The 144,179-nt window shown below is 41.7% G+C and overlaps 1 protein-coding gene across 2 annotated transcripts; it reads left to right on the forward strand.

The window, feature by feature from the left end:
• The first annotated feature begins 9,552 nt into the window (after positions 1-9,552).
• On the forward strand, positions 9,553-98,952 carry SH3TC1 (SH3 domain and tetratricopeptide repeats 1). 2 transcript variants are annotated; one of them, XM_082269142.1, is made up of 18 exons: positions 9,553-9,668; positions 29,886-30,174; positions 37,276-37,368; positions 45,936-46,057; positions 53,918-54,023; positions 55,927-56,070; positions 57,769-57,952; positions 58,305-58,375; positions 64,998-65,193; positions 69,090-69,223; positions 71,885-71,920; positions 76,636-78,306; positions 86,364-86,544; positions 90,282-90,432; positions 91,561-91,683; positions 93,994-94,144; positions 96,645-96,841; positions 98,688-98,952. In XM_082269142.1, exons 2-18 carry the CDS (start codon positions 29,937-29,939, stop codon positions 98,919-98,921), a joined length of 4,032 nt encoding a protein of 1,343 aa, XP_082125268.1. In that variant the 5' UTR covers positions 9,553-9,668; positions 29,886-29,936; the 3' UTR covers positions 98,922-98,952. The 2 variants fall into 2 exon arrangements, with proteins under 2 accessions (XP_082125268.1, XP_082125269.1); XM_082269143.1 differs by lacking the exon at positions 71,885-71,920.
• Positions 98,953-144,179: the final 45,227 nt, after the last annotated feature.

Genomic DNA, 144,179 nt, shown 5'->3' on the forward strand with positions numbered 1-144,179 from the left:
ATTGACTGAGAGGGTGAAGTTCTGCTTTAAGTACTTTAATTTTTTCCCATTTATTATCACAATAAACAGATTACTACTGTAAATGGATATATATTGATGATATCACTGCTGATATACTGTAGTATTCACATGAATTGAATATGAGAATCAATGTATCAGCAGAATAATGTGACAGAAACAAATCAGTTTCCTGTTTATGAAAGAAAAAAAAAAACATTTCCAGGACTGGGCAGTCAGGATCAGGACTGGTTATTTGCTGAGCTCAGAACTTTGAGAACAATGGATGATCAGGTTGTGTACAGTTCTGATGACTGATAGGAACTTTTGACCATGCAACTTTTCCTGTGTGCAAATCAGCTTTATTTTATTTTACAATAATAATAATAATACGTATGCACAGTATTTCATTGTGTATTATGTTAGGAGAATTGTAAATGTTTTTTGTTGGTGTGCTAATTTTGTAAAAAATAACAGACAAATTACTAAAAAAAACTGAACATTAATTGTAAAATGTTGTTTATTATACGGACAATTAATAAAGATAATAAAAATGATATGGGATATTGGTTATACAAATACTACAACAGGTTTCTATAGACATGAGAGTATGTTTCAATAAATAAAGTTTTTAGTGCGAAGCACCAGTTCCCTCAGAGTGGTGTAGTCTCTAGTCCACCTTATTAGTGTCTTTCCACTATTTCTGGAGCTGTGGACACGACAACCCAGGAGGAATGCTACGGCCTTGCTGCCCCTTACACGACCAGGGAAGTCTGGATACACTGTAAACAACAAACAAACAGAGGGGCGCACAGGCCTAGTGCATTATCCTTTGGATGGTTTATTTAACCACTTGCCTACAGTGCACTTTCACCCCCTTCCTGCCCAGACTGATTTTCAGCTTTCAGCGCTCTCACAATTTGAATGACAATTACTCAGTCATGCAACACTGTACCCATAAAAAAATTGTGTCCTTTTTTTCACACAAATAGAGCTTTCTTTTGATGGTATTTAATCACTACTGGGTTTTTTATTTTTTGTGCTATAAATAAAAAAAGACGGAAAATATTGTGAAAAAACGCATTTTTCTTTGTTTCTGTCATAAAATTTAGCAAATGAGTCATTTTTCTTCACAAATTTTGGCCAAAATTTATACTGCTACTTATCTTTGGTAAAAATAACCCATATAAGTGTATATTATTTGGTCTTTGTGAAAGTTATAGAGTCCACAAGTTATGGTGCTAATCATGGAAAATGTATCACACTTGATCACACCTGATGTACTGAAGGCCTATCTCATTTCTTGAGACACTAAAAAGTCAGGAAAGTACAAATACCCCCCAAATGACCCCTTTTTGGAAAGTAGACATTCCAAGGTATTTAATAAGGGACATGGTGAGTTTTTTGATGTTGTAATTTTTTCCCACAACTCTTTGCAAAATGAAGATTTTTTTTTTTTTTTTTTTACAAATTGACGTATTAACAGGTTATTTCTCTGACACAGCATATGTATACTTGCAACTACACCCCAAAACACATTCTACTACTCCTCCTGAGTATGGCGATACCACATGCGTGAGACTTTTTCACAGCCTGGCCACATACAGAGGCCTAACATCCAAGTAGCACCGTCCGGCATTCTAGGAGCACAAATTACACATATAATTTCCTGACAACCTATCGCACTTTTGAAGGCCCTGGAGCACCAGGACAATGGAAACCCCCATAAAATGACCCCATTTTGGAAAGCAAACAGCCCAACGTATAATTTTTGAGGCATAATGAGTCTTTTGAATATGTCATTTTTTTCCACAAGTTTTTGGAAAATGTGGAAAGAAAATTAAAACACATTTTTTTTACACAAAGCTTTCAATTTATGCAATATTTCTAACACATAGCATGTACATAGCAAAAATTGCACCCCAAAATACATTTTGCTATTCCTCCTGAGTATGGCGATACCACATGTGTGAGACTTTTACACAGCCTAGCCACATACAGAGGCCTAACATCCAAGTAGCACTTTACACAAAGTTGTCCATTTATCCACTTTAAGACTGGGCCTATTTTTGACACTCGGTGTTTACAAGCTAAAATCATTTTTTTTTGCTAGAAAACTACTTAGAACCCCCAAACATTATATATTTTTTTTTAGCAGAGACCCTAGAGAATAAAATGGAGATCGTTGCAATATTTTTTATCACACCATATTTGCGCAGCAGTCTTCCAAATGCAATTTTTTTGAAAAAAATTCACTTTTTTGAACTAAAAAATAAGAAAACAGTAAATTTAGCCCAATTTTTTTCCATAATGTGAAAGATAATGTTACGCCGAGTAATTAGATACCCAACATGTCATGCTTCAAAATTGCGCATGCTCACAGAATGGCGCCAAACATTGGTACTTAAAAATCCCCATAGGCAACATTTTAAAAATTTCTGCAGGTTACCAGCTTAGAGTTACAGAGGAGGTCTAGGTCTTAAATTATTGCTCTCGCTCTAACGATCGTGGAGATACCTCACATGTATGGCTTGAACACCATTTACATATGTGGGCGTATGCATTTGCTTCTGCGCGCAAACTAACGGGGACAGGGCGCTTTAATTTTTTTTTTTTTTACTATTTATTTTATTTATTATTTTTTTATTTTTACACAGTTTAAAAAAAAAAAAAGTTTTGATCATTTTTTTTCCTATTACAAGGAATGTAAACATCCCTTGTAATAGAAATAGGCATGACAGGTCCTCTTTATTGTGAGATCTGGGGTCAAAAAGACCTCACACCTCACAACTACACTAAAAAAGAAGGCAACGACTTTTGACGTAGCTCCGGTCCTCCAAGACCATAGAGTTGAGTGAGGGCCATCTTGCCCTCACTCGACTTCCTGTCTCTGAGGATCCAGGACCGGATAGTTTTCCCCGCTGCCGGCGGGTCCGGTAAGCTGGGAAAACGTCTGGGACGCGGCGGGAGGGGGGGGCACCTCTTCCCCTGCACCATAAGGGTAATTTCGCGGCGAATCCGCCACTGGGACCACCCTTATCTGAAAGCCGACTGCCCGCCGTTTAAAAAAATACCGGGGTTATGGCAGCTATCTGCTGCCATAACCCCAGTATTTAGCTTTTAATGGCCGACGTATATAGTCGTTAGGCGGTCGGTAAGTGGTTGCATGTATATAGCAAACAGGTGACGATGACTGATGGGGTGACAGGTGACGATGACTGATGGGGTGACAGGTGACGATGACTGATGGGGTGACAGGTGACGATGACTGATGGGGTGACAGATGACGATGATTGATGAGGTGACAAGTGACGATGATTGATGGGGTGACAGATGACAATCATTGACGGGGTGACAAGTGACGATGATTGATGGGGTGACAAGTGACGATCACTGATGGGGTGACAAGTGACGATGATTGATAGGGTGACAGATGACGATGACTGATGGGGTGACAGGTGACGGTGATTGATGGGGTGACAGGTGACGATGACTGATGGGGTGACAAGTGACAATCACTGATGGGGTGACAAGTGACGATGATTGATAGGGTGACAGATGACGATGACTGATGGGTTGACAGGTGACGGTGATTGATGGGGTGACAGGTGACGGGCGATGGTCACCGATGGGTGACAGGTGACAGGCGATGGTGCACGGTGGTACTGATGGCAGTCTCTGGTGACAGGTGCACTTTAGGCTATGTTCACATGTGAGCGTAGCGATCACGGGCAGAATCACAGCGATTCTGCCCGCGATCTGGAAATCATTGCAAATCGCGGGACGCCTGTGCGTTGCCTGTGATTTGCAATAGCACCCCAAACGTGCGATTTTGCAGCGATTTCCGCCTGCCGAATCGCGGTAACATCGCGCAAAAAACGCATGACGCCCCAAAGAAACTCTTGTACCTTTTTTGGGCGTCATGCGTTGTTTGCGCGATGTTACCGCGATTCGGCAGGTGGAAATCGCGGCAACATCGCACAGCGTTTGGGGTGCTATTGCAAATCACGGGCAACGCACAGGCGGTGATTCTGCCCTCGATCGATACGCTCACATGTGAACATAGCCTTATGGGTGTCAATTTCTGGGCACTGATGAGGTGACTGTTGGGTGACAGGTGCAATTGGGGGGGGGGGGGGTGAGGACTGTGTGGGGACAAGTTTATTTGTGTGATTTTACATTGTGACAGGTGTACAGAGCAGTAACTCACTGTTTCTGGCTCTGCTCTCCTCACACTGGAAACTGTATGAGGGGAGAAGAGCTAGTAACAGTCAGTTACTGCTCTGTGTTTACATTTTGTGATCGGCTGTGAATGGATTCACAGCCGATCACATAGTAAACAGTCACTGTCAGTGACTGTTTACTACCACCGGTGACTGGCTGTGTTCCTAGGGAACACAGAGCCACCGACAAGACCACGCTGCGTGCTCCCGATCGCGCATGCGCGGTCTGATTCCGGGCTTTGCTATTGTGATCGGCTGTGTCATTGGAACACAGCCGATCACGTGGGAAACAGCCATGCCCATTGGCTGTTTCCCCCCTGCCGGTGACGGGCTGTGTCCCGGGGACAGGCCGACACCGGCAGTGCAGAGCGGCGCGCACACGATCGCGCGCCTGCCCTGCTTGAATGGGATCACGTCATATGACGTCCGCCCAGAACAATGGCCGCACCGTCCCACCGTAATTTGACGGCGGGCGGGCGGCAAGTGGTTAAAAATAGAAAGATTGCGGGGAGGGCTCGTGGGCGAGCAACATAGTACTACGTTGCTTTGCCCAGGAGGGGCTGACTGCCGCAGTAAATAGTCGTGCGGCGGTCGGCAAGTGGTTAAAAGTTAAAGCATTAGGACTCAATCAGTCCAAAAACGACCTAAAATATGTCGCACACAGATTGAAAGATCTTTTACCTGTGCATGTTTAATTACAATACATTTTGCTAAATAAAACAGGATTAACTGGCATTGACATGTTCCTATAGAGAAAAACCTAAGACAAATCAGCAGGTTGCAAGAACTATGAGAAAAAAAATATATGTTCCAGCTTTACTTCTCATCCAGAAGACTACAGAAGCCTGGTATGCCGCAGAGGAGGGTAGGTGGAGCATTTGGCTGTAAGACCTGCTGCCCGTGCCACACTTACTAGTATTGGCGACCGCTAGTTGTATTAAGTGCGGCTGCTGGTCTGTCCAAACATCAGGCCAATCATCAGCCGCCGGCTGGTATTATCATACTGGCAGCAGTGCGGCCGCTTCATGGGGGCGCCAGACTGATTTGCCTCCTAGGCCCTGCCACCTTGCCCAGTCCAGGCCATAAGACTGGCGCTACACTAAATGTGTAGCGCAAGCGGTGGGGACTCTTTTCGTGCAGGAGTCGGGAGGAGGCTGTATTTTTCATACGGGGTTGGCTTTTTTGTCGCCCCCCTGCAAAATGCCCCCCTAGGCCTGGGCCTTGTTGGCCTAGGCCAAGATACAGCGTTGCCCCAGATGCCTGCATGTTTAGATGTGCCTGTTTTATTCATCAACCATGTGAGCTGCCAAATGTTGTACCTTCATTAAATATAACCATATTGCTACACTTAGAAACACCTTTCTTCTCTTTTATACTCAGTTGTGATGTGACGCTACTTGTATATCAAGACGTCGCTTGTATATCAAGTCAAAATTTATTTAAAAAATGTTGCTTGTCTTGCAAAGTGCTCTCAAACCAAGTTACTCTTAATCCAAGGTTTTACTGTACTATGTACCTAGTAAAAGTGTTACATTTTATAAAATAAACCTAAGGGTAGAATCAAAAATGACATACATGAACAGTCTTTATTTTATTGTTTTTGTGATCTGGCCAGTAAATCTGTTTTTTTGCAACTTCCTTTAACAAACCAAGCTGTCCAGCAAAAGTAGCTGTTAGACGGTTGAGACACACCATTTACCACTGACATGGGTGCTTACAATGATCAGCTTTTAATTATTTATGTAAAACCTTTATCCAAAAAAAGTGCGAATAATCTTGATGTAATGTTTTATAAAGTGTTAGCTGGAGTTTAATCCCCTGGTTTTTAATTGTTTTTTAATAAGTGGAAAGCACGATGAAAGTCTTATTTCATTGAGCCACATGCTGGAAAGTTGTCCATCTGGGGGAGGTAAAATACTCTGGCTGAACTGAGAAATCTTATAAGATCAAGGTGCAGTGACAAGCCTGGAGGCCCAGGAGGTGATTAGCCCCTTAAAGGGGAAGTCACAGAGGGACCTATTTTTTCCTTATGGGTCAATATCTCCAGGTGAGAGAATATAGTGAGAAGTGGTGGAGCACGTGGGATTCCTCGCACTGGATGTTTATTCATAGACACATCTTTTATGTATTTTTAGTTTTTGGTTAAGCACATGGTTTATATTTCAGAAATAGGTTTAGGGGGTTGAATATTACGCTGGTAATTGCTATTGGTATATATGGTAAGTGCTATTATATATTATTTCCAGCATGGAAGTTGTTTTTTTAAAAGATATTTCTCTGATGCACAATTAATGTATGTGGTTGAACAGCACAATCTGAGTAGTAATTTCCCATGTCAAAATGTTAGAAGGTATTAAAGTCTATCTCCGGGGAACACAAAAATCCTCCCTTGGGGCACTGCAAGGGTTAAATGCGTGTTTATGTCTAGGGGACCAGAAAAAGCAGTTTTCCTTACCCTGGTGCTTGGTGCTCTCTTTCCTCCCCAATGTTTCAGCAGTGGACTGTTCTTTTGGCATCTTCAAGTCCAATTCAGGGCTATGGGCCATGAATTGGACCTGATATATTTGGAGGACCTATGATCGCTGAAGCATGGGGGAAGATGCTGTGAGCGCTGGAGGGGGAGAGCCTGTTGTAATGTAGTGTCAGGTAAGAAAATCAGCTTTTTCTGGTGCTCTAGACCTAAATGAGCATTTACCTTTGCAGTGCAGGGGCAGCTTCATTGAAAAGAAGGATTTTTGCTTTCCTCGGAGTTCAGCTTTAAAGGGTAAGCAGTGCCCAGCAAAATATGCACTGATTCTATTCATTTAAATCAAGGAAAGGCTACCTGATCTAAAGAATAGGATACCCCAACATTTTATATTCTTGATATGTGTCTGTTGTAGACTGTACTTGTGTTAAAGTAGTTGTAAAGCCTAAACATTTTTTACCTTAAAGCATTTTACCTTAAACCATTGTCAGCATCCCCCCTCACCCCCCCCCCCTTTTTACTTACCTGAGCCCTCATTTGATCCAGCGCCGTGCACGTCTGCAGCTCTTCTCTCCCCTCACGTCTGGGTTTTGCTGGCTTTGCTGGGGCACCGGGAGCCATTGGCTCCTAGTGCTGTCACTCAAAGCCAGTGATGAGGGAGCAGGGGACGGGGGCGAGTCCCGCTGTCTGTGCCAATGGACGCAGCAATGGGAAGCAGGTTCCCGTGGGGCATTGGACAAAGGGGAGGGGCCAGGAGCGCCAGCAGGGGGGGACACAAAAAGAGGAGGTTCACAGCCGCTCTGTGCAATTCCATTGCACAGAGCAGGTAAGTATAATGATGTGTTTTATTTATTTATTTTTTTAATTTACCTTTACAATCACTTTAAAAAGAATCCTGTTCTCTTTTTATTGCTTTCTTTGTGTGAAATACCTGGTGATTCTGCCAGTCCCTTTGCTTTCTAACCACTTGCCAACCACTCACATTGAACGTACTGCGGCAAAGTGGTTCGTTATCATCCAGCGACGTAGGTCTACGTCGCTGGACTCCTCCCATTGTGGGCGGCGCGCGTGCCGCTGGATGCTCGCTCTCGCTGTATTCAGTCACAGCGGGAGTCGGACCAGGGGAGGAGCGGCGGTGATCACCACTGCTCTTCCCCGATCGTCAAGGATCGATAGTGTGGAGATCCGCCCGCTTGTGTAAACAAATCAGGCGGATCTCCTAAGTGACAGGCAGGGTCAGATTGCAGGGTTCAGCATAGCTGAACCTGCGTTCTGTCCCTGTGTCACACAGTCCCCTCCCCCCATACACGTCAGTAAGCACCAGGCATACATTAACCCCTTGATCACCAATAAAAGTTAACCCCTTCCCTGTCAGTATATTTTTTACAGTAACAGTGCATATGTATAGCATTAATTACTGTAGTAATGTCACTGGTACCCCCAAAAGTGTCAAAAATGTCAGTTAAGGGTCCGATCTGTCCGCCGCAATGTCGCAGTCCCGCAAAACAAAAATCGCAGATCGCCGCCATTACTCGTTAAAAAAAAACAATAAAAATGACATAAATTTCCCGTAGTTAGTAGCTGCGATAACTTTTACGCAAACCAATCAAAATACGCTTATTGCGATTTTTTTTTACCAAAAATATGTAGCAGAAAACAAATTGGCCTAAAATTTTGAAAAATTTTGATTTTTACATTTTTTTGGGGGGAATTTCATATAAAAAATGTGAAAAATATTGTTATTTTTTCAAAATTGTCGCTCTTTTTTTGTTTTTAGCGCAAAAAGTAAAAATCGCACAGGTGATCAAATACCACCAAAAGAAAGCTCTATTTGTGGGGAAAAAAGGACATAAATTTAATTTGGGTACACGACCGCGCAATTGTCCGTTAAAGTAATGTAGTGCCGAATTGCAAAATATGGCCTGGTCAGGAATGGGGTAAAATCTTCCGGTCTTAAAGCGGTTACAAATACGCTCATTGAGAATTTTTTTGTCAAAGACATGTAGCTAAATACATTTTGGCCTAAATATATGACAAAATTGAATATATTGGATATTTTTTAACTGTCAAAGTAGAAAAATATTGTTATTTTTTCAAGATTGTCGCATTTTTTTATTAATATCGCAAAAAATTAAAAGCGCAGAGGTGATCAACTACCACCAAAATAAAGCTCTGTTTGTGGGAAAAAAAGGACGTAAATTTCGTTTGGGTACGGCGTTGCATGACCGCGCAATTGTCAGTTAAATTCGCACAGTGCCGAATCGCAAAAAGTGGCCCAGACATAAGACAGCAAAATCCTCCGGTGGTAAAGTGGTTAATTTCTAAGTGACCACACTAGTCATGAGAGCAAATCCATCCTAGCATGGTCAGTTTTCTGGCTGTGCTGGGAGAACAGCCTAACCCCCCCCCCCCCCCCCCCCCACCACCACAGTCCCTTACTGTAAAGATCAGTGTACTTCTTACTGTGATCACTTATAAAATAAGAAAAAAAAAAGATATAATATAGAACATGCAAACATTTTGCATTTCATTTCTATTTTAAACTGGATGCATTGTTTTACAAAGTAAGGGTTCACATATACTTTAATTGTTTCACATTTTCTAAATAGACAAATCAACCAAAAAACTTTACAGGAAGAGTACAATATGTGACGTAATGGGTTGTAACACAGACACTTTTAATCTCTGTCACAATGTTGTACAAATATATGCATTCCCTGGGCATACCTAAGCAAACATTCAGTAGCAGAAAGCCTCTGTGAAAGCCATGGTCAACCGGGCCATGGTGTTAATGGTCAACTCATTGTTAGTTCAGAGAGTCCGAGCAGAGCTCAGGGTAGTTCAGTCAACAGGAAAGGTAAAGAGGTCAGACAGGAAGGGATGTATCACAAGGCAGTTCCTACAGAGCTGTACAGAGAACACAGCCTATACTAGCCTAGTACTTGTCTGCCTGCCGGAGAGAGACTCTGCACAACTACAAGGTAAGAGATCTTCCCATCATTCTACCCAGAAGGAGCAGACTGGTGTCTTCTACCTTGGCTAAGTCCTTGTACTGTATGTTAGGCCTGCTACAGACTATAAACTGACATCATGTGCTGGGATTTGTAATTCCTCAGCCCATAGAGCACTATACTACACAACCAATGGTAAGATAGCATGCTACATCTCCAATATATAGAGCAATGTTATTGTGTAAGATAGCGTGTTATAGTTCCGAAATGTGGAGCAAGTCATAGTGTTAGATAGCATGTTACATTTCCGAAATGTGGAGCAAGTCATAGTGTTAGATAGCATGTTACATTTCCGAAATGTGGAGCAAGTCATAGTGTTAGATAGCATGTTACATCTCCAATGTGTTAAAAAAAATTATAGTGTAAGATAGCGTCTTGCATCTACATTATGTACTGCAATGTAACAGTAAAAGATAGTGTGTTACCTCTCCAATATGGAGAGCAATGTCATAGGGTGAGATAGGATGCTACATCACCAATATGTAGAGCAACATTACAGTTTAAGATAGTGTGTTATATCTCTGAAATGTAGAAAGACGTCATAAGGTAAGATAAGTGTGTTACATCTCCAATATGTGAAGCATTGTCATAGCGTAAGATAGCGCGTTACATCTCCAATATGTAGAGCATTGTCATAGCGTAAGATAGCGCGTTACATCTCCGATATGTAGAGCATTGTCATAGCGCAAGATAGCATGTTATATCTCTAATATGTAGAGTAACATCATAGCGTAAAATAGCATGTTACATGTCTAATATGTAGACCAGGGGTAGGCAACCTTTAAGGACGACATGGAGAAAGTCAACGATCACCTGGGGGGGGGGGGGGTTATGTGTCATTGTTGCCCTTTTAACAAAAAAACAAAGCCCCCAATTAAAACACATAGTGTGTTACAGTAGTGTCTACTGCACCACTTCAAATCCCTCCCTCCCACAGTGGTATCCTCGGCCCCCTTTTACATTATCCCCGCCCCAGTAATATACTATGCTGCCCCCCATTGTAGTGTTTTTCTACCCCTCTGCCTCCCCCACACAGTAGTGTCCTCTGGCCCCCCCCCCCCCCACACACACACACACAGTAGTGTCTACTGCCACCCCCCCAAGAGTAGTTTCCCCTGCACCTCCCCAACAGTAGTGTCCCATGCCCCCCCTGATTAGCATTGTTCTCTGCATCCCCCCCCCACACACATACAGTATTGTCCTCTGCATGCCCCCATACCAAAGTCCTCTGCACAACCAGTAGTGTTCTCTGCCACCCCGCACAGTAGTGACCACTGCCCCCCCGCACAGTACTGACCCCTGCCCCCCCCCCACAGTCAGTGCCATCTTAAAAACTTTAAAGGGACCCGGGCAATGCAGTGCACTGAGGCCCTGCCTACACAATCACCCACGAGAATAAAAATGCAAATTATCGATAAGGCGATATTTATTGGTACGCAGTGCCAGGCTAATGACAGCTGTTCGGCAGCTGGGTCAGGTGAACACACACATGAACGGGAGTCAGACTTGACTGTCCTGTGTGTGCCTGTTCCCAAGGAGGCGGGCAGGCATTCCAGCAGTTGTGGGCTCCCCCTCCACGGCCCAAGTGGCCTGACAGCAGCGCAGGGCCGACAGGCGCTTGCCATCTGCTAAGTTCGGCGGCGGGATGCACACTTGAATCGGGACTAATGCTTGGCTGGGGCTGGGCTGGGTCGCTGGGCAGGTGGGGCCCCCAAGCAACTACCCAGCATGCCCATTCGGTAAGATGGCCCTGCCCACAGTAGTGTCCTCTGCCCCCTCTCCATAGCAGTATCCTCTGCCCCTCTATAGCTGTTTCCTCTGTGTTCACAACACACAGCCATGTGTAGGTAGCTCACTCCTACCTTACCCCAGCGGGAGCAGGAGCTGCCAGAGTTAGCTTTTCATGTTAACAAGCAAGTGATTAATTGCTAGGACCGCCTAGCAACCAATAACCTGCTGGTTAACTTGCAAAGTTAATTAAAGCAGCTGCTGTGCGCCTGTCCTCCATACAGCACTGTTTTGCCCCTCACTTCGCTCTGCTAGTAAAATGAGAGTGGGGAAGGGTGGGGTAAGAGTTTGGCACAGCCCTGATCTTGATCTACCTGCTTGCTTCCCGTGATCGATGGGTTGCCGACCCCAAATGTAGAGCAATATAATAGCTCAAGATAGTGTGTTGCGTCTCCAAAATAAAGCATCGTCACAGTTCAAAATAGCGTGTTTATCACCAATAGAGTCACCAGTATCTCCAGTAGAAGAGTGCCATAAGAAAAAAGTACTGGACCAAGTTGTTTGGCATTATAGGAGTGATGTATTAAGAAGTGAACTAAAGACTTAAAATTTCTTGGCGCTCACACTTACCAGTCAATTTTCCAGATTTTATTTTCAACTGAACCATGAAATAACAGATGATTGGTGGCGATAAGTAACTGGAAATTTAACATTTAGCACACTTTTCCTCCATCAGGCCCTTCCATTTGGAGGAATTTATCATAACTGGAGCAGCTGTGCATGGCGACCAATCAGCTTCTATCTTCAGCTTGTACAGTAAGGCCCCTTTCACACAGGGAGTTCGTCAGGCGGACTCCATTTTTCTCAGCAGGGGATTGATCCGCCGATCCCCCGCTGAGCAGGCGGATGGCAGCTGTGTCTCCACACTGTGTGCAGAGACACAGCTGTCAGGTCCCGCTGTTCTCTATGGGGGAATCGGATGGGAACGGAGGGTCTGTCCGTTCTCATCCAATCCCATCCGATCCGCTAGACGGATGGAAAATAGGCTTTCCATCCGTCCAGATTTGACGGATAGGATCGGATGTCAGCGTGACATCCGATGCCCCATAGAGATGCATGGGGCATCCGTTCAGATCCGCCTGAAAAACGGACAGGCGGATCTGAACGGTCCGCCTGGGTAACTGGAAATGTAACAGTTAGCACACTTTTCCTCCATCAGGCCCTTCCATTTGGAGGAATTTATCCTTCAAATGGAAGGGCCTGATCTGAACGGTCCGCCTGTGTGAAAGGGGCCTTAGGCTTTAAATGCGAAAGAAGCTAATTGGATGCCATGAGCAGCTGTTCCAGTTTTAAAACATCCCCCCCCATTGTGTTTATTGTCCTTATACTTTCCAATTATAAGAACGTGAAGCTGTATTGTAGTGTTCTGGAACATTAGGAAACAATGCTCAAATCACTGTTATTTTTTATCAGTCACAGTGCCATGCTGAGCACAAGAACAGCGGCCGTTTTGATAGCTTCTATTTATAACAACAGAATTCTTAGACACTATAGGAAAAAGCTGCATCAAGTTAGAAATGTAGAATATCATTATCTGAAATGGTTTCAGCCCGCTTTAAAGGCTCATGCACACAGACATAAATACAAGGTCTTTATGATGTAGCTCTGTGTGCAATAAAAGCAATTTCAGTACAGGAGAGTCGCTTGTAAAACTGTACAAAACTGAAGGGAAGGTTTTAGAGCTGAATTCTAGGTATCAATATTTTTAGATAGTAGCATTGGTCCAGCTTGGCCTGGCCTGGCTTATTCCCCTGGTAGCTGGAAATCACTGTAGTAGACACTGCTATTACTGTGATCTCCTCTAGCTTCTGGGTCTCCTGCCAAGCGTCTGCCCTTCTGCTTAGTGAACACGGAAAGTGTACCACTTGGCATTGGGCCATTCAGAAATCGCTTTGCATTTTCTCAATGAATGCAAAACATTCTCTGATTGGAGGAGGTGAAGATTTTGGTGATACCGCCCCATCACTTCACCTTTTCTAATCAGAGAATGTTTTGCATTCACTGAGAAAATGCAATGTATTCTTCAAAATTTGAGCGGTCAACCTCATGTGTGCATGGAACTGCACCAGGGGTGAATAAATCACAAGAGTACTTTACTTGTTTTGCTACTTCATATCTGTTTCATTTGCTTGGTGGAGTTGTGGTTTGATCAGAACAATGAAGAACTCTGAAGTATGATGATACTTTACAGTGTATTTATGTGAGTTGTAACCCAAATAAGCTAATCATATTTAACTTTTTTGGTCATCTGATTACATTGACTTGATAGGTTTCCATCAGAGGCGTAACTAGAACCTTCAGGGCCCCGATGCAAGAAACCATGAAGGGCCCCCTTTGGACGTCTGGTTGGATCCCTTCCCTTCAAACCTGGGGCTCTTCCTACTGATCCTGGGGCCCTTACTCTCATTGTGGTGCCCTTTATTACGGTCCCGCAGCGGGACCCTTTCACAAGTTCTGCAGTGGGCCCCCTTCCTGCCGTCTTGGGGCCTCCCCACGGTGGTGAAATGCCAGTGCCTGGTTGCAAGTGTGACCTTCGCGATCCTGGAAGTTCACCCACTGGTGTCAGAAGTTTCTATTTTTTGTTATTTTAATTGTATTATTTTTTTATCATTTTAGTTTATTTTTTTACAGTGTCACTGCCTAAGGAAGGAGCTGGTAAATTACATATTTACGACCCCTTCCTGTTTCTCCATTGTGACACATCCCCTGCAGCAGCTGGCAGGAGAGGGGAGGGAGCACAGTGGGGGGAGGGGGACCAGGGGAGCACACAGGGGCCCAGAGACAGCAGAACACAAGTGAACTGGATAGGAGTGGCGGGGCAGCATAAAGAGGAACCAATCTCCTCCATTTTCCTCCTTCAGCTACAGGAGGAAAAATGAGGACAGTGATTTCTCTACATGCTGCCCCCGCCACCCCTCCTATCCAGGCGGACAGGGGAGCCGCACAGGCCCCCAGGGCATTGGGCCCGGATGCAATTGCAATCCCCGTAGTTTCGCCCCTGATTTCCATATTTTCTACAAAATCACTGAAATTTGAACTGACGTTTAATATAAACCAAATAGTATTTATTGGACATTATCTGCTCATGACTGCAGATCTGACATAACTTGACACTTGCACTGGAGAACAGCGAATTCAAACATTCCCAAGCAGGCAAATCAATAACTGGCTCAGGATTGTTATCACAGTGCATGTGAAATGTGGGATTACAGTCCCAGCAGAATTAGTTGCAAGTTCAGGGAACCTTCTTCTGTTACTTCACTGGGGTGGGGTGGGGTGAGGGGGGGGGGGTGTCTACTCTGGCCTGGAATTGTAAATGGCCACATAAGCCACAGACCGAAGCAGCCAAGTTTTAGGCCTTGCCTTGGTAACCCACCAGAGACCTCCAGAGACCTCCCAACTGATGCATTTCACCACTCAAGGCTGAGTCATAGAGTGGTGATACATGCCTGTGTGAGGACCAAGGAAAAAGCGATTGCTGGAATAGAGCCTTGATGTTGGATATTGGTGTGAGGCTGTCTCGTTATTTCTGCAACCCATTTCCAGGAGACAACTCTATTTTTGTTCCTAGTGAAAGAAGATATTTGCCTGTGACAGCCAGCAGACCAGCATTTTCTCATTTCTGAGCTCACTTAAAAAATACATTTTTCTTTGAGTATTATCTCTATGTCTTCTTTTATGCAAGATTTTTAGAGATGTTCACCTACGAAAAGCTAGGATCACTGAGAAGTCATAAGGGTGGCTTATTAGGATTAGGGATGATCGAACTTTTGAAAAGTTTGGTTCGACCAGAACACCTGAATTTCCCGAAAGTTCAGTTCGGATTCCAGAACCCCATTGAAATCAATGGGACCCGAACTTCATGAATCAAAAAACACAATTTTGAAGCCCTAAAACCCAATAAATGCCCCTAAAAATTGCCTAGGGTTCTGGGTCATGCCCCAGGGACTATGAATCAGGCAAAAAAAGTTCTTAAAAATTGTGGTTTTTGATAGAGAGCCAATTATTGAAAAACATATTGAAAAAAAAAAAAAAGATTTCTTTGGATTTAGTGTTTGGGGGGTCTAAAAAGTGTACCTGTGAAGTTTCAGCTCTGTAGTATGTCCAGAACCAGAAAAAAAACTGATTATTTTTCTTAGAATTTCAGTAACGCAGGGATGGTGTTACTCTCCTTTCACACCTGGGCGTTTTTGTTTCAGGCATTTTTCGCGTGTTTTTCAGGCGTTTTCTGGGCGTTTTTTGAAGGCGTTTGGAGGCAGGCATGACATCTGAACTTCTGTATAGGGGTATATATATATATATGTATATATATATATATATATATATATATATATATATATATATATATATATGTGTGTATGTGTATATATATATATATATATATATATATATATGTGTGTTATATATATATATATAAACCTCTAGCCCGGAATCTGCATAGTGTGGTCACCCTGACATGGCAGAGTGGGGTCACTCTGGCATGGCAGAGTCAGCTCACCCTAAACTACGGTCACCCTGACATGGCAGAGTCAGGTCACCCTAAACTACACTACAGTCACCCTGAAATGGCAGAATCAGGTCACCCTAAACTATACTACGATCACCCTGACACTTAAAAGTATTCCTACAAAAACTAGATTATTCAATCTAACTATAGTGGTATATAGTATCCTAACTACACTGCATATCCCTTTTCTCACACTAAAAGAACAACTCCATACAACAGAAGATAATTGCAAAATGACCCTGGAGCTTTACAAGCAGCAGGAGAAACACAAATGCTTCCACTCTCTTCCACAGCCTCTGTATTACAGTGCTAGAGGTTTGGCGGGGCTATGTTATATGCTGGGGGGGCGTATTCACTCCTGATTGGCCTCTGGACCCCGTAGTCACTCCAATCACATTCCTAGCAGACTCCTGCCCCCTCAATTGGCTTTTACTGACGTTTCTGGGCCAATCGTGGGCTTTTAAAGCCCAGTTCCTGTCCCATTGCATTTTGGGCAGTTCTGGTGACCGAATTTCAAACTTTTACCGCAAAAAGTTTGGAATTCGGCCGAATTTCGAACACTCAATGTTTCGGGTCGAACCGATGGTCGACCCGAACCGTTCGATCATCCCAAATTAGGATACAAAACCATGCCTAGCCTAATCATGGGTCAGTAGCAATCCACAACTTTACATTATTCTGCCTAATTGGCTATATGCTTACCCTTTCCACCCCTTCTTCCATCTATAGAAGCTATACTATAGCTTCCATAAATGAAAAATGCGCTGTGAATGGAGAAGGCGGACCTTTTATTCATCCATCAATCCTCCATTCATAGAGTGCTTTTCATTCATGATGAGTGCCTGTGACAGGTCCCTCCCATCATTAATAAGAAAATCGTTCACTTTTCAAACAATTTCTAACATGCCCGATCATTCAAATTTGATGGCCGCACGAAAATCGGCCATTATTGTGGCCCACTAATGATGCGAAATTGGAACAAAAAATTCTTAGATAAGATTTTTTAAATAAAATAATTTCGAAATTCAACCCATGTATGGCCGTCCTTAGTTCTTTCTGTGATACCATTGGGAAGATTTCTCCTCACTTCCTGCGTAGTCACCAGGACAGGAAGAAAGGGAAACCTCTCCAACAAAAATACAGTATACATAGCAGTTCTGTTTAACCACTTCTGGACCGGAAGATTTTCCCCCTTAATGACCAGGCCATATTTTGCGATTCGGCACTGCGTTATTTTAACCGACGATTGCGCTGTCGTGCGACTCTGTACCCAAATAAAATTGATGTCCTTTTTTTTCCCACAAATAGAGCTTTCTTTTGGTGGTATTTGATCACCTGTGCAATTTTTATTTTTTTAACTATAAACAAAAAAAGAGCGACAATTCTGAAAAACAAAAACAATATTTTTCACATTCTGCTATATAACATTCTCAAATAAAAAAAAATTAAAAATCAAAATTTTTTAACATTTTAGGTCAATTTGTTTTCTGCTACATATTTTTGGTAAAAAAAATCGCAATAAGCGCATTTTGATTGGTTTGCGCAAAAGTTGTTGCGTCTACTAACTACGGCAAACATTTATGTAATTTTTATTGTTTTGTTTTTTTTACTAGTAATGGCGGCGATCTGCGATTTTTAGCGGGACTGTGACATTGCGGCAGACAGATCGGACCCCTAACTGACATTTTTGACACTTTTGGGGGGACCAGTGACACTACTACAATAATCAGTGCTAAAAATATGCACTGTTACTGTAATAATGACACTGGCAGGAAAGGTGTCAACACTGTGGGTGATCAAGGGGTTAAATGTTTGCCTAGGGGAGTGATTCTAACTGTGGGGGGGGGGGGGGCGTACTTCCCCTGTGCTTGCAAGGTCTTTAAAGTGGGCAAAACACAAGGAAATATGTGCATATTGTACTGTAGGGGTACTGCCGATGTTTATTTATTTATTTATTTTTAACTTTGCTTTGATTAAATATCAGTTTTTTATTTGTGTGCCCTCATCAAAGTGTTTCTTTTCAGTTATTCACCTGGAAAATGTAAAATCTTTTTTTCGTTTTAATACCTACATGATTATCAGCTGTAACAAAACTACATAGAACAGGAGCCAGCAATGTAATAATCACATACACATAATCATTTTTAAAAAAATCTATTCATTCATTTGATACTCATCAGGAACATTTTGGTGTTTTTTTTTTGTGTTAAATGTTAGCCCCGGTTCACACTTGTGCGTGTGCGGGGTTCGCATGTAATGTCGGAGCGCACTGCTCCGACATTACATGCGATCAGCTGTGCGGTGCGAGTTTAGCCATACAAACTGTATGGCTAAATTCGCATCGCACCCGCAGCAAACACGCACAGGAGGCATTTTTGCAGCCGCATCAGGATCGGATCGCACAGCAGTTCACACTTGCGCGATCCGATCCTGTGCGAACTGCACGATCGCACTGCGATATGCGATCAAACTGGGGGTGTCGTTAAGATTACATTGACACCCCCAGCGGATCGCATATGGCAGTGTGAACTGCCGGGGGTGCGTGTGCGATGCGGGAACAGGCTGCGAATTCGCAGCCTTCCCGCATCACATATATGTGAACCGAGCCTTAGTCCTGAAAAGTGTTATTTTGTAGCAAATGGCAAGTTAAAGTGTAACTGCATGGAGAAAATATTAGCAGGGGCCGGGGTGAGAGATTACGTGTCTCCATTCCTTCTGTTTGTTTTACTTTGTACTGTGTGTCGGAATGTGCCGCGCAGAATAAACCATGTACACACTCCGGGAGGACCTGCTGAGTGGAGCGTGGTTCAATCATTCATTATTTGTTTTGGTCTAAAAGTCTAAAAGCTATTATTATTTTGTTTAAAGCGGTAGTAAACTCCGCTATTTGACTTTTACATACATGTAAGCCTATAATAAGGCCTATAATAAGGCTTACCTGTAGGTACAATTAATATCTACTAAACCTGCACGGTTTAGAAGATATTTAACCTGCATGCAGCCGCTGACGTCTGCGGTGCATGCGCTCTGAAGGTCCAGCGGACCTTCAAAGCTCCTTTCCGGCTCCTGCCGGAAAGTGAAACTCCCGCGTGCATGCACGGGAGTGACGTCATCGCGGCTCCGGACACTCACAGGAAGAGACGCCGAGGGAGCATGTCAGCTCCCTCAGCGTTGTCCAGACGACCGCGCTGGGGCTTCATTCTTAGGTAAGTATTTCTTTTTTTTTTTTTTTTACTAGTAAATGCTTTATTGACATAGCTCTGCATCCAACAGTAACATAGGGTGAGAGCAAGAGAAAGCATAATGAGCTAGTATGCGATGCATATTAGCTCATTATGCCTTTGTCCTGCAGGGTTTGTTTTTTTTGTTTTTTTTTTATGAGTATACAACCGCTTTAATGCAGACATCCATTAAGTGCCGGTTCACATATATGCAATGTGGGAATCCACTGCAGGTTCCCGCATCGCATTCAACTCTCAGGCAGTTCACACTGCCATATGCAAATCGCTGGGGGCGTCAATACAAAGTTACCGACACCCCCAAATCAGTTCTCATATCGCAGTGCGAACTGTCAGCTCGGACATGAATCAGATCGCATTGGTGTAAACCACCATGCGATCAGATTCTGCTGTGGACCCAAAAAAGGGTCCTGTGCGAGTTGTGTTCGAATCCGGTGCAAATTCAGCCATACAATCTATATGGCTGAATTTTCATCGCACAGACATTGCATGTGATTTTCAGAGCAGTGCGCTCCGAATCACATGCAATGTCTGTCATCGCTATAGTGGGAACCGGGACTAAGACTTCATGTACACTGGACATTGAAAACCTCTCCTGAACGCTGAAACTTGACAGCTAGTAACCGACGGTTAAAGCATTAGTTTTGCCGCGTTTACATGCCGCGTTTATGCGTAATTAGCAGCGTTTGCGCTTAGAAGCGTTTTTACATTGTAAAATGTTCAGAAATGTATCCACATTAAAAACACCTATAAATGAAACGCTTATTAACGTTATAAGTGTTACCGGGTTTAGATGCGTTTGCACGCAGTTACAAGCATTTGGCGTTTCAAATGCCAATAAACTTCCGTTTGAACGCATTTTTCTTTTGCTTTCAAAAAAATGCCACTAGACTCAACTGCCTCTAAGCGACTATAAATGTCTCAGTGTACATGGACAGATAAGATAACATAGAGGAGAGTTCAGGGACTTCTGAAAAAACACCCAACTTCTCCTAAACGTCCGTTTATCAGCAGCAGTGTACATGAGGCCTAAAAAGCATAAATGTTGGGAAGAGGAAAATAATACAAATTCTCATAGTGAGCAATTATAGGGAAAGAGCTCCAAAGACAAATGCTACCTCTACAGACCAACATATTTTCTCCAGAAAAAAATATGAAAATGCATACTAATTTCTACAGAATTGTATCCTGCAAAGTGTACAGTGAACTTTTACTGAGTCACAACATTATAAAGCAGTTCCTCGGTAACCCTCCCCTGGAAAAAAAAAAGAGAAACTGTTAAAAGTCAGCAGCTACAAACAAGGCTGCTGTTAGAAATCACGGGGCCCCGTACAGCCTATCTAGCAGGGCACCCCGAATATATAAATTCAATATGTTTACTAAAAATACACTAAAATCATAATTAGTGGATGCAAACCTAACAGAGAACCTGTGTGAATTAGCCCTCATGAATTGTTTTGTACATTTAACCACTTGCCGACTGCCTAACGCCGATCTACGTCGGCAGTCAGCCCCTCACAGGCAAAGTGACGTAGGGCTACGTCGCTAGCCTGTGAGGGTCTAGGGAGCGAGTGCGCGCCCCCGGAGGCGCGCTCCCGCTCCCGCGTGGTCACGGACCCCCCCGCGCGTGTGACCGGCGGACCCGATGTCCGCCGGTCACTCTGCGATCGGCGGGGGAGAGGGAGAAAGTCAGGCGGCTTGTGTAAACAAGCTGCCTGTCATTCTCCCCTGTGTATGAAGGATGATCATACGGTTCTACTATGTAGAACCGTTGATCACTCTTCATACATCTGAAGCCACAGCCAATCACAGTAGAAAGCACGCCCCTGGGGACACACATAGCCCCTCCCTTTCAAAAAAAGTTAACCCCTTCACTGCCAGTGTATTTTTACAGTAACAGTGCATATGTATAGCACTGATTACTGTAGAAATGTCACTGGTAAACCCAAAAGTGTCAAAAATGTCAGTCAAGGGTCCGATCTTTCCGCCGCAATGTCGCAGTACTGCAAAAAAAATCGCAGATCGCCGCCATTACGCGTTAAAAAAAAAAACAACAAAAATGACAAAAATCTTTCCCTTTGTTAGTAAACGCGATAACTTTTGCGCAAACCAATCAAAATACTCTTTTTGCGATTTTTTTTTACCAAACATAGGTAGCATAAAACAAATTGGCCGAAAATGTTAAAAAATTTAGATTTTTACATTTTTTTGGGGGGGAATTTCATATAAAAAAAATTTGAAAAATATTGCTATTTTTGCAAAATTTACGCTCTTTTTTTGTTTATAGCGTGTGATCAAAAAATCTCACAGGTGATCAAATACCACCAAAAGAAAGCTCTGTTTGTGGGAAAAAAAGGACGCCAAATTCGTTTAGATACAGCGTCGCACGACCGCGCAATTGTCCGTTAAATTCACGCAGTGCCGAATCGCAAAATACCCCCTGGTCAGGAAGGGGGTAAAATCTTCCGGGGCTTAAGTGGTTAAAAAAGAAAAATTATATATTTTTTAGAAATATTAAAAAAAAATTTAATTTATTTTGCAATTTTTTTAAATTATTTAATACAATGTTTAATTATTATTTTTCTTACGATCTGTAATTTTTACAGGACAGGGAAGCCTGCAATGCTGCAGGAATAGGGGAATGGGGGGGGGGGGTGGCACAGTGAAAGGGGGGCACAGGGGAGGGAGGGGGGAATCAGAAAAAAGGCAGAACAAGGAGGGGGAGATTCGTGTCGGAGAAGCAAATACAGGAACGATGCCCTGTGTCTGTGTCTCTCCCGTCAGCAACTGAAAGCTGGCAGGAGGGGGAGAAACTGGCTTTCAGCTGCTGCAGAGAGCCGCACAAGGCTTCCTTCTGTAATTGTCCCTCCACCCAATTGCACCGATTCCCTGTGCTGTTGGGTCCTCCCTGTGTGCCCAGGCCCCCTACAGGAGGACTGGTGGTCCCCCCCCCCCTCAGATTCCCTGGCTACAAATATTGTAGCTGCTGACTTTTAATATGAGGACACTTACCTGTCCAGGGATCCAGTGCTGTCCTCACCTGGGCTGGTTCTTCCTCAGTGCTGCCATGCTAACTATGGAAAGCCAGCTGTGACCCCTTACAGCTTCACAGCTTTCCACGGAGGGCCACACTGAGCTGTGTGAATGGTCCTGCACTTTCTAGGACCTGTGATGTGTCCCAACACTTCCACTAAGGTCACCTACATGTCAAAAAAAGGGAACCTGCTCCCTCCAAAAGTTGAAGAGTAGGGGAGGAAGCAGAAACGTGGAACTTCCCCTTTTGGGGGAAGATCAGCTTTAAATTCCCACTGAAGTAAATTCATACCCCAGTACAATTTTTTGTTTGAAAAAGTTTTATTTTAGAACATGCATTCAATTTTCTAATGGTTAGTGAGGTCAGATCGACAATTATTTTAACTATAGTGATGAGAAAATTCAAAGGCGCAAGATGGAAACTTTTTCACGTTTCTTCTCTGATTGAATAAAATTATAACTGTTACTGTGATTTACACTCAGGAAAAATCACACATATTTGTGCATGTTCTATGCATAAAAGAAACCTGTTTAATACATCTGAGATTACGTTCAATTAGCAGTTCTAGATGAAATATTAAAGTGATTGTAAAGTCTCTTTTTTTTCATGTTATACTTACCTCCTCAGTGGTTTTGCACAGAGCTCCTCTTACATAGTTACATAGTAGTTGAGGTTGAATAAAGACAATAGTCCATCTATTTCAACCTGTGTAGATGTGTGTGGACGTATTAATTTCCCATATCCCTGAATGTTTTGATCCTTGAGATGTACGTCCAAGAGTCTTTTAAAAGTAGCCATACTTCCCGCAGTTACTACCATTTGTGGCAGAGAATTCCAAAGTCTTGTAGCCCTAACAGTAAAGAACCCCTTGCGTAGCCTGAGGTTAATTCTCTTCTCCTCCAAACACATTGTATGGCCTCGTGTCCTCATGCATTCCTTGCGACTGAATCGTTTTTTTTCTTTGCTCAGATCACCGTTGCGGTATTTGTAAATCGCTATCATGTCCCTTCTCAGGCGTCTCTTCTCCAGAGAGAATAAATCTAGTGCTGCTAAACGGTCTTCATAATTAAGGTCCTCTAATCCCCTAATAAGTTGTGTTGTCCTTCTCTGTACTCTCTCAAGCTCCAATACATCCCTTCTGAGGACTGGCGACCAGAACAGGACAGAATACTCCAGATGTGGTCAGACCAGAGTTTTATAAAGTGGAAGGATTATAGTTTTATCTCTGGAATACATCCCCTTCCAATATTGTGCCGGCTTTGGCAGCTGCAGCTTGACATTGCATGCTATTGCCAAGTCTATCTTCCACTAAGACTCCCAGATCTTTCTCCATTTTTGATACCCCCAGAGGTTCCCCCCCCCTAGCGTGTATTTTGCTTTTATGTTATTGGTCCCTAAGTGCAATACCTTATACTTCTCCACATTAAACCTCATTTGCCATGTAGTTGCCCACTCCGTTATTTTGTTCAGGTCATTCTGTAAGATTTCTGCCTCACGATGTGAAGTTATTGCCTTTCTCAATTTTGTGTCATCTGCAAAAACTGAGATGGAGCTACTGACCCCGTCCTCAATGCTATTTATAAATAAATTGAACAAAATTGGTCCCAGAACTGAGCCTTGGGGGACCCCACTTACCACCCCAGAACAGTCCGAGTATACGTTGTTCATTACCACCCTTTGGACACACCCCTTTAACCAGTTCCGTATCCAAGAGCAAATCTTGTGGTCGATGCCTATGGACATTATTTTATAAATTAAGCGCTTGTGGGGAACTGTATCAAACGCCTTAGCAAAATCCAGGTACACCACATCCACAGGTCTCCCACTGTCTAGCTCACAGCTAACCTCCTCATAGAATGTTAACAGATTGGTTTGACACGAACACCCCTTTGTAAACCTGTGCTGATTACTGCTGATGATGTTGTTTTCTTTAGCAAACTCTTGGATATAGTCCCTTATCATCCCCTCCAGAACTTTACATACTATTGACGTCAGGCTGACCGGCCTATAATTTCCCGGGACATGCCTATGCCCTTTTTTGAATATCGGTAGCTTTTCTCCAGTCACCTGGTACATTTCCTGTCATAATACTGTCAGCAAAGATCAGGAACAGTGGTCTAGAAATAACCTTACTGAGTTCTTTAAGTACTCTCGGATGTACGCCATCCGGGCCCGGTTATTTACTTGTGTTAATTTTATCCAGCCTTTCCCTGATTTCACCCTCTGTTAGCCATAGCGGCAAGTCCTGTGTATTACTACTAACCATACAGTCATGGTCAGTGTACCCCATACAGTCATGGTCAGTGTACCCCTCCTTTTCCTGTGTAAAGACTGAGGAAAAAAAAGCATTAAGCACGGTTGCTTTTTCAGTGTCCTCTGTAACCATCCTCCCATCATCGTTAATTATGTGTGCAACATGTTCTGACCTTGTTTTTTTGCTGTTGATATATTTAAAGAATTTCTTAGGGTTATTTTTACTATCCTCTGCTATTTGTCTCTCTAAGTTGATTCTAGCCATTTTGATTTCATATTTACATTTCTTATTTAATTCCTTGTATAGCTGGAAAGCAGATAACGTCCCCTCCAATTTATATTTCTTGAAGGCCATTTTTTTCCCCCTAATAAGTTTATTTACATTACAGCTAAGCCAGCCAGGTTTGGCTTTGGCTCTTTTAAATTTATTTCCCATTGGAATGCACTGTGAGATGCATTTGTTTATTATGTTCCTAAAGCATTCCCATTTTTCCTCTGTGGTCAGTGTTCCTAGGGTTTGGTCCCAGTTTATTTCCTCTATCGTTGAGCACAATTTGGGAAAGTTTGCCCTTCTGAAGTTTAGGGTTCTTATGTTCCCCTCTTCTCGGGTCCCTGGCTGGGGCTCCTGGCCCCTCCCTCTTTGCCCCCCCTTGCCCCTCCCTCCTGTTGAGTGCCCCCACAGCAAGCAGCTTGCTATGGGGGCACCTGAGCCGAGCTGCAGCTTTGTGTATCCATTGAGACACAGAGCTGCAGTTCGACCCTGTACCCTCCTTCTCCTGATTGGCTAACTAAGTTTGCTTGACAGCAGCAGGAGCCAATGGCGCCGCTGCTGTGTCTCAGCCAATCAGGAGAAAGAGTCCCGGACAGCTGAATTACTTGTGCACATTGCTGGAATGCATTAAGATAAAATAAAACCTTCTGACTTTACCACTCCTTTAAGGTCTTTAGAGTAAATTAGCTGACTCAATAATTGCAAGATTGAATGCGCTGATGAACAGTTTTTTGAAAGTTTTTTGAATGAAAGTTCAAACAACATTCTACTGGTGTATGGCCAGCTTAAGATGGACCTAAACTCTCCTATCCTTTACAGCCAGGGAAGCTGCCATATTGGCCTCTGTTTGATTGTATTGCACATGTAATCAGCTATGACACCAGCCATTTGGTAAAGGTCCCTTTTAAACAATCGGACTGATTAAGTCTGCCTGTCCGTTTTTCAGGCGTACCTGATCGGGTCACCTATTCTCCTCTATGGGGAAGCGGATGTTAGTGGACATGTATCCGCTGACACCCGCCTGGCATCCCATCTGACAAGATCTGCTGATCCCGATCGGATGGGATGAAAACGGACAGGCTGTCTATTTTTAACAGATCTCCCCATTGAGGAGAGTGGGACTCTGACAGGTCCGTCTCTGCACAGTGAGCGGAGACGGAACTGTCATCCGCCTGTTCAGAACGGATCAACGGAGCGATCCCCGCTGAGCTAGCGGGGTCCCCTGAGCAGATCCGCCCTGTGAGAAAGGGGCCTTAAAGGTGACATAGACAAACTAGTTGCTGTAACCGTTATCCTTAGGCATTGTATGAATGTAATCAGTTAAGCCAATGGGTTTAGTTCTGCTTTAACCGCTTGCTGACCGCATCACTTACATATACAATGGCAATGCAGCTCTGCTGCACCAGATGATGTATCCAGAACTTCCGGGTAGGGAGCGCATGTGCACGTGTCGCTGGCAACTCGACTGTGTTGTCATTTTCATAACAGATGCCAATCAGCGGGTGCCAGCCAGTGGATGACCGCCGGCACCTGCCAATCTTTGGGAAGACACAACTATGTAGGCAGAGCTCTGTCCTGTCATTGGGGAAGTAATGGATTTTCTTTCCCCGCAAAGCAGGGAATAAGATCCACGACTTCCTTTAGTAAAAGCACCTCTCACAGTACACCAAAACACTGGTTAGGCAGAACATTTAACCCTTTGATTGCCCTAGATGTTTAACCTCTTTCCACTAGTACAGTGACAGTGCATATTTTTAGCACTGATCACTCTAATAGTGTCACTGGTTCCTAAAAAGTGTAAATTAGTGTCCGATTGGCTGCTGCAATATCGCAGTCCCACAATAAGACGCTGATCACCGCCATGACTAGTATAAAATACATAACTAAATAAAAATTCCAGTATATATCCAAAACATACGCTTATTTGGATTTTTTTTTACCAAAAATATGTAGCAGAATACATATTGGTCCAAAATTTATGAAATAATTAGATTTTTTAAATAGTTTTTATTGGATATGTTTAACCACTTGCCGTCTGCTCACTAGAGCTCTACTGCGGCAAAGTGGTTCGTTATCGTCTGGCGACGTAGACCTACGTCGCCAGACACTCCCCTTTCTTGGCGGTGCGCGTGCGCCGCCGGAGGCTCGCTCCCGCTGTATTCAGTCACAGCGGGAGTCGGGCCAGGGGAGGAGCAGTGGTGATCGCCGCTGCTCTTCCCCGATCATCGGGGATCTAGTGTGGAGATCCGCCTGCTTGTGTAAACACAAGCGGGCGGATCGCCTCAGTGACAAGAAGTGACAGATTGCAGTGTTCAGCATAGCTGAACCTGCGATCTGTCCCTGTGTCACTCAGTCACCTCCCCCCCCACACGTTAGTAAGTACCAGGCATACATTAACCCCTCCCTCTCCAATAAAATTAACCCCTTCCCTGCCAGTGTCATTTTTACAGTAACAGTGCATATATATAGCACTGATTACTGCAGTAATGTCACTGGTAACCCCAAATGTGTCAAAAATGTCAGTCAAGGGTCCGATCTGTCCGCCGCAATGTCGCAGTCCCGCAAAAAAAATCGTAGATCGCCGCCATTACTCGTTAAAAAAAACCACCAAAAATGACAGAAATCTTTCCCTTAGATAGTAAACGCAATAACTTTTGTGCAAACCAATCAAAATACGCTTATTGTGATTTTTTTTTTTACCAAACATAGGTAGCAGAAAACAAATTGGCCAAAAATTTAAAAACATTTTGATTTTTACATTTTTTGGGGGGGAATTTCATATAAAAAAATGTGAAAATATTGCTATTTTTTCAAAATTTACGCTATTTTTTTGTTTATAGCGCAAAAAGTAAAAATCGCACAGGTGATCAAATACCACCAAAAGAAAGCTCTGTTTGTGGGAAAAAAAGGACGTAAATTTTGTTTGGGTACGGCGTTGCACGACCGCGCAATTGTCAGTTAAATTCGCACAGTGCCTAATCGCAAAAAGTGGCCCAGACGTAAGACAGCAAAATCCTCCGGTGGTAAAGTGGTTAATGGTAGAAAGTAAAAAATATTGTTTTTTTGTTTTTTTTTTCAAAATGATCAGTCTTTTTTGTTTATAGCGTTAAAAATAAAAACCACAGAGGTGATCAAATACCACTAAAAGAAAGCTCTATTGGTTGGACAAGAAAAAAAAAGGACACATGTATTTATGTAAAGCATGTTGCATGACCGCGCAATTGTCAGTTAAAGTAACGCAGTGCTGCATCACAAAAATGGCCTGGTCATGAAGGGGGGTAAATCTTCTGGATGTCAAGTGGTTAAAGTGTTTGTTTCTTTTCTTCGTTTTGCTGCCTTTTATGATCACAAATGTATGTCACATCATTTTTTTTACAATAGATTGTTAAAAGGTTGTAAGACATAACATTTAACTTGCAAGCATATGAGCAGCACAGTAGCTTCCCTGATAGAGCACTAATCCTATCTGGCCCAGACAATCATAAATTCAAATATCATTAAACTAGAAACATAGTAATATAACAATTCAGGGGCCAGTGGTACAGGAAGGGGTGCAGCGGTCTTTAGGCTTTTCTCAACTGGTTTGCTTCATAAGGAGACCCCAGTGTGCTAGGGAGTGAACCAAAGATTAATGTATGTATTACAAACATGTACATAAACCAAGTAGCCCATCAAGTACAAAAACATTACATATTCACGTATGGAGATCCCAATATGCAATGTGTGGACAGCCCTGCAACCAATGGGATAAACCCAGACAAAGATGAAAAAAAGGGAAAAGAACTCTAAACTGGTTGTGAAGCTATGTAACCTCTCTCCGGATGGCCATTTTAGTCCTGATCAAAAAGATGTAAGCATTACAAAAAATATATTACTTAAAGCTCCAATCATGAAGAGGATATGTATGTGACCCGGGGAACATTACTGGGCCAGGCAAAGGGAATTCACAACTTACACGTGTTAAGTCCAAAAAAGATCCTGAAAGATTTAGATAGACAGCGCATAAAGGCCAGAAAACAGAGGCATCCTACTGGAAGAGATGCCAAAAGCTGGCCCAACTATAAGAAGACAGCAGACAATAACCAAATAGGGAAAAATATTTTTTCCCAAATGTTTTGTTTTAAGCCAAAGCATAAAGGCAAGGGGAAATATTTCAATCGGAGACACCTGTTCTAGTAAGAACTGTCTAAGAGGGGAATGCCCCTCACTTTGGGAGATTTCCTCTAGCTTCCTGTTACATCTCTTGAACAGAAAGTGAGCAACAATTTCCCCAAGGATACACACAGTATAAGTAAAAAAAACAAAACAAAAAAACACAGGCAGGGTTTTAAACCCTTCTTTACTCTACCTAAAATGAAAAAACAGTTTTGGCTATACATACACTTTAGAAGAGAAGTTTAGTGTTTTTTTTTAAGAATCATACATACCTAGGTGGATGCAGCACTGGTCCGATGCAGCATCTGTCCCCTGCCAGCTCTAAGACTGAGAACTGAGTGATCAAACACCGCTGATCGCTCAGTTCTCAGAGCTCTGTGAGCACAGAGCTGGTGACTGTCAGCTTCTGATTTCTAATATCTCTTGTGGACTTCAGCAGCTTTGCCAACTGTCATTGCCATTATGTTGGGTTTGGCATTACTGTACTGAGAACATGGTGGGATCACTGAGAGAAGCAGAGAATACGCATGGCAGTGAGAGCTTACTTCTGGAGCTTCTCAGAAATATGATAGGCTAGTGATGTTACCTATTTATTTTTTTATCTTTACTATTTATATACAGCCAACTTTTATGCATTTTATCATCATGTGCACCAAGTATGCACAAAAATAAAATGGCATTTGGTCACACAACTGCCCACAGTGGCAGCCCAAAGCAGCAGTACTCGGATAACTAAAAATCATTTCAAAGTTTAAAAAAATAATTCCTCATTATACATAGACAGGATGGTTAGAATGGTTTTAGCTATAATGGGTAATTCTGCTTTCACATTAAAATACATTGAAGGCTTAGTGGATATTATGCTCATTATTATTTACCTAATTACATGAAAATAGACATTTCCTTGCAGAAAATAGTATACAGTGCTTTTATTTTACAGGTCTGACCAGTCTCTTACTATAATGGAAATATTATAAGATCAAGAGGTACAATGGAGACAGGTGGTGTAAACATTCCGCAGCCCACCATGGTGTTCCCTAGACTCCATCCAATTGTAGAAGATGAATCAGAAGGGACAGAGGACTCAAGATCAATCGAAGACCAGGGTGCAGCAATAGGGGAACAGAGCAGGAGAGCCAGTACTGAGACTGAGCACGAATCCTCCAACCACAGCCCAAAATCCTTTGTTGCTTCTGTGAAAAGGGTTATTTCTTCTATAGGTTCAAATGGTAAGACTTCATCACTTGTTTTTGTTTTTGCAAATGATGTGAGCTCCAAGATAAAGAAAGACTTAAGTGAAACCATATACAGTATAAAAAAGAATCTACATTTGTTTGTGGTTCCAGGATAAAAATGATAAGATGTGTAGCAATATTTCCAGGTATTGTGCCTGATATGGGTCTGCCGGTAACACTTCCAACACATTTAAGTTGAATACCCAGGTGTGAGATTGGAGACAATGACCATTCTGGCATCTTTGGTTTGTTTTGTTTATTTTGTAAAGGGGATGGGAGAAGGGAATGAGTGGGATACTCCTCTGGCTCAACTAGGTTTAACTGGGACACTTCACAGGAAAAATGCCTGTTAGCGCTGTCTTGACGCCAGCTGAATGCCAACGAACTCTTCCTGGCGCTTGAAAATACTGATTTGCTGAACTGCGCTAGAACTTCGACCTTAACACATTGGTTTACTCAGAAGATCCAGGACTGTAATACACTTGACTCTTGACACTCTGTCTAGCTCAAAAGTCCGGTGAACAGCTCCCTCCAGCCCTTCACTGACTGAGGTAGCTCCTTGTAACTGCTTGTGCTGCTGCAACTCTTAACACGGTACATTGCACACTGTACACGTAACTCTTCAGGGCCCAACCACTGGCGCCCCCTTTAACACTTCAGGGTCCTCTGACTAGGCACCCCCTCTGACACTTCAGGGTCCTCTGACTAGGCACCCCGTCTAACACTTCAGGATCCTCTGACTAGGCACCCTCTCTAACACTTCAGGGTCCTCTGACTAGGCACCCCCTTTACCGCTAGCTAGCTCCTGGATCTCTGGGACCTTCACTGGAGAGGTCCCCTTTAAGCTAGGCAGACACCCAGGGGCAGTTCACAGTACTCACGAAATTGGAATGCTTTCCCGGAACTGAACTCCTCGTTCTCCGCTGGTCCTCGGCACTCCGGATCATCTCTGCAGCTCAGCTCAGCTCTCTCTCTGTACTCTCAGGCAAGCCACCCCGAGACACCCGATCCTTCTGACAGGAGGAGAGACAGCCGTACTCTCCCTCCTGGGACTCTGCTTCCCACCAAAGATGCTGTGTCATGCGTTCCCCTCAAACCTATGCCCACTCCCAGAATCCTCTGCGGCCTATTCTGCCTTCTGGGGTAGATACAAGACTGAATGTGCCACTAATTGGGTTTCCTCCACTGCCCAATGAGAATCCTCTCATGGAGCCAGTGGGGGAGACTCCCCTCTCAGCAGCCACACCTGGGAGACATGACAGCCCAGCTGAAAATCATGGCCCTGCTGTTAGGCAGCCAAGGCCCACTATTCTTTACCTGGCACCTACATTGTAGGGTGCTACAGATGTATAATAAAGGTTCTTCTTTATGGGTAGACTATGCACCTAATTTTACAAATCCAAACATTATATTCGATCATCTCAAAGTGAACGTCCAAGTCCATAGTGTAGAGTGCAGTCCCCCTAGTGAGGCAGCTCCAATGCACAAAGCAGCCACACCAGGCCACTACAGACTCAATCCAATAGAACAAAGGAAAAATGGAGTGCCGCACCATTTGTTGGGAGTCCAAGACGTAAGTTTATTTCCTCATAAGAGCCACCATGCTTTGGAGGCATTTGTATGTCTTCTTCATCAGGGTTGCAATGGTTGATGGAGGAGGAAAACATAGGGCTCATTGTGGTTGAAAAGGTATTGGGATGATATTAACACAAATAAACCTGAGTACAAATAATAGAATGAGATTTTAGCAGATGATCATTGTATCCAAGACTTAAAGCCCTGATGATGAGGACATTGTAAAGGCCCTAATGCAATGACATACTGTATATAAAAAAGATAATAATTGTATATACTGGACTTCACACAAATAGTGTGGTAGGCAATTTTCTACCTGGATAAATATAGGGGTGATACCATTGTTGAATTATTTTTGAAGCTTCATGCTCTGGGACTGCCATATTGATCCTTTCTGTACATTTTAGGGAGGCAAACAATTAAGTATTTGGTCGAGATACATATCCGAGGGTTGTTTTACATGCCCAAGGATTTGTATTTTTGTTTGGTAATTCCTGAGATTTACAGCCGTGGACAAAAATTTTGCGAAAGACACAAATATTAATTTTCACAAAGTCTGCTGCTTCAGTATTTTTAGATCTTTTTGTTAGATGTTACTATGATATACTGAAGTATAATTAAAAGCATTTCATAAGTGTCAAAGGCTTTTATTGACAATTCTATTAATTTTATGCAGTCACTATTTGCATTGTTGACCCTTCTTTTTCAAGAACTCTGCAATTCGCCCTGGCATGCTGTCAATCAAATTTTGGGCCACATTCTGACTGATGGCAACCCATTCTTGCATAATCGATGCTTAGAGTTTGTCAGAATTTATGTTTTTTTTTTTTCACCCGTCTCTTGAGGATTGACCACAAGTTCTTAATGAGATTAAGGTCTAGGAGTTTCTTGGCCATGGACCCAAAATTTAGATGGTTTGTTCCCCAAGCCACTTAGTTATCACTTTTACCTTATGGCAAGGTGCTCCATCATGCTGGAAAAGGCATTGTTCGTCACCAAACTGGAAAAATTGCTCTTGGAGGATGATTTTGTATCATTCTTTATTCATGGCTGTGTACAATTGTAAGTGAGCCCACTCCCTTGGCTGAGAAGCAACCCCACACATGAATAGTCCCAGGATGCTTTACTGTTGGCATGACACAGGACTATTGGTAACACTCACCTTTTCTTCTCTGGATAAGGTTTTTTCCACATACCCCAAACAATCGGAAAAGGGGATTCATCAGAGAAAATGACTTTACCCCACTCCTCAGTTGTCCAATCCCTGTATCTTTTGCAGAATATCACTCTGTTCCTGATGTTGTTCCTGTAAAGAAGTGGCTTCTTTGCTGCCCTTCTTGACACCAGGATATCCTCCAAAAGTCTTCGCCTTACTGTGCATGTAGATGCACTCACACCTACCTGCTGCCATTCCTGAGCAAGCTCTGCACTGGTTGTGCCCCGATCCCGCAGCTGAATCAACTGTAGGAGACGGTCCTGTCGCTTGCTGGACTTTCTTGGGTGCCCTGAGGCCTTCTTCACAAATGTTTGTTATGGGATTAAATTCATTTTCATGCCAAAGAGAGACTTTGCATTCATCTGATTACTCTTTATAACATTCTGGAGTATATGCAAATTGCCATCATAAAAACTGAAGCAGCAGACTTTGTGAAAATTATATTTGTTTCATTCTCAAAACTTTTGGCCACGGCTGTACACTGCCCAGTCAGTTAGCATGACCACATTGGAGACCTCACTTTTCTGTACTGAACCTAAAGTGATTCTAAAGGCACAGCTGAAAAAAATGATAACAGGTTATACTTACCTGCTCTGTGCAGTGGTTTTGCACAAAACAGCCCCAATCCTCTTCTTCTCTGGTCCCTCACTGGCGCTCCTGGGTCCCTCCCTGCTGAGTGCCCCCAAAGAAAGCTACATGCTCTGGAGGCATTCATGCGTGCTCGCATCCCGAGCCTGGTTATGAATAACAGTAGTTCAGGGCGTAAGGAATCCATATTGATTAGAGATAATAAAGTCTGCTATAGAAGCAAATAAAAAAAAGTTTCCATTGACTTACACATTAAGCACAATGTTCATGCTTGTAGCATACTTATAAAGTCCAAATTTACTAGTAGCTGTTTCTAAAGTGACCTGCAGCTTTGATGTCAACTACACAACCTGCCTTGCATTACACTGTGGGAATGTCATTTTTGGCTTCAGCATTTAATGAACAATAGAGTTAAGCTGTTAATGATCAAGTTGTCGGGGAGAGGAAACTTGCACATGTGCCTGGACCAGGCCTGCAGACTGCAGATAGAAACCAGCACATTGGCTGCTGTCCTACAGTAACAGTATTGGATGTCTGCTCATAGTCTCCATTAGTGGATGCGTTTTCATGTCATTTGATAAGAGAAAACAAGTGTGGGAACTAATGGAACAGGACCTGTGTGAACATTCTGCAGATTTATTTTTAGAAAAATTGGTGCATAAGCAACACCTCTAAAAATATGTAAAAGGGAATAAGAAAAGCATTCTATATGCAATGCATACAGGCACACTCAACCTGTGTGACACGCCTTCATGCTTTGAACGGACCTCACAGAAACAGGAAATTAGCTCAATCTTCCTAATGGGGGTCACGTACAGAGGTAAAAACTTTTCCCTTCTCTGCTCATCAGAAGAGATAACATTCCTTATCTGAGTTTAGCCTATAAAACTCAAAAAATTATTCTGTGGCATAAATGTTTCTACATGCTTGTCTAAAGTCAGTCTATACTTGGGTAAAACCACAACCACGTTGTTAAAATGTATGTAAATCCAAACAATGAACTTCTCTTTTTTGTTGTCCTATGGTCTGGGGAATATGCCATTGGACGTGTTTTATTGATAAGTAGAAAAGAAATGGAAGCAACAGGTGATTTTGTCATAAATTCAATACTGTCCTCTGCACAATTCCTGTCTTCTTTCATTGAGTCTATTTAGCCCTCCTTGCTTTTATCTTGGCACTACAGATCAATTAGTCCCTATGTTGTAGAGATTAGAGAGAATTTAGCAAGAAGCAAACCAAGATATCTTTAAGAAGCACTCAGCCGGTTGGCTATATACTGAGCTAGTAAAAATGCAAAGCCTATTGGGGAATTGCACTTTTCCAATGGAGAGGGGTGGAGTTTGAACCAGGGAACACAGTCATCTGCATTTTCACAGTCCCAATTTCTGTCCAATTAGGTTATGAATATATGATATTTATGGGAAATGAGCAAACTGGGCATAAGAGGAATACCAAAAAATTACGGTGATCTGTATTACTTGAGTCAGTTTAAAGAGTGACTCTACATTTTTTGAGAGAAAGAAAAACATTCCTCTCTGGGTGAACAATGTAAATTGCATGAATTTTATTAAACTTCTTAGTAGATTCCTAACTTTTATTGCTCTGTAGAACTAGCTCTTTGTTTCACCATGTCCTTTGGATGCTGATTCTGACTTGCAGGGTCTGGTTCGTTATAATCAGCTGTTGCACTCTCAGTTATCTCATGAGGCAAGCTGCAGGGTTGCCAACTATTCAGAAGTATTTAAAGTGAGTGTAAAAAAAAAAACACTCTGTGGTTTTGCACAGAGTGACCGGGAACCTCCACTCCTCGGGTCCCTCTTCTGTGCTAGTTGGCCCCTCCCTCCTGTTGAGTGACCCCACAACAAGCAGCTTGCTACAGGGGCATCCGAGCCGAGTCACATCTCCCTGTGTTCATTCAGACACAGAGCTGCGACCCGGCCTCGTCCCCTCTCTCTCCTGATTGGCTGACTGACTTGAATTGACAGCAGTGGGAGCCAATGAGGAGGGGAGTCCCGGGCATCTGAGACACTCCTGCAACATCAATGGATAAAGATGGGCTCAGGTAAGTTATAGGGAGCTGCTGTACACAAAAGGTTTTTTTTTTTTATCTTAATGCATAGAATGTATTAAGATAAAAAAAAAAAAACTGCCTTTACAATCCCTTTAACCTGTGAGACGTATCTCACCAAAAATGAAATTACTATTGTAGAGGGTGCCTAAAATCTGACTTGTATTTTAGCACATGCTTCTGGGAAAATCAGTGAGCCCATCTTACAAATAGGAAAATACATTTGTGGTGGCATTCTGTACACCAACGGTGTGCTGAATGCCTCCAGGTTGCCATATTGCATTGAAATTTACATTTAATGACAACAGCTGCGGATTGAACAGCAAAAGGTCATTGTTAAAACAGTCAATTACAAGAGGGCTTGTGTAGCAATTGTATATGGTATATTATTATTATGTTTTCTATATTTTTCTTCTGTGAAAGTGGAGTTACGCTGGCCATACACTATATGAAAAATCGTCCAAAATTTGGTCATTTGGACACTTTTTTCGTTTTTTGGCCAGTTAATCGGCACGAATCAGTAATTGGGTTGGGAAGTTTTTGAGCCCAAAAAAAAAAAAGGACAAGTTTGGAAATGTTCTGCCGAATGAACGATAAATTCAAAGGCTAATGCGTTTCTGGTCCAAACTGATTGCACTAGGTATATATGAAAAAACAAACAAAAACTGATTCATTTATGTCCATTGTACGATTTATCAGTCATTACATGATGGCACGATTGTTTGCTCTCACAGCCGAGTGTTCATTTTTCGAAAATTCGTTTGAACGATTTTTCATATAGTGTATGGCCAGCATTACCCTTTAAATCTTCACATTTGACTGGAATGTACAATTTTGTAAGAGTCTAACTTAGAGCCAATTTAGATTCCGCACAATTCCTACTTTCTTCATTCACTCAGCACGTTGAACCCATCCCCTGCTCCCCCCCCCCCCTCCATGAACCCTACAGTCCTCCTTTGTGGACATATGATTGGCTGTTTTGATGAGCCTGGCCACAGATCCAGTGGACTGATGGAAAAAAGTGCACGGATTCCTCCATCCACGCAATCTAGGTGGATAGGGGAATCCTCTCCACTGTCTCATTTTATTCTGACAGTGGGACTCCTTTGCTGTCAGAATACACTATTTAGCAGCTGCAGCTACTGATTCACAAAAGTTTTCAAACAGCTCCGTTCGACAGAACCCGATTGTTACAGTAGGAATGGCCATAGATGATCTCTGCTAAACCAGCTAAATTTCAATCCATCTCTGAGACCATTGAGTACTGTCCGTGATACTTTTTTTATTTGCACTAACATACAATTTTTCAGGACAAGCTTTCGGGGTATGTCCCCTTCATCAAGATCCAAGCAGTACTGCTTGGATCGTGATGAAGGGGGACATACCCCGAAAGCTTGTCCTGAAAAATTGTATGTTAGTGCAAATATAAAAAGTATCACGGACAGTACTCAATGGTCTCTGTCGCAAGTGCACTAATACGGCTACAATTACCTCAATCCATCTCTGGATAGTTTAGAAATCTCAGTAGTAATGCTGTAGTGCCGTGCTTTGCACTGAACGTAGCAAACAGCCAAGGGCAGTTATCTGTCCAGTAAGGACTCTTATACTGTCACTTCTATCAGCCTTTATACTTTTTCTTCTCTTTCAGCTGAATCTTATATTTCGGACTTTGTCCACATTAATGATTGCTTAAAGGAGAGATCCATAAAGTTCTCCGACCAAACAGATGCCTTTGTATCAGGTAAGAAACTTCTAGGCATGTTGTTTTATACTATGAGTTGTTCAATACATTGATTACTTTGAGAGTAAGGTTTTGTTAAAATGTAACTTAACTTTATGTGAGCACCATAAACTGAAAAATCTATTTAATTCATTTTTAATATTCAAAGCTAACTCACCCATTCCACCCATTTCTCCATACTTTATATATTGAGAAATAGCTTTCAAAAACACCCCCTAGGATTTCTGGCCACAGCCATCTTGAGTGAGGCTCCGTTCACATAGGCTGTGTCCGCGGCTCACCGCAGGGGTCCGGTGCATCCCTGGTCACTGATTCAGGTTAGAATCAGGTCTGAATTTATGCCTGAATTGGCATCTGAATCAGACCAGAAGACACACAGAACCCATCCTTAAGTGAGGCAGCTCAATTGAAAGCCAGTCACACTCTCTTGTAATGCAAATTGGATGTAGGGAAACCCACATCCAATTTGCATATGTGTGAACCTGGCCTAAGGGCAGATGATTCATGTAGCATTAACTTCTTGGAATCCATCTGCCCCTAGCTCAGGTATGTAGTCAGGAGGGTGAGCTTAGTCCAGAAACCGGGAAGCAACTGCAGAAATGTAAAAAACAAACAAAAAACAAGTAAATATAATATAACTTTCTACTTATTTACTGATGCTAGCAGCATAAGGATTGAAAGTAGTTAATATTGATTTAAATAGTTTAGCTCTTCTTTAATAGACTATCCTTTTCATATTACAGTAATGGACTGTGAATAAAAATGTCAGTTGTTATAGAAACTAGAAACATAGATTCTGCTTTTTATATCTCTACTGCACATCCCTAACGTCTCATATACACAATGCCTGCAGACTGGTTTAGTTCAGAAAATGATGCATTGTCACTCTAAAACAATACAGAAAGTCCTATTTAGCAGAATTCCTGAAAGAGTAAGTATATGTTCAGAGTATATTTACCCCCCCCCCAGCCTAAACTTCCTCCCCTCCCCTCCCCTCCCCTCCACTCCCTTCCTATCCCTGCATAACTCTTGCAGCTTTGGCCCACCAAAATGTTTACATCCTGCTGGCCTGGATCTTCAATGGTTCTAAAACCCAAAAACAAAAATGTGACATATTGCAGCTTATTAGTTACAATGGCTGCATTAGTTTTTTTTTTTTTTCAGGCTAATAACATTTTCAGCAAGTACAGGAAATACCTGTTGATCTTGCCAGAAACGCTGTGCCTGTCCCTTTACTGTGAGCTGAAAAGAATGTGCAAACGTCCTTATTTTTATTGTGTAAAATATTAGTTCCATCAATTGACCAAGTAAAGGAGATGAACAAAGGCAGACATGTTTGAAGCCCAGTCTGTGTGACAAGCATGGCTTCCTCTAGAGATACAATTTATAAATAGGTTTATCCACAAAAGGAAGTGTGATATACACAGGGTTAGCAGGTGAAAAATTAAAGCAGAGTTCCACTGGCTTTTGTGTTTATTAAAAGTCAGCAGCTACAACTAGTGTAGCTGCTGACTTTTAAAAAACACACACTCACCTGTCCCATGGTCCAGCAATGCGGCCGGAGGGAGCGTCGCTTCTCTCCATCTTCTCCCCTCGGCGTCGGCACCTCTAGTGTGGGCACCCGGCTGTGACAGCTTGCGGCAAAACAGCCGGGTGCGGACTGCGCATGCGTGAGTCGTGCTGCACGTCATGACTGGTCAGGCAATCTTCTGGGACCTGTGATGTGTCCCAGAAGATTGCAGGGAGGGAGGGGGAGAGGGGAACTTCCACCCGAGCTGCCTAGGCAGCCCAAGCGAAAGTGGGAGCGGGTACCTGTCAACTAGGTATTCCCCCCCAAAAAAAAAAAATGACATGTCAGAGGGTCAGGACTAAGGATGATCAAACTTTTGAAAAGTTCGGTTCGGCCAGAACATCCGAACTTCCCGAAAGTTCGGCCCGGATTTCAGAACCCCATTGAAATCAATGGGACCCGAACTTCGGTAATCAAAAACACCATTTTGAAGCCCCAAAACCCAATAATGCCCCTAAAATGTGCCTAGGGTTCTGGGCCATGCCCCATTAACTATTAATCACATAAAAAAAAGTTCTTAAAAATTGTCATTTTTGATAAAAAAGCCAATTATTGAAAAATTTAAAAAAAAAAAAAAAAAAAAAAAAAAGAGATTTGGTGTGCATGTGAAGTTTCAGCTCTGTAGCATGTCCAGAACCATGGGAAAAAAAAGATAATTTTTCAGTAGAACAGGGATGTGGTTCGGGAGCCTCCTTTAACTTTAACACCTATATGATCTTTTTTTTCTGGTTCTGGACATGCTACAGAGCTGAAACTTCACAGGTACAACTTTTAGACCCCCCAGACACAAAAAAGTTCTTAAAAATTGTCATTTTTTATAAAAAAGGCAATTATTGAAAAATTAAAAAAAAAAAGAAATAAAAAAAAAAAGAGATTTTTTGATTTATAGTGGTATATATACACACATACATATATTTATATACACACCTAGACATATATAGGTGTGATAGTAGCAGAAATATATGCTTGCGCTAATGAAATCATTTACAGTAATATATTTCTGCTACTATCACACCTATATATGTCTAGGTGTGTATATAAATATATGTATGTGTGTATATATACCACTATACACAAGTTCAGATGTTTTGCCTGCCTCAAAAGAACCCCAAAAAATGCCAAAAAAAAACGCTAGCGTCAAAAAAAAAATGCCCAGGTGTGTTTTTGCTGGCATTTTTTGGGGGGTTTTGGAGGCTGGCAAAACATCTGAACTTGTGCACAGTACCACTATACACAAGTTCAGATGGTTTTCCTGACTGCAAAGAACCCAAAAAAATGCCTGCTATTAAACCGGCAAGGTGTTACAGCAGAGAAGCCATATTCCTGTGCTTAAAGTTTTCTAACACAAACTATCTTTTTTTTATGGTTCTGGACATGCTACAGAGCTGAAACTTCACATGTACACTTTTTAGACCCCTCAGATCTGAAATCCAAAGTAAAAATCAAAAAATCTCTTTTTTTTTTCTTTTTTTTTTAATTTTTCAATAATTGGCTTTTTTTTATCAAAAATTACAATTTTTAAGAACTTTTTTTGTGTGATTTTGTGTCTGGGGGGTCTAAAATGTGTACCTGTGAAGTTTCAGCTCTGTAGCATGTCCAGAACCCCCAAAAAAAATCATATAAGTGTAAAAGAGGGGTCCCACCATCCCTGCTCTACTGAAAAATGATCTTTTTTTCTGGTTCTGGACATGCTACAGAGCTGAAACTTCACAGGTAGACCCCCCAGACACTAAATCCCAAAAAAGTCATGCCTGCCTCCAAAAATGCCCGATAAATGCAAGAAAAAACGCCGTAGAGAAGCCGTATTCCTGTTCTAATAAAAATTATAAGAAAATGCTAATTTTTGGGGGGTTCTGGACATGCTACAGAGCTGAAACTTCACATGTACACTTTTTAGACCCCCCAGATACTAAATCCAAAGTAAAAATCAAAAAAATCTCTTTTTTTTTTTTATTTCTTTTTTTTTTAATTTTTCAATAATTGCCTTTTTTATAAAAAATGACAATTTTTAAGAACTTTTTTGTGTGATTTTGTGTCTGGGGGGTCTAAAAGGTGTACCTGTGAAGTTTTAGCTCTGTAGCATGTCCAGAACCAGAAAAAAAAAAAGGATTGTTTGTATTAGAAAACTTTGAGCACAGGAATATGGCTTCGCTGCTGTAACATCTTGCCGGTTTCAAAGCAGGCATTTTTTTGGGTTCTTTGCAGTCAGAAAAAACATCTGAACTTGTGTATAGTGGTACTGTGCACAAGTTCAGATGTTTTGCCTGCCTCCAAAACCCCCCAAAAAATGCCAGCAAAAACACACCTGGGCATTTTTTATTTTGACGCTAGCGTTTTTTTGGCATTTTTTGGGGTTCTTTTGAGGCAGGCAAAACATCTGTACATGTGTATAGGGGGTATATATAGACATATATGTCTGAATATATACCCCTAGACATATATAGGTGTGATAGTAGCAGAAATATATTACTGTAAATGATTTCATTAGCGCAAGCATTTATTTCTGCTACTATCACACCTATATATGTCTAGGGGTATATATTCAGACATATATGTCTATATATACCCCCTATACACATGTTCAGATGTCATGTCTGACATCAAACATGTCCTCAAAAAAGCACTGGCAGTGGCAGCCCCTGCAGCATAAAAAATGCTAGGCTGGTGAGAAGCCATAATGGTGTCCCGAAGCTATTCAGAGAAATGATCATTTCTCTATAGAGGTCACCCTGCTATGGAGGGGTTTTGTCACCCTGCCATAGCAGTCACTGCCAGTTAACCCTACACTACACTACGGTCCCCTGACACTTAACACTTTCCCTACAGAAACTAAATTTTTGAAGCTAACTTAAGTGTAAAGGAGCACTCTAACTACACTAGATATCCCTTTCCTCACACTAAAAATAGCTAAATAACACTTTTAAAGTAAAATTAACAGAACTGCTTCCACTCTCTTCCATGTCCAGTATAACAATGCTGGGAATATGGCGGGGGCGATCTTATATACTGGGGGGCGTATTCACTAATGATTGGTCTAGGGACCCCCTAGTCACTCCAATCACATTCCTAGCATTCTCCTGCCCCCTCAATTGGCTTTTGCTAATGGTTCTGGTCCAATCACGGGCTTTTAAAGCCCAATTCCTGAAGCATTGCATTTTGGGCGGTTCTGGTTGCCGAATTCCGAACTTTTTGGGCAAAAAGTTCTAAATTCGGCCGAATTCTTTGCGAAGTAAAGCAGTAGGCACCCCTACAGCTCCCAATACTCGCCTTAAAGCAGTAGTAAACTCCATTTTATTTTTTAACCCTGTAAGACAATGTCAAAACGTGCTAGTATCCATTGCATACTAGAACATTATGAAATACTTACCTTAGAACGAAGCCCTTCAGTGGCACTCTGTCCATCTTCACCTGGTCTTCTTTCTGGGTTTGCATCCTCTGGCTGTCTGATTGGCCCCCCTGCGATGACAATACTCCCACACGTGCATGCGGAAGTTGTGGACCATGGCATGGAGCTCTGAAGGGACGGCACGGGTGTGCTGTCCCTTAAGAGCGCATGTGCCGGTGACGTCACCGGCTGCATGCAGTGTGAATATCTTCTAAACTGTGCAGGTTTAGGAGATATTCACTGTACCTACAGGTAAGTCCTATAATAGATCAAAAGATCAAAGATTACTACAGTACTAATAATACCGTTTTCATTACTAAAGTCTTGTATATAGTCCCTTATCATTCCCTCCATCTCATGCAGACTACTGATGATCGGCTAACCAGCCTATAATTCCCCGGGATATATCTCGGCCCTTTCCAACAAAAACTGCTGTGGAAGGGTGACAAGGGAGGAACTGGGAGACTAATTATTATTTAATGAAAGCTGTAGATTTAAAAATATTAAAAATTACTTGTGAGGTTATATATAATGTACATGGTAAAGCTTATGTGGAAATTTAGTGATCGGGTTTACATTGTCATTAACATTTATAGGCATTTGTGTACCATCATTCAACTGTACTGTTACCTATTCTTATGTGGATATTGTTGTTGTATTTCCCGTGTCGTTGTATACTTTATACTTTGTGCTTAATTACAAAAAACAAAAAAATTAATGAAAAAATCACCTTTAAAAAAACATTTGGCTAGGTCTGAGTGCTTTCCCAATAGCTCAATTTTAGTTTTTCTTATCAGACATTCTGGACTTGGAGCCAAGAGCTGAAATCTCTGTGATAACGGAGCTGCATAACAGGGTCACATGAGAAGGGGGGAAACTACTTTGTATTGAAAAAGGAAATGTTTTCTTGATGCATTGGTCAGACGGAAGGAAGTTGGCCAGGATATGCGGCAGGTTTACAGGTCCTATACGGCACAGTACAGGCAGTCAATGGGTTTAGTAAACAATATAAGTTGCTGACACATGGATCCTATGAAGACAGTATGTTGCTGAAACAGCAAGAATAGTGAAAGATTATCTAGAAGAGCAAGAAACCTGGGGGCCATACATAAAACATCAAAAATGAATTATTACTTTTTCTGTTATTTGCTGACTTTGCTACATTTATAAAACATCTCAGGGTTAATTTTTATCCTATTTATTATTAAATGTCATCAGGAATATAGGTTTTTTTTTTGCAGAGTGACTAGGCATTTGCCATTATTTTAACCACTTTACCACTGGAGGATTTTGCTGTCTTACGTCTGGGCCACTTTTTCACATTCGGCACTGTGCGACTTTAACTGGCAATTGCGCATTTTTTCCCACAAACAGAGCTTTCTTTTGGTGGTATTTGATCACCTGTGCGATTTTTACTTTTTGCGCTATAAACAAAAAAAGAGCGTAAATTTTGAAAAAATAACAATATTTTTCACATTTTTTTTATATGAAATTCCCCCCAAAAAAAGTGTAAAAATCAAAATTTTTTTAAATTTTTGGCCAATTTGTTTTCTGCTACATATGTTTGGTAAAAAAAAATCGCAATAAGCGTATTTTGATTGGTTTGCGCAAGAGTTATTGCGTTTACTAACTAAGGGAAAGATTTATTTATTTTTTTTAACCAGTAATGGCGGCGATCTGCGATTTGTTTTGCGGGACTGCGACATTGCGGCGGACAGATCGGACCCTTGACTGACATTTTTGACACTTTTGGGGGTACCAGTGACATTACCACAGTAATCAGTGCTATAAATATGCACTGTTACTGTAAAAATGACACTGGCAGGGAAGGGGTTAATTTTTATTGGTGATCAAGGGGTTAATGTATGCCTGGTGCTTACTGACGTGTGTGGGGGGAGGGGACTATGTGACACAAGGACAGATCGCAGGTTCAGCTATGCTGAATCCTGCAATCTGACCCTGCCTGTCACTTAGGAGATCCGCCCGCTCTGTTTACACAAGCAGGCGGATCTCCACACTCGATTCCCCGATGATCGGGGAAGAGCAGCGGCGATCGCCGCCGCTCCTCCCCTGGCCTGACTCCCGCTGTGACTGAATACAGCGGGAGCGAGCCTCCGGCGGCGCGCGCGCCGCAGAGAGAGGGGAATATCTGGTGACGTAGGTCTACGTCGCCAGAAGTTATTGAGCCACTTTGCCGCAGTACAGCTCTAGTGAGCAGTGCGGAAGTGGTTAAGGAAAGAACAGCCCTGTCTGTGACATCAAGCTGGTTTTAAACTGCTCCTAAATGCATGAAGTGCTCTGTTCCTTCTGTTTCAATGGCACAGTTCTTACCAGTTTGGTTTCATGTTTTATTTTTAAAACAAGTTTGCTGCAATTTTGGTGCTATTTGTAATTTGCGCATCTTTCCTGGAATACAGATGCAAAAAAATATGTATAAAATGCAGGGCTGCTGTTAGAAATCATGGAGCCCCATACTGCTTACCTGGCAGGGCGCCTCTCCCCCACCCCCCAGATAATATCAAATGATACTGTTGCAAAAAATTCACTGAAATCATTATTATATGACATTTACCAGCCCCTTCCCCCACTCTCCATCTTAAAACATCCCCTTGTGTGCCTGCAGCAGGAGAGGAAAGGAGAGAAGCCAGAAAAGCTGCAGGGAAAAGGGGCGCACACAGTGGCCCAAAAAACAAGGAGATGGGGATGTGGATTCTAGAACTGATCCCCCTGCAGCACAGCTGGGAGAAGGGAGTGGAAGAGAAGCCATCAGGGCTGCAGGGGGGCGACAGAACAGGATCAGTGTCTGCAGCAAGTTAGTACAGCTGGCCCTCCTGCTCAGCAGGTGCCTGGGCCCCCCTTTTGTACTGATGGGGCCCGGGCCCAGTACAGGAGGACTGGCTGTACTGCCTTATCAGCGGCCCTAATAAAATGCATCTAAGGCCTCAGTCATGTAGTCTATGAATAGGATATGTGTTTCTAAGGCTTGAGCTGCCAGATGCTTCATGCAGGCCGCCCATTAAAGTCTATGAGGGTTGCAATGGCAGCATGGATACAGCCCCTAGTCCCAGTTTAAATGCCCTAAATGCACACTTTCTTCCAGAAATGCAAAGCAATGGATGAAGACTGCATTAAAAAAAAGTCTAACTTAATTTCTAATTGCAGATGTGTGAAAGGACCCTCAGTGGACCCTGTAAGTGAGGTCATGAGCACATAAAATGCCCCTATGTTACTTTGCTGTGCAAAGCTCTTAGCACAATACAGACATACTGCCCTGTAGCTACCAAGCCTGGATGTACTGAGAAGGTGATGATCACATCTCCTGTATGAGAGATAGCTTCTAGGCAGTAGCTGATCATGGCTTATCCTATTAATATATATTATTAGTATTTAGGATTTATATAGCGCCGACAGTTTATGCAGTGCTTTACAACTTGAGGGTAGACAGTAGAAATACAATACAGAGGGCACTGCTCGTTAGAGCTTACAATCAAATCTTATATGGCATTGCCTATCTTTCCCTTGTTGGTCCAGCTAGGTTTGGCATGTGGTGCATGTACAGTGGATAGATCTGTGTGTATGTAGTGTAACCCATTAAATGATCTTGTCTTACAGATCTCAGTCTTCAACTGGTCATGGTCAGAAAAGGAAAACCCGATGCCCAGCTGCAAGCAGAGCTCAGGAACCGCCTGCGCCTGCTGGAGAATGACAGTAAGGAGGTTGCTGCTGTCATCTGTGTAAGTTCACATATTTATACTATTGATAAAGCCAGGCACAGGATGAAGAAGTGTAAAATTCAGTACAGCTTGATATTCATTTATTTCAGCTTACTGCTTCAGGATTTCACCTCTTGTACTTAAACGTATCGTAAAGGAAGCTGAGGAAGTATTGAGGTTGTTATTGCTAACCTCTCCCCCTAAAAATAAGTTACCTGTCGCTCTTTCTTCATTACTATGAGTCACTGACCGGAATGAGTGAGTCGATGGGGGGCTCTTGATTTAACGTTCACTTTTCACATTTGTATGCTTGTTCTAGGCCAGTGACTCAAATAGAGAAAAGCCAGAGGCGACCAGGGAACTAGCATTTTCAGAAGGAGGTAAACAGAGGCAGCCTCTGTATTATTGTCAGAAATGTGCCTCTGTTCAGACTGTGCGTGCTATATTGGCTCTGTTGAGTGGGTTTTATGATTATAACTGCAATACATTGCTTTATGAAATAATACATTTTTTTCTACATTTACATTTTTACATTTTAGAATAGCACAGTAAAGCATCCTTAAAACAGAGTATTCATGTGTCTCATCTCATTACATATCCCAAAAATAAGAGGGAAATTCCTAACTTCATGACAGTAGAACGAACCATGAAAGTCATTGTTTTTAGCCCCTCTGGTACATCTAGGGCTAGGTGTGAAATGCAGATATATTCTAATATGTTTCGGGCTATTTGGCCATCAGCAGTGCAGTTTTATGGAAACCAGGCTAAGACTGGCCATAGTCCATAGGGGATTTGCCCAGTGGGCCGGGGCAATCGGGTCAAATGTCCTAACAAGAACGACCTTTTCTGGACAAGGATAACACAGACTGTGGTTGCTTACCTCCCACTTTGCGGCCATGCCTGGGACTCCTCACCCTGCTCTCCCATCCTGCCAGCGATGTCAACCTATGAGCAGAGCAGGGGCGGGAGGAGCTGAAGTGGGTAATCACCCACTTGTTATTATGATCCAAATCTTCAGCTCCTCCCGCCCCCCTGGAGAGGTCAGACAGGCTGAATCCTGCCCTGTCAAAAAACTGTGCAGGGGAGGCAGAAAGTAAAAGGGGGCACTGTGGTTAGAGAGAAAAGGGAGGGGGGCATGACTGTAAGGGGCACTGCGATGGGGGGCTGTGATTGCTAGGGGCACTGTAATATAAAGGGGACCACACTGTAAAGGAGCACTGTAATCTTTACATTACAGTGCGTAGAACCAACTCCGTGAATATCCCCTCACCAACCGCCTCTACAAATGTCTATTCCCCCCCCTCCCCCTGGAAAAAATTGGTTGCTCAGTCTAGAATGCATGGGCCTATTTGTCCCAGTCTGAGCCTTGGGACTCAATAAGACAGTCCTGTATATCCTGTATGGTTATACAGTCTACATTTTAGAATACAATCCAATACTTTTTCAGTGCTTTGCATTGCCTTTGAGTTTATCTTCCTGGGTACATCTGGTCCTGTTTTGTGCAGTCTGTGCAAGTGATCATATGGTTAGTAAATGCATTGTACTAGCCTTATAAATGCAGCCGTGATGCATTTGACGAAAGTATTGTCGTTAATTACTTTGCATACTATGTGTCAAGCTGTGTTCTCAGACATATGTAACACATTTTAAAATACAAGGTGAACTTTGTTATTGGATACTGGCAAAAGTAAAGTAAAATCTGTCTTGTTGCAAGTTATTGGCATTTATAAATCCATAGTGGTTTTAGATTCGGCATTAAAATTATGACCAGAGGGGCATATTGTAAAGCAAAGCAGATCTTTACCCAAAAACTTTTTACTCTTCCTCCTCCAGCTTCTAACGAAATTGCAGCTTTTTTGTGAGGGTGGGAGGGGGCAAGTACCTTTCTTTGACCGTACCCACTTCCACGTCCTCAATCCATACCTTGGTACCATACCCCCCCCCCCCCCACAGAACCAGTTTTGTTGCCCCCCTTAATCTCATGCATGTGCAGTAGGGAGCTGGCTGTAAGTCATCAGGAAGTGACAGCTGGCTCCCATAACCAATATGGTCAGCAAGATCTGAAGCACTGAGAAGAATAAGCTGCAGGGAAGATAATGCTGGACTTCTTCGGGTTGGTAAGTATCTATTTTACAGTATTTGTAGGTGTTGATTTTTACTTTTCACATGTCTAGGAGCAGTTCCTCTTTAATGGGTGGGCACCATTACCCTGTATTAAATAATAAGAGATGCTATATAAAGGATATGATTTATTTTGGGGAAGCCTTACTCTGAGTGGCTTCTAAAGACCTATTGTAAATGTATTGTGTGTTTCAGGCTAGTATCACTAGTATCACTATTTCAAAATCCCGGTCTCCTTTATCTTGGACAGAAAACCTATTTGTCGATCAATGAACAGCAAACATACCTTTGAATTTCTTGTGCCAGGTTGTAACACTTTCCAGAATATACAATACTGTGCAAACGTTTTAGACAGGTGTGAAAAAATGGTGTAAATTAAGAATACTTTCAGAAATAGAAGTGTTAATAGTATATTTTTATCAATAACAAAATGGAAAGTAAATGAACAAAAGAGAAATTCAAATCAAATGAAATCACTATTTGGAGTGACCACCTTTTGCCTTTAAAACAGCATCAATTCTTTGAGGTACACTTGCACATAGTTTTTGAAGGAACTCAGCAGGTAGGTTGTTCCAAACATCTTGGAGAACCAACCACAAATATTGTATGTATAGATGTAGGCTGCCTGTCTTTTCATGCGATCCCAGACAGATTTGATGATGTGGAGATCAGGGCTCTGTGGGGGCCAAATCATCACTTCCAAAACTCTTTGTTCTTCTTTACACTACAGATAGTTCCTAATGACATTGGCTGTATGTCTGTTATACTGGTACAGAATATATTTGGGGCCAATCCCACACCTCCCTGATGTTATAGTATGACGAATAAGTATCTGCTTGTATTTCTCAGCAATAAAGAAACCATTAATCAAATCTCCAACTCCATTTGCAGAAATGCAGCCCCAAACTTTCATGGACCATGCTTCACGGTTGCCTGCAGACATAGTTACATAGTTAGTCTGATTGAAAAAAGTCCATCGAGTTCAACCAATAGAAGGGAAAATAAATTATACAATCCTGTATATACAATCCTATACCCACAGTTGATCCATAGAAAGGCAAAAACCCCAATAAAGCATGAACCAAATTGCTCCAGCGGGGGAAACAATTCCTTCCTGATCCCCCAATATTCCCTGGATCAACTTTACCTGTAAATGTTAGTATCCGGTTATATTATGTGTATTTAGGGAAAAATCTAGGCCTTTCTTAACCACTTCTGGACAGGAAGGTTTTACCCCCTTAATGAGCAGGCCATTTTTTGCAACACGGCACTGCATTAATTTAACTGACAATTGCGCGGTCGAGAGATACTGTACCCAAATTAAATTTATGTCCTTTTGTTATACACAAATAGAGCTTTTTTTTGTGGTATTTGATTACCTCTGTGGTTTTTTTTTTCTATTTAAAAAAAAAAAAATAAGGGAGAATTTTGAAAAAAAAAAAAAAAAAACAACAATATTTTTTACTTGCTGCTATAAAACACAGCAAAAAAAATTAAAATCTAATTTTTTCATCAATTTAGGCCAATATGTATTCTGCTACATATATGTATTTGGTAAAAATATCCCAATAAGTGTATATTGATCGGTTTGCGCAAAAGTTATAGCGTCAAACAACGATGCAAAATTTTTATTTATTTATTTTTTCTACCAGTAATGGTGGAGATCAGCGATTTTTAGCGGGACTGTGACATTGTGGTGGACAAATCAGACATCTAATTGACACTTTTGACACCTTTTGGGAACCAGTGACACTAATACAGTGATCAGTGCTACAAAAAAATGCACTGTCACTGCACTAATGACCCTGGCAGGGAAGGGGTTAACATCAGGGGTGATAAAAGGGTAAAATGTGCCCCTAGGGGGTGCTTACTAACTGTAGGGGGGGGGTTGCACTGATTGAGGGAAGACAGAGGTCCTGGCTCCTGTTTAGCAGGAACACAAGATCTCCATCTTGTTCCCTTGCAGAATGGCGATCTGCCTTGTTTACATAGGCAGATCGCCATTCTGCCTCTCCCGGGGATGATTGCGAGTGGCTGGCAGACATCGGGTCTGCTGGACCCACTGATTGCCATCCCTGCTAGCCAATCACGGTGTGATCCCGGCTCCAGCGGTGAGTTTGCGACATCTAGTGGCTATTGTACAAAACGACATACGGGTACGTTGTTTCGCGCAATAGAGCCACACTGCCGCAGTAAATACACATCGGCCGGTCGGCAAGTGGTTTAAACAATCTAATGAGACACTCATTATTGTATAGCTCTCCAGCCCTTCATGAGCGAACTGCTTTTTGCTACAGCCAAATATTTATTTCAAATTTTGACTCATCAGTCCGCAGCACCTGCTGCCATTTTTCTGCACCACAGTTCCTATGTTTTCATGCATAGGACATGAAAACAAGGCAAAGCGACTTAACTTTGCACAAAAACACAAGATATTTTTTGCATATATAAATGCTTTTTCTATCTGTACAGATGTGTTCAAAAGTTTTCATACCCTGGCGGAAATCATGACATTTTGTCATTGATATTGAAAATATAACTGATCATGTCAAAAAACTGTCTTTTTTTTTAGGGATAATAATCGTATGAGGCCATTTATTATCACATAGTTGTTTGGCTCTTTTTTAAATCATAATGATAACAAAAATCACCCAAATGGCCCTGATCAAAAGTTTGTTGTACAGACATAAAAGGTGATGCACACAGGTTAAAATGGCAATTAAAGGTTAATTTCCCACATCTGTGGCTTTTTAAATTGCAATTTGTGTCTGTGTATGAATAGTCAATTTGTTTAATAGCTCTCATGTGCATACACTGAGCAGACTGGATACTGAGTCATGGAGAGCAAAAAAGAACTGTCAAAAGACCTGCATAACAAGTTAAAAGAACTTTATAAAGATGGAAAAGGATATAAAAAGATATCGAAAGCCTTGAATATGCCAGTCAGTACTGTTCACTTGTGGAAGTGGAAAATTTGGGGATCTCTTGATACCAAGCCAAGGTATGAGCTACCAATTAGGATTTCAGCTAGAACTGCCAGAAGAATTGTTAGGGATACAAAGAAAAACCAACAGGTAACCTCAGGAGAAATACCAGCTGCTCTGGAAAAAGACGGTGTGGTTGTTTCAAGGAGCATAATAAGATTATACTTAAATGAGCTGCATGGTCAAGTTGCCAGAAAGAAGCATTTACTGCATCAATGCCACAAAACAGCTCGGTTACAAAAAGCCAGACAACACCATGACATGCTTCTAGCACACTGTATTCTGGAGTGAGGATACCAAAATAGAGCTTTATGGTTACAACCATAAGCGCTATGTTTGGAGAGGGGTCAACAAGGCCTATAGCGGCAAGAATACCATCTCCACTGTGAAGCATGATGGTGGCTTACTGATGTCTTGGGGGTGCATGAGCTCTAAAGGCATGGGGAATCTTGTCAAAATTGATGGCAAGATGAATGCAGCATTTTGTCAGAAAATACTGGCAGACAATTTGCATTCTTCTGCAGGAAAGCTGCACACGGGGCGCTGTTGGACTTTTCAGCATGACAATGACCCTAAACACAAGGCCGGGTTCACCCTCCAGTGGTTACAGCAGAAAAAGGTGAAGGTTCTGGAGTGGCCATCACAGTCTTCTGACCTTAATATCATCAAGCCACTTTTGGGAGATCTCACATTAAACGTGCGGTTCATGCAAGACAACCAAATACTTTGCATGACCTGGAGGCATTTTGCCAAGATGAATGGACAGCTATACCACCTGCAAGAATTCAGGGCCTCATAGAAAACTATTACAAAAGACTGTATGATGTCATTGATGCTAAAGGGGGCACAGCATTATGGACTAAAGGCATGCAAACTTTTGAACAGGGCTCATTTCAAACTATGTTTAGTTTTATGATTGTGCCATTCTATTAGGACCTACAGTTGAATATGAATCCCATAAAAAAATGTGTTTTGCCTGCTCACTCACTGCTGTTTTCTTTAAAAATGGTATATACTGTATAATATCAATACTCCAAAGGGATGGAAACATTTCAGCACAACTGTACTAATTCTTGCAGCACAAGGGTTAAAAATAGTAAATGTTTATTGAGGGGGTGTAGTTCTGCTTTAAAAGGGTTGTAAAGGCACAAGTTTTTACCTTCATGCATTCTATGCATGAAGATAGAAAAATCTTCTGTGTGCAGGAGCCCCCCAGACCCCCCTAATACTTACCTGATCCCCCTCTCTATCCAGCGATGCCCACAAGAGTCTTGCCTCTCCGGGAACTCGCACTCCTGATTGGCTTTTGCAAGCAGCAGGACCCATTGACTGCCACTGGTCACCCCATGTGATGTCTATTTAGACGAAATGCATCGGGTCTACTGCATATGCTAAGGATATTTATCTGTACAAGCGCTTTTTACACTGGATTTCTGTAAGTGTTTTTTTTCCTTTGATATTAAATTGCTCTTAAAAGGTACCTACTATGTGAGTTTTTTGATTCCTTGAGCTTTTCGTGGATAGTATTTTCCTGCTGTGGGTACCAAAGATTTTCCTATCGTGATTTGTTAAAGATGAGTTTATCCCTTTCTATGGAAGATCTGTGACATCTGCCATAAGGATCATCTACCTTTGTGTCAGCCTGATTGATCCAAAAAGTATACGCTTTGTTGGGTTCCTATTATCTGGTAAGCCTCCGATTCATTTATAATATTAGTGCTGGTCACATATCTGGAGGATTCATCTGCACTCTGCACTTTTTGGTGGATGTTATATGAACTTTTCCACGGACTTATCATTTCTTCATATTTTTGCACATATGTTTGCACAATTTTGATATATTTTTCCTATTTTTTAACACATATGCACTTTATACATGCATATTTTTGCACATGTGTTTGTGCAAAAAAAATTTTTGTATATGTTTTCATATATATGCACATGATTCACTTTATTTACATAGTTTTTCATATGCACTTGCTTATTAGTGCAAAGTGTATATTGGTTACATTTTCTCCCATGCGTATTTGCACAACGTTTGCATTTGTTTGCAAAATTTACTGGGTTTGCTTTTATGTAAGCATTGATTCACACTTTATATTGTTTTATCAGCGCTGCATTGAATTATTCATTTCTTTTCGCAAATTGTCATTTATTTTTGCTGGCTGCTGTTTTTAAGCGTTTGGCGCGGTACACATTTCCAAAAAATACAAAGTTAATGACACCCCCAGATCGGTTCGCAGATCGTAGTGCAAACTGTGAATTCAGACAGGAATTGGATTGCATGGGTGTGGACACCCATCCGATCCTATTCCAGTCCGGGGAGAAAAAGGTTCCTGTACCTTTTTCGTGCAAATCCTATGCGAGTTCAGCCATACAACAGATTTGAATACAATAACTAACAAGATAGCAATGTAACAATATAACAACAGCAGAAGGAGTAAACACAGTAGGATCAGTGAAGTACTGTATATGCCAACATGAAATCTGTAACAGAAATAAATAAAAAATAAAATAAGAAATATATATTACAAAAATAAATGCAAATGCGAAAGTGAATGAAAATCAATATCACAGTCAAGTACTGGATGATCTTAGTGGACTAAAGTCTGTCCTTGCACACTGTTAGGAAATCTACAATGGGAAAAGACAGGACTGCCACTGCCAAGCTTCCTTTAGTTGCCTGGCTGTCTTTGCCTTCAATAATGTCATTACAGTCCTGGAATAAGCATGATTAGACAATTTGGAGCAAATGTTGGTTGTGTTATTTTTACAGGAGCTATCAGCACGGCTGTTGTCTATTGAGAGTGATAAAGATCTGATAACTGTGACCTTTCGAACATTTGAGGAGATCTGGAAATTCTCCACCTATTACTCACTTGGTAATTATTTCTCTCTTTTTTTCTATATCACCCTGATTATCTTGAAACACTACAGTATATATATATATATATATATATATATATATATATATATATATATTGTAATATTTCTGTTGGGACAGTCAGAACAATGGAGGCATCAAACTCTGTAATCCACATCTAAATGGAACAATATACAGTAATTTAAGCCATGTCCTGAGCCAACAATTATATATTTATGACATCACGCTGTGACCAGTTGCAGTTTAATCTTGTGTACACCACTGTCTATTGTAGCCATATGGAAATGTTGATTCATGTATGGGCAGGCTGGTTGTATAAGTCGATCTATCAATTGTCACCACGATCAGTGCCACTGACTATTTTAGGCAATACTGATCATTGTATTCTTATGGTGGAAAAGGCTCCCCACTGTTAGAATACAATATCACAGCGGGACGGATTCCCTTGTCCACACCGAATGTGTGGATGGGAGAATTGGATCATTTTTTTTCTTTCAACCTGCTGTTCTTGAAGAAACCAGCTTAATCTTGTAGAAGAGCAGTGTGTCCAGCAGGGCTGCTGTTAGAAACCACGGGGCCCCATACAGCCAACCAGACAGGCCCCCCTCCCCTCCAAATAAACACAGTTTACTATGCCTCAGTTAAGAATGAATACAATGAGTGACTGGTACCGATCACTCATTGTGTTCATTCAGGAAAGGAAGGGGCTGGTAAATATGACATACTTACCGGACCCTTCCCCCACTATCCACCCTGAAGGATCCTATTGTGTACTTGCAGCTGCTGGCAGAAAGGAGAGGAGGGAATCCGGAGGCACTGCAGGGGTGCAGGAGGGGGCACACAGGGGACCTGGGTAGCAGGGGGAAATGTATGGTGTAGAGTGAGGGTGATCAGTATGGCGGGGTAGCAATTACTGGAACCAATCCCCTGTATGGCTCTCTCTGCAGCAGCAAAAAGCTGGTGGGGGGGGGGGGAGAAGATGCTGCCTTTCCTTTTATTTTTCCAAAGCAAAAACACTTTTGCAATCTGGTACTGACTAGTATTCCAGTGTTTCTCTTCTCCCTCAGTTTTTCTCCATCACTCAGCTAATGTGACCCCAATGCTGATGGAGAGGGGCAGGGGAGGGCCAAACAAGGATGCTATGCAGGCAAATGACATCCTCCCCATCAACTGATGATGCCATTGGTCGTTTGGATGCTGGAAGCTAGAAGGTTGTAAGGTTGCACAGTGAAAACCTGGGGCTTTGTGTAACTAAAAGGAAGGCTTTATCCATACGCCAGCTCCCCCCCACCCCCCCTTTTCACCACCTGGTACCTGATGCTGAACCCCCCCAGGACAAAAATGTATCTACGGCCCTGGTATATATTGCTTTTATAGAAGCTGAAGCACATGTGAACATAACATTTGGGTTTGTGTACACTGTCTTTTATGGGTCTATCCAAGCCCCACCTGCAACATGCTGCTGTTTGGCCCACAGTAGTCCAAAGCATTTGAACAGGACATTGCCCTATTTAGATACAGTTAAGGGCACATGATCGTACTGGTTTATCTGCTTGTAGGGTTTAATACATTTTTTCAACAGCGGGTCTCACAACCTGATGCATGATCTACTATTAAGTCCAGGGGTGAAAACTTTAGCTTCACAATCTCCTGGTGCATTACTACTCCAAATATAAACAAACTTTACAGGGGAGGGATTGATTTTAGTCATCTTAAACTTATAAATGACACTGAGATTGCATTCCAATGTTCTTTTACAGGATGGTTATAAGAGGAAAATGTACAGGTAGATACAGTCCATTAGGGGGAGGAATCAGAAACAGGCAATGGTGTGACTTTTAAATCCATGTTGTAAAATCTATATATAAAAGACTTGTTTTTTTCAAACCTCATTAATACAGGCTTCTTGAATCACTGTATGGAGAACATATTTTTGGACCAGACTTTTTGGCTGACCTCATTAGAGGATGAAGGTGCTGGAATTCAAGTTCTGGTTAACGAGGAGTCCCTAAACCACATTTATAAAGGTCTTCTAATGGATGAAGGTTAGTAAAGTGATTTGGTACTTTCTATATTATGCATGATTTTCGAATACATTATGAAAAATGTTTATCTTGAAAACTGCATGTTTGTTTGTGTTGCTGGTAGTCTGATATTCTGAGGACACTATCATCCTAGTAAAGCACATCAGTTCTTCTCCTTTTCCTCTTTTCCTTTTTAGTTGTGGTCATGTGCAATTCGCTATGTACACAAATCTCTAGTTCCTAGTCAATCTTTGGAGCGGGCAAGAGAAGGTTGCTATATTCCTACATAGAGTGGGACCCTGGAGAACAAAGTTTAAGCCCAACTCTGGGCATAAAAAAAGTTTTCCCATGCAGTGGGGCTGTACCCACACTGCACAGGTCAACTGCTATTTTTATTCAGGGAAGAGAGGAAAGCTTTATACTTATCTGATCCTCCGCTCCATTGGCAAACAGCAGTCCCCTACAATCCAGCGGTAAACTATTCCTGATGTCCTCATGTCGAGAGCAGGTCTATGGGCTTGAAGACCTCAGGAATAGTCCACTGCACAAGACTGCTAGACCTGGGAGACCGGTTTTGTGTGCTTCTCTATTCTCCAATCCCCTAGACAAAAATAAGCAGTTGACCTGTGCAGTGCAGGCACATCCCAACCTTATGGGAATTTGTTTTTTGCCCGGAGTTGGGCTTTACGAATACATACATGAATATAATTTTTTCTTCATTTTAATGTCACTTTAAATGCGGTGTGTACTGCACTATAGATTGTTTATTTCTAAAGTGATCTGAGATGCAAATGCAGTCAATGTTCTAGAATGCATACCTCTCTGGAATTAGGATTACCATATATACTCGAGTATAAGCCGACCCGAATATAAGCCGAGGCCCCTAATTTTACCACAAAAAAATGGGAAAAATGATTAACTCGAGTATAAGCCTAGGGTGGGAAATGCAGCAGCTACTGGACCCAACTGGACCACCATGAGACCCAAAACAGGGGCTGCGGGCATGGTACAGGAGAATGCAGGGCTGTGGGAGTGGTACAGAAGATGCAGGGTGGTGGGCTTGGTACAGGAGATGCAGGGCTACGGGCAGGGAACAGGAGAATGCAGGGCTGTGGGCATGGTACAGGAGATGCAGGGCTGTGCGGACATGGTACAGGAGAATGCAGGGCTGCAGACATGGTACAGGAGAATGCAGGGCTGCGGGCATGGTACAGGAGAATGCAGGGCTGTGGGCATGGTACAAGAGAGTGCAGGGCTGCGGGCATGGTACAGGAGAGTGCAAGGCTGAGGGCATAGTACAAGAGAATGCGGCAATTGTACCATCCCGGCAGCACTGCATCTCTTGTAGTATGCCCGCAGCCCCGCATAACAGCAGGTAGTGCGGCTGTGGAGGAGTCTCACTTACCTGTTCCTGAGGCCCCTTAGATTTAAAAATTGCGCCGGCCAGCGCCAACACGTCATTGTGAACGTATACGGCCTTTCCCAAGTGGCGGCGGCGGCGCATGCTCGGTGACATGTTGGCGCCGGGTGGCACCAGTTTTTAAATCTAAGGGGCCTCGGATCACGTCGGGCCAGCCGGAAATTTTTTTTTTTTTTTTATGACTCGAGTATAAGCCGAGGGGGACGTTTTCAGCTCAAACAAATGTGCTGAAAAACTCGGCTTATACTCGAGTATATACGGTATGTCAAATTTTAACCTATGGCTTTTCTTTTGCTCAGGGATTTATTTTACCCTTTGCGCTGACAAGTGTATACGACAAGCCACTGTTGTTGATAACAAAGTTCAGATAATTGAGTCGAGTCCGGCAGCTCAGAGACACACAGCAGGGTGGACCCAGCCCGATTCCTCTGTTGAAGACAGTGGACTTTCCGCAGAAACTGAAACACTCTGTCCATTTCATCAGTAGGTAGCTGTCTTCCTTCCTTTCCACTCTTTGCAATTAAAGTACAATGTAGAAAATATTAAATTACCTATTAACCTTAGTATAAAAATATATGTAAGTTAAACATTCCAGTCTATTCAAAGAATGTGTAATCTGAATTAAAGTGACCTGCCAGCTTTGCAATATAAGTAAATGGATGTGTGTGTTTTTTGGGTGGTACCAATAAATAACATATTGTGCATAGTAAGGGAGTGATTTACATAAATCTGTTCCTTTTAGCTAACAACAGCATTAGCTTTCTTTGTTAGATAAATACTTTTGCTCCATTTTTTTGCTTTCTTTTCATTTATTTTTTCTTTTACTGTGTTATAGGTGGTTCTTGAGAGCAAATGTAGGTTCAGACCTTGTAGATTTTGGGAAGTCAGAGCTGAGAAACCAATTAGGTAAGCTATCAATCCTTTTTTTTGCTTATTTGAAAATGATTCTAAAGTCAAATGTTTTTACCTTCATGCATTAGGCAAAAAAAATGCCCCACTAAAGGCGCTTTTCCACTGCATGGTACGGATCGGTTTGGCTCGGTTTGGCGCTTTTCCACTGCATGGTACCGCATAGTACGGGTTAGAACGGTTCAGTACGGTTTGGTACAGCGGCGCTTTTCCACTAAATGGTACGGCGTCGGTACCACCTCGGTTGGGGGTTCCAAGCAGGCCGTACCGATACCATATCCCACAATCCTTTGCATGCAACATTGATTGTTTATTACTACTAGCCACTGATTGGTCAGAGAATCGTTGTAATCCCACCCACTTAGTACTAAGTACTACAACAGTGGAAAAGCAAACCGAGCCGAGTAGAGCTTATACAGTGCTGAAAGGTGCCGACTCGTACCACGCAGTGGATAAGCAAACTGAGCCGAGCTGGGCCAAGCAGTGCCGAGTGGAGCCAAGCCGGTACTTGCAGTGGAAAAGTGCCATAACTGTTCTATCCACCCCTAAACACTCAGGAGCCTGTCTGTGTTTTGCTTGGTGTCTATTAAATGTTCTTGCGGTAAAAGTCAAGGAAGCTTAGACTTCTGTAGTGTATTAATACATTTACTAAACAAAAATGCTGCACATACAACTGCAGAAAACAAAATTCACAGCATGCAAAGTAAAACAAAATATGCCCACAACATGCACAAGCTGATTGGTTCCTAGCAAATAAGCATGTACAATATGTATGCAAAAAGTATACTAAACAGCTATTTAACTTGGATCTTTCTTTATGTTGGAGTCATCGCTTAGGATCCAGGATCTTCCAGACTGCTTCTTGCTTCTCACAAGTCTTCCGATCAACTCTGTCCTTTGTTTTAGCACATGGCTTGTTGAAAAGTCCTAATCCCTGCCCCATTTCCTGTTTCATCATATCTTGTAGCCTGACCTCACAAAAACTAACCAAACGGTCTCATTAGCATATCAATAGGGGAGGCTTAGCTTCTAAAACAGCACATGGACTTACAATCTAACTTTCTCATAATACTATTCTATAAAATCACCCCAAAATATCCATAGCAACACAGTCTGCACAGGTGCCCCCCCCCCCCCATAGTACCTGGCTTGCTAAGAAGGCACCCGGAACAGGGAGAAGCTGACAGTGCCCGCAGGGGACTTCGAGAAGAGGACGTATAGGACCACTCTGTGTACTATCGTTGCACAGAGCAAGTAAGTATACCCCCTTTTTTATTTTAATTTAATTTTATTTTAATTCTTGCAGCCATGGTAACAAAACACAGATTATTATCAGGATTTCTTAAAATTATTACTGCCTTTCTCTTGTAGCTGGCTCACAGATGACCTAAAAGTCTGCTCAGAATATAAGGTGAAACTCCATCTTTAGGACTGGTTCACACCTTTGCATTTTTTAGTGCATGTTCAGTTTTGCAGTCCACACTACAGTCCATTTAACATGGTTTCCTATGGGTCACGTTCACATCTGTGCATTTTATGGAAACTGACTTTTTTTTCTGGTTTTTGGTTCCATGGACTTTAATGGATCAAAACGTGTATTGAAAAATGCAAAATGCACCTGGAATATGCAAACTGCAACCAGCATAGGTGTTAACCAGGCTTGATTGAGGCAAACATTTGAGCAAACAACATAACATTATCGTCTCTTGTTTGGAAACGTGTACCTGCATTCCTCTTTCCTGTGTGTTAGGTAGGAGGGCATACCTGCTCATATGATCAGTCCCAGTAAAGCAAATTTTCATTTCTGGGGTTTTCTCTAAACAAGTGGTGTACTGGTATAGAAGGGTGAACAGCCAACGGTGGTTCAGTGTATATCCATAAAAAATAAGAAAGCCAGCTCTCCTTTCAACACTTTAGGTTTATGTATAAAAAAATTTGCTATGCAAATGTGTCAATCATTTTCACTGGTGCAACAAATCTTTGCCATAAATTGCTAGGATTGTCATCGCCATTTAGTGGCAATAAGTTTGTATTTTTTCTGAGATTTCAGAAAAAAAAACATTATTGCCACCAGAATTGCTGACAATCCTAGGAAAAAGTGTATTTAAATTGTATAAAGCAAATTACAATGAAGATTGATAGCCCTTTATGAATAATTGACACATTTGCATAGCAAACTTTTTATACATAGAGTGTGGCAGGAGTGCTGGATGTTTTTTGCCTAGTGGTATAGACCCCTTTTTGTTTCAAAGCAGAGGTGTTATTTGCATACATTTACAAATACATGTGGAAGACACAATGCCTTGTCAAGGCCTTTCTGTGGTCCCCAAGGGCTTATTTTACAGTGACGCTCATCCTTTTTGTAGCGTGAAGAGTAATTTGTTTATTTTCCTGTCCTAGTGCTGAGCTGTGTGCAGGCAGCCCATATAAGTGAAAGGACATACATCATCTGTACAGACTGATCACTCGCAATCATCGGATAGAGAGGGAGAAAGGCAGGCGGCTAATGCAAACAAAGCCGCCTGTCCCTCTCCCCTGTGTAAAAGCACAGATCACTCGGTCCTGCTATGTACCACTAGCCAATCACAGTTAGAAACACGCCCCTAGGGACACATTTAACCTCTCCCTCTACAATAAAGTTAACCCCTTCCCTCCCAGTGTCATTTTTACAGTAACAGTGCATATGTATAGCACTGACTACTGTAGTAATGTCACTGGTACCCCCAAAAGTGTCAAGGGTCCGATCTGTCCGCCGCAATGTTGCAGCACCGCAAAAAAAATCGCAGATCGCCGCCATTACGTGTTAAAAAAAAAAACAACAAAAATCTTTCCATTAGTTAGTAAACGCAATAACTTTTGCGCAAACCAATCAAAATACGCTTATTTGATTTTTTTTACCAAACATAGGTAGCAGAAAACAAATTGGCCAAAAATGTAAAAAAATTTAGATTTTTACATTTTTTTTTTCATATTTCATATAAAAAATTTCATATAAATTTCATATAAAAAATGTGAAAAATATTGTTATTTTTGCAAAATTGTCGCTCTTTTTTTGTTTATAGCGCATGATCAAAAAATCGCACAGGTGATCAAATACCACCAAAAGAAAACTCTGTTTGTGGGAAAAAAAGGACGTCAAATTTGTTTGGGTACAGCGTCGCACGACCGCGCAATTGTCCGTTAAAGTCAGGAAACAAGAGAGTCAACTCATATTTAAATTGACTCGTGGTTGCAATTGCCAGCACCCGGCTTTACATTTAGTTTTTTAAATGGCGTGGGGCCCTCTCAAAATCCATACCAGATTCTGATCCAAGCATGCATCCTGGCAGGTCAGAAAAAGGGGGAGTGAGCGAGTACCCCCCCTCTTGATCCATACCAGGCCACATGCCCTCAACATAGGGGGATTGGTGCTTTGGGGCATGGGGGCTCTGTTATGTAAATGGGGACAATGGTCTCATTCCCCCAACCCTGGGCTTTGGTTGTGGGGGTATGCGGGCAGGGGATTTATAGGAATCTGGAAGCCCCCAGATCTCACCCCCCCCATGTGAATGAGTATGTGGTACCCCATACTCATTCACATGGGGGGGCGGGATCTGGGGGCCCCCTTGTTAAAGGGGGCTTCCAGATCCCAATAAGCCCCCTGCCTGTATACCCCCACAACAAGGTTGTGGGGAAGAGCCACCCTGCCCCAAAGCACTCACCGCCCCAATGTTAAGGGCATGTGGCCTGGTATGGTTTGGGAAGGGGGGCGCTTGCTTGTCTCCCCCTTTCCTGACCTGCCTGGCTACATGTTAAGATAAGGGTCTGGTATGAATTTCGGGGGGACCCCATGCAGTTTTTTTTTCTTTTTAATTTTGGCGTACTATACCGAAGGGTCTGGTATGGACTGCGGAGGGACCCCATGCCGTTTTTTTAAACTATTTTTTTACCTGCAAATGTTTTTTTTATTCAGCTTTCAGTGGTGAAGCCCATTGACCCCTGATATGACTCATCGATTGTTAAGGACACAGCGGCAGGCTTCCTGGCCCCGCTCCTTAACAACCAGCCTTTATTGCGCCCTGATTGGGCAAAGCGCAGAATGCACTGTGAACACCCACTAATCACCCTGCAAATTCGGGTGCTCCTTGAAAGGGGCGAATGGGACAAACAGCCAAAGTTCAACCCAGATTCATTTTCGGGCCGAACCGTTTGCCCAACTCTACAAGTCTAGTCAGCACGGCTGCCAGGGTGCTTGGCGACATTATGTACTGAATGCCTGTTGTTTTATCAGACTTGTGAGTATATATAGGTACATAGGAACAGGCTATATGCATTTGCTATGGAACCTTCATCAAAGCACATAGGTACAGCATATAGCCCGTACCTATGTAGCCATCTAACAAATGAAGTACTTTTATTCAAGAGCATCCGAGTTGCCAGCCTTCCTGATTCAAGAATCTTACCTATGGGACCTGAACGCCCTGGCTAGAGCACCAGATTACAGTTCATGGACTTCCACATTATCAGTAGAGCTGGGGTAACAATTTGTTTTCTCTTGTGAGTATATGCCCTATTTTTAATAAAGCACATTTTTTATGGACGTTGCGGGCATTTTTCTCTCTTTACACGTGCCCTGCTCTATATGGTTTGGTATGACAATTGATTTGCAACCAGTCGCCACATGGGCCTTTCTGAGGGGAGTTATGTTCCACACCCACAGTGAGGAGTGTTCTCACTGAAGGGAGGTGGGAAGAGGCCATTTTTTACATTAGAGTGGAGCACAATTGAAATAGGAAGTGCACATGTGGAGCACCATTTTCACATTATCATTGCAGTTGAAATTTTATGTTTTCTGTACAATATTTTTGGACTTTGGCACAATATTTCTTGCATGACAGCACAAACCTTATGAACCTTGTTTTTTATTTATTTATTTATGTATTTATTATCAAATGGATGATTTTTTTATGATATATACAGTATATATATATATATATATATATATATATATATATATATATATACACAGTATGTGATGGATTGTTTTTATGAATTTCTTAAGCACTTATATGCACTTTATGGATATTGGGGATATGACAGCACTTAATTTTATTATTTATGTGTGATTTTGATTAAGCATTTAAAACACCTTTAATGACAGTGCAACATTTTTTCTTTTTATATGTGTTTTTGGTATTGATACGTGCAATATAGTAAGTGCAGCTGTTCACAACATCAAATATTGAAAATTATTGTAAAGTCTCCTCTTTTTTTTTTCTATCAAAATAACAAACATGTTATACTAACCTGCTCTGTGGAATGGCTTTGCACAGAGCACCCCCAATCCTCCTCTTCTTGGGTCCCTGGCTGGAGCTCCTGGCCCCTCCCTCCTGTTGAGTGCACTCACAGCAAGCAGCTTGTTATGGGAGCACCCGAGCCGAGCTGCAGCTCTGTGTATGCATTCAGACATGGAGCCGCGGTTCAGCCCCGCCCCGCCCCGCCCCCCTCTCCTCATTGGCTAACTGAGTTTGATTGTCAGCAGTGAATGGCTGAGGCCTTTGTGGACATCGCTGGATCAAGAGGGGGCTCAGGTAAGCATTAGGGGAGCTGAGGAGGTTGCTGCACACTGAAAGCTTTTTATCCTAATGCACAGAATGCAGTAGGATAAAAAACCTTCTGACTTTACAACCATTTTAAGTATCTAGGTAGTTACACATAGTGCAGATAGCATTTTTAAACCTCTGTATTTTAACACAAGGTACTGAAGGTGTGCTATTTTTTTTATAGACTTACCTTGTGCCTCCATTGGCTGCGCACCCTTCTGTACTGGTTAGAGGTGACAATATTGGACAGGATGTTGTATATGAGCATTATAAAACTTATAGGGTTTTAACCCTACTCTATTCAAAACTAAAATAACATGTTGGGCTTTAGATACACTTTAACATTAAACTGTAGGCTATTTCATGCAACATTTTGATATTTTATAACAAAGATGAAATGCAGACAAATATAAAAAAAAAAAACATATCAATCAATGCAGCTCTGTAACTATTAGTAAACCACAAAATGTATTTTGAGAATGCAAGCAGTGTAAGTACCCAAATCTGACCTGGTATCAGCCTCCTGCAGTCCCTGTACAGCAGTGATGTAATGTGAGAGAAACTAGAAGCACAGAGAAAAAATGAGTTTATGTGCTGACAAGAAGAATGCTGATAGGAAGAGAAAGCAGAGTGACAGAGAGGTGATCTTATCACTGTGCAGATTCTCCTTTCACTGTCCAATCACTGGCTGGGGTGGGTCCAAGACAATCTTGGCTCAGAAGAAGTAGGTTGAATGATGCTGACCATCAGACTGAGGACATCTAGCAGCAGAAAAGAGTACTGCAGGGGAAATATTTGAAATGAAGCAGAATATTGCAGCATATGCTAGTTTGGTTAGTCTATCTTTTAATGGGACATTTATTCATACTTATCTTGTCATTTTTGGCTGGAGATCTGCATTATTTTTATGCATTTCTAACGTCCAATTACAGACAGGCTGTGGAATGAAACATAATCTGGTTGTTTGTAATTTTTATATAAATTATATTGCATACATTTCTGTAGTGCTATTTGACCTCTCCATTTTGTCTAATCAGCTGTAGGTTGGACAGAAGCTGTAGTAAATTATGATAGTGATGTCCCAGATGAGATGTCCTATCAGAACGGAGACATCATTGAGACGGTCAGCACATACATAGAATGCATTGAGTGGTTTGTAGGAAGAAATGTGACATCTGGCTGTGTGGGCTTTGTAAGAACCAGAAACGTGAGACCTTACACATCGGATCATGGGTGAGTGAAAAAGTGTAATAAGTAAATTTTTCGAAATGTAAACTAAGGTGGTGGCATGTACAAAACTAAGCAAAAAGAAGCTTGTGTTTATTTTTAACCCCATCAGAACCAAAAATATGTTTGCTTTATAGTTCAGCAACTGTTAATGTATATCTAAAGTCAAAACTTTTTGTTTTACTTTTAGATACAACAGGGAATGTTTAGGGAGAGTGGGGGAAATATGTTCACTTCCTGTCCTGTAGGCACACCATCTTCATAATAAAGAAATGCCCATCGTAGGCAGTTGTAATTGAAACAAGTGTCTCCACTGGAAGATTTTTCCTTCATTCCTGTGCCAGTGACAACTCAAATGTTTGGGATTCCCATCCCTTTCCCTTCCAGTGACAATGGTCACCAGGAACCATAGAGGGTGAATCTCCCAGTGGAGACACAGACAGTTAAAATCAAGATTGAAGTTCTAACCTTACCGCCCCTCTATCCAATAATAAAATAAAGTTTTGGGTTTTAGATACACTTTTTTTAATTATTATATTGTTATTATTATTATTATTATTATTATTATTATTATTATTATGAAAGGCATCCACTGGAATGGAGAGCTTTTTCTGCTCAATAAAGGCTATCATTTTCAATATGAAAAACACATCTCTTTGATTTCGTGTGGTTTTACTGTATAAAAAAACAAACACTATATCTTAGTGTAAAATCATAGTTGAAGTGATTGTAAATTCTCGTTTTTTTTTTCTATTAAAATAACAAATATGTTATTACAATTATGTTGCGCAGTCAGATAGCAGCACTCTGAGCGCTAGAAGTGAGAAGGGAAAAGAAAATGTAAAGTGAAGTTCCACATCCCAAATATACTAGGAAAATGTTTGAAAAAATTAGGCAAGGACTTTCATGGCACCAAAATAGTTGTGTTAAAAAATAAACAGTTTATTCATAAATTCATTAAAAACATCAATTGAGGTACAAAAAAAAAAAAGGGGCATCAAACTATTACTGCAATATACACAGAATGAACAATAGTGTTGTTAGTATATAAATATTAGTATACTAATACTACATCACATCAGATGGATCTCATGAGGGGTGACAGGAAAAGGAACTGCCGTCCGTCAGGATCACATGATGTTGTATTCAGAAGATAAACGATGGATGTTTATAATGCTCGACATGTTTCGCTATTATAATAGCTTCATCGGGAGCTTATAACATAATTCTGTATAATATTGTTGTTCAGTGAGACGGGTTAATGCCAGCAGCGTAGAACTAACGAGGAAGGTGTTGGGTCTATGAGCAGGATCAAGGTAAGTAACAGGTGTGTAGATGCTAACCTGGTATAGGATTGCATTAAGGACAGGCTAAATGCAAGTCCAACAGTATCTTGGGACCGCTTTTAAATCCTGCATGGCTTGATAGAAAAAGACTTATATATAGAAAGCCACCATATAGATAAACCACAGCTGGTTAAGGCAATCGTGGAAGCACTGGGAGTTAATAGCCAGAAAGATCCTGCACAGGACGTACACCTTCCCCGGATGGTGGTGGTTCCCCATCCAGGGAAGGTGTATGCCCCGTGCAGGATCTTATATGTATTGTTCATTCTGTGTATATTGCAGTAATAGTTTTATGCCCCTTTTTCTCTTTTGGGGCCCATGTACCTCAATTGATGTTTTTAATGAATTTATGAATAAATTGTTTATTTTTTAACACAACTATTTTGGTGCCGTGAAAGTCCTTGCCTGAGCTTTTCAAACATTTTCCTAACAAATATGTTATACTTACCTCTGGGCAGTTGGCTTTGCACAGAGTGGCCCTGATCCTCCTCTTCCTGGTTCCCTCTTCAGTGCCCCTGGCCCCTCCCTCCTGTTGAGTGCCCCCACAGCTAGCAGCTTGCTATGGGAGCACCCGAGCCGAGCTGCAGCTCCGTGTGTCCATTCAGACATGGAGCTCCTCTTCGGCCCTGCCCCCCCCCCCTCTCTCCTGTATTGGCTTACTGAGTTTGATTGACAGCAGCAGGATCCAATGGTGCTGCTGCTGTGTCTCAGCCAATCAGGAGAGAGGGTCCCAGACAGCTGAGACACTCGTGGACATCGCTGAATAGAGAGGAGGCTCAGGTAGGTATTAGGGGGCTGAGGGAAGATGCTGCACACAGAAGGCTTTTTATCCTAATGCACAGAATGCATTAAGATAAAAAACCTTCTGACATTAAAACTCCTTTAACATGAATAAAGCAATTGTACGTAGAACTAAATGAACAATTGACTTTTCTTTGGTTTAAACATTTTCTAGTGCTGTTAAATACATGCTGCTTTAGGGCCCTTTCACACGGGCATCTTCTATTCTGATCAGCAGGAGATCTGTGAGATGATCTCTGTTCATCAGACCAAGTGGTTGACAGCTTCATGTCCACTTAGCTTCTGAAGAGTGAACATTGACAGAGACCATTCTGCTCTATGAGCGGCTGGGAGTAAATAGACTCCACTGTCCGTTTACGCTTGTCTGTCTCTGATCGGGTCCATGCAGGCCTGCTTGGACCCAGGGGTAGGTGGATGCCCATTTAGACCCTCCAGTGAAAAGTAATGCATGGAATTTCTGATCAGGTCCGCCTGAAAAGCTTACTTGATCAGATCGCCCGGGTGAAAAGTCCCTAAAGTTGTCACTAGTTTAAAACAAGTTTTCTTAATCAGGATTCTATTGAAACCTAGGGATCCTCCAGAGGTTGCTAGGGGTTCCTTAAGCAATGAGCAAGTTCTGCCTGTTCTGACTATCCAACTAATGTGCCTGGAGTTGTAGTTATAGTCATTTTTAGCAGGGGTCATGGAAGTTTTGTAAAAACCTCCAAACATTAATGTCAGGTATGGGGATGGTTTTGTGTCTATTTATACCAAAATGAAATCAGTTGATTTGTGGCCCTTGTTGATTATCCAGCAAACATCCATTATTTTTCAGTATTCTGATATGGTTGCAGTTTTTTTTTATGACGAATATTGTAGAATATTTTAAAGAACTTTTAATTTCAGATTCTTTATACCAAGTGTTTTCCCTACATTTAAAGTGTTTCAAAACCAATACCAGTAAAATCAGCCTGTATATGCTATAAAGCATGCTTGTTATACTCACTATCGTACCTAAGGGGTTAATCCTCAGCATTGTGTAAAAAGGCTGTTTAATCATGTCTTCTATGATCCTCCCCTTCTTCCACAGCCCTCAAACCATCTCCTGGTAGTACAGAGCCTTGGGGGCACTCTGCATATGCTCGGTGTGCTGTGTATTGCTAAAGAGTTTTTCTTTTTCTTGGGTGGGTGCATGTGAGGGTCAGGGGTCCTGAAGCCTCATAGGACATTCAGAGAAGAATAAAAACTCCTCCTACAAGTTTTAACCAGACACTAATATAAGCCACAAGACTACTATATACTGCTGATGAGAAAAGGTATTTAGCAGTATACAGTATATTTAATAAAAAAAAAATTACATTTCCATGTTCTGTGTACTGTGGGAGACCAGATTTAGTAAATGCAGGGTCCTGGGTTTAGTAAGGAAGACTATATTGTAATCAATATAACATGCCAGGCATCACCATCACACTCATAGGAATATAGAATACTAAGGCAGCCCATCCTGTATTCTTAACTGAGCTGTACCCTACAAATATACAGTAAAACAACAGCAAAACTGATGTGCAAATCATGGCAAGATCATGGTATTAATTGGCCAACATTTTTGGGGATTCTTAGTTAACCCAAGAATTAGGATCTATCGTGGCACATGGCATATACATTATGTGATTATTGTAAGCACTGTTGCATAGAATGTACATTCCATCTAAATCAGCCCAATAGTACGTACTTTCATCCATTAACATTAACTAATTTTACTCTCTAATTGTCCAGGCAAGGAAATTCATCTTGTTTTGTATGTGAAGACACAATATACACAAGGAGCACAGAAGACTTTGATTTGGATGCTGCAAAAGCATTACTGCTAAGGATATCTCATTCTGACGTCTGCCATGTGTATAAACTAGGTAACAATTGGTCATTCCATTCTAAGGAGCCTATACAAGAGCTGGTTATTATGAAAGATTGATTTTGATGTAAAATAACTGTCACATGTACGAAATGTGCTCATCTCTCTTTTCTGATTGCTACTTACTTGAATTTCATGTAGGGAACATGGAAATCATTTCATTGTGTAACTGTGCATTCGAGTCTATTGATTTTGCAAGTTCTGACAACTCTAATGGCAATGCTCAAAAAAACATTTTCTTTATATTCAGAACTCTTGAGAAATTGAAAACGATTTATTGAGCATTTAGTTTAAAATACCTCTGTGTTACAAAAGAAAACAAAAACATAGCAAATATGGCCAGGGTAAGTGGAAAATGTCACTATCAGTACAAGTAAAGCCCAGATTTTTACATAGCATAATGAATGTAACTAAAGTGGGGTACACACTATAAGAAAATTGGGCAAATAATTGTCCAATTTTCCTCGTTGTTTCACAGCAAATCGGAACCAATGACAGAATGTTTGTACGCACATTCGTAAGAAAATTCTCGAACGACAAAGGCTTTTTTTTTTGTTGTTTATTGTTTCTGATCATGCACAGTCTTTCTTTACTGATTTTTCTTGTACAAAAATCGTACGAAAACAGTACACATTAAACGAAAATCGTTTGTTTTTTCCTGTACCAGAAACATTTTGGAGTTTGTTCCTTCGAGAATTTTCGTACGAAAATTCTGAATCGTCTGTAGAAAGTTCTGTACACACTATACGAAAATCATACGAAAATTCTTTGGATGAAAATGTTCACCCAATTTTCTTATAGTGTGTTTGAGCCTTAAGTTGCAAAAAACTGCTACTTCCAACTGTTGGTGCCTAAATGACGCACACTGCTGAAGTACAGATGAAAGCTCAGCACACTTCCCCTCCTCCAGGTCACAGACCCAGCACCTTGCCTAGGCTGCACTCAACATGAAAGTGATACCAAACACACACACACACTGTTTAATTTACATTATCCAATCTCTTTCTTTTTGATGGCACTGTAATTATTTTAATTAAAATATCTAAGTACCTTCTTTCCTAACTGATATACAGCTGTCCCCGCTCTTTCCCAGCTGGTCTGCAGAGAAACAGTGGCAGGAATAGCCTCTAGTCCCCTGCTGCTGGTTCAAAATACAAAAAACAGCCTTTTGACTACAGTGCAAAAAAATAAAAAATAATGAATATCAATAAACTGTTTTAAATTGTCATATAAATATATATTTAAAATCAAATTTTTTTTTGGGCATAACATCTGCCAGTTACAGGCTGTGTCACTCTTCTCCAGCCTGTGTCTTAGAATACCAGGGAGGTGAAGCCTCCATCAATCAAGATGTAATGTCCTGCCCCCATTTTGCTTAGTTTTGCTGGTTAGTGGGCATAGAGGAGGAGGAGGAGGAGGAGGAGGGAGGGAGTGGGCTGTCATTTACCACTGTGTATACACCCACATGTGTGACTCTATAGGCACATGGGCTGCTCAGATGTGATAGGGAGGAGCTTTACATTTTTTTCTTATTTATTTTACTTTTTATTTTTTATTTTTACACTGTCCTTTAAAAAAATCATTTTTATACACTTTTATTCATACTACATAGAATGTAAACATCCCATGTAATAGAAATAAGAAGAACAGGTCCTCTTTAATGTGAGATCTGGGTCAAATAAGGCCTCAGATCTTACATCTACCCTTGAAAGCAATAATAATAAAAAAAAAAAAATAGGCCCTTTAGGGCCGTTGGGCGGAAGTGACGTCGCTCCAGTCCTCCAAGGACATAGAGTCGAGTGGGGGCCATCTTGCCCTCACTTGACTTTCTGCCTAGGACCTGAAAGGACCGGAAAGTTTTCCAGCTACTGCCGACTCCGGTAAGCAGGGAAAATGACCGGGAAGCAGCGGGAGGGGGATGGTCACCTCTCCCGCTGCCCATAAAAATGATACCACGGTGAGACCATCGGCCATGTAGAAAAATACCAGGGTTATGGCAACTATCTATCTCTTAACATCAAAGTAGCGACGTAAATACACAGTGGGCAGTCCAGAAGTGTTCCAAAAGTTACATTCAAAACATGCCTTGAATTATAACTGATACATTTACTAGTGTGCTTATGTTAGCTTTTAACTGAATTGTCAAGCAGGGCTGAGACACGGGGTGGGCAGGAGGGGAAGCTGCCCTGGGTGCAATGGTTTACTGTAACCTTCCTTTTGTTACAAGGCTGACAGGAGTAGTGATAGCGGCAGTGATTTTGACAAGCAAGTGACTGCTGGGCGTAGGATCCCCTAAGCTTGCACATCATAAATTGGGGAATGGACACAGTCTGGCATCTTTGCCCAGGGCCCTGGATGACCTTGTCCCACACTGCTGTCAAGCCATAAAATGACTGGTGGTATAGCTGATTACATGCAACACCATGGCTTCTGCTTTCAGCACCACATGCTGTTGAAGCTGCCTGGCCCTGGGCAAGCTGAGTAGTGAGCAACTTGTATTCATCTGCAGGGGTCTATTTACTGTATATTGGCTATTTAATAAGGTGGTGTTAGGGGCTGGTAATGCACTTACTGTCTAAGCTTTACCAAGAGATGACAGTGCTATGATGTGGCTCCCATTAATATAAAACTCGTGTTTGTTTGTTTCTGATATTCTTAGATGAATTTGAGAAGATAAAAGTATACATAAATAAAGGTAAGGACTGATTTATGATATCATTGGAAGTTTTATTTCTGAATTAACTAACCTGCTAAATGTGATACAATAGGGCTACTATATGTGGCACTGTATTGTGGACAACCACTGCTGCTGCAACAAAGGCAGTATGGTACATCAGAGTATGGGGAACATGTAGTTCTAGATGTATTGGGGATTTTCTAGATTTGTATTTAAAGTCAATGTTTACCCTAGAATTATTATAAACATTAAACAACCATATGTAGTGCATATATTTGGTCTAAAAGGCTCTTTCCCAGCAATTATACCCCTAGCCATGCACATCATCGGTCACTGTCTTGCCTTAGTAATCAGTCTGGGGGTATGCTTTTTTAATGCTTTATTGCAGAACATAAACTTGAGTAGAAGTAGGGTAACTGTGGGATATTTTAACAACTTTAAGCAGCCACTTGAGGACACTAATCATCCTCCTAGGAATCTGAGCACAGTCCTTGCTTGCAGCAAATATAGGGCTGAGCTATATCAGGATTTCATAGATAATGTCCCCTTTTAGCATCGCTGACCCTAGCACAAGAGGGATAGCAGCAACACACTCAGGGATCTCTCACACCATTCTAAACTCACTAATGTCCTTGGATAATTGGAAGCTTCCTCCCAATATCTTCTACAGACCAATTCCTTTGCATCTAGACCAGATCTTTGAAAGACCTCAGTCAGCTCCAAAGGACTTCAGCAGAATAGGCCCCCCAGCTAGCCTGGCTGGGACCTCGATGAGCAGCAAACACGGGGCAGGCCTGCCCAGAAGGACAGCAGCTCTCCAGGCTGGGATCTCCTCTTCTAGGACAAGAACCCCTCTGTTCCAAGCCTCAGAGTATTTATGCTCCCTCCCAGTCACTATCTGGGCACCTCCCCCTGGGATTGGCCAAGGCTGCTGATTTGACTTTCCTAGTCCACTGTGTTCCTAAACCTTTCCAGACAGACAGGGGGAAGTAGTCTATACCACAGCCAGTAAAACACAGAACAGACCAGAAAAATCACATGCAGCACAACTGATTAAAGTGAGCCAGTAACTAAATTTGTCTAACCTACCACCCATCTAGGAGGGTGCAACACATCTAACACATGTACCTTGATAAATGTTTAGCACCATATTTTACTTCTGTCCATGTTACGATTGTGCAGCAATGAGAATTGGAAAATTGCTATCTATTACTGGTGATGCAATGAAACTCATAGTGCCACTCAGCCTCCCTCATGTTAAACAAAGCTCTATGATTGCAGATCCTGACTGGAAACAGCCTGAACATGCATCCTCTGTATCTTATTGCTGTCAAAGATGTAGAAAACATGAGGGGTCTAAGTGAAACCATGAGTTGCTTGGGTTTGCTGGTAATATCCAGCAGTTTTCCAGTGCTGACTGCTGGACAATCAGAGCGCAGACAGAAGTCAAACATGGTGCTATGCATTTATCAAGGGACATGTGCTACATGGCTGGTTGATGTTCATTAAGTAATTCAGATGAACTACTGTTTTTAAAATATGCATCTGTACAGTATATCATTGTGGGCTTAATCCTATATAGCAGGGGTCTTCAAACTACGGCCCTCCAGTTGTTTGGGAACTACAATTCCCACCATGCCTTGTCATGTCTATGAATGTCAGAGTTTTACAATGCCTCATGGGATGTGTAGTTCCACAACAGCTGGAGGGCCGTAGTTTGAAGATCCCTGCTATATAGCATACCTTAATTCACCCTTGCAATTTATAAGAAGTTTGGATTATTTATAGTCCTCTACTACAGTGGTTCTCAATTCCGGTCCTCGGGACCCACTAACAGGCCAGATTTTAAGTATTACCTTATGGGATGCAGACTAGAATACCACAATCACTGAGCAGCAAATGAGATCACCTGTGATGTAATTTAGTTATCTTGCAAACCTGGCCTGTTGGTGGGTCCCGAGGACCGGAATTGAGAACCACTGCTCTACTATTGCTGTCACATACTTCATTATTGCTGTCATAGGATACATCACTTTGACTTGTAAGACCACTGTATGATTGCGTATAATCTGCAAGACGTGTTCGGGGTGAATGACATGCAAACTTGTAAGTGTTGCTTGATGCTTGACCATTGCTGTGACAAATTACATTATTTAGAGCCGGTCCACACTAGCGCGACTTGTCAGGCGACTTTTCAGCCTGACAAGTCACGCTCCCTCGCGGTCCATTGACCGCTACAGGACCCGTTCTAATAGGAGCCACACAAGTCGCTCCGACTTAGAAAAAGGGTCGACATTGGAGCGACTTGCATAGACTTCCATTATGTGAAGTCCCTGCAAGTCGCTCCGAAGTCGTGGTGCACGGTAATGCACAAGTCGCCCCCGAAGTAGTAAGGATTCGTGTCGCCATAGTGTGAACCAAGCCTTACACTTTAAAAAGTTAAATATTAGGATAATTATTGCTTACACAGCCTAATGCTTTCTTCTTCCAATTCCTTCAACTTCGACACGCCTATGCAGCTTAATTTCCTTTAGATTGGAGCAGGACGATTTGGAGGTTCTCCTCTGGGATGAAAAAAAAACACTTTCTGTGATCTACAAGTCACTACTTCCCTCTGTTCATGTGGGAATAGATGCCCTGATAATTGGGTGGCATTCAGGTGGAGCAGGACTTGGACAATGAAGACTGAGAAAATCTCGGGGACAGCCCATTTAGAGCACTAATATCGACGAAAGACTGTCTGATCCAATTTAAAATAGTGCACAGAATTTATTTTACACCACAACGACTACATCGTATATACCCCAATTTCTCTTCTTGCTGTTGGAGATGCTCTAGTGACCCTGCTGGATTTCCTCATATCTTTTGGGAGTGCCCTCAGATTAGTAGATAGTGACCTAGTTTATACCTACCCTAACTACTATACAGGTCCATTTAAAAGTTGGTGTTTGCCTCCTGGGTTTAGTTGACTCTGGCTGTTCGTAGGGCGATGAGTACTCTCTTGGGTCTCTTATTATTTTATGCCAGGAAGGCGATAGTGCTCAAGTGGAAATCAGACATAGCCCCTAATCTGCCCTTCTGGAAGTGTTTAATCAATAAGGTTGTACCCCTATACAAAGCTACCGATTTGTCCTGGGCTTGCCCTAGAAAATTTGAGAAGGTCTGGCACTTGTGGACAGATTCGGAGTGTACAACAGATGATCAGGAGTCCACAAACTGAATTCCCCCCAATAAGGTTTAGTTTATGATATGGACAAATGTATTCCTCTGCAGGGACTCACATTACATTTGTTCAGGTAGGATTCTAAACACGAGTTTATATTCTTCCGATACATTATCCTGATTGTTGAGAAGGAACAGGAAGCTCCTTATAATTCATCAACCCTTAAAGTGATTTTATAACAGAATGACAGAGCGAGGTGTATGGAAGGTGTGTTTTCCCCCCTTTCATTTGTGGGGTTTTATAATACGAGGCGTTGTTAGTAGTTCTGTGTTTTATGTATTAGCCGGGGAATGCCCAAAGGCTATGTTTTGTACCTATACATCTCAATTTTTCAATAAAAAAAAAAGATAATTATTGCTTATAGCCGATTCTAGTATTTATAAAATGCATTGCTGTGGTGTCAATAGGAATTCACTTGCAGCATAGTTCATGTGCATTGAACTATATTTGCCGTCATTGTCTGTCTTGATCTAAGCAGATAAATGAAAATACACCTTAATAGATGGTCAGGTGTGCAGGCATTAAGTGAAGGTGTCTGGTGAAAACTCAATATGTTCCACTTAACCAAGCAGACATGTTTTCATCAGTGGACTAAAAAGAGGGGAGTAGGCAGGAGCCTGCCAGTGCCAATTCCATTTAAAGTATTCTATGAGCATATAGCATTTTTGGCTCTTTGCACAGTTGGGTGGGGACTGGCCAAAGAGGGATTACTTTGACACAGGTGACCAGCTTGAACATGTATTACAATATATTAAATCCAAAAATACCTGTTTTTTTAAGAGGGAGTATGAGTACTGATGCTTGTGCTCAAGTACTTGCCGATACCAATTACCGATACTCTGCGGTGCGGTGTGATTTGAGCCCATACACAATGAATGAGTTCAAATCGCACTGCAAATAATTGCTGGTGGTTTGAACAGGAATGTGGGGCGATTCCTGTCTGAATCACATGCAGTTTCCCACACTGCTCCTGTGAACCCTGTGAAGGCTAAAGTCACAATGACAAGCCTAGGATTGCACAGGAGTGGTGCGGGAAACCGCATGTGATTCAAACACAGGATTCCTGTTTAAATCACATGCGATTTGAGCCCATTCATTTTGTATGGGATCAAGTCATACCGCAAAAGTATCAGTTTTTGGTATTAGAGCATTTGCACAAGTTCAAGTACTCGTGCAAATGCTTACTATCAGCACTGATACCGATATGAGTATCCGTATTGGTGCAACTGTGCAATCATGCAACCCAAGTTTTTGTGCAAACATTTTCTAGAAATATCTCTCTACAAAAAAGGATTTATAGCAGCATGGAATGGATTAATTCAGAATCCCCAGAAATATAGACAAAACCATTCTGAAGTGGATGAAAGCTTTATTTGAATACTACGCAGTTATGTTCTTCTAAAACAGTTCTTAGACCAAACCTTGAATATTGGTTGGCCATTCAAAAACCATCCAATGTTTAATTTGCATTTACAAATCAGTGTATTAATATCAATTTTCTTCTTTTTAGTTTCAGAAGAACATCTTCTGACATCAAGCAATGACAGTGAAAACCTAAAAGAGACATTGGAGGAATTTTTGGTGAAGTCCTACACTGGTCCAGATGAATTTACTGATACTGAAGAAAACAACACTGATCCTGCTGAGGCTCAGACAACCTGTGACACATGTGAGGACACACGTTTCTGTATTTGTGAAGAGCAGTATGAAGTACTGCAGTCATTACTTCAGTTTCTAAATAGTGGAACATATCTCCCAGGCTTCAGAAAGCTCTATGATGTTTCATATACTTTTCTAACTAGTTTGTTTTCTGAATACGGAGAAGAAGAAGATCTGGTTCGATATCTCAGCGTAGCTCGAGAAGCAGCAAAAAAAGCCAACATGACTTGGGCCCTGGCAAGGCTTTGCTTTCTTCTCGGCAGGCTTTGCACCAGAAAGCACAAGTTCTCACAAGCAAGAGTTTACTTTGAGGAAGCAATGGGGGTCCTCAATGGGGATTTTTCAGACATTTTCCTCTTTACTGCAATCCACATGAACCTAAACGCTATACACCTGAAACAAAACTCCAAGGAGAAGAGTTTGCAAATGATGGACAAGTCTTCATCCCTTATCCTCGGACTACAAAACTATATTAGTAATACAGACATGGAACCTGTGGTTCTCAAATATGCCTTAAAAAAGGCGATACTGAGCCAAGACCAGAAAAGTGAAAGAAATGCTTGCTTGCTCTTGGCTAAAACATTGACCAGTTTAAGACGATATGATGAAGCTCTTCCCTATGTAGAGCGTTTACAAGTTTTACAGAACATGACAGCCTCAAGTAGCTGCTCACCATCAACATACTACTTTCAACTTGCTGACATGTACAGTCACAAGTGCCTGCCACATTTGACCCTGAGCTGTGTGAAGGTGGCTTCTCAGACCTCTTGTAGCATGATGGACTCATTAAGAAGGGTTGATTTCATCATCAAAAATGCTTCTAAGCTTTGTGGAATGAAGAGACCTGGAAATAAGGCATTTCCAACTCAGATTGCCTACCACCTGAAATGTGCCTTGTTATCAGCTGTCACCAAACAAGAACAGGAACTGTGCACTTTTATGTGTCTAGGTATAGCTGAGCTTTGTGCAGCTCATAGACTATACAAGGAAGCTCGATCTTACATTATGAAAGCAGTGAACTTCGGTATCAATAGGCAGTACATGGTGAATATCTGGATCTGGCTCGCCTGGTTGTATATGCTCGATGGACACAGTAAAGAAGGTCTAGATATACTGAACTTTATGGTGTCATTTTCAGGTTGTACACAACACCAGCTGGGCATTATACACAATCTCATTGCTATTGCTCTACAGCGGGGAGGTATGATTAAAAATGCTGCTAAACACTACTGCAAAGCTCTACAGATCTCAAAGGATGCAGACAACTTCCAAAACCAGGCAGTGGTATTGGCAAACCTTGGCACATTATGTTTACATCTAAAAGCTATGATTGTGGCCGAATGTTTCTTAGTTAAATCTGCATCAATTTACTCCAGCATTCCACTTGTCAATAACAAAGCTGATTTTATTCATGTTTTACTGGTCCTTGGTCACCATTACATTGCTGGAGGCCAAAAGGAAACAGGAAGACTTTATTATGAATGGGCTTTACTTGTAGCAATTAAAGCGAAGAACTTACAAGGTACGTTCTGATGCAGAGGCACTTAAGTTGGACGCAATGGTCTAACCACCAAATTACCTTTTTTCCTGATATACACCAAGTATGCAGACACAGTCATGAATTATACTGTGTACATTAATCCCTAGGCCACTATTTCAGTGCCATGTCCTATAACGCTATCTGCTGATTGAACCCAATGAAATTGCAGGTTTATCAGCAAAGATCCATTAAATCTTGAGCCTGGCTTCACACCTGTGTTTGTGCAAAGTAATGAAAGTCAAGACCATTGGACACTTTTGTTCATGTGTTTTGGGGAAGATTACATTTAATGATACTGGTCCTCTAACACCAATCCTTACAGTAAACCCACTCTCACAGCATCACAGCACAAACATCAGAAAACACATGATGAAGTGCTTTAGGGAAAAAAGTGTCATATACTTTTTTTGGTGCATGGACCAATGTCTTGTGAGAGAGCTGTCCATGTGGCTAAGTGCTCCACACCCCTGAGGATGGTAACAGGGGATGCTGAGCCCAAAAAAGCAGATATTGCCAGCTGTGGTGCTGTTATGGTGAGACTTCTGCAGATGGAAACCAAATGATAAGAGCAGCTGGTCCATTGGGAACTATAGGATCACACAATCAGGCACAGCAATAGGTAGGTCAAAGTAAGCAGGTAAAAACAGGCAGGGAAAAGGAGACAAAACCAGGAACAAATGCCAGGGTCAGAACACTGTAGTCAGCAGAGGAGAGATCAGGAGCAAAGTCAGGGGCAAGCCAGAGTCATACACAGGAAGCAGGCAGGGTCAGATCCGAGAAGCAAGCTGAGGTCAGAGCCAGGAGAGAAGCAGAGGCAGACCAATAGCCAGCCGGGTTGGTAACGAGAAGTCAGAAGCATAAGCACACAGGGAACAAGGGCAACAGGTTGCTGAAACCAGTAGGCAAAGTCTCCAAAAAACTAAAATGAAACAAAATATACAGCTTTGGAAATTTTAAAGAGCAAATTAAGTAAAACAGTTAATAGGTGAACCGCTAGCTATACCTATGAAATATTGCCCTAGTCCTGGAGTCAGAAGGTACACTTAACCTTCGTTAGAGTATCTTATGCATACAGTATCCCATTTCTGTACCAAGCAGGAGTATGAAATGGCCTCTGGATGGCAATGCTGACACTTACCATACGTTTTGTTTTCTGTAGACTGCAGTGATGAGAAAAAAGGGTCATGATTAAGATTGGATTTACCATTAGGCACAGCTTATTTTCCCAGCAAATATACAGTTATCTAAGTTTTATACTTATATTCTAAAACTGTTTATTACAAGTAAAACATTAAATTGTTTTGTGTAACAGTAACTTTTAGCAGACGGGTTTTGATTTTGCGGAGCAATTGTTGCAGGCTTCCATGATGGAAACCCAGCCCAGAGCACTATTGAACAATTCCTTTAAGGCCTGTTTTAGATAGGTGTAGGTGGGGTGCAGTGCAGTGTGGCAGAATAACACACTCAGTCCCTGTCCATTGATGGAACTTGTATTGAAATATTGCAGAAACAGTTCACAAATTACAGTGGGAAGACAGCCCAACCAGGAACACTCACAGTTCCAACAGCACATAGAAAACAAAGTGCAGACAAACTGTCAGCATCTGTAGAGATGGGAAGAATGGGGTCTGGCCATCTTATGCCCAAATGGCACATTAATAAACCGCTGAGCAAACTGTTGGAGCTATATGAATCCTGTATAATAATAATATAATAACAGGCAGGTGTCCAGAGAGGTTGCAAGCCCTATGCTTTCCCTCTTCATCAGGAACCTTTCCCTGCCACTAGTCCCTACCAGGCAGGGTACCTGTCTCTGCAAAATGTGTGACAACCTTGGGAGCCGGTGCCTTAAATAGGCTCTGCCTTACCCAAGATGGCTGCCAGAGTCACATGGGGTGGCAGCATCCATTTGGCATCCAGCTTCGGCTTAAGCAGTGCTGCTGCAGAGGGGCACCTCCTTCAGTGCAGAAAGTAGACTGCACCTGCATTCACGGGCCTTAGCTTGTATAATAACAGTGTTCGCAAAAGCGTTGACAAAACATTTGCAGAGTTTTCAGCAAGTTTTGTTGAAGCATTTAATCCCATTCAACTCCAGTTTGTAAATGTTGAACACAGATCCTAGTGTTGATTGTCACTTTAGGCAAGCTGCTAGCAGGCTTCAGCAGGCTTTCAACAAGCTTTAAGAAGTGCTGAAACCTGCTAGCAGCTTGCTTAAAGTGACAATCAACACTCCCAAGATCTGTGTTCCACATTTACAGACTGGAGTTAAATAGTACTTTAAACGCTTCAATACCGGGCACTTTCACCCCCTTCCTGCCTAGGCCAATTTTCAGCTTTCGGCGCTGTTGCATTTTTTAATGACAATTGCGTGGTCATGCAACACTGTACCCATATTAATTTTTATCTTTTTTCACACAAATAGAGCTTTCTTTTGGTGGTATTTAATCACCGCTGGGTCTTTTATTTTTTGCTAAATAAACAAAAAAAAGACAGAAAATCTTAAAAATCTTTGTTTGTTAAAAAATGTTTTAAATAAATCATCTTTCATTAAAAATTTAGGGCAAACTGTATTCTGCTACATGAAAATAACCCAGATCAGTGTATATTATTTAGTCTGTAGGAAAGTTAGAGTCTACAAACTATGGTATATAATGTATATATATATATCTTAAAATTGATCAATCATGATGTACTAACGGCCTATCTAATTTCTTGAGGCCCATAAATGCCAGGACAATACAAATATCCCTTAAATTACCTTTTCTGGAAAGTAGAGAGTCCAAGGTATTTAGTAAGAGGCATGGCGAGTTTTTTGAAGTTGTATTTTTTGTCACAAAATGAAGCAAATAGTTTTTGTCACATACTGTCACTAGTGTAGTACAGCGTCATCATACAACTGGTGTGGCTTTGATCAGGGACTGGTGACAGTATGTAAAAAAAAATAAAAAAAAACATTGTTTTAAATCATTTTTCAATTTTTTTCCTATTATATTTTTTTTTTTTTAACATTTTTTTTTTTTTTACTGTGACCAGAGCAATACAGTGTTGCCATAGTAATATTGTACTACTCTGTGGAAGTGATCAGGATTTTTTTTTGTTTACCACCACAGCCGCTACCATGTGATTGAAGCCCTTTTTCAAAGCTCGTTTTTCACACTGCTCTTATACAAGCTGAAGCCCGTGTGCAAAAGGCCTATGAATGCACAATGGTAAATACATTTGCCTTCATTAGCAGTATGCATAATTAGAGTTGGTAAACCTCTGGCTTGCCCAGTTAAAGGCATTGAATAATAAGGTCAGATTACTAGCAACCAGAAGATTTGACATAGCAGGATGGTCCAACCATTCCTTTTCAGGTCTAGAAACAACAGCTTAAGCATTTGGCGGTGTTCCCTCTATGTTTTTTCATGCTGATTTCTAAAATTTGATTCTAGTAAACATATACATTATAGCATCCTGATTACCAAAAGCAAGTCATGGAGCTGCAAAGCATAAAAAAGATGCAGAATTTCAAGTATGCGGTTTTATTACCTATAGCGTAGGTAGAGGGCGTTCAAGCATTTATTGCTCCATATTGTTATGTATAACAATTACTTCACATCATAGTCTATGGCCACTTTTAAGATAATGGGCTGCATTCATTAAGTTTAATTGTCCAAAAAATAATCGAATATCTACTTTGGAGTAGTCCCAAAACACTGAAGACAATGGCATGTATCGCATGGTATATTGTAAGTGTTCTTAGTAAAAAAATGCTCTATCTCTAATTGACTGGTAAAATGGCACCTTTGTATTACTCACACAGCTTACCATTAAACAATTACTCACCTTCTTTGCTTATTACATTATACTGGAATATATATATATATATATATATATATATATATATATATATATACTGGAAGAGGAGGTAGAAATTGTACTTGTTTCTATAAATTAAGGTTTTTTAAGTGTAATGCATAAGAGCTCTGGGCATTGCATTTGCCTGTTGGTGTGTAAAGGGTTAAGGTGTATGTAAATCCTAGGGCCTCGTTCACATAGATGTTTGCCTGTTCTAGGGCTGTGTTTGCCTGCACAGTTGTTTAATGCATCCTTGTGCAGGCAGTCCCATTCATGTGCACTGACACTGCTTCTAATTTCATAGCCATGATGCATTCTGGGCCATGTGCCCTTACAACTGTCATATTAGGAGCAGCGGCTGTGTCTTTGTACTTGAAGGTAACAAATATTAACATAGAACATGACAGTACTTAAAGAGACTGGTTTTGACTACATTTTTTAAGCCCAACTCTAGGCTGTGTTCCCTCACCCCAACCCCCCCCCCCCCGAGACAATTTTATTTTCTTTTCTAAGGTAATCATCTGTCTGGTTATGAGATGTCATGGGCAGTCTTTAATGCTGCACAGAATGGTGCTGTCATGGGCAGTTGTCAGGCTCAGAGACCAGTAGCTATAGAAGAAAAGAGGCTCCCATAGAACAGCTGGAGAAGTACACAAACAGGTCATCCTGGCAGATGACACAAGCTCAACCAGGTTGTGGGGTCTAAGCACTAACTGGTGTTCACCAGAGCTGCTGATGGTGGAGATGGGTTTTGCTGTGTGTCAGTACCAGGTTGCAGTGCTTACGGTCACCCCACCAGGAGGTAAGCGATCCTGGGTCCAGTAGTAGATATAGTAGTTAGGGATCTAGCAGAAGCATAGTCAGTATACAAGCCAAAGGTCAGTAACAAGTGGTTGCAGGTTAGAATTTAGAAAAATTGTAGTCGAGTAACAAGCCAAAGGTTGGTACCAAGTGGTAGTGGAGATATGGAGTGGCAAGAGCAGGATATTTGCACAGGAGGCACAATAATCTGGCAAACAGGAAGTGTAAAGGCATGGCTTAAATATGAAGTTCAAGGGAGGAGCAAAGAGTTTAAGATTCAGCAGAAACAAGACCCAAGGCAGCCTTGTCCAATGAATCAGACAGGGTGCTGTCAAGCATCTCAGGTGGCTCAGCAAGAAGAGACATTACTAGACACCACAGAAATTGCAGGTTCAGACCTGGGTCCTGACAGGGTGCCACATTACTTCTGGCTGTTCCTTGTGGCAAACTCCTGTACACTCAGAAAATAGGTTTACAGAAAACAGGTTGAATGACACTTGGCTTTATTCAACCTGAAAAGGGAGTGGCTCTAAATCACAAAGCAGAGAGCTCCACATTATATCTTGAAATACAAATATGAAATATTAGTATACAAATAAAATATACACAGAACATCTACACATTCCCTTCAAAATATTAGTGGGTTAAAAAAGACCTGTGCTGTGGAAGCTGTATCCAAAATAAGGCAAAAAGAAGGTAAAAAAACTAGTCCCCAGTGTTGCCTGTGGTCTTTACTTAATCGCAGCAGATCTTTACCTATTACTGACTTACTAAGGGGGATTTACTAAAACTGGTGCACAAAGAACCTGGTGCAGCTGTGCATAGTAATCAGCTTCCAGGTTTTATTGTCAAAGCTCAATTGAACAAGCTGAAGTTGGAAGCTGATTGGTTACTATGCACAGCTGCGCCTGATTCTGTGTGCACCAGTTTTAGTAAATATCCCCACTATGTCTTGGTCTGTTCTGTGTCTACCCCTGATGACTACTAGTGATCTGATTACTGGCATTATAATGATCAAGAAGCAGTAGGGGAGGTGGAAGAATCACAGATCCACTAAATAAATGTAGCAATGGCAAAGAGATCCTTCCACTGCAGCACCTTAGGTACAGCTTGGTATGAAACGACAAATACCGTCATGTTCCTGCCTCTGGGAGCGATGTCTGCGTCTGTCTAGTAGTCTAAAACAGCAGTGCCTTAGGTGATCTCACGCCGCAGATATTAAACTATAAGGAAATAGAACAGAAGTGTCTAGGCACACTCACATGCTAAGAATTGTACTGTTATTGTTTTGGGGGAATTCAACACAAAAGGTACATTTCTAAGGGTACAGCTTAGGTATAAATAATTAATGTTTCTAGATGCTCCCTATAAGAGAGCTATATCTATGCTTTTTAATGATAGATCACCTTCACAATCGGTGATGAGTCTCTATACCTTTTTGCTTATCGTCTGCTACAAAATGAATATTGATGGCATTTTTGCATCTATATAAGTCTTGGCTTAAAACCTCACAAGGATAAATACATCAATGGTGGTAATAAAAGGGATGCAGTCAGGGCCAGGACAAGGGGTGGCTGCCCTGGACGCAATGGTTTATTGCAGGAATGGTGGTGTCCTGACCTAACCCTAAGGGAAGGGGGGGCACAGTATAGCATCTTTGCCCTGGGCACTGGATGACCTTGTCCCGGCATTGAATGCAGTCTGTATAAAGGAACACCATTTTTCACTGATGCTGACTGCAGCATGATTCCCAAAAGAGGAAGAGGGCTAAGAAACTGAGAAACTGAGTACCCTGCCCCTGAATAACTGTTAGGCCCCTTTCACACTTGTATGACTCCAAAATTGTGCTGACTTTGGAGTGCAACTTTGGTTCAACTTTAGGCCCCTTTCACATTTGTGTGACTTGTCCGGTGACTTGGGACTGCAGAGTCGCATAAAAAGCCGTACTCCATGATTTCCAATGAGTACCGTTCATATCTGTGCAACTTCAAGTTGCGAAGACTTCAAAGTAGTCCCAGCACTACTTTGGTCTGTTTTTAATGCACTTTGAGGTCCATAGACATAGGCATTGCTTCAAGTCCAGTCAAAATCGCGGCAAAATAATTGCCGCAAAATCGTGGCAAAAGTGCGTGACTTTTGGGTCGCACAAGTGTGAAAGGGCCCTAATGCAACTTTGGTGCAGTTTTGATGCAACTTTGGATGGGTGCAACTTCGATACGACTTTGGCTTTGACCAGTTTTAATGGACAACTGTTGTACACAAGTTGCATTGTATAACATTCAGGTACGACTTTCCTGCCATTTCTGAGGGTTAACATTGAAGTCTTTGGCCCTCAAGTTGCATGAAAGTCATACCAAAGTAGTGCATGAACTACTTTGAAGTTGCTGCAACTTTAAGTTGCGCATACATGAATGGGTATCATTGGAAAACATGGGGAACGACATGTCGTGTAACTCTGATGTCCAAAGTTGCATGACAAGTTGCACAAGTGTGAAAGGGCTCCATTCACACTTGTACAACCCCAAAGTTCGTAGTGCAATTTTGGTGCAACTTTGACACAACTTCGGATGAGTTTGACTTAGATAGGACTTTGACCTGTGATAATGAACAACTGTTGCACAACTGTTGCATTGTATAACATTCAGGTAGGATTTTCATGCAAATTTTGAGGGTTAACATTGAAGTCTAACACTGAAGTTGCATGAAAGTTGGACCAAAGTCGTGCATTAACTACTCTGAAGTCGCTGCAACTTTAAGGCCCCTTTTACACTTGTGCAACAAGTCGTTCCCCATATTTTCCAATGATAACCATTCATATATGCATGACTTAAAGTTGTAGCAACTTCAAAGTAGTTCATGCATTACTTTGGTCCGGCTTTCATGCAACTTAAGGGCCTTAGACTTCAATGTTGACCCTCAGAATTTGCATGAAATTTGTACCTGAATTTTATTCAATGCAACTTGTGTGCAACAGTTTTCCATTATCACTGGTCAAAGCCAAAGTCGTATCCAAGTTGCACCCATCCAAAATTGCATCAAAGTTGCACCCAAGTTACATTCCAAGGTCGCCACAACTTTGGAGTCGTGCAAGTGTGAAAGGGGCCGAAGTTGCACATAAATAAATGGTTAACATTGGAAAACATGGGAGACATGTCATGCCACTTTAATGTCCAAAGTTGCATGACAAGTCACACAAGTGTGAATGGAGCCTTACATGACCTATTACAAATTTGTAGCTGCAGGCTATCGAGATTATACATCCATTGATTAGTAAGACATGGACAGATTTATGTTAGATAGATATGGTAAATCCCCAAATGTATTTTAATATAAGCCATTGCTCAAAATACATCATAAACTGAGAGCGAGTGTCAATTTTTCTGTTTCCTTTTGGACAGGTCAGCTCCATGCCGTCCAGCTTCTGTGTCAGTTCTACAGCACATATTTGGTTAATGAGGCTCAGTGCATCATTTACAATGAATACCAATTGTCCTTAGCCAGGAAAATGGCAGACAAAGTATTGGAAGGCCAAGTACTTGAAACCATCAGTCAACTGTACTTATCTCTAGGTACTGAAAGGTGAGATCAGAATTGAAATGTGTGCTGTTTATTGTGGTGATATGGTCTGGAAATAGGTTTCAACAATGGATTTTTATTTTCTTTAGAACCTTTTAAACCATATCATAGTACCAGTGACAATGGGATATCTACTTAAGCCACTGAATAATTGGATCTGACCATCTTAAAGCACCTTCTAGAACTGTTCTGATCACTGTTATAACATAAAAAAAACATATCTCCTGATTGGATGATAGCTGTCAAGGGCTAATATCAATAATAATAGACATATAGGGGTTGATTTACTAAAAGTGGAGCGTGCAAAATCTGCTGCAGCTGTGAATAGAAACCAATCAGCTTCCAGGTTTTTTTTGTCAAAGTTTAAGGGCCAGTTCTCACTGGTCCGGCATGTGCTCCGACTTTGAGAGCACAAGTCGCATGACATGTCAAAATCAATGGTTCCCTATGAGAGCCGTCTTAACTGGTACCACTTGTGTAGTCTGACTTTGAAAAGGGTTCCTGCGTTACTTTGGTCTTACTTGGGCATGTTTTCAGCCCATTGATTTGAATCTTAATTGATCCAACTTGTGGCATGCGATGAGGATCTTGAAGGGGAACCCCACGCCAAAATAAAAAAAAATGGCATGGGGCTCCCCAAAAATCCATACCAGACCCTTTTTTGACCATGTAGCCCGGTAGGACAGGAAAAAGGGGGGGTGAGTCCCCCTCTGGACCATAGTAGGCCACATGCCCTCAACATGGGTCGTGACATCACAAGGGGCAGAATTTCTGGGTGACATCACCAGATGGCCACATTATGGCTATATAGGAACTGGCAGACATCGGTGCTGACAACGTTTGCAGCCAGCATCGAAGGAGGACCGTTTTTTTAATTTTTAGCAGGTCGGTGGCAGAGGAGGAAGAAGACATCAGAAGAGGGAGAAGACCTCTCTGGAGGAAGAAGACATCAGTGGAGGGAGAAGACCAGAGGAAGAAGACATCAGTGGAGGGAGAAGGCATCAGTGGAGGGAGAAGAGCAGAGGAAGAAATCACCATTTTTTTTTTGGTGTGAGGGTTCCCAATCAAGATCTATACCAGACTCAAAGGGCGTGGTATGGACTGGGGGGGGACCCCACACCATTTTGTTTTTTATAAATTTGGAGTAAGGTTTTATCCATACCAGAAGCAAAGGAATTGTCTTGATTGGTCAAAGGACAAGTTTCAATCATCTCAAAGTCGGATCAAAGTCGGTTCCCATTTATTGAAGTCACAATTAAGTTGGACATGAAGTCACAGGGTAAAGTCACATCTGAAGTCGTACTACTTTCGTGTCAGATCATTGTGAACTATTTAAACAAGCTGAAGTTAGAAGCTGACTGACTCATGCTCAGCTGCACCAGATTTTGCCCTCTTTAGTTTTAGTAAATCAACCCCATAGGGTCTCATGGCCCAAGCCATCAAAAATAACTGGAAGAAAAGATTGGAGTTTCACATTATCATTAAAATAAATCTGGCCATACACTGCATATTATTATTATTATATATATAATATTCCTGCTGGCTCAGCTGAAATTCATCAAAGGAGTCTGTTGAAAAATTGGTGGCCGAACAGCGCCTGCATCCAATCAAATGCAGTCACTATTCAGGTATTCTGACAGCCAAAAGCACTGGCTGGCAGAATACAATAACCTGGCAATGGAAATTCACCAATCTGTTTTAGATGGAGGAAACCGCTACATTTAGACATACAGTATATGTTTAACAAGCATACATATAAAGCAGATTTATTGATAGAGGGTTAGAACCCCGCTAAGTTTTGAAATGATGTCTGTGTCCCCACTAAGGATCTTGAGTTTTAATGACAACTATCTAACAGGTGAATTATATTCCTTTAATGAGCAATCAAGATCTTGATTGCACATGCAGATACTGAGGGCCAGTAAATCTCCCCATCCAGCAATTAGCTTCCCTACATTAGCTTCACACAAGAAATCTCTATTTTGAGTCCATTCAAGGCTCTTATTTAAACTAAAGTCCTGATGAAGGGGGAGTTTTTTCTGATTGTTTTTTGGTACAAATTAATAATTGAGTTTGAACTTTGTTATCCTTTAGTTTGGTGCTCCTTCCTTTGGTGCATGTTTTTTTTCTGGTAACCAGCTAGGGTACCCTCTGGAGAGTAGCCTTGTCTGCTGTGAGCAGCTCAACCTGAGCCAGTGAGCTCTTTGAATGTTTTGCTGACAGGCTCAGCAATGGCATGCAATGCCAAGCTGCTGCAAGCAAAGCCAACAGAATATTGGCATGCATTAAAAAGGGGATTCACTCCAGAGATAAAACCATAATTCTCCTACTCTACAAGACTCTGGTCTGGCTGCATCTTGAGTATACCGTCCAGTTCTGGACACCAGTCCTCAAGAAGGATGTAATGTGAAGTTGGAACAGAAGCGGTTTCCCCTTAAACTGCTAGAAGGTTCTTTACTGTCAGTGCGGTAAGGATGTTGAATTCTCATCCATCAGCAGGGAACGTCAATAGTTTAAAAAAACTATTAGATGGGCACCCTAACGATCACAACATACAGGGATATATGATTCACTATTGACAAAAACCAATGCACACACACCACAGGTTGAACTGGATGGACTGGTGTCTTTTTTCTACCTCACCGACTATGTCTTCTCAGTACTTTGTATGACCTCACATCAAAGTTGCAGTGCCTCTTGAATTCGTTTTTCTTCATTGAAGTCTGTTACATCAATAATCACAACAGGAATTTTCTTATTCAAAAGGAGACACAGGGCAGTAAAAGCTTGACATATCTTCCCTCTGATATACAAAACATTTAATATACATGAAATCCAACATTCTAGAGCAATTTTCAGTATCAGACGAACATTGTATATTTTACAAGAATTTGCAAGCCAAAAAAAACCCAGAAAAAAACAGTTTTATGAGTTTTTGTATAAGATTTAAATGAATGAATAAATGGTCTCCAAGAAACAACTTCACGGTCCCCCTTTCAAATCAGAAGCCTCCCCATCACATCAGAACCTCCCTCCCCATTTTACATCAGAAGCCTCACCATCACACCAAAATCCCCCCCCCCCACATCTTTCACATCAGAGGCCCCCTTCACATCAGAGTCACCCCTTTTACATCAGAAGCCTCCCCATCACTTCAGAGCTCCACTTACACCAGGTTCCGTACCCCCAAACATCAGGGTCTCCATCAGATTTTCCCAATACATTGGGGTCAGAAGTGGAGACCAACTAATCTGAATTCTCAGTCTGAGGATACGCCATTATCCCTAGCTGCAGGCCAGATAAAATCTTGTTTTGAATCAGATGTGGCTCGCAGGCCGTAGTTTGATGACCCCTGTTCTTATGTAATATGTTGAGCATTGTTAAAGGAGATCTTAATGCAATCACAAAACCTCATTAAATCTTTAATATGTTAATATAATACCTGAAGATCCTGCCATTAAGGTTCCTGTTAAGGTACTTGATATAATGGAGTGACAACTGTCTACCAAATGTTATCCTGTGTTGTCACTCTGTCAGATGAATCCCTGGTGGACAGTACAGGCAGCTCAGAAATGGTCTTTATGGAAAACAAGACGTGTTAATTGTTTATGACACATGACAATTATTTGTGGCACAGAATGCTTTAATACCCTAAATGTTGTGGCGTTAGAATTCGATCTAGTGTAAGGTTGTTTTATGCTATATTTCAATACTAAATTCAGACATGTTGCTTGTTTTAGAGCCTGCAGGTCGGCCCTGGAATACACCAAAAGGTGTCTGGGTATTTGTATTGACCTTCAAGCCAAAGAGAAGGAAGCCTATGCATGGTTAATGGCTGGGAAGATTTATTATATTCTGGGTCAGAATGAGCTGGTGGATCTGTATATTCAGGTACACAAACTTAAACTGATACAACCATTCGAGTGGGGACTATATGCAAATATTGATACATGTCTTAAATTGCCTAATTCGTTAAAAATTAGCTGCAAATTGTCTATTTTAGTTAATCTTTTGATAGGCAGTACATTTATACATTTTTCCAATAAGACCTTATTTACACTTGTGTTGCCCTCTGAAAAATGATCCAGTTGTGGATCTCCATAAGAGCAAGTCCACTTTAGTTGAGGAAAAATTCCCCTAAGAGTGATTCTAACAACAGGATTTAAACAAAGTATGTTGCAGATTTCTCTACCTGTTTCTGCTAGGAAGGGAGGGACTGATTCTTTATAATCAGCTGATGCACTCAGTGTTCTGATAAGAAAAGCTGCAGTATCTGCATCCCTTTGAAAGAATTATACAAAATACAAGGCTAGCCCTATTTGTTGCTGTATTTTAAACTGTAGGCTGGGTTGAAACATGCATCTAAAACCAACGCCCCTTTGAAAAACAATCTGCGTTCAGACAGGCTTCATATTTCCTTCTCACTGGCTGTTTTAACCCATTTTTAACCCATCTTTTTTCAAACAAAGGCGCCACAACTGCATATATTGCTTGCTGTCAGCCGATAACGATATGTTGGATAGTTTTTGTTGCAGGCACATAGTGAAGCCTCAAAACTATGAATGCAAACACCTCCATCCACTGCCATTGCAGCTTAAGAGGGGATGGTTGAGGGAGCGAAAAAAAACGCAGTTCAACTGCACTTTTTTAATGCCCCCTCTAAACTTGGCCTAAGTGATGAATAATCTGTAACCCTAAATTCTGAATGAGCTATTGGAGGCTGTATGATTTATATGAAGAACTATCACAATCAATTGGTTGAGACCCTACAGAGGAGTTCATTGCTGTATTGTACCTTAGTTAGGTCTTGTGCTGCCCCCTTAACGTATGGTTGTGGCTACTTGAGTATAGTAAATGAGAGTATCAGTGTACATATTACAGTGTACATATTAGATTCCACCAAAATTGAAATTTGTGTGATGTTGCCAATTCTGGGTGACTAATGATTAAAAAGAGAACCTGTTTATGACTTCTTTATACATGTACATCTTTTTGAATGTAGCACTGTTTTCCTCCCAGGTAGCTCAGAATGTAGCTTTGTGTACTGGAGACCCAAAGCTAGGAATGGCCCTGTATGAAGCTTGTGGAGATATATTTTTCAATGGGACCAGTGACAGAGACAAGGCGGTGACCTTTTACCGGGTAGAGTATGAATTAAACTTTATTCTACAGTAAGCATTTTTGCAAATGTTTTTATATGCAGAGCCACCAGTGCATGATCAAGGGTGCAAATGGTGTTGCTACGAAGCAGGGAGGGGGGGGGGGGGTTGGGGTTTTGCATGGGGAGCAAACAAGATGAATATATTCTGCATTGAATGCTGAACTTTTCTTTATAAAAAAAAAACTGAAGTGTGCTGCAACCTATTGCTAAGATTATTATACTGTATACTGGAACAAGGGTAGGCAGAAGGGCACTGTGGCATCATATGAGGTAGGTGGGCACAATGAGGAGATTGGGGGGAGGGGATTTTTGTTAGGAGGGGGAATTGGGGGGTCTCAGGGGGTAAGAATAGTTCTAGGAGGGGAAATTTGGGGAGGTGTGGTAGGAATAGTGATTTGCGGGGATTTGTGTTGGGAGGGGGATTTGGGGTGGTTTATGCTAGACAAGGTCATATGGTAGTGGGGGGAGTAGCGGAAATTTGGCGGGGGGGGGGGGATTTGTGTTACGATGGGGCTTGGAGAAGGGGAATTTGTGCTGGTAGGGGGATTACGGGGGGATTTGTGCTGGGGGCATATGGGGAGAGGATTTGAGCTGGGGGCAAATATTTTTGCTGGAATGGGGATTTCAGTAGGGGGTGAATTTGTACTGGTAGGAGGGGGAATTTTTGCTTAGGGGTAAGTATGCAGATTAGTGCTCAATTTTCCTTTTTTTTTTTGGGGGGGGGGGATTTTTGCTGACATATAATGTTCATACATATTAGGCGGAGGGGGCGCACACAATTTGGCATGGGCTCTAGGTGACCTTGTTCTGGCACTTTGTATACATATATGCACAATATAACATTGTCAAAAGCAATATCCAGAAAAATGACTTTGAGATTCAGCAGTTGCCCTGCTGCACCTCATCTACAGAGGGCCCGGTCTGACTGCTATTTTACCATTATTTATCATTATCATTGACTGTGCTTACATTCAATTAGGCTTTGTTATGATGTCAGGAGTCTGTAACTGTTATGCTGGCCAGAATTTTGTTTGAAATAAAAAAAAAAAAGTTTGTTAAATTTTTTACTAGTTAGTGGGGTCAAATTGACGTTCTGTAGTGATGATAAATTTTGAAGGACCAAGGTAGAACATTTTTCTCAAACAAACAAATTCCTAAGAGTATGCAGTTTTAATTTTATGAAATCCATTTATTCCAAAATAAAATGTTAAAAGCAAACAACATTTTAAAGCATTTTCAAACAATATTTGTCAAGTCGTCAAATATACTGAGAATTTTTATAGAAATAGCCAGCATTAGTCTCAGTGTAGTGATTGAGAAGTACTGGTATTGTCTGAAGTGTGGCAACGTTCCTTACTACCCCATGCCAAAAATATTTACTTAACCATTAACTACCCTCCCCCCCCCCCAAACCCAAAAAATACCCACACTTAGGCTCCATTTACACACGTGCAACTTGTCATGCAATTTTGGACATCAAAGTTGCATGAAAAGTCGTTTTCCCATGTTTTCCAATAATATCCATTCATATATTCATATATGTGCGACTTAAAGTTGCAGCAACTTCAAAGTAGTTACTGCACTACTTTGGTCTGACTTTCATGCAACTTGAGGGCCAAAGACTATAAATGTTAACCCTCAGAAATTGCAGGAAAGTCGTACCTGAATGTTATACAATGCAACTTGTGTGCAATAGTTGTCCATTATCACTGGTCAAAGCCAAAGTCGTATCCAGGGCCATCTTTAGCACAGGGCGAAAAGGGCAGCTGCTCCAGGCCCAGTCATTGTTGTGGGGCCCAAAGCAGCTGCCCCTTGAGCTCGCTCTGCCTGCAAATAGTTGATAAGTAAATTTGGGTGAGCCAAAGAAAATGCTTGCCCAGGGTCCATTCAATGTTAAAGATGGCCCTGGTCGTATCCAAGGTAAACCCATCCAAATTTTCGCTAAGTTGCATCAAGTTGCAGTCCAAAGTCCGTGCAACTTTGGAGTCGTACAAGTGTGAATGGAGTCTAACCTGACTGAACCCTATACTAATGTCCAAAACTAGGACACCCATTTTGCAAAATACTCACCTTCATCCTGCACCAGGAACCTCTGCACTAAAACACAACAGACCTGGCATATTTACTGTGCAACACCTAGTAATCCCATAAGGACTGAAAATGGTAACATTTTCACCATGTTTTTTTTTTTAAATAATCATAAGATGTTATGGGTCTGAGGTTACACTTTGTACTGGTTTTTAGATATATCTTTGGCTTTGTTCTTTATGTGTTTTTAACTATTTGTTCAGGATTGCGCCCTTCCACTTGCTGTGAAGACGGGGAATGAGAAAGCTGAACTTGAGCTCTGTAATAAACTTACCGGCTTATTAATGAGCATTAAGGAATATGAAGAAGCACTGGACTATGCCAAAACAGCATTAGCACTGAGTGTGAATTTAGGTAAATACTTGACCTGTATTAGTTTCCTTAAAAAACATAGAGCTAGCACACTTTTGCATGAAGGTAACCTGCACCCCAATTGTAACTTTTAGTTCTTCCAAGAAAGTACTTCAATAGATTCCCACTATTATCTTTATTATCCCAAAAAGTATGCAACATTTGCAACAATGTCATAGAGGGTTACAACATATGTCACAAATTCATTAGGTTATTAATTATGACACTTTAGTATTGTGGTGTTATACCTGCAACACAATTTAAAATGAAATACTTCAACATCATAATCAAGGAGTGGAGTTAAAGAATAAAAAAATCATTTTTTGAGTAACTATGTTCAGGGTTATGCTGGACCCACCTACTTTGGTGGTTGCCAGGATTCTGCCAACAGGGCCACACAGCATCATTGGTTGTTAGGATGCTGGTAGCTTGGGCTGTACAGTATCATTGGTTGCTAGGATGCAGGTGGCTGCCTATACCATAACAACCAATGACATTGTGCAGCCAGGGGCCTGAAAATACACAAGACTGGACATGCACTGTGGATAGAGTGTCCTGTAATCAATACTCTGGCATCAATTATATCCCTACACTGTAGGTGGGACGGCCCTGACTATGTCAAATAGTGTAAAATTGGGATGATTTCTATAGCCCTGTCAGAGGAGTGATAAATTCATAAACAAGCTTCCAGTGCATCTTTAAACTTGTTGCAAACAATGTCACATGTTGCACGGGTGTGCGGTGGAATTATGAAAAGTGCCAGCAGCACTCTCTATGAATTTCCATGACTGTTTTTACAGGGCCTGACTTTAAAGTAAAGAAATACTCAACTATACTTACTTTAAAGTAAAGAAATACTCAACTATTCTCTAACAGTCCAATGCCCAGAAGGTCCTTCATCGCATCTTCACCTTGACTTCTTCTTTGGTCCAGCCTTCGGCTGTCTTGATTGGTCAGTGCAGGATAAAATCACTCCCGTGCATGCGCAGGAGTCATTTATTCCGACACATTGGCATTGTGCCAAAAAGATTTAAATGTCATCGCACATGCGCAGCTCCATCTACATTCGAACAGTGTAGGGTTGTGAACAGGCAGGTAAGTGTATTTTATTGCAGAAGAGACCTTACATGTCTGTATTACACAAAATATTAGTTCACTTCTGGTGGTGAGACCCGTGTTTTATAGACCAATATTGAAAGGTGTACTCTTGGGGGGTTAAAGTAGTTTGTAGTTTTAGCAAAAACGTCTTACCTAAAAATAATATTAATAAATATTTTAGTGATTTGAAACAATTGTTTGCATTGTCTGGAAAACATTTCTCCACAATTATGAATTTTGGTAATTTGTGTAGCTATGTGAAATGGTACCTAACACATTGAAGCAAAATTAAAGTCCCACAATAGAAATTTGTTAGGAGTTATATGTTTTGGAAAATCTCTTTTCCAAAAAACTTCAACCCTTCTTCCCATGTTCATAGCAATTTTCTTGCACGTTATTGCAAGAACCCATCCCCACCTGGTGGAATTTAATTCCACTTTAAGGATATTTTCAAATCATTTGTGGGGTTGTTTTTGACAGCAGCAACGAGAAAATTTGAAGGCATAGGATGGAAAATTCTTCTCAAACGAATTCCTTTTTATATAGTGCATATCATTTTTATTTGGTAAAATCCATTTGTTCCAAAATTGAATGTTAAAAGCAAAAATATTTTAAAGTACATTCAAATGACATTGGTCAAGACAACGAATGTACTGTGAATTTACATAGAAATTTCTGTTGGAATGATCATTCGAAATTTTACTTGTGTATGGCCAACTTTGGTGAAAACCAAAACACAAGCCCATTTTTTTTTTAATAAAAATCCTTAGTTTAGTTTTAAAATAGCCTGTTCATGTGTTAAACCAGAAACATGATTTCATAAATGTATACCAATTTACAGAATACATTAAAAAAAGATTAAAATTAGCACGTTTTCTCTTTAGTAACACTTGGGGGTCTATATTTATATAGTTTTTTACACAAGATTTGCACAACTCTCACAAATGTTATACTGGATTCACTTGGTGAAATGTGTGAAGCCTGAGTGAAATTTGTGCAAACATTACAAACATTTATAATAATATAATAAAATGTTTTAAATTATCACTGGTCAAATTGAAAAAATATATATTTCTCCACCCCCTCCCCACCCCCCAAAAAAAAAAAAAAAAATGACACCTTACATCTGTATCGTAACCATTAACAAAGTTATTAGTAGCCCAATTAATACATTGGGATCTAAGATTGGAAAATGGCTCTGGAACTTAACTGTTTTAAATTAGTTGACCTAAACTAAGAAGTACTGGTAAACCATTATAATAGCATATTTTAATAAAATTCAGGATCACTGGAATATAAAATATTGTTTACCTTTCTTTGGATAAACTGTTAGTTCCCATCCCCATGACAGATATAGTGTATGTTTTTTCCAATATAACCAGCTGAATAACAGTCTGTATTTTAGGGAATCAGCTGAACGAGCGAGTAGCTTATCACAGACTAGCTGGAATCTATAGTCATCTGAATCAGTGTGAACTGGCTGAACATTTCTACCTGAAGGCCCTTTCCTTGTGCTCTTCCCCTTTGGAGCTGGAGGAAGAAGCCATCTACTACATGAAGGTCTACCTCATCCTGGGAGACATCATATTTTATCACCTTAAGGTAAGGAAGAAACACATCAAAACAAACCTAATAATGTGAACCTGAATATAGCGTATGGCTGGCACAATCCAGATTAATTTTCTAATTCAAAGCCCAATATCCTTTAACCACCTCCCTCCCACCGTATTGTAAAATGACGGGCGCAAGGTGGCTCCCTCATTCTGGGAAACGGTGATGAGAACCGATGACGAGATTCTTTACCCATGTGACCAGCTGTGTCCAATCACAGCTGATCACATGTAAACAAGGAAATGCCGGTTTTTGGCTTTCGTTTCCTCACACTGACTGAGGAGAGGAAAGCCAATCAGCGGCATTTCCTTACAGGGGAGATCTGCACAGTCAATCAGGGCACTGACCATCAGTGCGCAGATTATCAGGGCAGCCCCAACAGTGCCCAGCAGTAATGCCAATCAACCCCCCTGAAATGATTCCAATCAGTGCTGCCTTTCATTACCCATCTGTGCTGCCATCAGTGCCCATAAGTGCCACCTATCAGTGCTCATCAGTGCCGCCTATCGGTGCTTCATATTAGTGCCTTCTCATCAGTGCCGCCTCATTAGTGCTGTTTCATCAGTGCCCATCACTGCAGCCTATCAGTGCCCATCAGTGCACATCAGTGAAGGAGAAAAATACTTACTTACAGAATTTTATAGCAGAAACTTGACCTTGAAGAAAAACCTTTTTTTTTCACAATTTTTTTTTAGCAAAACATTAAAAAAATCCAGTGGTGAATAAATACCACCAAAATAAATTTCTATCCGTCTCAAAAAAATGTTAAAAAATTTTGTGTGATTACAATGTTGCATGACTGCGCAATTGTCATTCAAAAGGCGACAGCGCTGAAAGCTGAAAATTGGCCTGGGCAGCAAGAAGGTGAAAGTGCCCGGTATTAAAGTGGTTATATGTATTTAGACAAACACGTGACTTGATGTTTGAAGTCAATAGAGGATTATAATAATTTAAGGGGGTTGTAGTGCGCTTCTGGGTGTTAAAATGTGTAGAACTGCTTGTGTGTAATTTCCAACTAAAAATAAATAAATAAATTTGCAAAAATTGGGTGTGTTGTTTTCCTATTCCAAATGGAATGATGGAAATAAATGATTTTTATACATTTGAATTTATAAGGTGCTTGTGTGAATAACTTATTCCAACAAAATTATTAAATTATTAGAGGTGCAATGGTGCTTCTTATAGGTGCTTTCTAAAAAAGCGTTGTTTTGAACACTGGAAAAAGCTTTTCTATATGTAAGTCCGTTATATTATTATACATTAAAAGTTTTAAATACTACACTATGATGGCCCCATCATTAATTTAATGAGCCCTGTGGATGCACAGAGCACTTTTTTAGAAAGCACCTATAAGAAGCACCATTGCACCTCTAATAATTTAATAATTTTATTGGAATAAGTTATTCACACAAGCACCTTATAAATTCAAATGTATAAAAATCAAGGATAGATTTTAAAAGATTTTGAAACATTTGGAATAGGAAAACAACACACCCAATTTTTGCAAATTTATTTATTTATTTTTAGTTGGAAATTACACACAAGCACTTCTACACATTTTAACACCCAGAAGTGCACTACAACCCCCTTAAATTATTGGCATCTGCAACTGTTTTAGTACCAGTTTTCGTGGTGCAGCATCAGGGTGACTGAGAGAATCCATGTTAGCGCAGGAACCATATTATACATAAACGTCTAATAGAGAATGATAAACTTCTCTTCATACTTTAAATAATTAGGACCAGAAAGTTCAGGTATATCATTTTGGTGGTGGGGCTGTGACCCAGGGTGGGTAGGGTAAAACGGCTTTTCATTAAATTTTCTCTTAACATTTCAGGATCCATACGATGCAGCAGGATACTATCATCTTGCCCTGGCGGCCGCAATGGATTTAGGCAACAAGAAGTCTCAGCTGAAGATTTACACACAGCTAGCCATTATCTACCACAATTTCCTTGTGGACAGAGAAAAATCCCTTTACTTTTATCAGAAAGCCAGGACTTTTGCCGCACATTTGAATGTACGAAGGATCAACCTCTCTCCTACGCAGTATTATCAGAATCCACCATAAGGGTTGATAAATGGGAGAACACAAGGGACCTTATTTATATCCATATGTGAAATCAATGATGTGCAGATATCAATTAACCTGTTAACAGCCTACAACAGCCTACTCTGGCTAGACTAAAGAAAGCTGATTTGTGATTGGTTGATGTGAGCTAATGTACTTTACACCCTATTGGTTACTTCAGTTCACATTAAAAGGTAAGAGTATGTTATCTTGTATGTTATACTTTACCCCCCCCATCCCTGTTGTACTTACCTCAAGCTGTCAGTGCCCACACAGATGGCCCAGTGGTCCAGGCATTTAAAGCGAAGTTCCACTGGCTTTTGTGTGTATTAAAAGTCAGCAGCTACAAAAAGTGTAGCTGCTTACTTTTAATAAACACATACTCACGGTTCAGCGATGAGGCCGGCGGGTGCCTCGGTTCTCTCCATCTTCTCCATAACGGAGCCGGCATGCCGCGAGTCGCATTGCGCGTTGTGACTGGCCAGGCAATCTCCTGGGACCTGTACGTTTCCCAGAAGATTGCAGGGAGGGAGGGGGAGAGGAGAACTTCCGCCGAAGATGCCTAGGTGGCCCGAGCGGAAGTGGGAGCGGATACTTGTCAAAACTAGGTACAGTACCCCCTCCTCCCCTAAAAAAAATGATATGCCAAATTTGGCATATCAGGGGTCGGGACCACTTAAAGTGGAACTTCCACTTTTGAGTGGAACTCCGCTTTAAACATCCTGCTCTTCTCTCTTTTCTCTGTGCATCAGTTCCCGGGGTGGACCAGAGCAATTGTGATTGTTTAGCGCCTGCACAGTGAATCATTCTGGTCTGACCTGAAAGCACTGCACAGAGAAGAGGGAGTAGAACGGGATTTCAGTTTCCCAGACTGCTGGACTGGCTGCATGGGCAATGATAGCTTAACATTCCTGGAGATACGTACAATTGACTAGAGTGTGGGGGGAGAATATACGGTCTTCACCTTTTCATTTTTTCTGAACAGAGGAACTAACACTTTAAAGCTACTATGATATTTATTTAATAAGCAAGCTCATTGCTAGAAAACAACAAAAGCTAGCACCTACCTTTTCAGAACCTATTTGTTGCTTTTGAGGAAACCATACCACTAGTCTCATTAAATCATTTTTCATTTTCGTCTGTTACCTATCAGGGAGATTTTACTTCCTTTACTTCCTCTCTTAATATGAATATACATATACAGTGCCTTGAAGAAGTATTCATACCCCTTGAAATTTTCCACATTTTGTCACGTTACAACCAAAAATGTAAATGTATTTTATTGAGAGTTTATGTGATAAACCAACACAAAGTGGCACATAATTGTGAAGTGGTAAGAAAATGATAAATGGTTTTCAAAATTGTTTACAAATAAATATCTGAAAAGTGCATTTGTATTCAGCCCCCCTGAGTCAATGCTTTGTACAACCACCTTTCGCTGCAATTACATTTGCAAGTCTTTTTGGGGATGTCTCTACCAGCTTTGTACATCTAGAGAGTGACATTTTTGCCCATTCTTCTTTGCAAAATAGGTCAAGCTCTGTCAGACTGGGTGGAGAGTGTCTGTGAACAGCAATTTTCAAGTCTTGCCACAGATTCTCTATTGGATTTAGGTCTGGACTTTACCTGGGCCATTCTAACACATGAATATGCTTTGATCTAAACCATTCCATTGCAGCTCTGACTGTATGTGTAGGGTTTGCTGTGTCTCCCACTTAGCTTCTCGCAAACTGCAAATGGGACTTCTTATGGCTTTCTTTCAACAAGGGCTTTCTTCTTGCCACTCTTCCATATTGACCAGATTTGTGGAGTGCACAACTAATAGTTGTCCTGTGAACAGATTCCCCCACCTGAGCTGTGGATCTCTGCAGCTCCTCCAGAGTTACTATGGAGCTCTTGGCTGCTTCTCTGAATAATGCTCTCCTTGCCCGGCCTGTCAGTTTAGGTGGACAGCCATGTCTTAGTAGGTTTGCAGTTGTGCCATACTCTTTCCATTTTCAGATGATGGATTGAACAGTGCTCTGTGAGATGTTCAAAGTGTGGCATATTTTTTTTATAACCTAACCCTGTTTAAACTTCTCCACATCTTTATCCCTGACCTGTCTGGTGTGTTCCTTGGCCTCCATCATGTGGTTTGTTCACTAAGGTTCTTTAAGAAAGCTCTGAGGACTTCACAGAACAGCTGTATTTATACTGAGAATAAATTGCACACAGGTGGACTCTATTTACTAATTAGGTGACTTCTGAAGGCAATTTAGATTTAGTTAGAGGTATCAGAGTAAGGGTCCTTTCACACAGGGCGGACCATTTTTTAATCCGCTCCGACACTTTTTTTTTTACGGACACGGATGACACTTGTGTCATCCGGTCCGTATTTTCATTTATCATCCCATCCGTTTGCGGATGATAAATGGAGATAATGCATGTCAATGGGATTGCGGTTGTCAGCGGATGAGACCGCTGACATCCGTTTTTGCGTCCGTTCCGTCTTTTTAAACGGAAGAAAGATAGGGTTCTCTTCCATTCAATGGTCATCCAGTTACATCCGCAATCCCATTGACATGCATTATGTCCATTTTCCATCCACAAAAAAATGGGAGGAAATACGGACATACGGAGCGCCCATGTGAAAGGACCCTAAAGGTGGCTGAATACAAATGCACACCACACTTTTCAGATGTTTATTTGGATTATGTGCCACTTTGTGTTGGTCTATCACATAAAAGCCCAATAAAAATTTTACAAAAATCTAAAAGATTCCTCAATCCAAGCTAAACACTAATCTCCTGCTCCAGCTATTATATTTTGACAACCAATCCAGCCAGCTGTCAAAATATCCATACAGTGTCAGCATCTGATTGGATGCAGCCCCTTTTAAACCCCCAATTTTCCACCAGGCTCCTTCAATTTTTCAGTTGTAAGGTGTTGGACAGAAAGCAGCTTCCTTGTATGGTCAGCTTCAGAGATACTTTAGAAAGTAATGGGAGGTCTCTCTAAAGCAGGCTAGTATCACCATTTAGACTGTTGTCACCAGAACAGGTTTAACCATTCAAATCAAAGATTTTTCCTAACCTCCTGATTCTGTGACAACACCAATGTTTTAGATTTGCCATCACTGTTTTGGTGACAATGGTCATCAGGACAAATAGAGGTTGAATTAACTAATAAGGGCAAGGCAGACCCGCAGCGGGCCTCTGGATTGGTGCTTCCGCGCAGCCTCCAGGTGGCGACTAAATTTAGATACTTGGGTGTAGTCGTCCAGCAACCGGTGGAGAGGTATGTGGATAATAATATTGCTCCGATGATACAGAGGCTGAAGCAGACCTTGGTCACCTGGAGCAAATTACCACTCAACCTGATGGGTAGAATTAATATCTTTAAAATGATTTTTTTGCCCCGCTTTCTCTACCTATTTTGGCAAGCGCCGGTGTATCTTTCCAAGCGGTTGTTTGCAAGTATCGACTCCATACTGGTCTCATTTATTTGGGGGGCGAAGCCGGCGCGGATCTCTCTTGGCACGTTGAGACTCCCGGCTTATGCTGGGGGACTGGCAGCTCCGGATCTGCAGGCTTGTTACCTGGCGGCCCAACTAATGCATGTACACGCATGGTTCTTCCCTGACCTGCCAAATGCAGCGGTTACCACATCCGCGGCGTTGATGGGATCTTACGAGGCGCTGTTGAACTCTCTGTACAGGAAAGGTCCCTATCCGGGGGAGGGTGCGGCTATACTTAGGTTGTCATATAAGATTGTCCATATGTGTAATGCTAAGTAGTGATGTCGCGAACCTAAAATTCGCCGTTCGCGAACAGCGAACGCGAACATCGGCAAATGTTCGCGAACCGGGCGAACCGCCATAGACTTCAATAGGCAGGCGAATTTTAAAACACACAGGGACTCTTTCTGGCCACAATAGTGATGGAAAAGTTGTTTCAAGGGGACTAACACCTGGACTGTGGCATGCCGGAGGGGGATCCATGGCAAAACTCCCATGGAAAATTATGTAGTTGACGCAGAGTTGTGTTTTATTCCATAAAGGGCATAAATCACCTAACATTCCTAAATTGTTTGGAATAACGTGCTTTAAAACATCCAGTGTGTGTATACGATCAGGTATATTGTATCAATCAGGTAGTGTAAGGGTTACTCAAAATCAGATTGGAATCCTGCGAGCTACCCCCCTAATCTAGATTTTACAACTGCCGCAAACACCTCACTCCTCAGAAAGTGCTCTGTGCTATATAAATACAATAAATAGTGTTGCGCAACAGTAAAAATCTGCCTAGTTGCTATTTCAACGATATTGGTGACCAATCCAGATTGTACTGTGTATGGTGTGCTATCCAAAAATATAAAATAAAATAAAATAAACCTGTGTGATATAAATTGTTTTGTGAAAAGTCAATGTTTTCATGTGATTCCAATGCTGCTGAGTATATCAATAAATGTGTTATCCGCTTCAATAATCATACAGTGTTACCAAATATAAAGTGCTGTTTTCAACAATTTATATCACACAGGTTTATTTTATTTTACATTTTTGGATAGCACACCATACACAGTACAATCTGGATTGGTCACCAATATCGTTGAAATAGCAACTAGGCAGATTTTTACTCTTATTTATTATATTTATAGTGTAAGGGTTACGCCCGCTTCACAGTGACAGTCTGACCAAACTCTGACATACAAAACTCCCCATTGTCATGGACATGCAATAAATGTCTGGTAGTTTACCTGTCCCTCCTTATCCTTCCTCATTCCTCATGTCTGCATTAAGGGCAAGACCATTCCTTCTGGCTGTTTTTATTATCTCTCCTCCCTGTTTGGCTCCACCCCAGGCCATTACAGGAAGTCTATATTAACCAGTGCACTGCAGGCCAGCTAGCTTTGCTGTTCCCTGTTGCTAGTTTCCTGTTTCCTGTGTGCTTGATCTACTGTGTACCGACTTTGGCTTGGCTCTGTCACTGACTGTTCCTGTTTGGCTGTTACCCCGACCTCGGCTTACCCATCACCATTCCGTGTGTCCTGAGTGGCTGCTTCCCTTCTCTCCCTACGGAGCGTGACCTGGGGGACCCCAGGGGCCGCGACCTGGGCCCAGCTGCAGCCAAGTCCATCCTCACCACTAGAGGCTATGGTGAACACCTGCTGGGTCTTAGACTCCGCGCCCTGGGGAATCTTGGGCTCATGTTCCGGTCCATCCGCAGCAGTCTGCTATCGGGTTCACTACCTTGCGCTGCGCCCCTGCCTCCAACAGGGTGCAGTTGTCACCTGGCCATTGGCCAACAGTCAGTCAGTCCATTTGCACAACCGCAAACTCCCCATTTGCACAAGGTTGGATACCAAGCTAGCCATGTCCCGTTCCTTGTCCTCACTGACGTCATTGAAGGTCTCTTCCTCCACCCAGCCATGTACAACACCAAGGGTCCCCGAAAGGTGACAACAAGCCCCCTGGGACGCCTGCTGTGGTTGGTCTTCCACCTCCTCAAAGCCACCTTCCTCCTCTGACTTCTCTTCTTCAGACTCCTCTCACTGCGTTGCCACAGGTCCAGCAATCGACAACGACAAGGCTGCTTCTGGTGGTGATGGGGACCACAACTCTTCCTCTTCATGCTCATCTACGGCCTGATCCAGTACTCTTCGCAGGGCACGCTCCAGAAAAAATGCATATGGGATGATGTCGCTGATGGTGCCTTCGGTGCGACTCACTAGGTTTGTCACCTCCTCAAAAGGACGCATGAGCCTACAGGCATTGCGCATGAGCGTCCAGTAACGTGGCAAAAAAATACCCAGCTCCGCAGAGGCTGTCCTAGCACCCCGGTCATACAAATACTCGTTGACCGCTTTTTCTTGTTGGAGCAGGCGGTCGAACATTAGCAGTGTTGAATTCCAACGTGTCGGGCTGTCGCAAATCAAGCGCCTCACTGGCATGTTGTTTCGCCGCTGAATATCTGCAAAGTGCGCCATGGCCGTGTAGGAACGCCTGAAATGGCCACACACCTTCCTGGCCTGCTTGAGGACGTCCTGTAAGCCTGGGTACTTCTGCACAAAACGTTGCACAATCAGATTCAACACATGTGCCATGCACGGCACATGTGTCAACTTGCCCAAATTCAATGCCGCCAACAAATTGCTGCCGTTGTCACACACCACTTTGCCGATCTCCAGTTGGTGCGGGGTCAGCCACTGATCCACCTGTGCGTTCAGGGCGGACAGTAGTGCTGGTCCGGTGTGACTCTCTGCTTTCAGGCAAGTCAACCCCAAGACAGCGTGACACTGTCGTATCCGGCATGTGGAATAGCCCCTGGGGAGCAGGGGGGGTGCAGTTGGTGTGGAGCAAGACGCAACAGCAGAAGAGGACTCAGCCGAGGAGGTTAGCAAAGAGGATGGAGTAGGAGGAGTAGAGGAGGTGGCAGCAGGCCTGCCTGCAAGTCGTGGCGGTGTCACCAACTCGTCTGCAGCAGAGCCACGCATTCCATGCTTGGCAGCCGCCAGCAGGTTTACCCAATGCGCAGTGTAAGTTATATACCTGCCCTGACCGTGCTTTGCAGACCAGCTATCAGTGGTCAGATGGACCCTTGCCCCAACACTGTGTGCCAGACGGGACATGATTTCCTTTTCCACAATAGAGTACAGGTTGGGGATTGCCTTTTGTGAAAAATAATTTCGGCCGGGTACCTTCCACTGCGGTGTCCCAATAGCGACAAATTTTTTGAAGGCCTCAGACTCCACCAGCTTGTATGGTAAAAGCTGGCGGGCTAAGAGTTCCGACAAGCCAGCTGTCAGACGCCGGGCAAGGGGGTGACTCTGTGAGATTGGCTTCTTACGCTCAAACATTTCCTTCACAGACACCTGACTGTGGGCAGGTGATGAGCAGGAACTGCTGAAGGTGAGAGGCGGAGGGGCGGGTTGTTGATAGGGGGCATGGAGGACAGCAGTGGTTGACGTGGCTGAAGATGCTGGACCAGGAGGAGGATGGTGGCTTTCAGTTTGTGTGCTGCTTTTACTCATGTGTTGATCCCATAGGCGTTTGTGGTGTGAGATCATGTGCCTTCGCAAAGCAGTTGTACCTAGGTGGGTGTTGGACTTCCCACGACTCAGTTTCTTTTGGCACAGGTTACAAATGGCATCGCTGATATCAGAGGCAGACACACAAAAAAAATGCCACACTGCTGAGCTTTGCAAGGACGGCATTCTGGTGGTGGCAACAGCTTGCGTTGATTGGCGTGCTGTCTGGCTGACCCCGGGTGCCGAATCTACATGCTGTCTGACTGCGCCACTAGCTCCTTGCGATGACCTCCTCCCCCTGCTTCCAACTCGTCTCCTCCTCCTCTCTGTCTCCCCATCTGAACTTTCCCCCTCTTCTTCTGCTCTTCGAGCAGGCACCCAGGTGACATCCACAGACACATCGTCATCATCAGCCGCTTCACTTGACAACTCAGCAAAGGCAGCAGCAGCAGGTACAACATCATCATCATCACAATGTACGTCCATGTGTATAATGCTGCCTGACTGAGACATATCCCCGTTATCTACATCCTCTGGCACTAATAGTTGCGCATCACTTATTTCTTCCAACTGATGTGAAAATAACTCCTCTGATGGATCAAGTGAAGCGGCTGTGGTGCTAGTGTTGGTGGTGGTGCCGGCGGGCTGACGAGTGGTAAATTGAGAGGTGCCCGAAGCTGAGCTGGAGGAGGATGGTACATTAAGGTTCCGAGCGGAAGCTGTAGATGATTGGGTGTCCTGTGTAAGCCAGTCAACTATGGCCTCAGAATTTTTTGAGTTCAGGGTCTGTGGTGGCCTCTGAACACTGGGCATTATTCTAGGGCCTAAGGAAATCACAGCACCACGACCACGACGGCCCTTGCGGGGTGGCCTGCCTCTGCCTGTCATTTTTTTTTAATGTGTTGTTACTGTTGTACTATGAGTGCAAGCTGCTGTGCCACCTTATATATCAGTGGTGGGTGGGCAGTGGCACAGTACACTCTCTGTGGACCTGACAGCAGTCACTGGCACCCAGGCAACTGCAATTTAAAAAAATTTTTTTTTTTTTTACTTTGCAAGCTGCTGTGCCACCTTATATATCAGTGGTGGGTGGGCAGTGGCACAGTACACTCTCTGTGGACCTGACAGCAGTCACTGGCACCCAGGCAACTGCAATTTAAAAAAATATATATATTTTTTTACTTTGCAAGCTGCTGTGCCACCTTATATATCAGTGGTGGGTGGGCAGTGGCACAGTACACTCTCTGTGGACCTGACAGCAGTCACTGGCACCCAGGCAACTGCAATTTAAAAAAATATATATTTTTTTTTACTTTGCAAGCTGCTGTGCCACCTTATATATCAGTGGTGGGTGGGCAGTGGCACAGTACACTCTCTGTGGACCTGACAGCAGTCACTGGCACCCAGGCAACTGCAATTTAAAAAAATATATATTTTTTTTTACTTTGCAAGCTGCTGTGCCACCTTATATATCAGTGGTGGGTGGGCAGTGGCACAGTACACTCTCTGTGGACCTGACAGCAGTCACTGGCACCCAGGCAACTGCAATTTAAAAAAATATATATATTTTTTTACTTTGCAAGCTGCTGTGCCACCTTATATATCAGTGGTGGGTGGGCAGTGGCACAGTACACTCTCTGTGGACCTGACAGCAGTCACTGGCACCCAGGCAACTGCAATTTAAAAAAATATATATTTTTTTTTACTTTGCAAGCTGCTGTGCCACCTTATATATCAGTGGTGGGTGGGCAGTGGCACAGTACACTCTCTGTGGACCTGACAGCAGTCACTGGCACCCAGGCAACTGCAATTTAAAAAAATATATATTTTTTTTTACTTTGCAAGCTGCTGTGCCACCTTATATATCAGTGGTGGGTGGGCAGTGGCACAGTACACTCTCTGTGGACCTGACAGCAGTCACTGGCACCCAGGCAACTGCAATTTAAAAAAATATATATATTTTTTTTACTTTGCAAGCTGCTGTGCCACCTTATATATCAGTGGTGGGTGGGCAGTGGCACAGTACACTCTCTGTGGACCTGACAGCAGTCACTGGCACCCAGGCAACTGCAATTTAAAAAAATATATATTTTTTTTTTACTTTGCAAGCTGCTGTGCCACCTTATATATCAGTGGTGGGTGGGCACACAGTGGCACTGCAGTGGGCACAGTACACTCTGTGGACCTGACAGTCACTGGCAGCCCAGGCAACTGCAATAATAAAAAATATTTTTTTTTTCAATTTATTGCAACAAGATGCTGTGCCAACGTATATATATCAGTGGTGGGCAGTGCACTGCAGTGGGTACAGTGCACTCTGTGGACCTGACACAGCACTCACTGCAATTATGACAGAGGAAAAAAAAATATTTTTTAAAATGCCAGGTACTGTGCCTGTGCCACCCGAAATGAGTGTGGTGTGCACACAGTACAGTCTGTGGTAGGTCTGTGGCCTCTCACACACAGCGGGCAGGCAACTGCAGTGTACAATAGATATATATATATATATATATATATATATATAAAGAAAAAAATCTATTACCTTACCAGCCCTTAAAAGGGCTTTTGGGGACACTATATATATATATATATGTATATATATAAATAAAAAAATCCTCAATTACCAGCCCTTAAAAGGGCTTTTGGGGACACTAGATAGATATAGATATATATATATATGAAGAAACAACTCAATTACCAGCCCTTAAAAGGGCTTTTGGGGACGCTAGGTATATATATATATATATATATATATATATATATATATATATATATATATATATATATATATATAAAAAAAAACCACAAATACCAGCCCTTAGAAGGGCTTTTTGGGGTGCTGATATTACAGCAGTAGTGGACCAAGAACACTGCAAGACCAGGAACACTGACTAACTGTCCCTAGCTTAACAGCAGCAGCAGCAGCTCTCCCTACTCTCACTACACACACTGCTTCAGAATGATCTAAGATGGATGCTGCCCTTGCTTATTTATAGGAGGTGGGAGGGTGTGGGAGGGAGGTACGCTGATTGGCTGGAAATGTGTCTGCTGACTGTAAAGTTCAGGGTCAAAGTTTGCCTCAATGATGTCTTATGGGGGGCGGACCGAACATCGCATATGTTCGCCGGCAGCGGCGAACGCGAACATGCTAAGTTCGCCGGGAACTGTTCGCCGGCGAACAGTTCTATACATCTCTAATGCTAAGGTGGGGGGTTCTTCCTTTAATGGGTCCCCTAATGCTCCTTTGTGGTTTAACCCGGGACTACCGGAGTTATATAAGCTGGACTCTCCCAGAAGGTGGGCGGGATTTGATTTAAAGTATGCTCATCAATTGTTCAGGGACCGTGAGTTTAAGTCCTTTGCTGAGCTGAGGGCGGAGCTGGGGGTTCCCTCGACGTGCTGGTTTCTGTACCAGCAGCTTCGGCACGCGGTGGCAACCCAGTTTGGGCTTCGGGGGGTCCACCTAGCTCCGGCTCGTTTGGAGAAGGAACTGCTAGATCCCGACCACACTAAACTTATCTCCAGATACTATGGCTTGCTTCTTGGTGATGGTGGAGAGAAGATGGTGTCCCTCCGGGCAAAGTGGCAAATGGATGTACCCCAGTTGGAGCTGGTGGACTGGGATGACCTGCTCGGTGCTCAGTTCCATGGGCTGATAGCTGCGGGGGATAGGGTTATCCAGCTAAATTATTTACATAGAATTTACTACACTCCCTGTCGTCTGTTCGCGATGGGGAGGCTCACCTCTCCGTTGTGTTTCCGATGCCAGGTGGTTAGGGGGGACTTCTTCCACATGGTCTGGTCGTGCTCGCTGATCCAGGCCTTTTGGAAGGGGGTATGTACCTTTATTGCGGACAAATTGGCGCTTCCGAATATTTGCTCCCCGGACAGATGCCTGCTCGGCAATCTGGAGGAGGAGGGTATTCGACAGTAACAGAGGACTCTACTGTGTATTCTATTTTTTTATGCTAAGAAACTGATTGCCCTGCGGGGGAAGCAAGATGCTCCACCTACGGTCGCAGCCTGGGTGGAACTGGTCAACAATGCTCTTCCCATGTATAAGCTCACGTATTTAGCTAGAGGTTCCACGAAAAAATTTGCTAAGGTCTGGTCCCCATGGATGGATTCGGTTCTGGGGTCCAGGGAGCTTTAGGTCCTCGGGATGGGGATGTGGGGAACATTTGAGCTGATGATTATGCCGTCTTATCCTTCATTATTGGCAACCTCACTTTCTGCTATATCTTGCTGTGACAGGGGGTTGGTGGGGGGCGGTGGTGTCTACCTGCGGTGGGTTGTATTCTTCTTTACCTTTGTTGCAAGAATGTACGTTGTGAAGGGTTATGCTAAATTTTCTTTTGTTCCTCGTAATCTTTGAGAGGTTCTACAATAAAACAAAAAAAAAAAAAAACAGACTATGAGAGTTTTCTGATGGGAGGGGGAGATGCGGAGTGGTGGGGGTCAAGGAGGGTGCCTTGTGTTTATGATACTGTACCTGATGTTTTTTTTTTTTTGCTTTACAGACCAGTACTTGTATCTGTGTGATTCTTGGAAATATTTTGTTCCCCCTTTACTGCGCTCCTTTATCTGTATTGGACTGTTATCTGTGTTTTTTTTGTGTTCTATTAATAAAATACCTTTAAAAAAAAAATAAGGGCAAGGCAGCAATAATAGCAAGATGGGGGTTTAACCCTTCTCTACTCTACCCAAAACAAAAATTGGCTATGCAAACACTTTAAAAGGCACCAAACCAAAATTAGAAGATTCATAATGGAAATTAAGTTTTAACAACATTTGCAAAAGTAATATGTATAAGTTTTAAGAAATGATCATGGATCTAAAATAAAGTTGGGTGGTCATATTTTCAAATACACTGTCCTTTAACATTAAAATTACTAGCCCTAGGGTCTATTTATAAAAAAATGTTGTGTGTTGGTCCTTGCATTCACAGCCCTCCCTGTAATGTGTCTAATATGTTTATTTTCTATGATTGTCAGCTCCATCTACTGGGCATAATACAGTATTTTTCTGCTTGAGGTGCTTCAGGAAAATACTGTATTATGGCCACTAGATGGAGCTCACGACCAGCAGAAATAAACATATTGGACACTTTAATGGAGATTATTCCAAAGCAAGTTTTTTGAAACTAGACCCCTATGTAATATACCACAGTTCCATAAATGTCAAATATTTGATGTGTAATGCAATATTGAATGTTTTAAAGTGGTTCCAAAGGCAGAACGTTTTTTACTCTTTTTTTTATCACATTAGGGTAAAAAAAAACTTTTTATCCCCCCCCAACCTTTACCTGACACCACTCTGGATCCAGTGCTGTCCCTGCTGGTGGCCCCTGTTCTGCTCTCTTTCACAGGCTTGGCTGAAAGCAGTGGGAGCCATTGGCTCATGCTGGTGTCAGTCAAATCCAGTGAGGAGGGAGCAGGGGCGTGGCCAAGCCCCGCTGTGTTGGAAGAGGAGGATCAGAGTGTGCTGACAGGATCCCCAGAAGAGGAGGTTTAGGACCACCCTGCAATAATATTGTATTGTCAATTTAATAAAAAAAAAATACAAAAAACAAAAACAAGTCTTTACAATCACTTTAACTACACATTTACATTAGTAACTCTTTCAGTTTAGGGTTTATTGGTCCTTTTATTGCTGTAATCTGTATTAAAATGTATTGTTTGGTGTGGATTACATCATTGATCATTACATATTTCTAAATAAGCCTTTAGGTCTTATATCTTAGTGTCAAAATGTTATTTTATATTGCACATGTTTTTAAATGAATAGTTTATCTTGTATATTTACAGTGTCTAATGACCACTAATTACACAGTATAAAATAAATATCATGTTCTAAAAAAAAAAATACATTTATTGCAGAACAAATAATTTGCTGAATTGAATGGGCTACCTGTTTGCAATCAAAATTAACATTTCCAATTGTTTTCAAAAGTTTTCAAGCCTAAAAACTGATATTTTATATTATTATACAGGATTTATATAGCGCCAACAGTTTGCGCAGCGCTTTACAATGTGAGGGAAGACAATACAGTTACAATACAATTCAAAACAGGAGGAACTAGAGGGCCCTGCTCGTTAGAGCTTACCATTTTCATTTAATCTTTTAAATAAAAGTTATAATTTAGTAAAAATAAAAGCACACCATCTCTGTAAAGACTGCTGGGCTTTCTAATGAGAAAATCAAGCACATCATGCACGCTTGATGCTATCCTGCCATATTTGCTGGATGCTGTACCGAGTAGTACTTGGAACACATTTGGCAGATTGGCTCCTGCTGGTTTGTTGCAGTGACACAGGTGTTCTGCTCTTCTCCTCAGTGGACGACTAGTCTTCTTCTGGCAGCACTGTGCAAAGCAGAGGTTCCCTCCCTCCAGTTTACAACTTTCTTGCTGCTGGTTCCTGCTGTCTCAGTGCGGCTTCCCTGAACTTCCAATATTCACAAGAAATAATTATCAATGAACAATGAACAATACAATGTCCAGTCAGTCTTTTAGCTTGGAAAAGAGAGGAGGTAGGAGCAGGGGGGATTCCTTGGTGAAGAGCCTCTCCAAAGGCTTAATAATCAGTCCCGAGGATTTGGTTTTGTTATGTTTATTTTAAAGGGTTGAACTTGGATGGGGAATAGGGTTGCTTCAGATGCCTGAACTGAAGAACTTCAAACAAACAACTGAGGACCTGCTAATGTCTCTGGATATCTCTGCAAGGAACTAACTCCAACTGCACTGCTCACCCCTAGGAGTGATGGTACAGCTTAAGTAGCAACAGAAGTTCCAAAAACGGAAGTTCCTGGTGCAGCACCTGGACGTGTTGCAAGCACGTGGTTGCTGTTGACCCAAGCTAGAGATCTTAAGGTGCACTTGCCTGCTTTGCATTGTCTCTAACTTGTCCCTGGTCCCAGACATGTAAAGAATTGCACCTTACTGTCCTCTCTGTAGCTTTGGGCTATGTTGAATGGAAGGTACTCACTCAGTCCATTTAAGTAGTTCCTTGAATCTAGAAGGCTGCTTCACTGGCCTTCCTGCTGTACAGGCTGATTCTGGTTCCCTGAATGTCTTCAACTAAGCCTAGCTGAGACTGGACTAGTGTGAGACTTCCCACATGTCTCTCTCTTCTGATCTTTCTTCTACCCTGAGGGCAGAGCCCCCCCCATCACAGGGGTCCCTCTAGACAACTAGATCCTTGATTTTGCTTCCAGACTGCCAGGCTCCTAAATATTTATGGGTTGTCCCCCCCCCTTCTGGGCCTCACCTCCCCGGGGATTGGTGGGGACTCCATAAATATTCACCATATACGCCCCTGATGATGTCACCTATGACGAAACGCATCGGGAGGAGCCTAGCCACGTGACGCTGGTACTGCATACCACTGGATGTCGGCCAAATCTTTGGTTTGAAACGGATCTACAGCACCAGCCTTTGTGTCACCATGTCTTTTTTATATGGAGAGAGTGTGAGTACCCTGTGTGTAGCTTTTATATGTTGAATAAATTGATTTTAGAGGTATTTGCGCAATGATTGCTTTTTATTTCCTCATCTATACGTCTTGGAGTCTGTCTTCATGCTCCCAAGGAATCTGGATTCACTGACCAAGTGATTTTACAAGAGCTTGCTTTGACTGCTGCTCAACCCAGTAGTCATTGGAGTCTGGTAAGAGACAGTGTGTTTCTTTCTCTTGGTGGTGGATCAATCGTTTTTTCACTGTTTTTGTATCTTATGTCACCGGAGGACAGTTTGGAACACATTTTGAGCGCTGCTGTTTATTTGACTATACTGCATACCATCCTTCACCAATAAGACTTTGTGCTAGCTGCTTGAGACCATTTCATTAAACTGATATTCATTGCAAAACTTTTTTGGATTTGTTTTTGTTTTTGTCCTAGCGCAGTATTTGGATATTTTATAAATATTCAGGCTGCAGCCTCTGTTCCTCCACCCTCTAAGTTTCAGAACTACCCAGAGAGTTCTAGAAGCTATAGGGAGGTAACAGAGCCACAGTCTTTAAAGCACTGCACAGCCCATAAAACAAATTAACCCATGCTCCTCTGCCTACAGAGGAGCCAGACGAAATGTACCTACACTAGCAACTAGGAGAGTGCTACATAATATGTTATGGGGAAACTAATAGAGGGTATCCGGCATTCGGGTCATGCCAATAGACCAATATAAAACAGTAGACTATATTCTGTGAGCAAAGAAAGCATTGAATAAAATCTTGGGTAGATGTAGACTCTACCCTCCCCCCTCTTCCCCCAGAAAACTAATGCATGCTTTTCCTTGAGTGTGCCTAGGTACTTACAGATGTACAGTGCCTTGAAAAAGTATTCATATCCCCTGGCATTTTCCACATTTTGTCATGTTACAACCAAAAACGTAAATGTATTTTATTGGGATTTTATGTGATAGACCAACACAAAGTGGCACATAATTGTGAAGTGGAAGGAAAATGATAAATGGTTTTCAAATGTTTTTACAAATAAATATCTGAAAAGTGTGGCGTGCATTTATATTCAGCTCCCTTCACACTGATACCCCTAACTAAAATCTAGTGGAACCAGTTGTCTTCAGAAGTAACATAATTAGTAAATAGAGTCCATCTGTGTGTATTTAATCTCAGTATAAATACAGCTGTTCTGTGAAGCCCTCAGAGGTTTGTTAGAGAACCTTAGTGAACAAACAGCACCATGAAGGCCAAGGAACACATCAGTCAGGTCAGGGATAACGTCATGGAACAGTTTAAAGCAGGGTTAGGTTATAAAAAAATATCAAAAGCTTTGAACATCTCATGGAGCACTGTTCAATCCATCATCCAAAAATGGAAAGCGTATGGCACAACTGCAAACCTACCAAGACATAGCGGTCCACCTAAACTGACAGGCTGGGCAAGAAGAGCATTAATCAGAGAAGCAGCCAAGAGGCCCATGGTAACTCTGGAGGAGCTGCAGAGATCCACAGCTCAGGTGGGAGAATCTGTCCACAGGACAACTATTAGTCCGGCACTCCACAAATCTGGCATTTTTGGAAGAGTGGCAAGAAGAAAGCCATTGTTAAAAGAAAGCCATAGGAAGTCCTGTTTGCATTTTACGAGAAGCCATGTGGGAGACAAGGCAAATATGTGGAAGAAGGTGTTCTGGTCAGATGAGACCAAAATTGAACTTTTTGGCCTAAAATCAAAACGCTCTGTGTGGCAGAAAGCTAACACTACACATCATCCTGAAAGCACCATTTTTACCGTGAAACATGGTGGTGGCAGCATCATGGTGTGGGGATGCTTTTCTTCAGCAGGGACAGGAAAGCTGGTCAGAGTTGATGGGAAGATGGATGGAGCCAAATTCAGGGCAATCTTAGAAGAAGTCTGCAAAAGACCTGAGACTAGGGCAGAGGTTCACCTTCCAGCAGGACAACGACCCTAAACATACAGCCAGAGCTACAATGGAATGGTTTAGGTCAAAGCATATTCATGTGTTAGAATGGCCCTGTCAAAGTCCAGACCTAAATCCAGTTGAGAATCTGTGGCAAGACTTGAAAATTGCTGTTCACCGACACTCTCCACCCAATCTGACAGAGCTTGAGCTATTTTGCAAAGAAGAATAGGCACAAATGTCACTCTCTAGATGTGCAAAGCTGGTAGAGACATCCCCAAAAAGACTTGCAGCTGTAATTGCAGGAAAAGATGGTTTTACAAAGTATTGACTCAAGGGGGCTGAATACAAATGCACGCCACACTTTTCAGATATTTATTTGTAAAAAAGTTTGAAAACCATTTATCATTTTCCTTCCACTTCACAATTATGTGCCACTTTGTGTTGGTCTATCAAATAAAATCCCAATAAAATACAATTACATTTTTGGTTGCAACATGATACAATGTGGACAATTTCAAGGGGTATGAATACATTTTCAAGGCACTGTATATCTGCAGTGTGACACCTGAGACGGTGGGGGTCTCTGACTGCTAGCCTGAGGAGTGTTAGAATGAGATTTTGAGTCACTGCTATGTTGCTCACTGTTCTCCTTGCTGGAGGCCTTAACAAAAGGAAGCAAATACCTGCCTCTACCATGATGGCCACCTCAACACAAGAGACAAAGTTCAGAACAAGGCATGGTACATCAGTAATAGGTAAATGATCAACTGAATGGAAAGCAGAGGAAATACTGGTAACAAGTCCTTTTTCTCTGCCTGTCTTTTTTTAAGCATAACTTTCAGAGTTCAGTTTCTTGTTCCGCTCTCATTTTTGTTGCTGTCTATCTATGCCTTCTCATCCTGAAGACCCAGATTCTACTTTTTTCCTTCACTCAGATGCACTGGTTACTTTTAGTACATTTGAGGAAAATCAACCATAACACTTGAAATATTTTGTTGGAAATTGATTTGTAACATCCAGCACAGGAACTTTGACAACTCTCCGTAAAAAGTACCTGTAAGAGTACACAACTTGATATTACAGAAATTTATTGCTATTAAACTAAACGTTAAAGCTAACATAATACATATGTCATGATGTTAAAAAAAAAAAATCTTTAAAAAGGTACTGCGTGCTTCTGCCATATTTACAGTAGTAAAAATAAAATTAAAAATGCATATTTTTTTCAGCAAGGAACTGCCATAAAACATTTGTCCACTAGAGAGCAGCAAAGGATTTTTACTTATGTATCTGAACTAAACCTCAGTCATAGCTGCAGCTCCAATATTTGCAGAAGAGGGGCCAGCAACAGAAAGTGATACAGTGGAAAGAAACTCCAAAAATGTACATTTCTTGTATTTATATTTACTGATTTGCCACATTTTTAAATTGCAATATTTCTTAAAATAAACCTCTCACAAACCAGAAAAATCTTAAGTTGAAGTTCATGAGTAAAACAACCCATGCAGGCAAGGGGCTCAGTATACTACAATGCACTGTGCATTTTTTGCAAAATACAGTGTAATGTGGTCAGGGCTGATGTTAGAAATGATGGGGCCATGTACAGTTTACCTGAAAGCCCCCTCCCCTCCAAAAATATTAAATTGTTATTTTCACCAAAATGTCACACGGCCATCACAGAAATTGTACCCCCCCATTGAACAAGACCCATTTATGTGAGCAGCACTGCCATGCATGCACTCCGCAACTGCGTGCAAAGTGCAAAGAAGGCTTAAAGCATGCAGTGAGGGGGCACAATAATTTTTTTAAAATTTTACACTTTTTACAATTTTTTTTCCTTAAATTAACTAAATTTTTTTCTTCCATTTTTTAACTGCCCTGTTGGGGGCGGCAGGGGGGGGGGTGGAATATCAGGGGTCCCCCTATGCCCAAAGCAGCTTCTGATGGGAGAGAAGGAAAGCTGGAAGCACTGCCGGGGGGGGGGGGGGGCATAGACAGCAGGAGGATGCAGGCGAGAAAGGGGAGGAGCTGTCAGCGCAGTCGTGCGACGCTGTACCCAAATAAAATGATGTCATTTTTTCCCAACAAATAGAGCTTTCTTTTGGTGGTATTTGATCACCCCTGCGGTTTATATTTTTTGCACTATAAACAAAAAAAGAGCAACAATTTTGAAAATAAAAACCAATATTTTGTACTATCTGCCATATAAAACATATCCAATAAAAAAACGTAGAAAATGTCTTCATCAATTTAGGCCAATATGTTTTCTGCTACATATTTTTGGTAAAACAAAAAATCCCAATAAGCGTATATTGATTGGTTTGCGCAAAGGTTATCCCGTCTACAAACTGTGGAATATTTTTATGGCATTTTTATTTATTTTTTTACTAGCAATGGTGACGATCAGCGATTTGTAGCGGGACTGTGATTGTGGCGGACAAATTGGACACCTAACTGACACCTTGACAATTTTATGGGGACCAGTGACATTTTTACAGTGATCAGTTGTAAAAAAATATGCACTGTCACTGTACTAATGACAGTGGCAGGGAAGGAGTTAACATCAGGGGCGATCAAAGGGTTAAGTGTGTGCCTAAGGGGTGCTTGCTAACGTTGTGGGGGTTGTTCTGACTAGGGAAAGACAGAGATCAGTGTTCCTGCTTAGGAGGAAAGAACACAGGATCTCTATCTTCTCCCCTGTCAGAACAGCGATCAGCCTTGTTTACATAGGCAAATCGCTGTTCTGCTTCTCTGGGGAAAGATCGGGGTGGCTGGAGGACATCAGGCCTGCCGGACCCGCTGATTGCCCCCCCTCTGTCCAATCAGCAGACGATCTCTAGTGGCTATTGCACAAAAAGATGTACAAGTAAGTAATTTTGCGCAATAGAGCCAACCTGTCACAGTACATGTACGTTAGGCGGTTGGCATGTGGTTAAGGTATTAATGTTGGTGTAAATTACTTGTATTCCTGGTCAGGGTCTACACCCCAGAGGATCTCCACAGTCTCCTTAGCTTGTAGTGTGTTAAAGCGGTAGTATCCCGCTTTTTGACACTTTTAACTACAGGTAAGCCTATAATAAGGCTTACCTGTAGGTACAATTAATATCTCCTAAACCGGCACGGTTTAGGAGATATTTGCAGTGCATGCATACTAGCTCATTATGCCTTTGTCTTGCAGGTTTTAATATTTTTTTTTTTCCCGGGTTTACAACCGCTTTAAGAGTTAAAATTGAAGCGCAACACCACTGCTAAGAGGTCCAGAAACAACTTTATTCCACTAAAGGTCAGGGGTACAGTTCAAATAGTAGCCAATGTGTTTCAGGGGTCTAAGTGCCCCCTTCATCAGGGCTTGAATGGCAACAAAGTGAACAAACCAGAAGTGAACTGAACCTACAATGGTGTTTTTTCCAGTGTGAATTTAAAGCACAGGAATAATTTGCAGCTTGTTTGGCAGCAACCATGCTAGCATGGGACTTTAACCAAAATTTTAAAAAGGTTTTAAGTTAGGCTTTCATTTATACTTTAGTTAAGGGACCCTGTGTGACTCCAAAATTTTGGCTTTCTTGATTGAGGAGACATTGCACTTATTAAAAGTGTATATGTTTGCAATAGAGTGCTGGTGATGTCTCAACGTTCCACTGTAGTTTGCACGGCGCCATTTGCTGCAGTCACTAGCCATCTGTTACCAAGAATGAACACTGGAAGGAGTGCAGTCCTCATCCTCTGATTTATGCTTTTAAAAAAGTGGTGCACCCACCCATGACGCTGAGAAAGAACATCTAAGCTCTGCTGTGTTCCAGAAGCTATTACAGAAAAGCAATGAGGGAGTATATCTGGCTGGCTCTGGGGGTGCTAGCAGAGGGCTACATGTGTGGCAAGCACATTACACTATATTTTTCAAAAAAGGCAAAGTGCACTGTAATATATTAACACTTTTGGCAGCTGCTGGCTCTCAATCCTGGCTGTTAGAGTTGGGCGAGCAGTTCTGGCCGAGTAAAAATTCGGCCCAAAGTGTTCTTTTTTCCTTTTTTTCAGGTCTGACAGTGGTGGTGGGCATCTTGATTGATGATGGATCTACATCAGGGGACATTGTTTTTTATTTTTATTAAAGGAGTTGTCAAAAACTGTATGTGTGTTTTTATTTCTTTTTGACCCTTTTTTGGTGAATCGGTAGGGGTACTATGTACCCCATACATATTCACATGGGGTGGCCACAACCACAGCCCAGGGTTGTCAGGAAGAAGCCCTTCTCCCCATCAACATAGGGACAAGGTGCTTTGGGGTGGGGGGGCAGGTATGGTTTAGGAGGGATGGCCACTCCCTCCTCCCTCCCCCAACCTTTCCTGGCCTGCAAGGCTGCATGCTCGGCTAAGAGTCTGGTATGGACACTGTTTTTTTTCTTTTTTTTTAAACATTTTTGTATTGCTGGCAATTTGAATTCCATTTTTTTTTCTTTATAAATATCAGTTTTGCTGCAGCAGGTTCTATACAGGGCACAGATGTGCCACTTTACAGGCAGACTAAGGGGACCACCCAGGCACTATATTCAAAGGGATTTTTCATTTTATTTTGTTTTACTTTAGGCATCCTTAAAATCACTTCACAATCGTTTTAACAAAAAAATGTTTGCATTGACACATGTCCCCCAGGGCAGTTCCTAGGCCCCATACCCTTTTTATGGCCAATGACTTGCATCTAAGCCTTCAAAATGGAGATTTTTCAAGCTTGGGTCATATAGACTTTAATAGAGTTTGCGGCTCGTGTGTAAACTTTTTACATGTTCGGAAGTTCTGGTGTGAACCAAAAAGGGGGTGTTCAGCCCAACTCTCCTGGCTGTTGCTGACAGCCAGGGTCTGTACTGAACCACCAATTAGTGGTTACCAACCATGTGATCAGCTGTGACATAGTATTCATATGCAGACTGGAGATGTCATTGATAAAAATGTAGCACCCCCCGGACTTCCAGAGGCGTGGTGGTGATCCCCAGTGACAGGGAGGGCTGACATTTCACCTCAGGGTGCCGGTTGCTAGGCATGGTGGGTGGTGTACAAAATAGAAAAACTGGTGCCAGTCACTTTTATGCTTGAACAAAAATGAGTTTATTACTCAGAACAGCAAACAATTCAGGTAGAGAGGAGTAGGACACAGGACAGCCTTAGTAAAATAAAACAGCAGACTAGCAGACTCCTTAGACAAAAAGTAGAAAGGTAGACAGCAGTAGAGAAGGCTCCAGGCCTACCCAGCAGCAGCTGCCCTCACACATACACCCCTTACCTGAGTGGGAGGACCCTGATCACTTGACTTTCCCCATATATATACTCTCTCCCAGCATCCTCAGTGGCCACTAGAAACTTCTACTGATTGGCTAGGAAAAGTATGCATATTCATAACTTAGTTTTCAGTGCAGCTCATCATACCAATGCCAAAGGTAACAGTGACACCTACTGGCAAAAGGGAGGAACTTACAGCTTTACTAAGCTTAGGAGAAAGCCCAAATGATCAAAGAGACTACAAATCAGCCGGGCTAGTTACCACCTAGCACAGCTAAATTTACCGGTAGCCCCTCTTTAAGTCAATGGTGCTACAGAAATAAGAGCCTTCAGCCTGCAGATGAACACAATTATCCTCAGGTTGCAGTGTTCAAGTGTATTGTCATTTATTTAATAGTGTAACTGTCAGATACAGTTACATTATTAAAAAATAATAATAATTACAATTGAAGAATTAAAAAAAAAAAAGTGTTTACATTTTTCTTTATATTTTTGCACATTTGTTAGTCTATAATTAATACAGATTAGAGTAATAAATAAAGTTGAACTCTCTTTTGAAAATTGTGTTTGTATGCCTATTTTAAAATTCAGTTTTTACTCAGGCTGTAGTATTAGCTTTATAGGTTGAATTTAAACAATTTTAAAAACATTACTGCATGGTTGTTTTGCTGTTTTACCAGAATGGCACACCCTCAGCTCTTCCATTTGCCAAGATAAATATTACAAAAATTATTTCCAAAACATACTTTTCCCGAAGTCTGATGTCACTCTAATTTCACAATGCCAGCAGGAAGCAGGTCTGAGAATATAGTAAACATGAGGTAATGCTAAGAGAGGATTGTCATGTCTATATTACCATGAACCCTGCCATGTACTTTATGCGGCAAAAAAATTAGCTTATTCAGTAACACAAAACTAAGTGCAATGGAGATGTGTGAAGTGAAAAATCCCAACATTACACACCAGAACACAGTGCGGGAAAGGCTCTGTGCACGTTTTCCGCACTGCATTCAAACACACCGCCCTTGCAATCTGCTTGAGGTTCGGGTTAATGCAGATCGCAAACGCAGTGTGTTTTTAAAAGTAGTGCAAATACTACTTTTTGTGCAATCTATTCAAATGAATGGGCTGTCAAAATGCATCACATGCGTTCTCTTGCAATCTTGTTGTGTAATTTGCCTGAATCTGAAAATGCAGTGCGTTTTCAAATATAAGAAACAGCATGGTACAAAAGCACCATGAGGTCTCTGTGCCGCTGCAAACTTAAAAAGGTGCAAGGACCTTTTCCTGCATTTCCTGCAGGTACAGCAGCCTGTTCAAATGAATGGGCTGCTGTGCCTGCGCAAACACGGCACACAGCAATCTAATATATGTAAATCTAGCCTAAATCAGTTTGCTTTATATTAGTGAATATTGTCATAAAAGGCTTGCAGCATTTCTGGCTAAAGTACATTAGAATCAGCAAAAGCCTATCATTAGGTATCTTTAACCACTTCAGCTCCGGAAGGTTTTACCCCCTTAATGACCAGACCATTTTTTGCGATTCGGTTCTGTGTTCATAAAGGTTAGAAGGCTGGTAGGCTGCCAGTTCACAGCAAGGAGGTGGAAGCAGGTTGAATTGAGCTGCTGAGCTGCTGAAAGTGAAAGTGTTTTTGCTGTAAAATTTTGGAAATAATTACTCCACAGTGCCTGCAACTACAGAGGTCAGTAAGAACATGTATTAATGTGCAAATATCTATAGCCTGGTCACACATGCATATCAGAGCTTAAGTCTAAGATCCAGAATCTGAAGAGTTTTTCAGTGAGAATGTAGTTTCCAACATGCCTGGAGATGGGCATGGTCAGTGATGCTACTTTTCTGTCAATCATTGGTATTGAGATCAGGGGAAATTCTGCCCTTTATTCAACATCAATGTGAGATAGAGACCTATAGCTAGCTGAGTAACATTTAAATGTTGTGATGTTTCTGTATTTCCACTTACATGTGCTAGGCTAAAGCTGGGTACATATACACTATTAATTTTTATTTTGTGTAACCAGCAGGCTGAAAAAAGCCTTGGCTGCCTAACAGCAGGGCCATGATTTCAGCTGGGCTGTCATGTCTCCCAGGTGTGTCTGCTGAGAGGGGAGTCTCCCCACTGGCTCCATGAGAGGATTCTCATTGGGCAGTGGAGGAAACCCAATCAGATACACATCCAGGCCTGTATCTACCCCAGAAAGCAGATTCTGCCGCAGAGGATTCTGGGAGTGGGTATAAGTTTGGAGGGAACGCATGGCGCAGCATCTTTGGGGGGAAGCAGAGTCCCAGGAGGGATGGTACGGCTGTCTCTCTTCCTGTCAGAAGGATCGGGAGTCTCGGGTGGCTACCTGAAAGTTGCAGAGTGGGCTGAGCTGAGCTGCAGAGGGGATCCAGTGTGTCGAGAACCAGAGGAGAGAGAGGGGTCCAGTTCCAGGAAAGCCTTCCAAGGTCGTGAGTACTGTGAACTGCCCCTGGGGGTCTGCCTAGTGTAGAGGGGACCACTCCGGAGAAGGTTCCAGGGATCCAGGAGTCAGCTAGCAGTAAAGGGGATGCCTAGTCAGAGGACCCTGAAGTGTTAGAGGGGGTGCTTAGTCAGAGGACCCAGAAGTAGTAAAGGGGGCGCCAGCAGTTGGGCCCTGAAGAGTTAATGTGTGCAGTGTAAAGTGTACAGCGTTAAGAGTTTCAGCAGCATAAGTAGTTACAAGGAGCTACCTCAGTCAGTGAAGGGCTGGAGGGGGCTGTTCACAGGACTTTTGAGCTAAACAAAGTGTCAGGAGTCAAGTGTATTACCGTCCTGGATCTTCTGAGTTAACAAGTCTGTTAAAGTCGAAGTTCTAGCACAAGTTCAGCATAACAGTATCTTCAAGCACCAAGGAGCGTTGGCCGGCATTCAGCTGGCGTCAGGACAGTGCCAATGGGCATTTTTCTGTACAGTGTCCCAGATAAACCTAGTTGAGCTATAGGAGTATCCTGTTGCAGAGTGTGATCACTGGGTGCAGCGGAGTCCATTCAGATCAGACAGTGTGGAGTAAACAGGAACTGGCTTCTTTATTGGAACATAATCACAGATATCAAAGATATCACCTTCTCATGGTGAGAGAACAAAGACAGGAAGAGATAACCAACAAGTACATTGCAGTGTACAGGAAATGACAACACATCATAGAGAATGCATAGCATATCACTAAGCATTAGCGACATCTAGAGTCCTATTTATGAACTGCAATAGACTAAGCTTAAAGTTGTTGTATCTCCAACACCCCTTCTCAACAGCTAAGACTTAGTCTATTAAACCCATCTTCTTTGTAAGCCTTGAGTGTCTTTCAGCGGTCAGAGGCTTTGTAAGGATATCTGCTGTCATATCCTCGGTTGGGCAATAAAGTAACTCAAGAAGACCTTGCTCTTGAAGATCCCTAAGAAAGTGGAAGTTCACATCAATGTGCTTGGTTCTTGAATTAACTCCTTCCATGCGCGCAAGTGCGAGGCATCCTTGATTGTCCTCATAGATTTCTGTTGGTCCCAACTGTGTTTGACCCAAGTCTGTTAATAGCTGTCTCAGCCATATAACTTCTTGGCTTGCCTGAGCTGCAGCAACGTATTCTGCTTCAGTAGACGACATATCCTGTTAAGGTGCTTTCATCACTTGCTGGTAACTTTAACTTGTAGTGCGACGTCCCTTTAAGATAGCGAATGATTCGCTTTACAGCATTCCAGTCCTTTTGACTTGGCATTGAAACCTTTCTGCATAGGATTCCAACACTTGCTGCAATATCCGGCCTTGTAGCAGTGGTAAGATATAGCAATTTCCCTATTGCCTTCCTGTATTGAGTATTAGTAGGTAATTGGTTATCTTGGCAATTCATCACCTTTAGGTAGTTGGTTTCCATTGGAGACTTTACTGGTTTGGCGTCTTCCATTCCAAATGTTTCAATTATTTCTTGTATTTTGTGTCTTTGGTTCAGAAGAAAGCTGCCATCCTCCTCTCTCTCGATCTGGATGCCGAGGTAATTCTTTATGTTGCCAAGATCTTTGGTGTTGAAGTTCTGATTTAGTTTTTCTAGTATTTCTGCTTCATCCCCTTCTTGCTCAAAGCAAATCAGGATATCACCCACATAAATAAGCATATTTTCTTTGTGTATAAGCAAGGGTCTGCTTTACTCCTCAGAAAGTTTTGATGTGTAAGCACTTCATTTATTTTTATATTCCACGCTCTGGCTGCTTGCTTTAGACCATATATACTCCTGCGAAGTTTGCATACTAGATCTGGCCTTTGTTCATCTTTGAACCCTGGCGGCTGTTCCATGTAAATTTCTTCTGTTAGCTCGCCATGTAGAAACGCGGTTTTCACATCAAAAAGTTTCACTTGCATTTTCCTTGTGACGGCTATTGTCAGTAAAGTCCTTATTGTAGTGTGCTTGACTACTGGTGCAAATGTCTCGTCATAGTCCTCTTCAATCAAGGATTCTGTAACCTTTGACATTGTCACTGTATCCAACGAAGATACCTTCAAATGCTCTGTTTTGGAGTTTGGTGCGTTTTTCTTCAGGTATATAGATAAATGCTTTGCATCCAAAAACTCTTAGGTGTTTTACATTTGTCTTCTCATTGTGCCAAAGTTCATATGGAGTTTTCTCTATTGTTCTGGAAAGAAGTCTGTTCTGCAAATATGTAGCTGTCATAGCTGCTTCACCCCAGTATTTTTGTGGTAGTCCAGAGTCTGTCAGCATACATCTGATCATTTCAGTTAGAGTTCTGTTCTTTCTTTCAGCTACTCCATTTTGTTCTGGTGTATATGGTACTGTCTTTTGATGTTCTATTCCATTCTGTTTTGAGTACTCTTGTATCTTATATCCTGTGAATTCACCTCCATTATCACTCCGAAGAATGAGAGGCTTCCTCTGAAACTTTTTACTGGTCTTTATTATATATGAAGAACGGTGATGTACTCGCGCCTAGGAATTGTGATAAAGTATATTGGGAAGCAGCAAGTAATTCAAGAACACTACTATAGTAGTGATCTCATGGGTAAGTAATGGATATATAAAAAGACTGCGCTACCCTGGTAATTTTCTGTGACAGTATAAAATAAAAGTGCAAGTGCAATCTTGTAAACAATGCTCATGTAATACCTTATTGCTGAATGTTCAATTAATAAAGCAATAAATAATCAATAAATAATTACTGTGGGATACCGTGATGACTCTAAAAGTGCACGTGCTTGAGTAATAAATAAACTATATGAAATTGCTTTATTATATAGTCTTGTAATTTGTCAAAAACTTCACTCTTGTGTTGCATTAGGTAGGTGACTGTGTATCTTGAATAGTGATCTATGAAAGTCACTATATACCTGTTGCCTCCAGGTGTAGGTGGGTTAAGGGGACCACACACGTCACTGTGAACTAAGTCAAGTGGTCTTGAAGCTCTCTTCTGACTGACTTTGGGAAGTGTTGCTCTTGTAGCTTTGGATTTAATGCAACATTCACACTTAACAGTAACTGGACAAGGGGATATTGTTAGATCCCTTGTCAGATTCCTCCTCTGTAGTTCCTGTATGCATTCTGGGTGTCTGTGACCTAGACGTCTGTGCCATATATGTATACAGTCATTGTGCTTGTGTGTACATAGTCTCACCTTTTCCTTCACTGTGTCGAGGTGATATAGATGATCATCCAGCTTAGCACTTGCTACTGTCTGTTTGCCATTTAGGATTGAACACTTGTCACCTTGGAATGTTACAGTGAGTCCTCTGGCTGTTAGACGCTTCACAGATAAGAGTCCTCCTTCTAGATTAGGAACATAAAGCACATCTTTCACTAGTATGGCTAGATTGTGTCCCGCATCATCAGGGCATACAAGGGTTCCATGCCCATATCCTTCTGCATGTATTTTGCTTCCATCTGCAAGATAAATAGTTTCTTTGTTGTTCAGATCAAGTTCTGTGAAAAAACATCTATCACTCGTCATGTGACTGGTTGCCCCTGAATCGATGCACCAGCCTTAACATTTATTGTTGCCTGTCACTTTAAATGTGGCATTCCAGTTTCCTTCCCATGGATCATTGATTATGGCTTTGACCTTTTGTTTAGCATAAGATGGACGCTGTCTTCTTTGCTCTGCTTTCCATATAGTATAGTCTTTCTTTATGTGTCCCTGTTTGTGACATCTGAAACACATTCTGGTCTCTTTCCTGTGTAACCTTGCGTCTGCAGCTTTAAGAGCGGTTCTGGTGTCAGTTTCTGTGGAGTCATGCACTAATTCCTTTCTTCTCTGATACTCATCTATGAGCCTGCTTTTTACAAATGTTAGCGTCAGATCTGTCTAAGGTCGTGTCTCCAGTGCATTGATCAGTGCAGTATATGTATCGGGCAAACTGCATAACAACATGGCTGCTCCGTGGCTGTCTGTTATATTCTCCCCGATTGATCTGAGTTGCGCAATCACTTCCAGCATTGCATTTATGTGCTCCTGCATGTCCTGTTTTTCTGCTAAGTCTCATTCTGTAAAGTTTCCGCAGTAGAAACAGCTTGCTGTTTAAACTGGATCTTTCATGCAGTCTATTTAGAATGTCCCACATACCTTTCGCTGTGTCCTCATGGCATATATGTATGAGCTGATCATCCTCCACTAGTAAGCTTATGGTGGCCCGTGCCTGTCTGTTTTTCTTGTCCCAGTCCTGATTACTGTCCTGTGGCCTCTCTGTAGTGGTAACCTCCCACAAGTCGTCTCTAGATAATAGCCTTTCCACTTTAAACTTCCATAGCTGATAATTGTCATTGTTCAGCTTGGCCACTGAGAGTTTAAGTTCTGAGTTTCCGGCCATTTTTCCCTCCTTTATATATAAACAGTCTTACTTGTCTATTGGAGATGTCACTGGAAAGCTTCCTTATGTCGATCTTTATCCAGATCCTGGGCCCATAACCTTTTGCAGAGTGTGATCACTGGGTGCAGCGGAGTCCATTCAGATCAGACAGTGTGGAGTAAACAGGAACTGGCTTCTTTATTGGAACATAATCACAGATATCAAAGATATCACCTTCTCATGGTGAGAGAACACAGACAGGAAGAGATAACCAACAAGTACATTGCAGTGTACAGGAAATGACAACACATCATAGAGAATGCATAGCATATCACTAAGCATTAGCGACATCTAGAGTCCTATTTATGAACTGCAATAGACTAAGCTTAAAGTTGTTGTATCTCCAACATATCCCACTCATTCCCTTCTCCCATCCCCATTTTATAATAAACAAAACAAACCAAAGATGCCGGAATAGTTATTGTCTCAGTTCTCACCCCTGGGTTCACAACTTAAATGTGTTGAAAGTGTCACCAGTAACAATGGCAGACCCACCTCAGGCCCAATGCCTGGAAATATTGCTACATACACAAGTGAGGTGGATGCAGGAATTTCCCCAGCGGTGCTTTTTTATTCAGGCACTCCCTAGAATACACTGATCAGCATTGCAGCCGATTAGCTGAATCTGCTGATTGAACACGTTTTTCCAGCAGGACAGTTCGACAGTTAGACAGAGCTGATCTAACGAACGGCTTTTGTCAAACAGAGAGGGCTACACACAGATTGAAATTTGGCTGCCTGAATTTTGATCAACGTGTACCCAGCCTAAATGCTTTTACCTAGGGCCTGACGTCCTGCAAATCACACAAGAGAAGCCTGTTCACCATTTTTTTTTTTTTTTTTTGGGGGGGGGGGGGGTTAGCTAGACGGACTTGTGTCTTTTTTTAACCTGACTAACTATCTAACTAGCTATGTGTTGGCCTATCCCATTAAAAAATTACTAGGAGGTAAGTAAGCATGTATTGAGATACCAAAGACACAGTTTGATGCAAAACTTGGGCACCAACAGGTAAGAAATGATGCATGTAACACTATGCATTGCTACTGAGAATGCAGAACTTTATTCATGCACAAGATGGCAGCATTTAGCATGTTTACTTGCCTTCGCTTCATACAGGTATCCCAAGACTTCAGGGAATTATGGGCTGAAAGCAGAATTTTGTCACAGTCTAGCTGAAATTAAACTAAAGAGCCCATGAGCAATCACCAAGGGGTGGGAGGATATAAAAGAAAAGGCTCAGGAAGACACAGGGGTGTTAGAGAGAGACTTTGCAAGGAAGGAGTGGGGTGCGGGTTTGGACTGGACCAGGTTGAACCAGAGAGCACAGATTAGCTGGAGAAGTTGATAAAGAGACTGTTAGACCAAACATTCAGAGTAAAGAGCTGCTCATTTGGGGAGTATCTCCCAGTCAGAGGGCTATTGTTTTTACTCTTGGTCCTGCAGGACATAGGTGGCCTACACTTTAATGGGTATTTGACCATACTGTATTTTGTGTTAAGTCACTGTGCCTATTGATTAACCCTTCAAACTGCTGCATTGCTTTACTGTTTTATTGTTACCAATGCAATCTGGTTATTTCTTTCATTATGGTTGGTAAGTATCTTTCTTGTGTATCTGCTGGTAGACTCCCCGGTCAAGGTATTTTGGTTGTGTCAGCAGGAGTGGGGCTTCATTCAGGGCCAAGAAGACAGCAGAAGATGCAAATCTATCAGCGTCTCCTTTGGAGGGTAGCGCTACATGCAGCACATAAGATATTTGACAATTTAAACCAACATTAACAAGATAGATGTGAGTATTGTTAATAACGCTGTAGATGATATGATGAACATAAAAGAACTATTTAATAATGGGAAACCTATAACTTTTTAACCACTTTAAGACCAGGCCTTTTTCTGACATTTGTTGTTTACAAGTAAAAATCTGTATTTTTTGCTAGAAAATTACTTAGGACCCCTAAAAAAATTATATATATATTTTTTAGCAGAGACCCTAGAGAATAAAATGTTGGTCACTACAAAATTTTATTTCACACTATATTTGAGCAGCGGTCTTTCATATGCAAATTTTAGGGAAAAAAAATAATTTTAATGAAAAAAAAAAAAACAAAACAGCAAAGTTAGCCCAGTTTTTTTGTATAATGTGAAAGATGATTTTACGCCGAGTACATAGATTCCTGGCGTGTAATGCTTTATATTTGCGCACGCTCGTGGAATGGCGACAAACGACGGTACTTAAAAATCTCAATAGGCAACTCTTTAAAAATGTTTACAGGTTACCTGTTTATAGTTACAGAGGAGGTAGTGCCAGACTTATTGCTCTTGCTCTAACAATTACGGCAATTAATCAAATGTGTGGTTTGAGCACTGTTTACACAGGTGAGCGCAACTTACGTGTGTGTGAGCACGGAAGGATGGGGCACTTTACATTTTTTTTTCTTATCTATTTTACTTTTTATTTTTACACTGTCCCTTTATTTTATTCATTTTTTATCACTTTTATTCCTATTCCAAGGAATGTAAATATCCCTTGTAAAAGAAATAAGCATGACAGGTCCTCTTTATTGAGAGATCTCTCATTTACCTTTAAAAGCAAAATGGCAGACCGGAGCTGTCTGGAAAAAGGTGGGGGGTAGGCACCTCTCCTGCCGCCTATAAAAGTGATCCAGTGGTGAATAAGGCCACTGAGATCACTTTTAGTGGAAAGCCGGCAGTCTAACAAAACAAAAAAAAGATAAGGGGGTTATGGCAGCTAGCTGCTGCCATAACCCCGTTATTGAACGTCAAAGTAATGATGTACAATTACAGTTAGGTGGTAAAAAAACCTTCTGTGTGCAACAGCCCCCTTATACTTACCTGAGCCCCATCTTGATCCAGCGATGTGCACAAGAGTCTCGGCCATTGGCTCCCACTGATTTTAACCACAGACATTGAGCCATTGAGGAGAGGGAGAGGGGTGGGGCTGAGCCGTGGGTCTGTATGTGAATGGACACGCAGAGCTGTGACTCAGGAACGAGCCTGCTTGGGTGCCACCATTGCAAGAGGCTTGATCTGGGGGCACTCGGCAGAAGGGATGGCCAAAAACACCTGTGAGGGACCCCAGAAGAGGGGGGTTGGGGCTACTCTGTGCAAAACCACTGCAAGAGCAGGTAAGTATGACATGTTTGTTATTAAACATAAAAAATAAATAAAACCTTTAGAGCCGGTTCACACTGGGGCGGCACGACTCTGTACTACTTCGGGGGCGACTTGTGCATTACCATGCACCACGACTTCGGAGCGACTTGCAAGGACTTCACATAATGGAAGTCTATGCAAGTCGCTCCGAGGTCAACCCGAAGTAGTACAGGACCCTTTTTCTAAGTCGGAGCGACTTGTGTCGCTCCTATTAGAACGGTTCCTGTAGCAGTCAATGGACCGCAAGGGAGCGCGACTTGTCAGGCTGACAAGTCGTCTGACAAGTCGCGTTGGTGTGAATGGAGTCTCAATATCACTTTAAGAGCTAGCCATTTACACCCTTTCAAATATGTACAGTTTTGAGGAAGGAAGGAAAGGGGAAGAAATGATTGAAACCATTGAATACATCAAGGGGAGTAAATAGGGTTCAGAAGGGCAGGATTGTCAATATAAAGCCAAGAGTACGAACACGGGGACATGACCTCAAACTAAAGCCCTGTACACACGCACAGATTGTTGGCCGTAAATTGTCGGCCAACGTCCGATCTGCCGATTGTAGGCTTGTTAGTATGATGCTTCCGACAACCAACTGCGAATTTTCGGCCGAAAAAAATCTGGTGTGCATGCTATAAAATTTTTGTTGGCCAACAAAGAACGGCCGATTGTTCCTCAGTCAGTACAGATTTCGGCAGACAAAAATCAGATGAGCATGCTCAGAGAAGAAAAAACACAGGGAAAGTCAACCAGAACATGACATCACTTCTGAAGTTGGTTTTTGTTGGCCAACAAAAGTCCAGTGCAAGTCTAGAGCACATTTCAACCAACAAACAACACTGGACAAAAGACGGCCGATCGGTTGGCCAACAATCTGTGCGTGTGTACAGGGCTTTAGAGTAGAAAGGTTCAAAACTAATCTTAGAAAGTTTTATTTTACTAAAAGATTAGTTGATGCTTGGAATAGACTTCCAGCAGAGTCAATCAACAGTAAGTGGATTCAAACATGCTTGGGACAAACATAGATCTATACAAAAAAGTTAACCAAATAAAAAATTGGACAAAAAACCCCCATAAATTAAAATAAAAAATGGGGCAGACTCGATGGACCACTTGGCCTTTTTGACTCTGTCACTCTTCTATATTTCCTGCAGCATGCAGAGATAATGTGAGTGCTTCTTCTGAAAGTTAAAAACTGATTATCACAAATGTTTACTTGAAAAAAATTCTTATTTGATTTTCCACAACCATAGCGACATATTTTTAAGTGGTGCAAATAAAAACCATTTGAATCTGTCACACATGCTATAAACATATAACAAAACTGTTGCAAGGCTTTCACAAATTATTCTATAGTAATATAATTATTAATTAAAAAACCATACCGCCAGAACAGGGTCTCAAAAACTTTATTCAATTGCCCTCTTGGAGTCTTTTCTGGAAGTAAAAGCCTATCCTTCTAGAAGTTTTTTAAAAAAAAAATCAATTTTAGTTCCGCTTCAACCACTCTCTACTGTATAAATGAAAAAAAAAGTTTTGCCTTTTATTCTACTTTTTAAAAGTAGTTATTTGTAGAATCTGCATGTAACTTCAGCTTTTTATATCAGATATTACTTCGACACACAGTAAGCTCTACTCATTCTTTTGTTCATCCTAAGCTCAGTTTAAATTGCCATATATGTGACAGGCTTATTTACATTCTCCTTAATAGATCTATTTTTTGTCATTTCTTAGCTGCAAAAAATCTACTTTAAATGTCTTAGGATAATGGGAGATTTAAAAAAGATATTTCAGCAGATGAAAGCTGCACAGTTCATATGAACTTCTGAGCAACTTCCATCTGTTTTGCAACAGCTTCTGAGCCTATGGAGTGAACTTTTTTTCCTTTACCATAGAGACACGTAGTGACTCATTCTTTCCATACTCAGTAAAAGTGCTTACTAGGTCCGTGCTTTTGAACGTGGTAAAGGAGCCTACAAATTGACGCCATAACGCAGAAAACACATGTATGATTTGAATATTCAATTGACCAATTCTTGTTCCACTCCCTGTTCTTAAGTGACATCTATGAGAGCTTACAGGCCAGAGCTCTTTCTCACATTTTCCAAAGTTTTCTGTTTATTTCTTAAATAATAACTAAACCGTGGCAACCTGTGTTAGTATTATACAACATATTTGCTTCACTACAATAAGGCCCCTTTCACACATGTGGACCGTTCAGATCCGCCTGTCCGTTTTTTTGGCAGATCTGAACGGATGCCCCATGCATCTCTATGGGGCTTTGGATGTCAGCGGAGACATGTCCGCTGACATCCAATCCGATCCCTCAAATCTGGACGGATGGAAACCCTATTTTCCATCCGTCCAGTGGATGGGATCGGATGGGATCAGATGAGAACGGACAGATCCACCATAGAGAACAGCGGGATTCCTGATAGCTCTGTCTCCGCACACAGCGCGGAGACAGAGCTGCCATCCACCTGCTTAGCGGGGGATCAGCGGATTGATCCCCCGCTGAGATAAACAGAGTTCGCCGATGGACCGCCAGGTGTGAAAAGGGCCTTATACATTTTAAATTAAACAGAAATGAATATAAAGAGTGGTGTAGCAATAAGTTATTGTTTTTTTTAGCATGAAGGTGCATAGGAATGATTGGGCTCTACTTATGTTCTGTGCTTCACCTGAAAAGAACAGCATTTCTGTTTTTCTGCACATTTAATGGGTCTCTGTTACAGGTTTCTTTGATTGGTTGTTATAACTTGGGGGTGGGGGTGAATTTAGGAGATTGATGGAACAAATGTCTTAATTAAGAGGAAAGAGAGAGATGGTGTACAGGCTTTTAACCACTTCTGGACCGGAAGGATTTGCCCCCTTAATGACCAGGCCATATTTTTGCGATTCGGCACTGCGTTACTTTAACAGACAATTGCGCAGTCGTACAACGCTGTACCTAAATAAAATTTATGTCCTTTTTTTCTCACAAATAGAGCTTTCTTTTGGTGGTATTTGATCACCTCTTTTTATTTTTTTGCGCTTTAAACAAAAAAAAAAACAATATTTTTACATTTTAGGCCAATTTGTTTTCTGCTACATATTCTTGGTAAAAAAGATTGCAATAAGCGTATTTTGATTGGTTTGTACAAAAGTTATTGCGTCTACAAACTACAGGAAAGATTTATGTCATTTTTGTTTTTTGTTTTTTTTTTACTAGTAATGGTGGTGTAAAACAATAAATTAATACCCGCGCTGTGATGTATAAATATGTGACAGTAAAAAAATATAACAGTAAAAATAAATATATTTTTATATCCTGAAGCTGCTGCTCACCAAGTAAAACACTAGGAAAAAACTGAAAAACACATAGGCAGCGCTAGCAGGTGAAATATAAATAAGTGCTATATGAATGTGAAATCCGTATACTGTGAAAAAAATTGATTAAGATTCTTCTATAAATTAGGTGTATACAAAATCAATAAATATAAGTTCATAAAGTGCAACAATAAATATGATCCAGTGTCCAAAATATGATCACATGTAAAGTGCAAAAATGTATTTAAGGTGCAGTCCAAACAAATATTCTTCCCAAGAAGTTGTGGTGCCAGAAAGGTGCTCAAAATCAAAAAAAAAAGTGCCCAAGTGCTCTTCAAGAAAAGTCCCCCCTATGGGGATGCACTCACCAAATTTAGGATGTGAATAAGCCTTAAGCAAATATGGTATTCCGGATAGAAGGGTAAATGCAGCCTTACGGATACATAGGATCTCCCTTGCCCGGATGGATGGATGACTGCAATCTCTTATTTATGGCTCCTTATTTGCTCCTCTCCACTCTCATGGTAGCAGAGTGCAGTGTGTGTTGTCCGGTAGTCGGTGCTCTCCTCCTGCTGTCAGTGCGGGGACTGTCCCCATCTTGGGAAGAATATTTGTTTGGACTGCACCTTAAATACATTTTTGCACTTTATATGTGATCATATTTTGGACACTGGATCATATTTATTGTTGCACTTTATGAACTTATATTTATTGATTTTGTATACACCTAATTTATAGAAGAATCTTAATCAATTTTTTTCACAGTATACGGATTTCACATTCATATAGCACTTATTTATATTTCACCTGCTAGCGCTGCCTATGTGTTTTTCAGTAATGGTGGTGATTTGTGATTTTTAGCGGGACTGCGACATTGCGGAGGACAGATCAGACACCTAACTGACATTTTTGACACTTTTGGGGGTACCAGTGACATTACTACAGTAATCAGTGCTAAAAAATATGCACTGTTACTGTAATAATGACACTGGCAGGGAAGAGGTTAACACTGTGGGTGATCAATGGGTTAAATGTGAGCCTAGGGGAGTGATTCTAATGGTAAGGGGGCGGGGCTTGTGAAATGATCACAGAGACCTGCGATCCTACATAGAAGGATCACAGGCACTCTGTGATCATTCCAGAGAGAAGAACGGTCAGCTGAGTTTACAACAGCTGCCCGTCCTTCTCTCTCAGTGGGGAACGATTGCGGGTGCCAGGCGACAATCAGGGCTGCCTGCCCCGTGCATCAGAGTCCACGCTGCCGAGTGGGGGTGGGAGCGCGACCAACGTATACCTACGTTGGTTCGTGCAGGAGGGGCTGCCTGCCGCAGTATAACTATGGTGGGCAGTCCTTAACCGGTTAAAGGATGTGTAACTGGAGTAGGACAGCAGAAGCAAGGATCAAATGCTGGTATGCTGCAGTTTAACAGTCTAAACAAACTTTAGATGTTCCATCTGACTATGTGTAAATAATACAATGGCCTACCCCACCCCTCACTCTGCTTTTGAAAAGGGTAAATTGAATTCAGATTACAGGTTTAGGCAAAATCACATTTATAATTCTTTGGTTTATCCAGTACTGGGCAGACTTTACATTCTTTAAGGCCCTGTTCACACCTGAGCGTTTTTCAGCTCGTAAAACACTCATCTTTGTAGTCTCAAAATGCCAATCAAGCAAAATCCCATTTATTTCAATAGCCCCTGTTCACATATGAGCGTTTTGTCGCCTGAGGCAAAATGCCTGAAGCTCAAAAAAGTACATGAGCTTCTTTTTTGGCAGAATACAAGTGCTTTTGTTAGATGTCAATGCCTTCCCTCAAACACCTGCAAAAAACGCCTGAAAAAACACCTAACAATGCCTGAGAAAACGACTGAAAAAACGCCTGAAAACGAAACACTAAGGTGTTCATGGAGCCTTAAGAAACAGAGAACCGTTTTGTCACGGTTTTGTCACGGTAGAGAGACTTTCAATGACTAGCAAGATAGGTATACAAGCAGGTCTTCTTGGCGGATGACGCAGGCTCACCTGAGGTGCAGAGTCTAAGTACTAACCGGCATTCATCAGAGCTCCTGATGGTGGAGATGGGTTTTGCTGAGCGTTAGTACAAGGTCAGGGTTCTTAGGATCTCCCCACCAGGAGGTGAGCAAGCCGAGGTCCAGTAGCAGATATAGCATAGCAGGAAGAGATCAAGCAGAAGCATAGTCAGTAAACAAGCCAAAGGTCAGTAACAAGTTGTTGCAGGTTGGGATTCTGGCAGAAGCATAGTGGAGTAACATGACAAAGGCCGGTATTGTTATAAAAAAATACAGATGGCAGCAGGAATGACAAGAGCGAGATATTGACTGGAGGGAGCACAATAATCTGGCAAACAGTAAATGCAGAGACATGGCTTAAATCAGGAAGTTCATGGGAGAAGCCAAGAGCTCAAAGTTCTCGAGAAACAAGAAATAAGGCAAACTTGTCTAAGCAATCAGGCAGATACTCACCAAGGAGAGATGACGCCAGACACAGCAGAGGTCCTCGATTCAGACCCAGGCCCTGGCATCTGTTTATATGACCAGCAAACCTTTCTGTTGGGCCTATTCATCCTTTTCTACCCCAAAAATTCGTAAATGTGAAAAAAGGTCACAAACTTTTTTTTAAAACTTGTTTTATTGTATATGCACAAAAAGAAATACATGTACATTCACAATACAAAGTTGTGGTACATCAAGTAGTTGACAGTATTATCAAGTGAAGTGGTATCGAGTCAAATGTCACAAGAACAGTACAGCATATATATAGGAAATGATAAACCAGCTGTGCAGAGAATACTGTAGCTGACATATACAATCAAGTGATATATGTAAACGAGCAATCCTTCTCAAAAACTATGGAGGAAAACAAAACCAAGGTAACATCATATAAAATGATCCACCTCCCTCTGTTGGAGAATAAATGGAGTTGAACAAGTGTATCACGTATGAAAAATTACTGACGGAAAGTGTGAAACTCCTAAAAATGTAATTTCAATATGGTCTAGATGGCTGGAGACAGCAACTGGACTGGGGGAGAACAGGAGAGTGAATCTCCCTAATATAATATACTAAGGACTGATGTTTTTGGGGTTTGTATTAATGAGGCACAAAAGTGCAGATTGTGAGTACCGATGTGGCCTATTCTTCTTCTGTTGTTAGCTTTAGACAAACCAAAAAAAAGAAAATCACTTTCTTGCAAAATAAAATCTTACTTAAAAAATAACAATTCTAAGTGTGCTCAAGTGAAACTTGGACTATTGAAAAAATAGCCATAAGTCAGGAGTGTGAGACATGTATTTTGGATAGATTCTTCATGGCTTATAATCCCTCTCAACATATGGACACATTAAACTAAAGACAGGGTGACCACATTCTATTGCCTTTACAGCAGTTGAGGTGTGGAATGTATCTCCATAACTAACAACAAGTAAAATGCAGGCTGCTGACATTACCTGTTTTAGTCACTTCAATACTGGGCAGTGGGCACTTACCCCTTTCCTGCGAAAGCCAATTTCCTGTCTTTAAGTACTGTCGCACTTTGAATGACAATTGCGTAGTCATGCAGCACTGTACCTATGTAAAATGTTTATCATTTTCTTCACACAAATTGAGCTTTCTTTTGGTGGTATTTAATCACCACTGGGGTTTTTTTTTTTACTAAACAAACAAAAAAAGACCGAACATTTTGAAGAAAAAAACTTTTTTTTTTTTTAGTTTCTGTTATACAAATTTGCAAATAAGTAATTTTTCTCCTTCACTGCACTGATGTGTACTGATAGGCTGCACTGATATGTGTCACTGGTAGGCACTGATAGGTGGCACTAATGGGTACTGATAGGCGGCACTAATGGGTACTGATAGGCACTGACAGGCAGCACTGAGGGACTCTGATTGGCACAGATGGGGCTGCACTGATTATCAGGGCACTGATGATTAGTGCCCTGATCATCTGTGTACATGTCCCTTGTCACATTTGCCGGTTATCAGCTTTCCTATCTGTGACGTGAGGAAAATACTGCCGTCAACCAGCAAGTCTGTTTACATTGTGAAAAGCTGTGATTGGACACAGCTGATCACATGGTAAAGGGCTGCTGTGATTGGCCTGATCTGTAATCAGGACTCAGCGATCACAGAGTGCGCAGGTGCATTACCCAGGGGGCGTGGGGGTGGGGTGAGGTTATCCGGGAGGACGTCCATGAACTTCTTCCCGTAACTACAAAGGTGCGATGTAGCCATCTTTTGGCTATAGAGCAGTAATGAACTGGTTAAGATAGATATGATTGTATCATTATTTTGATAGGTCAACTGACTTGCAATTATCCTTTAGAAAGTCTGCCTGTCTGGCTCCGAAATTTTACACTTTACCGCTATGATGTGAGTCTCTCTATAAACATTTGGAGGAGGTTATCTTGAAGATTCATGGTTTCCTGGTGATATATTCTTTGACTTTAAAGGGTCAGGGTACATTCAAGTATAAGTGGACCCTGGTAGATTGACTAATTTCATGGTTTCTTGGAGCTTAAAAGGCGAGATGTCACATAATTAAAAAATGTAACATGGTAGGGAATCCTTGAAAGATAGGACAGGCGAGTCAACTCCTGTGCATCTGAATGCAGTTAAATGCAGTCTAGGATCTATGAACCCATTGTTATTCTCCATTTATTTCTCAACTTTTTATCCCGGAGGAACACTTGAAATAATTTTCAGGTCTTGGGAAACCACTGCTAAAACCAATTAGGGGTTATTGGGAAAAAAATCTCCTTACATCGGTGGCCAGTGGGAAGAATGCCCCTAACAGAAAGCTAATAAGAATATTGGTGTCATGCAGCTGGCTCTGCCATGGAGTATTAGTCCAATAGAGGGTCAATCAGTCACAGCTAAAGGAACTCCTAGCAACCTCTGAAGGAACTCTAGGAACTCTGGTTGAGAATGGCAGAATCAGAGGTTGCATGTGGGCATATCCTGGCGACTATACCCCCCCCCCCCCTTCCACAGAAGTCACAGCATGTCCTGCTCCTGCAGCTGGTCCTAGAAAAAGCAATGAACCCAGCCTTCCCCCAAATTTATATCTCCCATGGGTAGGCTGGATCCAAAAAGCCAGGGTACTGCTGCGCACGCAATAACTCTTTCCCCCCCAACTTGGGCCAACGGACAGAAAAGGCCCACTAAAAGCTGGCTGCTATTGACCTTCTTATTTTCCCCACAAATAGAGTTATCTTTTGGTGGAATTTGATCACCTCTGCAGTTTTATTTTTTTTTGTGCTATAAACAATGCCAGACCGACAACTTTGAAAGAAACAAACAATATTTTTTACTTTCTGCTATAAAAACATCCAATAAAAATTTTTATTTAAATAATATATTGATTGGTTTAGGCAAAAGTTATAGTGTCTATGGGATATTTCTATGGAGTATATACATATATATATATATATATATTTTTTTTTTTTTTTAACTAGTAATGGCGACGATCAGCGACTTATATTGGGAAGAATTACTTGATGGAGTCTGCAAAAGACTTGAGACTGGGATGGAGATTTGTCTTCCAACAAGACAATGATCCAAAACATAAAGTAAAATCTACAATGGAATGGTTCACAAATAAACATATCCAGGTGTTAGAATGGCCAAGTCAAAGTCCAGACCTGAATCCAATCGGGAATCTGTGGAAAGAACTGAAAACTGCTGTTCACAAACGCTCTCCATCCAACTTCCCTGAGCTCGAGCTGTTTAGCAAAGAGGAATGGGCAAAAATGTCAGTCTATCGATGTGCAAAACTGATAGAGACATACCCCAAGCGACTTACAGCTGTAATCGCAGCAAAAGGAGGCGCTACAAAGTATTAACTTAAGGGGGCTGAATCATTTTGCACGCCTGATTTTTCAGTTTTTTATTTGTTAAAAAAGTTTGAAATATCCAATAAATTTCGTTCCACTTCATGATTGTGTCCCACTTGTTGTTGATTCTTTACAAAAAATTACAGTTTTATATCTTTATGTTTGAAGCCTGAAATGTGGCAAAAGGTCAAAAAGTTCAAGGTCGAATACTTTCGCAAGGCACTGTACTCACGCTATATGATCAGATTAATCAAATGCATGATTAGCCTCACTGAAACGTGCCTAATTGCATTGAAAATTCCAAGGCAACGCAAGATGGAAACCACAATCTCAAGGGAAGACTGGGGAGTGGTGGCCACCTACTTGTACTTGTATCTACTAAACTGTAAATGTGGCTGCTTCTATGTAGGGAAGACCATCCAGAAATTCTGGCAGTGGATTTATTGCCATATTCACAGTATTGTATATGTTTTACCACATTTCTATTGCCTCATTTATTTACCATCTGCTGTATATGTGCCTCCTTGCATTTTTTCCTTTGACCACCAGGTGCTGCTGCTGCACTCCCTGACACGCACTGTCCCAGTGCGTGCCATTGTACACCCGTGACCTTAGCAATAGGCTACATGGCACCTCCCTCTCCCTGTCACCGGATGATCTATTAATTTGCTTTTGATGAACTGTGATGTCTATCACTTTTACTTCATCTATTGAATAAAATATATTGTTTTTACATCTGTACTCTGATTTTTTAAAGTTTCTGCCTTCAAAGTCCCACTGGGGGTTTCTGTTCATACTATTTAGGGATGTGACCCATACCAACACAGTTTTATTTTTCGTTTCATCGAATTATCGGGTAGAAAATACCCACTCCCCAATATTCTCAAGCTGTCAGAGTTGTGTTTTCAGGTCATTAACTATCATGGAAAACTATGAGGGAAAGGGATGGGATAATTTTATAGCTAAGCTTCAATCAAAGGTTAGTCTAAATGAAGCTGTAGAGTCTAAGTTATCCTACATGTTTTTGAATCTCGCCAAGTGCCTTCAGAGGAAAAGATTCCTATTTTGGCACATCAAGTCATTTAAAGAGTATATTAAGGAGGAATTGAATCCACTAGGACTTTGCATGCAAATTTTTCCCTCCTTTGAGGATATTGACCCTGCCTTTAAAACAGCATGGGAAAATAACCTCAAACAATGCTCCAGTAAGAGGATGACTCTTCTTATTGAAGAATATCAAAAACGGATGATTGTAGTGGATAATAACATAGATTTAATCTACAACCAATTGTCACCTCCAAAATGCCACCCCTCATTTCTAGTACTAAATAACAAACTTACAATACACTTAGAAAACTATAATAAGGAGATTATCCTAAAAAAGGAGAAAAAACTACTACGGGACAAACCGGAATTTTAGGATGGTAAAGCCTATTGGTGGCAACAGAGGCCCACATATAGGAGTGAACAATTCAATTCAGGTTCTATCCAAGCACAAACTCACATGTCCAAAAATACATCATTCACTTCTTCTTCTGCTTCTAAACAATCTAAACGTACTAGAAAACCTAAACGACAATGTCATGGCGAGGGCTATATAGTACAATCCCCCAAAAAACGCCTCACTGAACATTCTCCCCTCAATCCCTCTGACACGTCAGGAGGTACACCATTATCCATGCAAAATGAAGTATCTAGCCCACATTCACTCGCCTCCATAGGAGATGGACCTATTCCCAATCCCTAACCGTCACCTGTTGCACAAAAAATTCCCCCGATACTTTTAGCCAAAACTCAGGGAAACCGACTCTGTAAACAGTATAAATCAGTGTATTCTGATTTCCATTCACACCTGGGCGATTTGAATCGCAGCGGAAAAACATAGGACACATTTGCATTACTGTACTTCCTAATGGCAGCCCGATCACGGTGTGATTTTGCTGTGATTGTTGCTGCAAAATCAGGCTACAATCGCAGGAAATCGCAATGCACGATGTTGTCACCTAAAAGAAGCTCCTGCTCCTTTTTGAGCGACAAGCACTGCGCATTGCGATTTTGTCGCAATTTAAACCAAAGAAAAACCTGCGCTCAATAAATAGTAATCAAAATAGATGAAATAAATAGCAGCTAGCACAGGTCAATAGATATACCCAAACATAAATAAGTGGATAAAGTGCAGCGCTCATAAATATTGAGTTAGTAAACATTATTGAAAGGTGAAAAAAAATTCATGAGAAAAAATCATAAGTGTCCCTTAAAGCAATTAATAAAACATGATCATATTGTGCAAAAATTCATAGTTCCGTGAAGTGTCCATATAAATTGTGCAAAAAAGTGTATATATATATATACGTGGGGAACAAAAAACTAACAATAAAGTCCAAAAAAAGAAGCACCACAAATCCCAGCATGCGTAAAAGGATGAACCTTCCCAATCTTCAATAAGTACAGACACCAACACTGAAACAGAGGGAGAGTGGCAGCTTACCAAAGCCAGATGGCCTCCAAATCAATGGAAAAGACAAAAACGCTAAGACAGGAAGGTATTCAAGGCATGTAGAGACATCAATACTACTCAGTCCACCGAATATCCAGAGAGCATAAGAATTCCGATGTGCATAAATAAAAGAAGGAATCATAGCGTAATCCAATAGATAAAAATATATTTATTAAAAAAAGAGTGTACTTACAAACATCATAGATGTAACAGCATGTAACGATGTAACGATCCAGGAATGGGCTGCAGCATTTGCAATAGAAAACGTTATCGCCTAAAAGAAGCCCTTGATACTTTTTGAGCAACAAGCGCTGCGCATTGCTATTTTGTCGCAATTGCAGAGTGATTTTGCCAAGACAATGGGGTGTCATTGAGAAGTAATGGCATCGCAAATGTTTTAATCGTGGGCAGAATCGCAGTGATTCCGCCCGCGATTCAAATCACCTAGGTGTGAATGGAGCCTTACTCTCCAGGGTTCTAGCTGGGGATCTAACGCAGTTAGGGTGGTGATTCTTCTTAAGTTGTCATCTTATTAATAAATACATGTGGATGTAATCAGTGTTCTAATTTCGGGTTCATTTTACCAGTGACATAAAATTTGTATTGTTATTAACACTTTTAGCACAGTTAATCAGTTTACTAGTCAGCATACCCTGGGGATCCTATAAAGCCTTATTAGCAGCAGAGAAGGCATGAAATTTGATAAAATAAAAACCCAGAAACAGACTGGCACAAGTAAATCCACAGACAGAAACACCCATCATTACTACCAGACTCTGACAGATATCTGCAGTGGAAAATGCTGTGTGCCTAATACACATTCCCATAAACAATTTCATACCAATATAAAATAAATATTCTGGTGTAAGAGTTTTTCTTTTGGAGCTTTTTGGAATAGTTTTTTTTATAAACAAGCTGCTGTGAGTGTTGACACAGAAATTGGCGTTTTGAAGTTGTCATCCTAAATTACTAGAAACAATTCAAGTATGACCCAAAGTCTTCCCTGTTTGGTACTGTAGCACTACCCCTCTAGAAGCCTCTGGATAGAATGGGTCTTTGTCTCGATCGTCTTCAAAAACCTCAGCCCCCCTGGCACACCAGGCTGAGTGTACAAACTTACAATATAACAGAAATATTACAGAAAATCACTGAAAGTAATACTTAATGCTCAAAAGTAGTGCTCTAAAACTCTATAAAACAGGCACCAAACCAGGTAGTAAGGGCCCAGTATGGTTGGTAAGTAGGCAAGCATAAAAAAGATTAACAATGGCAATAACACAATTTAGCATGCAAAGTTATTTTAGGAGAAGCAGTGATTTTGGGTTAGCCTTCTTCTGGCTATCGTTGGGGCCCTTTAGGAGTGTTGGCACACTTAAGACAGTCCCAGTTAAACCTGCATGCCATATAGGTATGGTATAGATACGGTTAGTCTCAGCACAGGTATAAGGTATATGAGGTTCAGATGCGATAAACGTTCAATATAATGTGCTATAGTGTTGGTATAGGTGCAGTCTAGGTTTGGAATAAGTGCAGTATAGAGTGCAGTGTCAGTGCCGTATGGATTGGGTACACTTGGTGTCCTGCTTTCAGTGGCTCAGTCCCTGCTAGCAGTATCAGCATTGGGCGAATAGCCACCTCACCAGTCTGCGGGAAGCTGTGGTGACCTCTTGCTGTAGTAGGTAGGGCCCCCTTGGCCTCTCCCCAAAAGCCTCTGGTGGTTAGTGTTAGGAAACACAGGGTGAGTGGATGCACCAGTCTCCCTGTGGGAGCGGTGCAGGTGCTGTGATGTGGGCAGTGCTGCGCTGCTCCTGGGCTTCCTCACTCCTATTCCCAGTCTCAGGCTCAGATCTCCACTGGTATGGTGAATATCCAAACAAAGGTGCTCTCTC

This window comes from Pelophylax lessonae (assembly GCF_965119305.1).
Source record: "Pelophylax lessonae genome assembly, chromosome: 1".
Taxonomy (NCBI): Eukaryota; Metazoa; Chordata; class Amphibia; order Anura; family Ranidae; genus Pelophylax; species Pelophylax lessonae.

What these genes read in the sequence shown, in the direction of transcription:
- SH3TC1 (XM_082269142.1), top strand. Translation starts at nt 29,937, where the DNA reads ATGGAGACAGGTGGTGTAAACATTCCGCAGCCCACCATGGTGTTCCCT. An exon ending in AACAGATGCCTTTGTATCAG is followed by an intron (nt 37,369 to 45,935) that starts GTAAGAAACTTC and finishes CTTGTCTTACAG; the next exon opens with ATCTCAGTCTTCAACTGGTC. An exon ending in AAAAGTATACATAAATAAAG is followed by an intron (nt 71,921 to 76,635) that starts GTAAGGACTGAT and finishes TCTTCTTTTTAG; the next exon opens with TTTCAGAAGAACATCTTCTG.